The sequence below is a fragment of the Spermophilus citellus genome (genome assembly GCF_964194105.1).
Source record: "Spermophilus citellus genome assembly, chromosome: 4".
Lineage (NCBI taxonomy): Eukaryota > Metazoa > Chordata > Mammalia > Rodentia > Sciuridae > Spermophilus > Spermophilus citellus.
The window spans coordinates 62,144,808-62,288,986 of record NC_138185.1 but is presented as its reverse complement, the minus strand read 5'-3'; the positions used below and the strand labels follow the sequence as shown (position 1 = coordinate 62,288,986).

The following is a 144,179-nucleotide window of genomic DNA, read 5'->3' as shown; positions in this document are numbered from 1 at the left end:
AAAAGAGACCCCCAGAGAGCTGCCTTTTTTCTTCCACCACGTCAGAACTGAGCAAGAAGGTCCTATGGACTAAAAGTGGATCCTCACCAGCGGCTAAATCTGCTGTGTTAGGACTAATCATACTGATCTTGGGCTTCCCAGCCTCTGGAACTATAAGCAACAAATTTCTGTTATTTCTAAGCATTTCTGTATTCCTACTCTCCTGTCCAAAGTCTCTGTCCTAAAGCACATCCATATTTACTTCCTCTCAGTTTATGGCCTTTTTTTTTTAAATAGCAGCCCAAGTATACTAAGGCACAAAGATAAATTTTCTGTGAAAGTATAAAATGAAAACAAAAATGAATGTAGAAAACAAACTAAAACCATGAAACAACCAAGTAAACTGGATAGAATTGCCAGGAGGATAAACCTATTCTAAGTCCTGATTCTCAGCTACTCAAATCATTGGCAGAAGTGATGATAGTCACTGGATGAAGAGGGTCTCTCCCAAGCCTGCTTTCCATTCCTAATTTCAGCCCAGGTTCATGCTTCTGGCCTCAGAAGTTCTAGCATTTCTGTGTTCCTACTCTCCTGTCCAATGTCTCTGTCCTAAAGCACATGATATTTACTTTCAAACAGCCCTGCCCTAGGCTTCTGGTCAGCCAGTGTTTTTCTGTAAGAACCCTGTCCACCTCCTGAGATCTGTGCAGTATAGTTTATGGACCTCAGGACTATCTTTTTCTCTTCATGGAATATTCAGTTAAGGTGTTTGATTTTTCTCAACTATAGACTGTTACATTGCCAAACTCTACCCTTGTTTAGCCTGTGGATCTTACTGAGCACTGAGTAGGGCATCAATAATGGCTGCCATCTTGCCTTGGGGCTCTTCACCATGGCCCCAGGCCTCTTGGAGAGCCACTCCCAATTTCAATGTCCAGACTTCATTGTGGTTTGCCTAGTAAATTTCTGTTGCACTCAAAGATGACATTTAACTTCCAATTGTGGTATAAAGCAGAGAGAGAAAGGTCTATTCTCTGATCAAGCTATGATCAAGTCATTCTTGGAAGATTCATCATTCAAGTACAGGAAGGAGTGGAATTTTCCAGGGGCCTCTTAATTGTACTCTTATAGACTATGGTATTTTAAACATTAATACTCTATAATAAAAGAAACTATAAGAAATTGAGATTAATCAAATGTTGGAGCTGGAAAAGAGGACACATTATGGAGATTGATGGCTTGGGTTAGATAATCACAGAGAAATATGCATTCGATCAAAAAAGTAATTTTTAAACTCTGGTCCCAAAATGGTAAAATCCCATGGGAATGCTGCAGGGTTACAAGGATTCTATAAAAATTTGGCTCAGAAATTCTATATATTTTACTGTTTCTCAACAGTCTAATAAAAACTTGCATATTCAAAGATTATGTTTCTAAAATTTTTACTATTATTGGAATCCATTGGTGCTTTAATTTGTGAGCTAACTGACCAGTTTATAAGAATCATAAATTAGCTCTGTTAAATACACACACACACACACACACACACACACACACACACACACAATTTAGGATATCAGGAATGTGGGAAATTTTTCTTTCCTTTATAACTTGCCCCAGATTCCTCCTAGTTTGCTTGTTTTTCTTGGAACCTCTCCCCACCATGTTTGTGTGTGTGTGTGTGTGTGTGTGTGTGTGTGTGTGTGTATTCCATTTTATTAACTAGAAACTTTCTCTTCATAGCCCATTATTCATGCAGCTGCTATTTGTCCCTTCAAACCCATTCCCTCAACATACCTCTTCACTATTCTTTCTGTGCAAGATGCAGTATACCAGAGTCCTGGCCCAACAAATCAGGTCTAGCACATGGTCACCCCCCCAAAAATGAAAAATTGATAGTGATATCAGGAAAGATACTTTAATCTACATGGTCACATTGGGAAGGTAAGTGAGATCAAGCATCTCAGCCTGTCTTAACAGAGGAAGAATTGGGACAGGCATAATTGGAGGAAAGTCTGCATAATTAAACAATCTTGGTCAGACTGCAGTCCGGTTTATCGTCATCTCAGTTCTGGTTCTGCCAGGTCAGGTCCGATCGCTTTGGAGAAGTTCTTATCACTTGAGGGGGCAATCTTCATTTGCTGCTCAGGATGTTTATCTGTCAGACCTGTGATCCTGAAATGGGCAATTCAATTCCCATGAGATGATTGCTCCTGCTTAGGGGGGCAACCTCATGATGGGATGATGTGCCTGCAAGTCTCTACTGTTTTTGGAAGGTGTAGGTAAATGACTGATGACTTCTAGGAACCACTCCAGGGGTCTGGAACAGGATGTTGTAAAAGTTGGCAGTTGAATGTCCCTACAAATCTTGAAAATACCTTAGTTACTTTTATTTTGATGTCCTCAGTCTTGAAGGGGAGCAAAACACGTTAGGTAAATTTAGGGATAATAAATCTGGTATTATACCCATTGAGTACTTAGTTACCCACTGGCATCTGCAGACTCAAATGAAGAGTCAGTACCTTTAGCAAAAGTGGTTTCTAATTCTCTGTAATAGCAGGTCTGAGTGGATAAATCAATGGCCCCCTTTGTCCCTTGAATTTCCATTGGGTGGACCAATGTAAAGCTCTGGCTGAAGAACAAGGAAGGGAGGTATTTTAGTCAGATTTTTCTTTACTGTGTCCAAAAGACTTGCCAAGAACAATGTAGAAGAGGGAAAGTTTATCTGGGGCTCACAGTTTCAGAGGTTTCAGTCTATAGACACATGACTCCATTGCTCTGGGCCCAACATGAAGAACATCATGGCGGAAGGGTGTGGAAGAGGAAAGCAGCTCCAGACGTGGCAATCAGGAAACAGAGAGAGCTCTGTTCACAAGGGACAAAATATAACCCCCAAATACACACCCCTAGTGAACCACCTCCTCCAGCCACACCCTACCTGCCTACACTTTCCACCCTGTTAATCCATATCAGTGGATTAATCCACTGATTGTGTTACAACTTTCATTATTGGCATCAAATCAATATTGGCATCAGATTTGCCATTTTAAGTCAGGAGCCCATTTTATCAAGAGTTTCCAAAGTTTTGGTTCTGAGGCAAAGCTGCTTAACTTCCTGTAAGAACAGGTGCCTGCTATCAACCCCACCCCTGCATAAACTCTTTTGCAGTTTACGAGATTCCTCTTGCAGGCTATAAAGCTGCTCTGTGAGTGCAACAGGCTGCTGCTCTCCTCAGAGGGACAGCCTTGTCGGTGTGCCTCCTGTTACCGACAATAAATCTCTTGTGTGACGTTCCGGTGTGTGACATGGTCCTTGAACTTCGTGTGGACTCTGCGAGTGTCCTTTCACTCATCATCTAATCATTTCACCTCTGAACCTTCTCACATGGTCTCATCTATGAGCTTTTTGGGCCACACGAGAATGAAGTCAGGGTCCCTAGTTGGACCCCTCAATCACTGAAAGCCGCTGCAGTTCTCATGGCAATTTTCTCAGTAACTGCTCCAGTCCCTGGGACTGGAGGGGCTGAAGAAACAGTTCTACTCCACTAACCTTGGGCTCCCTTACCACCTGCCCTGGTTTCCCTCCACCCTCCCACACTTTGTGAATACCCCTATCTTGAATGATCTTCCTTTTGTTTGCTAGCTCTTCCTGCTGGAACCTTAACTATATATCTCACTCCTTGTCAGGTTCCCATAGGAAGCCATCCCTATGCATGTCTGAGCTTCTGTTTGTATGAGTTGTTGCAAAATGGTGTTGTTTTGTATGCATCTGTTTGAATTTTTTCACTAACGTTAGTGAGTTATATATTCCACTCAGCTTCTTACCTTTCTCACTAATTACAATTTCTTAAAAGGTTCATACATGTTGCTATGGATACCGATAATCTGTTGTTCCTCCACAGCTGCCCCAAACTCCACTGAGTGCACCTGCCAGATTCACCTGTGCAGTGTCCGATGACAGCATCCAGCTGGTCTCCAGTTTCCTGGCACCCCAAACAAGCTGTTGGGAAGAGTCTTATATATGCCCCTTGGGGAGCTGTGTGAGGATTTCTTTGGATTAAAAAGCAAGAGATAAAACTATTGAGTCATGCATGCAGTGTGCTACCTACTTAATTGCACTCAATTAAGAGAACCCGCTGCATACTGCAGAATGCCCACACACATCTACAATGTCGGAGGGAAGGATTTCCTAAATCAGCACCAACACTTGGCATTATCCAGCTTTCTTATTTGCCAATTTGGTTAGACATAAAGTGAAACCGGATTATGTAATTTGCCAGGTTTGATTATTCATAATTTTGAGCATCTTCTCAGATGCATTTGATTTCCTCTTCCGTGAATTATATGTTTCCATTCTTTGAGTATCTTTCTATTTGGTTGCTATTTTTCTTGTTTATCTGTATACTTTTTTTTAAAGAGAAAGTGAGAGAGGAGAGAGAGAGAGAATTTTTAATATTTATTTTTTAGTTCTTGGCGGACACAACATCTTTGTTGGTATGTGGTGCTGAGGATCGAACCCGGGCCGCACGCATGCCAGGCGAGTGCGCTACCGCTTGAGCCACATCCCCAGCCCTATCTGTATACTTTTAATACATTGTTGGTTTCAGTTAATTACTATTTTGTGTAAGATTCTTTATATTAATGAATGAAATGGGGCTATAAGTTCCTATCCCCCTGTTGTTCTTACCTGGAGTAATTTTAATAAAACAGAAATTAGTTGCTCTTCACAGAATTTAATGGCTCCTGATCCAACTCATCACCATCTCTTTCCTGAGCCTCTGTGTTCAGTGTGATAATTATTTTCTTTTGTATTCATCTTCTTCACTGGACTGTACTTCCAGTACCTGGCACTTGTGTGCCAAAGATTTGTTGGCATATATGTGCTTGATGTAGGACAGATGAGGCTGGACACCCAAGGAATTTTCAGGAAGCAGGTATTATATGGTCCTTGCTTAGCAAGTGACAGCCACCATTTTAAGAAAAAAGTTTCACTTTCCAGCCCAAGGGCATTTCAGAGAAAGGCTCACCACTCTCTCACACCAACCCAACTCTTAACCACCCACATGAGGACCCACCCAGCTCTATTCCTGAGCCTCCCCCATAAAAGTCCCAGAACCCAAGCCTATTTTGCCTCTCTCTCCTATAGAGAGATGGCCTTTATTTATCAGCTCTGACCAATAAACTTGTGTGTATCTCTGCCTGGTCTCCATCTTTCATTTCTTGCTTACCTGTCTCTGTTCCTCTCTTTCCTTTCAGGTATATTTAAGCTGCGGCGGTCCCAAGGGGACCCCCATGCCAACATTTAATTTGTTGGTAGGTTGAAGACCAGTTCTGTTTATTCACTACATGATTTGGAAAAAGGTAGGTAAACTCAGTCCGTTCCTCTCTATCCACAGGATATTAATGATAAAACCATGTCCTACATTTATGCTAAGTGTTAAATAGAATAATGCACCTACAGTGCCCTGCCCTGTGGCCTGATGTCTGATGGTAAACCTGTGCAGGTCAGCCCAGGGATAATCCCCACTCTATTTAAAAGCTGGACTCAGGACATCAACTGGCAAGAAGCATGATTGATGCTTCAGGCTGGAGGCAACCCATGTGGTTCAGGTCATCTGCCTACAGAGGAGCAGGGATCCAATGGGGAGGGCTCTCCCCAACTTTCAGGAAGGCCAGCACTGATTAACATGCGAACAGAGCCCTAATTAGAAAGGAGCCTGGAGGAAAGGGGAGGGAAGTGCCCTCAGGTTTCCCTCTGGCTCCCCCACACCCATTTGTCTCTTCTGATTACTGCATGAATGGGGCATTGATTACCAGGCCAAGCCATTGTGCAGCCTTTCAATGGAGTGGCTCCATGGAAGGATTTATTAGTAATTAAGCCTTGAATAAATGTTTTGCAAATGGGGTCTCTCCTGATGAATAGGAAGGGCTTTGGGAGTTGAGAAACACTCAATGTGGAGACCATCAAGGACAGCAGTGTGCTCTTTCACTTCCACATAATTGTGTGTTTGTCCACTTCAAGGCTTCCAGGGCCCCCCGTGGGCAGATAGCAACCCATTACAAACTGCAGGTTGGGTTGTTCTTTCCTGGAAGAAGTAAGGTGTATCCTGAGTTGTTGATCTTAGCTGGGGCTGGTCTACTGAGCATACCCTTCCTCAAAATGCAGTCCACAGGCAGGGTCTGTGGGGGAGAATGCCATTTCTCCAGTGTGCCCTGGGTTCCGTTCAGGTTTCACATAGGTTTGTTCTCATCAGCTCTTCTCAGGTGGGTTAGTCTCAGCCACGAACAGGGTTCTCAACCTCAGCAATGTGATATTTTGGACCAAACCAATCTTTGTTTCAAAGGGCTGTTCTGGGCATTGTCAGATGTCTCTCAGCATTCACAGCTTCTACTTGCTGGATGTCAATAGCATCCTCCCTCATCCTTAGTTTATTAATACCCAAAATATCCGCAGATGTTGCCAAATATCTCTGGAGGATACACTTGCCCAGAGTTGAGAGTCACTGTCTCTACTAGAAAAGGTTTTGAGTTGACTTCTACCAAAGTACTGAACCTCCTTGGTGGGGGGAAAAACAGGTCTGTACAACAACAATTTTTAAAATACTAAAGTGAAAATTTGTTCAGAAAAATCCATTACTTCTGCCATTTATTCTGCTTTTTAAAATGTTTTCATTGATGCATTATAGTTATACATAACAGTAGGGTTTATTTTGAAATATTCATAAATACATAAAACATTATTTACTCCATTTCAATCACCCACTTATTTATGCTTCTGTCCATCAATCAACTCTCTCAGGCTCCTCCCAGGCAACAAGCATTCTTCAAGGGCTAAGAGTTTATCAGGGAACAAGACACACAAGTTCCCCACCCTCATGGGGCTTGCCTTCTACTTAGGAGGGGAAAAAAACAATAACCAGGTCAACAAATGAGATAATTTCAAGTTCCACTGAGTACTCTGTGGTTGTTCAGAGTAACCTGAGTGTTGGACAGTCAGGGACCACCATGAGGACACAGAGCAGTCACTGCAGAGACCTTCACTCATGACGTTTTACCAGTAAAGGCGTGGGATGTGTTCTCCCCTACCCACCACCCCATTCTTCCAATCAACCTTATCAACCACAGAAACCTGGTACATCCCAAGAGCCAGGATGCCTTCATTATGTCTCCAAGAATAAACTAAATGAGAGACTGAGACTAGGAGGGGTCACCACAAAAACAGAAGGCAATCAAACTCTTGGGACCTTAGCCTGTCACTCATTAAAAGTATGGCATGTGCTTTCTTCAATCAACCCATACCCATGCACTCTCTCTGAAGCTATAATAGCCCGACCTGTCACAAGCCCAAGATATCTGTGCAAGATGGTGGTGGAAAAGAAGGAATACAATCGTTTTGGTAGATATAATGACCATCCTTTCCTCAAGGCCAGGAAACTTGACCAGTGGAAAAATTCTCAAATTATAGTCCACTCCTCTGCAACTCTACACCTGAAAAAAGCTTGCCCTCTTCCCTTGCCTGGGGCTAGCCCAATTCCTCTCTTTATCAGTGCTGCTCCCCTTCTCCTTGAAGCAAAGCCCCCCACATACACCCTCCCATTGAAACCTTACCTATATATTTGTGCTCACGGGGCTCCATTCAATTCTTCCATCACCGAGGCAGAAGTTCCTGTCTATGGTATCCCATGAGGGATGAGACGGGTAGCTTATTTTTAGAAGAGAGGAAGCTAACCACTGGATTACTTAAAAAGATAAGCTCTCCAGGCAGAAAGAATAGCAAGGACAAGAGAAGGTGTGTGTTAGGGAGTGGGGGCCAAGTTTGAGCATGTTCAAGAGGAAAAAAATGCATGGTGTGCTGAGCTAGGCATTAGCTCCACCAATTGGGTATCATATACTAAAGGTATCGTATACTAAAATGGGCAATGCCGCAGAGCAGCGGATCTGGGGATGGAGGGAAGTCAGCATTTGGCTTTGGAAGTGTGGACATATTAAACTCGAGTTGTGTTAGTATCTGCATATCAGAGATAACATTAGCCTTTGGTTTTGTGGAATTGGTTTATTTTACTTAGCACAATAGTCTCCAGTTTCATCCATTTACCAGCAAATGCCATAATTTCATTCTTCTTTATAGCTGAGTAATATTCCATTATGTGTACGTACCACATTTTCCTTATCCAGTCATCTGTTGAAGGGCACCCAGGTTGGTTCCATAGATTAGCTCTTGTGAATTGAGCTTCTATAAATATTGATGTGACTTTGTCACTATAGTATGCTGAATATTCTCTCTGATATGCAGATGCTAACACACAATAAGGGGTGGGGGAAGAATAGAATTTCATTGTATTAGGCAAAGAAGAATGAAGGGAAGGGGTGGAGGATGGGAATAAGAAAGAGAGTCGATTGAACTTTCCTATGTTCATAAATGAATACACCACCAGTGTAACTCCAAATCGTGTTCAACCACAAGAATGGATTCCTAATTAGAGTAAATTATACTCCTTGTATGTATAATATGTCAAAGTACACTCTACTGTCATGTATAACTAAAAAGAACAAATTAAAAGAAAAAAATGAGATGCCCTTTGGAGGTGTTCAAATGTAGGTGTCATTTATGCTGTTGATTGTCAGGCTGGTGCCCCGAAGGGCACTGGGGACTCCCATGTACTACATGGCTATGCATCTCTAAGATTTGAAAGTTCCCACCAAAATACATACTGAAATGTAATCTCTACTATGAGGATTGAGAGGTGGAAACTCTTTTGTTGTGTTAGTTGTGTTAGATTGTGTTAGCTTTCAATTGCTGTCACAAAATATCTGAGATAAGCAACTTAAAAAAGAAAAGGTTTATTTTGGCTCACAGTTTTGGAGGTTTTCGTCCATAGTCAGCTGGCCATTTCTTTCAGGGCAGTGGTGAGTCAGTACATCACAATGGATTAATGGATTAAAGCATTATCTTGAGAGTAGGTTTGTTATAAAAGCTAGTTTAATTCTATCTCTTATAGGCACCCTTCTCACTGTGTGATGCCCTGTGCTGTCTCAGGACTCTACAAAATCTCTACCAGCCATCCCACTGGGATTAGTCAGGCCCCTGGATATTCCATGATGGTCTCCCCATCTCCCTAAGCTAAATCACTGTTGTGAAGTCCCTTTTGCTATATCAAGCAATATTCACGGGCTCCAAGGATTAGGCAATGGACATATTTGAGGAACCAGTGATTTAGCCTGTGGGAATGAATCAACATCTTCCCAGAGGGGCATATGAACTCAAGAATAAGATTTCTCCAAGGTTTTCTTTGGCTCCTTCCTCAGATGCTGCCACATTCAAAACACCCTGTGACCATGTGTGACCATGTCTCAGCCATTAGCCAGACGACTGTCCCTTGTAATTGATCCATAGAAGTCATTTGTACCCCTCACTGGTAAGACACAGCATTCCAGATGTGAACTGTTTCCCCTTTATTGTTTTTAACCTATTTTATTTTATTTTATGGTAGTTGTAGATGGACAGAATGCTTATTTATTTATTTATTTATTTATTTATTTATTTATTTATTTATTTATTTATATGTGGTGCTGAGGATTGAACCCAGTGCCTCACACATACTAGGTAAGCGCTCTACCACTGAGCTATAGCCCCAGCCCTCCCCTTCATTCTTGCAACATAAATGTTATTTTGTTAACAGGCTCTGACTCTAAATTAGAGAACATTTGTTCTAAGTGCCAAGCTTAAAGTAAGCATTGACTTTCCAGACACTTAAACCTTTATCACTTCTCTCCCTAATCAGCCCTGACCATTGTAGCAATAATGATAAGAACCATCGTGAAGATACTCACAGTGTTCATTCCTGTACCAGGGGCTGCAACAGGGAAACACCATGAAACAAACAATATTGAACATGTCCAGGCTGGCGGTTCTCTAAGATTGAGACAACCTCAAGACAGAGGGACAGTATCTCTCCCTTTACTTTCTGGTACCACCTTCCCCTCCTGTAGGGAAGATGTGAACTCTGGGGAGGAGTTAGGTTATATCTAGTGGATCCCAGGCAGCTCATTCATTCATTCATTATGAGTTTTATATTTATATATTATATAGTTGTCTATATATCCTATTTATAGTATACATATTACGATACATAATAATATTATAATGTATACCTGTATAGAATATATTATATATTTATATATTATATATTTATTCTATTATATTTATATTATGTTCATGTATTTATATTATTATTTATATTGTATTCATTTATTACATATTAGTTACAAGTCTAATAGCACCCAGTGCAGTCCTGGTGATGAGAGATACCATAAAGAAGATGTGGCTTTCTGATCTCAGGAGCCCTGCCACCCTTTGCTTAGATCAACAGAGGAATCATTTGGAATGCAGCTCTTATGTTTATAGTTCTTCAACCAATACCCCAGAGAATCTGCACCAACCTTGTGATTCAGGAGAAACTGGTGAGCAGGGTGAGTAGGGAGGGAATTCAGGTCAAATAGACCTGGGTCCCTGCCCTGAGGGTTCTGTCAGCTGCTGGAACCTAGCCAGGGATGTAGGGATATGAGAACCGAGTCACATCCTGAATTAGGTGTGTGCTCATTTCAAATCACTTACTAAAAGGATTAAAATACCAGATTGGGCCCTTTTGCAGAGTGGTCTCATTTTCTGTGTGTTTTTGTCGTCGTTTTAGCAGAGTCCTAGGCCCAGCTGTCCAGGACAGGCCATCATCTAAGGACAGCCATTATTACAGGTCAAGACTCGTGTTCCAGAAAATGTACTGCTATCCCTCAGAGGCAGGAGGTGACATACATTTTGTTCTCATCATAGGGACGGGAAAATTCCCTTTCAAAGAAGGCGTTGCCAGGGAGCCAGCACATGAGGAGCACAGGGCTGACCCTTGTTGATTGTGGAGAAAGGAGTGAAGACAGGCCTGTCTATTTTGAGCAGTAAAATGTAGTTTTTCCATGGAGGGCCACTAATAATGGTAAATTAGACAAAGCAAAGCGCTTCATGATGACCGGTGGAATTACAGACCTCCAGTGTGATTGCTATCTGTGGAGATCTAAAAGTCTAGGAAGCCAGCTGCAAAGCATACCCCACAGTCACTTATACACAACATTTGAGGAAGGGGAGTCGGGTGTAAGAGATGTGACACTCTTTAGTCACTGTCACTTAGGACTCCCATTTTGAATTATGCATTCAGCTTTGATTGATGTGACCTCAGCCAGGGAAGGGAACCAATTCCATGCTCATCCATAGGCCCTGATGTTGGGATAAAGTCTCAGGGTCTCCATTTGGGGAAACTAGGGAAGTCATCCATAATGGACAAGAAAAAAAAAATTTAGGTAATGTGCAAGGTACGTGCAATTAAAACTATGAGTGACAGAGATGAGAAGGCTTTTTGGTTCATTCAGTCAGCATTTCTTAAATATCCACTGAGCCCTTGCTCCAGACCAGGCTCTGGGATGGTGATGGGAATTCATTGGTGAACAGCTGTGAATCCTCCCCATAAGCTCTTAAGGCCTCCGCTGTAGGGGTATCAGGTGGTTGTCCCTTCAATATCTGTTCCTGTCTATCCTTTCCTACCGTGTTCCATTTTACCCAGGCATGCAATTCAAGCTCTGGCTTCAGGCCCCTCTAGTTCAAGTTAATCACTATACCCAAAACTGCAGCTAGAAAACAGAAGGCCCAGCTCCACTCTTTCAGAAGCCATGCATTTTCCTACAAGATCAGAGTCTGAGGGAACAAGGGAACAGGCCCACAAGGAGCCTATGCTTCCCCCTGGAGATCATCAGCCAGGTACCTGGCACCAGGTTCCAGGGCTTGCACTAGCCTCTTCCCCAGTCCTATTTTTCCAAAGGCACATTGTGCTGCCAGCGGGCACAGATGTGGAGTTTGGACAGGTGGGCACGAGCATTCCCATGCAGGTGTATGAGGCCTCTCACGGTGTGGGATGGAGTATGAATGATCATCGAGAGAAAACGGGGGCTGTTGCTGGGAGCCCGCATCTCTACCTGGAAGCTGCCAAGGTACATCCCTTCTTCATCAACCCTGCAGATGATGAGAAGTGGTGAGGAATCTGTGTTATTTCAATCAGAGTGAACTCCAGGAACCATGATGAGGGTGGAGGAAACCTGGATTACTCAGGCCTAAAGTCAGCCTGCTCAGGAGGTTTGGGGGTTTTAAGTCAATCAGTTCTCTTGCATGTAAGTCAGTTGAAATTGGATTTTTTTTTCTTATAACCAAAAACATCTCAATACGATTTCAACCCCACTTCCATCAGCTACCCACTGTGCTGTTCCAGCCAGAAAGTGATTTTAATCTCAAAGGAGCCCAGTTTCCACAAATGTACAGAGAGGCTGATGACCCAAATGTTGCCGGGTGGAGGAAAGAAGGAATGCAAGTGGAAAGGAGGGCCCGTGATGGTCTCTGGCACTTAGTAGGTGCTTAGTAAATGTCACTTGCCTTTTGAACTATATGGATTCCAGAACTCAGGCAAAGCTTCTAGGGAAGGCCTTAGGCTTTGTCCCACCAGAAAGTCAGTTTTTAACCATACAAATCTTTACCAGGCTGCTCTCAGGTGTCAGGTCCACCTTCAGGCCTGAAGACAAAAAGACCAATGCATCGGAGCCCTTGCCCTGGAAGGGCAGACACAAGCTCCTGGACTGGTGGAGGAGAGACAAGTCAGTGGATAAGTTTGGATTTGTTAAGTGAATCAGACAGGAAATAAATCAGGACTTGAAGAACAAGTTGGACGTGTATAAATAAAGAGAAATTTGGAAGGCATTTGAAATTAAAAATTGCTTTTGGCTCCTATTAACTGACTTGATTTCCATGGTATGCACGCCTGGGGATTTTCCTCTCTCTGGAAAGCCTAGAGATTAGATGTGCGGGAGTGCTATGGTAATCCCATGATCAATAAGAATTTGGGCTTTTCCTATCGTTCTGCTTAACTGGGTATAGTTTTCCTGCGAACCCTATCTCAAGGTCCTAGAAGGTTGCTAGAGCTCCAGCTATTATATCCACATTCCAGGCAGCAGTCAGGAGGAAGAGGGAAAAGTGAAAAGACAAAATAGGGCTTGCCCCTGATATCTCTTCTTCCTTCTCAGAGGTTCTTCTAGTTGCCAAGGAAATGGACTGGTGAACTAGGCACTATAGAGATTCATTAGTAATGAAAAGGAAGGGCAAGATGGAAGTTAAGGAAACAAGCTAATGCTTCTGTCACCAGGGTTCACTGTGGGAGCTGGAAGTGCAGAGAACCAATGAGCAGCCTGTGATCAAGAGCAGAGAAAGGGTGGAAGTGGCTGGGGTGGCAGGTGATAAAGGTGGGGTAGGTCCTGATCCTTTAGGATAGATCAGAATTGAGGATAGGTCAAACTTCAAGCCCTAGAGGGCCTGTTCCAACAGATAGCCAGACCCCACTCCCAGGCTTTCTGAGTCAGTAGTTCAGGCAGAGCACTGAAATTTTGTATTTCTAACAAGTTTTCAGCCTGTGCTGATGCTGCTGGTCTGGGGAATTGCATGTTGAGAGCTGTTTTTGAATAAAAATTGAGACTTTATCCTCTAAGCAACAGGAAGCCCCTCAAGGCTTTCGAGTTGGGAAGAACAATGATGAAATGATCTACCAAGGCTTAACTGCCAGAGGTGGGTAGGATGGGCCAGAGAGTGTGGAAGGCGGAGAAAGAGGCTGAAGCCGTGGGCAGGCAGCAATAAAGCCAGAATTTGGAATATGTTCGGCTGAGGCTTAACTGTATTATTTATAGCAATTCCACAAAGGTTCTGACCTCCAAGCCCCAGCTTTATCAGCCGTGAGCAAACCAATCAAGCTACTGCCATATGCCCCCAAAGAACTCTGGTGTTGAGAGTATTAGATGATTAGTTTTTTTTTTTTTTTTAAGGCAAAAATATCCAATTGCAGCCCAAAGCTTTTATTGAAAAATGAGAAGCAGCTGGGGGGGGGGGGACCCACAAACAGTATTGTGTCATGATTTGAAGAAATAAGATGTGAGAGAAAAAACAGGTCAACCACTGAGTCTCCCCCACTTTCTAGTTGTGTTGTTCTAACCTAAGTTTGGACTTCCACTGGGTTTGCAATTAAGGCTGAAATGCACTGGGAGCCAGGAGGTGAGGATTTGGATCAACCTGAGTTTAATCCTGTTCCAGCTGTGAAGCGGGGTGGTGGCTGTCTCTGGGAGAACTTTGTAAATTAGCTTGGCCACCCAAGAGTATGGGCAGCCCCTGTGAGCCTGCTTGGCCATGAGCCCTTGCATGGCCCAGCCTGCAGGACTGTAAGAAATGGCCCTGCTGTGAGCACAGACTTAACCTCAGGAACCCCGGGGCGCAGTTCTTCTGCTGGACGGGATGACAGGCAAGGGCCCCAGAGTGGTGGGATGGACAAAATGAGATAAACCAAATAAAGTGCCTCCTAGCACATGAACATCAGTTTCCTTCCAGATTTCCTGTTGAATCAGGGAGGGTAGCCGGATGGGTTCAGGCTTGTGGGCTGCCAGGGAATCATCTGCTTCCCCGAATCTTGGCACAGCTGCCCCTGCTTGGCATTTGCAGCAGCGTGCCTGCTGCCTCCCTACAGCATCCCATTGTCTGGCATAAGAAAAAAGTGCCCAGCTCCTGCTGTGAACTGAGCCCCGCAAACGGAGACCAGCTGAGCTCCTGGTCAGCAGATTAGCTCCCTTAATACTGCCAGCTTCAGGGGTCGCAGAGCCCCTGACTGTGACTCTAAAATCCCAGGGACTTCTTTCCCTTTTCATTAATTTCCTAAGCTCCAGCACTGCTGAGATAATGCTCTGCCAGGTGCAGGGACTTCTGTAAACCACTCTGCTCGCCAATCCAGCCGAACACAGGGTCCCTGGCGACTCGCTCAGGTGTTGGAAGAGCAAGAGGGGCAGTGGCATTATTTCAGCAAGCCCTGTAGGTGCAAAGTGATGTGGAGAGCCTTCATTGCTGATGACTCTCTTTCCAAGGGGCCAGCCAAGAGGCTGAAGTGCCAAATCCCAATTAAATCACAAAAGAAGTGGGAGCAGCGGAAGGACAAGTGGGGAGGGAGGGAGAGAAGCTTCTGTTGCTGATTCTCCCAGGGCCACTTATCCCCCTTGCCTGAAGCTGTTCCAGGCTTGCTGGATGGGATCTTTTCTCTTGTTGAGTCCATGCTCTATTATAACAGATAAATGTTGAGCACCAATTATCTGCTGGGCTTTAGGCTGGCCACGGGCAATCAAGAAATGAATGAAGCTAGTGAGCAAGTTCATGTGCAATCCAGGAGACAGACCTGCAAACAGATCATAGCCAATCCATACAACATGTGTTCTCATAGAGATTAGGGCATGGTGAGTGGGCCAAGGAAGAAAAGACGGACTCTGCCTGTGTCTATGGTCTTGGTCAGGGCACAAGGGAAGGAGAAAGTTTGTAGACTGTTATGATTTCGATATGAGGTGTCCCCTTAAAGCTATGTGTTAGGCAATGCAAGAAAGTTTAGAGGTGAAAAGATTGGGTTATGAGAGCTTTAACCTAATTAATGCATTAGTTTACTGATATTGAGGTAATTGTAGGCAGATAAGGTATGGCTGGAGGTAAGGTATGACTGGAGGTGAGGTATGGGCGTGCCTTTGGGGTTTATATTTGTGCCCGGTAAACAGAGCTCTTTTTCCTGATTGCCGTGTCTGGAGCTGCTTTCCTCCTCCGCACACTTCCACCATGATGTTCTGCTTCATCACGGGGCCCAGAGCAAGCGACTCTGCTGTCTGTGGACTGAGACCTCTGAAGCCATGAGTGCCAAATGAAGTTTCCTAATGTAAGTTGTTCTCGCCAGGTCTTTTGGACACAGCAGCAAAAAAGATGACTACAATATAGACCCCTAAATAAGGAAAATCACTGAGTTGCTCTGACATACACACAGGTAGTTCCCACGAACATGCCTTCTCCATATCCACTTCGTGGAGCTAGGGGTAGGCAGGCTGGCAAGATGGTTCAGTTCTAGGACTTGGGCATTTGGTGGCTTTCCAGCTAGCAAGAAGCAGAGGATAAGTAGTAAACTCCAAAATCAGTGCCGAAGACAGAGCTGGGAAGGGGAGATAAAGTCAGTCTGGAGGCAGGAAGGAAAGAAGTCCGTCTGGAATGGGAGGAGAGAAGCGAAGCTGTGCAGGGGGAGAGGGTGTAGAACCTCACCACACCTGGGACTGTTTATTGGCACTCTTGTCTTATACTGTATTAGTGAGGGAGTCCGACCCCCATCTACTTACCCACACTGGGATTCATTTGTTATCAGAAACCATCTGATCTTGCCCTGGGTCCTTGCCTGTGTGCAGGACTCAGTGTTGGCAAACAGCAGGCAGGGAGCTCCCATAGGGATAAAGACTGGATCGTTTCAGTACAATATTGTTCAGTTTGATGGTTGTAGGTTCTGTAGGGCCTGGTCCTGCTCAAGAGCTTGTAAGAACTACAGCCAGGGCTTAGAGAAAATGTGGGATCATTTTCCAGCCAGGCAGAGAAAACCAATATCATGCCAACTTGGCTTCTCACAAAGCCATGTGGTGCAGAGAGAGAATACCCACGGGAGCCCTACCAGTGATGTGAAGAAATGTGCACCTGAGCCCCTGCAATAGGAACTGATTTTTCATTGTGTACTAGTATGTCTAAATAGTCCAATAGTGGCCCTAAAGGGCAACAGACTGAGGGAATGGCCATGGCAATTCAACACAATAAATATTACTTAATGCCTGCTCTGAGGCGGCACTGTACCCAATGCTGAATAAGAGGAGAATAATACTGTGATAATGTGATTATATATATATATATATATTTTTTTTCCTCCCTGGTCCCTAACATAGAGCTCCAAAAATATTTATCAAGAGGGAAACTTGGAGAATCTTTTGTTTAAATATTTGGTCTGTGACCCCAGTTCCTATCATAGAGCTTGTAAGACCATTTCCTGAGTGACAGGAGCATATCTTGTTCTAATGTGGTGACTCTTAGTGGATCCCTGGGTAGCTTCAGAATAGGGGCTGGTTGCTAGGGGAGCCAACCATTTGATTAGAGGATTAGACCCTTCAAACTTACCCCCTGACTACTGAGAACAAGAGGAGACTGAAGGTTGGGTTGATAACCAAAGACCAATGATGTCACCAGTCATTCCCACATAATGAAGTCTCCATGTGAACCCAAAAGGGCTGGGTTTAGGGAGTTTGTGGATTGCTAAACATGTCTAAGTGTCCACAGGGTAGCATGCCTATATCGTGTTCTTTGAATCTTTTCATCAGGCTATCCATCTGTATGCTTTATGATAGCTTTTATAATAAATGGGTAAACATGAGCATTTTCCCGAATTCTGTGAGCTATTCTAGCAAATTGATTAAACTCAAGGGGTGATGAGAACCCCACTTTATAGCCAGTTAGTCAGAAGCATAGGTGACAATCAGTAGATCATCTGAAGTGGGGCTGAGCTCTTAACCTGAAGATAGTGGCAGAAAACAAGTTAAGTTGTATGACACTGATCAGTCTCTGTGCAGAATTGACTCACTATTTATGGGGAGAACCACACACACACACACACACACACACACACACACACACACATCATGGTGACCCAGAGGTGAAGCATTCTGTGTTGTGAGCGTGAGAACAGAGAGAAAAAGTTTACTTTTGCTTTCAAATATCAACACAGGCCTGGTTCTCCATGATGCTTACAGTTGAGGTGGGAGATAGAAAATTAAACTGTGGTTGAAATTGACCTGTGCTGAAGCCTATGACTGTAGAACATAGTAGCCATGGAAACCTATCCCAGGGACCCAGTGAGGAGCTGCAAGGGTGTGAAGGACGCTCCAGGCAGAGGGAAGAGTGTGCACCAGGGAAATCAGGTCAGAGACGCAAGTACATGTGAGCACAGAGGAAGGCACCGTGGCATGGGCTGGGGGTGGTGTGGGCAGGAATGGGGTTCCCAAGGCCATGATCAGAGAACAGTCGTACACGGAAATCATGGGCAGCCATCGGAAGAGGTAAAACAGAGGAACGGAACATATTGCTGTTTTGGGTAAATGACTCTGCTTTGTGGAGAAGGGTTAGTAAGAGAAAAGACAAGGACATCAGTTAAAGACTACTGCTTTGTGAGTGACCATGGATTTGGACTAGGCACCTGAACTGAGTCCAACAGATCAAACCAATATGGAGTTGAATTGTGGTTGCTGAGCTTTGTTTGGCTTCAGGGAGCATTGTAGCCAATTAACTAAACTGTGGCAGCTAACTAGCTCAACTATAACCATTTAACTGGTTGATTGAGCTAGCATCAATGGAAATGTTTTCTATGTCTCAATTCTGTTCTTTGCCAAGTGCTATCAGATCATATTGTTGGTTGAAGTTCTCAGAACCTTGTCTGGTTCTGGGAGCTGCCCCATTTGCAAATCACCTTTGTTTTGCTTTGCTTTCCTCAAATATACGCTACTAAATTTAATTGATCAAAGGAATTTTCCTTTTAAAAAGTAGTTCAGGCATAGGATAATGGAACATGGATTTGATGGTAGCAATGGAGATGGAAGGAAGTGCAAAGATTCTTAGGAAGTAGAAAAGAAAAGATTTGAATATTAATAGAAGATGGGGCCTGGGAATGATGGATAAGATATCACGTTCTAATGCCTGGAACCCATCACTATTAATGTTCAGGGAAAAGATAGGGCAGACATGATTAAAGATCTTGAGATGGAGACAGTTATTTTGAATTATCTGGGTGAGCCTGAAATGCAATCACATGTGCCCTTAGAGAGGAAGAGGAAGATTTGACTACACACTTAGCTGGAGAAGGCCAATGTGAATGCAAAGTGGAATACAGTGATGGGACCACAAGCCAAGGAATGCTGGCTGGAGGCTGGAGGAGCTCATCAGCAGCCTACCCCTAGAATCTCCAGATGGAGAGTAGCCCTGTTAACTTTTGGTTTCAACCCAGTGAAACTGATTTCCAATTTCTGGCCTCAGGAACTGGGAATGAACACATTTCTGTTTTAAGCTACCAAATTATGGACATTTGTTACAATAGCCATGGGAAACTATTGAAGAGCTGAAAAATAAAATCTGAATGCAGTTTTCTAACTTGGGAAACCAGGTGGAGAGTGTTGCCCTTCATGGAAACAGAAAATCCTGGAGGATCAGGTGGATAACGATGAGTCTCCAGAGCAGTAGTGTTGAAGGGAGATCTTTAGAAGGTGGAAATTCAGCAAGTGGCTGGATATATATATTTGAGGCTCAGAACCAATATCCAGGCTAAAGTCTGAGGTTTATTAACATTAGCATTAAGAGAATAATTGAAGATATACTAGTGGATTGAATCACCCAGGGAAAAGAAAGATATAAAATGTTGTTCTTAGCCCTGGCACCACATTAGTATCATCTTTTATATCTGCCTTTAACTGAGTTCCCTTCCCAGAGAGTTTAATCAACTTGACTTGTGTTGTCCAGCCCATAATATGTTTTAAAAGCTTCTTGATATTCATGTGCAGCCAGGATCAAGAAGGGAGAAGGGAGCCTAATACAAACATCCCAGACCATCTCTACCTAAAGTGGTTGTTTCAAAGTGTGGTCCCTAGACCGACACAGGAGTATCACCTGGGAACTTGATACGAGTGTGAATTCTCAGGCTTTGTGCCAGACATAACTGAGACAAATTCTACAGATGGGGCTCAATAATCTGTTGTCACAAGCCCTACAGGTGATTTGGATGCATTTGAGGAGCATTGAGTTAAAGGATAGGTTCAGAGACAAAGAAGCCTTCCTATGAAAGAGAGACTGAGTAGAAACAGTCAACAAGGTATGCAGAAATCTAGGAAAATGTGATGAATTGGCATCCAGAGGGGGCAGTGTATTTTTTAAGGGATGAATCCTGCCAAAAATCCAACAAGATAAGGTCGAAACAGTACTCATGGAACTCAGTGACCAGCTGAGAGTCCTAAGGGCACAAAATCCAAAGCACAGGAGGTGGACTGACATGGTTCCTAAGGAGGAAGAGCTAGTGTTTGGTGTAAATTTATAGGTTTGAGGAAGACTGAGGGATTTTGAAGATATTTGCTTTCAGTACTGTAACTTTTCTCTGGTGTTAGGGAATAATGTTTCCTGCTGAGACTGGATGGGTACAGGGGTGAATGAAATTGTCACTATGAAAAACTGAACAGAGAACAGACTCGAGAAAGTAGAAGTGTCCCTGCTGTCACCGTTGCAGTGTAGGGTTGAACACTGGGAATTTAAATTGGTCCTGGTTTGAGTAGTTGTGTGCCTCCCCTTGCCCTGTCACCACTTGTTAGAGAGGTGTGGGAGTCAAAGTGGTCCAAAGTTGGATTTTTGCCAGGTAAGTGCTCCCTATCTGGCTCCTTTTCCCTTTCAAAGGGTCTCTCCTCTCTGTTCTTCCCAAGTTAGGATTTGAGGGCAGCAGGAAGCAAAGCAGTGGCCCACCCACTGTCCTCTGGATGTCCTCTGGATCTTCATGCCTTCTGATAAGTGGCCCCTCCTCTTACCTCCTTGCTGGACTTCCTGAGCTGGGGGATAATTGGGGGATAAGTGCCACTACCTAGTTCTTGGGTGTCTTGCTGAGGTCCAAAGTAAAGAGTAGAGTCTTTCATGAGTCCCTGCTTGGAGGTACCTACGTGCTGGTGCTACTTCCCAACCTCGTGTTTGCCTAGGTCTCTCAGTGCTTCATGTCTACCACTGGGGAATGCAGGAACTTCTGGGACACCGGTTGCGAGGCGCTGTTGGGAGTTAGGGGAACTGGGAGCTAACTCAGAGCAGACATCCTCAAGCCCTTCTCTTCTACCTCCCGAGCTGCCCCACTCTGTCCAGGTGCCATGCTGAGTTTTCCTGGGTCATCTCTGGAAACAAGAAAAAACCACCTTGTTTTGTGAATCATCCCAATGATCTAGATGTTTCTATAAATCTTCCTTAGGCTTCCCGAGGAGTTGAAGGGGGAAGAAAGCAAGGACCCTTGTGTCTGACCCCTTGCCCTTCCCTCTCTTCCTCTCTTCCTCTCTTTCTCTCTCTCTTTGTTCCCAACAGTAGAAGTGCTGTCTACTTCCTCTTCCTCTGTGATAGGAGTTGTCCTTCTGACATATCCTGTTCCTTCCTTGACATATTTGTCCTTTCCTTCCCTCAGGCAATGAAGGCAGAAACGTCAAAGAAAAAACAAAAAACAGATTACTGAGAAAGAAAAATAATGAAAATATTATTCCAATTATGTTAATAACCAATAACAGTGTAAGTGACTTTTCTACACCATTTCATAAAGCTGCATTAAAATCCTGTGAGGTAGAACTATAGTCAATATTTATAAGGAGAACTCGAGGCTCAACAAGTCTCATACCATGCCCAGTGTCATCCAGATCATAAAAAAATGAAGGAATGCTTTGATTCCAGGTCCATCTGATCCAAGGCATGTACTCCTTTTGTCATATGGGGGTGAAGAGGTAAATTGTTTCTACTGCACTGCCTTAACTGGCCCACACAGCTTCTGTCTGTCTCCAAATCCCAGCACCACGGATCCGGGTTTTATTCTCTTTCACTTGTACCCCAATGGCTGCATTTTCCCCAACATCAATTGACACATGTAAGGGGATATTTGAATCATCACTCCATTGTCCAATCCACTGAGGAAGTGGGCTGAGTCATTTGTTCATCCAGGTTGCCAAGATCAGCCATATCAATTGTTAGGATGTTAAAAACTGAACTATTAATATATTTCCATTCTGGTTTATAAATAGCCTCAGTTCCCAACCCCCTCCGTCAAGTGTCATTCCCCAGTGCCTAATCCTGATTGGTTGGCATTCAAACCTACTCACTGTTAAGTATTTTGAACATCTCTCTTAGAAGAGAAAAGGAAAAGTTTTGCCCTAGTAGGATTGTGTATACTTGTGCACATGCACACTTTCTTGAGTTATTGATGATGTCATAAAATAATTGCCATTTTCTATAAGATCAGTGAGACAACTTGTGCGAAAGCACAGAGCATAATGCCTAGCACATAGCAGGTGTTCACTAAACATTAGCTGAACTATAATCTAAGCCATGTTGCTGAAAGTCTCCCTTGAGGGAGAGTTTGGAGCCCAGCAATTCCCAGAGTTGATAAAACTGACACATTATTTTAGGAAGCAACAATAGAGCAATTTTCATTTAAATCCCTAAAGTGAAGATATAAATCAGACGTAGCCAGAGCTGGAGCATCTGGATAAGTTAGTAAAGGCAATTGTCTGGCCATTGGAACTATTGGACTTGAATGGGTGCTAATCAGTAGGCAAAAACAAAGTGAAATGGAAAGAGATTTGTGCCAATGGTGAAAGTCAGTTGTGGGAATATGTTGGATGCTAACACTTACCAAATGCTTTATCCTCTTTGAAGCCTCATACCCAACTTAGAAATGTGACAGCATTCCCGTTTTTGACATTTGGATATAGGGATGGGGAGAGTTGATAACTTGTCTAAGGTCACACAGGGGGCAAGGCACGGAGTCAGAAATCCTATCTGGTTATAAGGCAGTCATTCTGTCCCCTCTGCCACATACCTCTGCACTGAGGTGGGGGTGATGGACAGACAATTTTCCCCAACATTCTCATTGTGCACTGCTTTGTTTTGTTCTGACAGACTCTTTACTCTTTTCCTAATCACAAAAGCCAGGGTCAGAATACTCACACATTCCAAATTAGACATGTTTTAATAGAACCTGCCCATCATCAGGGAAGCCAGCAAGGTCTGTGACGATGGGGGAAAGAGTAATGCAAGGTAAAGAATAAAACAAAACACAAAGCCACAACTGCCAATAAAAACAAGAAACGAAAGTGTGGGATGACGAGAGCAGCGACAACCACGTCCTCTGTCTGCCTCCAGTGCTTCCAGCACAGTAGAGCATCAGATGGTGCAGAAGGTACACTTCACCCATCAATGGCCTTCCTAGATGAGCTAGCTTTGCCTGGCCATGGAAAGGGGCTGTGATCCACAAGGCAGATGAATTTGGGCTATGAGCCCAGTGGTTGGATTGATGGGTAGGAGCCAATATCCATGAATTGCCTGTGTTTACAGCTGGCATCAACATAAAAGGGGGGTCTAGGCATGCATGCACAGGAGGTGCTGCTTCCTGGATTCTGTCTGTACACTCACAAGATATCTCTGAGGTCCAGCCTTTGCTCCTCTTTCATGTACAGATTTTCATAATTTTCAAAATGCTCACTCACAGGTGGGATGACATTATTTGAGGCTCAAACCAATCTGTGATGGTATCTTAGTCTATTTGCAATGCTGTAACAAAATACCACAGGCTGGGTAATCTGTAACAACAGAAATGTACTGCTTACAGTTCTACCAGGTTCACTGTCTGATAAGGATATTTCTTTGTTTCAAGATGGCACCTTATTAGGTTCTCTGAAAAGGATGAATGTTGTGTCCTCACAAAAGTCGGAAGGGCTGAAAGTGCCACATCAAGGCTTTGTATAAGGCACAAATCACACCCATGGAGGTAGAGCCCTCATGGCCTAATCACCTCCTAAAGGTCTCAGATCCTAATACTGTTGCTTCGGGGATTAAGTTTTAACACAAATTTTGGAGGGACACACATATTCAAATCATAGCAGATGGGAAAAAAATTGTATCCAAATTCCCATTCACTCCCAGACCACATCATTTTTTTCTTGCTTCTTTAATCAGTGAAGAATCTGCCTCAAATGAGAAAAAAGTGATACCTGGGTTGGGTTGTGGGGGTCTTTTGATTCAGGGGAGGAGTATAGAGTAAGAGAAAGAGCAAGAGTCTGGTTCATCCAGACTCAAACCCTGGTCTCTCACTAGCTAGGGAAACTTTGAAGCCACTCAACTCTGTGAGCCTCCATTTCTTCCACTAAATAGAGATAATAGTGTTTAATATAGAGTGTGATTGTGAGAACTAAATGGATTAATATATACAAAAGGCCTGGTTGTCCATAAATACTGTAAAGACTTGTGCCTTTCCACTGTACTAAATTTTAGTTTCATGAATTTGTCCTATGGGGGTGAAGAGGTAAATTGTTTCTAGAACTCTCATCCTAATGTCTTTAACATTATCTTTTTATTGTAGAAACCCAGTCAAAACTGCATCATAGTAAGAATACCCAGGGGTGGTGAGCTGGATGATCCAGTTCCCCTGGGTCTCACGTTTCAAAATCCTGTAGGACAGCATCTGTGACCTTGATCAATAAATTGTCTAAGAGTATGTAGCCATCAGTATGAAGTCATCTCAGATGGTTGTCACAAAATCTTCATGAAAATATAGGACCTTTTCAAAAGTGTGTTCCAGAGCCAACTCCAGGGTCCCCACTGAACAGCTGTGTTCCTAATCTCAGAATCACACCTTCCTTTTGCACTTGGCCTTTCCTTAGTCAAAAACCCTTGGAAGAGCTAGAAAGTCAGGATTGGGAGAAGTGAGGATTTGAAACATGTTTCTATGCCCAATTCTCATAAGAGATCTCATGTCACCTCAGAGACCTTGGATCTCTTACTCTCAGATTCACATAAAATAACCTTTGTAATTGAGCTTCCTGTGCAACAGTGAGCTGGTAAATGCAAACAATAACAACAATAAGCTGATGGGTAGCAGTTGCCTATTTCATGGTGTAAATACTGCCATCATGGCTGATTTTAAATGATCATGAGACAACTGATCATGGCATAGGAAAAAGTACACAACTACATCTCCCAAGCTGATAAGAGCTGGCTGTCAGATTTTCTGTTAAATTTACGTACATTATCTCATTGAATCCATCAATAGTTCTTTGAATTAGGCATTATTATCTCAGTTTATAGAAGAGGAAATTGATGTACAGAGACGGGAAATAACCTGACCATCTCTTAAGTGGAGTGGAATTTGAACCCAAGATCTGTTTGACCCCCCATAGCATCACCGTTAAACACTCCTCTATACCAAGTCTGCAGGTTTACACAACCCTTCTTCACTCTTTATCAAACCAGAAAGGACCCTATGCATCATTTACATTTCTCTGCTGTCTTACCACTCTCTAATCCTCCTCCACTATCCCCTGCTCCCAACCCAGACACACGGAAACCTTAACCTACCCCAATTCTCTCACCTCAGAATTTCATATGCATGTTGAGTTTCCCAGTCTTAATGCATCTTTCTCATCATGAGCCATGCCCCTGAATAGTTCTAGATTTCTGATTATAAGTCCAGTCGTACACAACCTCAAGCATTATGCTTTGTACAAAAAGAGAGCTCAAGCTCATTTTTTTTTTAATTTAAGAAGAATTTGAAAACATTCTGGCAATCTGGGGCACTAGAGCCCAGAATTTTCATTAGCAGACAAATAAATGAGATATCCCTCCCTCCCTCTCTCCCCTCTTCCTAGTAGAAAAAGGTCCTGCCTAACTATCTCAAGGCTTCACACCACTGTGTCTGACCTTGAATCCATTACCTGCAATGCCTTCATAAGCACAAACTTGACCTGACAGGTTGCAGCCTGTTGCTCTCTCCACTGCCTACTGTGACATTCTAGAGTGTTTTCTGAGCATGGAAACACAGATATATAAGTTTGGGAAATGCTGCAAAACAGATCCCTCTTTGCAGTTCACAATATCCACTAGTCTATGAATGGGAGTACACAGACCAGTTTTGTGTGTTTCTTGGTTCTTCTCAACGAATTGAACTGTGGAAACATGCCTTTTTTTCCTCTAAAACATTTGCTAAAATTCTAAAGGCAAGATATTTTAGGACATGCTTTGAAGAGGATAATGTCCACACTCTGCAAAACCTCCCAAAATCTTGAACTAGAGATTAATCTTAAATAGAGATTAAGAGCTCAGGTTTCAGATCCAAGTTCAAATCCCAGCACTGATACATAATAGCACATAACCTTGGACTAGTTCCTGACCAATTCTTTACCATAGTGTGGCAATAGCTGCACCTACCTTGAATAGTTATCCTTAAAGGATTGCAAAAGATAATAAATGTAAAGCCCAGAGTAGAGAATATAGCCTACAGGAAAGGAATCCATTAATTGAATTTCTATTTTTATTTTTTTTATTGGTTGTTCACAACATTACAAAGCTCTTGACATATCATATTTAATACATTAGAATCAAGTGGGTTATGAACTCCCATTTTTACCCCAAATACAGATTGCAGAATCACATCGGTTACACATCACATTTTTACATACTGCCATATTAGTGACTGTTGTATTCTGCTACCTTTCCTATCCTCTACTATCCCCAGTCCCCTCCCCTCCCATCTTCTCTCACTACCCCATCTACTGTAATTCATTTCCCTCCATGTTTGTTATCCCATTCCCCTCATAACCTCTTATATGTAATTTTGTATAGCAATGAGGGTGTCCCTCCATTTCCATGCAATTTCCCTTTTTTTCTCCCTTTCCCTCCCACCTCATGTCTCTGTTTAATGTTAATCTTTTCTTCCTGCTCTTCCTCCCTGTTCTGTTCTTAGTTGCTCTCATTATATCAAAGAAGACATTTGGTATTTGTTTTTTAGGGATTGGCTAGCTTCACTAAGCATAATCTGCTCTAGTGCCATCCTTTCCCTGCAAATTCCGTGATTTTGTCATTTTTTAGTGCTGCGTAATACTCCATGGTGTATAAATGCCACATTTTTTTTATCCATTCATCTATTGAAGGGCATCTGGGTTGATTCCACAGTCTAGCTATTGTGAATTGTGCTGCTACAAACATCGATGTGGCAGTATCCCTGTAGTGTGCTCTTTTAAGGTCTTCAGGAAATAGTCCGAGAAGGGCAATAGCTGGGTCAAATGGTGGTTCCATTCCCAGCTTTCCCAGGAATCTCCATACTGCTTTCCAAATTGGCCACACCCATTTGCAGTCCCACCAGCAGTGTACAAGAGTACCCTTTTCCCCACATCCTCGCCAGCACTCATTGTTGTTTGACTTCATCATGGCTGCCAATCTTACTGGGGTGAGGTGGTATCTTAGGGTGGTTTTGATTTGCATTTCTCTGACTGCTAGAGATGGTGAGCATTTTTTCATGTACTTGTTGATTGATTGTATGTCCTCCTCTGTGAAGTGTTTGTTCATGTCCTTGGCCCATTTGTTGATTGGGTTATTTGTTTTCTTATTGTCTAATTTTTTGAGTTCTTCGTATACTCTGGATATTAGGGCTCTATCTGAAGTGTGAGGAGTAAAAATTTGTTTCCAGGATGTAGGCTCCCTATTTACCTCTCTTATTGTTTCTCTTGCTGAGAAAAAAACTTTTCAGTTTAAGAAAGTCCCATTTGTTGATTCTTGTTATTAACTCTTGTGCTATGGGTGTCCTATTAAGGAATTTTGAGCCCGACCCCACAATATGTAGATCGGAGCCAACTTTTTCTTCTATCAGACGGAGAGTCTCTGATTTGATATCTAGCTCCTTGATCCACTTTGAGTTGACTTTTGTGCATGGCGAGAGGAGGGGATTCAGTTTCATTTTGTTGCATATGGATTTCCAGTTTTCCCAACACCATTTGTTGAAGATGCTATCCTTTCTCCATTGCATGTTTTTAGCTCCTTTATCAAATATAAGATAATATGGATTAGTCTCTGTGTCCTCTATTCTGTACCATTGGTCCACCCGCCTGTTCTGGTACCAGTACCATGCTGTTTTTATTACTATTGCTCTGTAATATAGTTTGAAATTTGGTATCGCTATACCACCTGATTCACACTTCCTGCTTAGAATTGTTTTTGCTATTCTGGGTCTTTTATTTTTCCATATGAATTTCACGATTGCTTTATCTATTTCTACAAGAAATGCCATTGGGATTTTGATTGGCATTGCATTAAACCTATAGAGAGCTTTTGGTAATATCGCCATTTTGATGATGTTAGTTCTGCCTATCCATGAACAAGGTATATTTTTCCATCTTCTAAGATCCTCTTCTATTTCTCTCTTTAGGGTTCTGTAGTTTTCATTGTATAGGTCTTTCACCTCTTTTGTTAGGTTGATTCCCAAGTATTTTTTTTTTTTGAGGATATCCCTCTGCAAACCAAGTACAATTCACTCTAACCAATCTGCTTGCCTTTCCCCAAATATTGGCACATGGGTTCAAATTTCCAAATACTTTCCATGTGACATCTCCACTCTTCCCTATCTCCATGTATCCAAACTCATCATTACTCAATCGACAGGCCAATGGCAGCCACCATATGCAGCCTCCCTGGCATCTCTTTATTCCTCCCTGCTATAAAAACCAGTACCTGCCTCTTCATTCTTTCACCACTAGTTTCTTTGTCTACTGGGGAACTTTATCCCCCTCACAGGACGGCTCTGACATCCACACCTTTGTCCCTGATGCTTGGCCTTGAGGAAGCCCCTTGCTACCCTGCAAAAGGCTCAGGCATTGCAGCCAGACAGATTTTACCACCTCCCTGAAAAGGCCGGCTCTGTGACATGGGATAAGCATCTGTACTCTCATCTACGCATTGGAATAGGTTCTGATGGAATGGCTATGGGGGTTTAAAGTGCCATCCTGTGAAGTGTCCAGCATTTTAGTTGACTTCTTTTTGCCTCCTGGGCATCCCCCTCACTGCCATCTTTCAGCTGTGCACATAAACCAGCACATATTAGGGACTCCAGGAGTATTGGAACTGACAGGTCAAACAGGCTTGAAAATTCACAAGTATCTTTCAAATCCACATGTATGAGCATATCTATTCACAAAGCCTCTAATTTGCCTCACCTTGATTCCAAAACGAGGCAACCTCTGAGCACGCAGCCCCTGGCTTTCTTCTGAAACTTCCACAGTGACAGAATCAGAATCATGATCAAGAAAAAAGCAATGAGATAACTGATGAGAATGCTGACTGCAAATAAAGAATTTTGCTGTTTTCAGTACCCGCTACCCCCCCCCACCCCGCACAAAAGGCTTTGCTACAAGATATAACATACAATGAACATCACCAATTGAGAAATCTGGAAGACAGAAGGCCTGAATCTCCTGCTCCTGGCTCTACATATAACTTGCTCGTGGTTTCAGAGATCCCAGTCCATGATGGATGTTAGGTCCTGTTGCTCTGAGGTCTGAGGTGAGGCAGCACAGCAGGGTGGGAGTATGTGGCAGAGAAAACCAAGTGCAAGATTCTTAACCTCCCAGGGACTCAGTTTTCCCTCTGGCGAGTGAAGACACTGGGTGAGCAGATCCGCTGAGCTCCCTTTCAACTCTGAATCTGTGGGAAGCCATGTGCTCTGCCCATTGCCTCGGGTCTCAGACATGTGTTAATTAGCTCCCAGTTTGGCGTTTGCTGTGTCTCACAAAGAACGTCTGAGCCATCACAGTGTGTTCCCTCAGTGAAGGTCCATGCTGGACCATCTGCTCAGCCCACAGCTGCCTGTAGGACTCGGACCACCGCAGCAGGAAGCTTCCTCTGAACAGGAGGGTCAGTCAAGGGGAGAGGCAAAAAGAGAACTTATTTCCTTTATACTGATTTGATATCTTTGTTTTGTCTCTGGTTTTCATGCAATGAATCAGTTAATGCCCTGAGGAGGTAGTAATGGTCACAAATTTCTTTTATAGTCTGCTATAGTTGGGAATCTTAAATGTCTCCCAAATATCCATTTGTTAAAGGATGGGGCCCCAGCATGGCACAATTAGGAGGTAGTGGACACTTCAGGAGTGGGCTTGGTGGGAGGAAGTTAGGTCATTGGGGACATGCCCTGGAAGGGGGTAATGGAACCCCATCTTCTTCCTCTTCCTCTGTTTCACTTCCTGGTCTTCAGATGGGTGGCTTTTCTCTGCCACATGCTTCCACCATGCTGTGCTGCCTCCCCACAGACCTAAAATCTATAGGACCGAAAGCAATAGGAACAAAACAATCAATCATGGACCGGGACTTGTGAAACCAGGCACCAAAATCAACCTTCTCTTTTTATAAGGTGATTATCTCAGGTATATGTGATAGTAATGGAGAGGTGACTGACCCACCAGACACTTGGTAGTCTCTGTAATGGGATGATAGAGACCTAGTTTCTACTGGGTAATAACAGGAAGGTTATTTGGTTTGTTAACTCCGTCTTCTATTCATTGGTCTGTTTTGTAGTGAAGTTAATTAGGCATCTCATATCCATAAGAAAGAAAATGAACTCTTTGAAAGTCAATTTTTATGTTTCTATTTCCTTTTGATTTCTGACTCAAGTTGTGGAATGGATGCTACAATTTCTTCATATGACTGTTTTTAATTGAGAAAATTCTTGACTTCTCATTGTAGGCCTACGAAATAGTTTCCTTTCATTGGAGGGTGTTAATAAATTAGACTATAATGTTTCTTAAACTAAAAGAACTCTTTTCTGACTAGTTTGTGAAGATAAGTACTCACAACAATGGACTATTCCTAAAATTCCCAGAAATTTAAAACATTAAATTTATGATACTTCAAAATAAAATGCTAGACTTGGAAAAAATAAAACCACTCTTGCACAAACTGTTTGGTCAGATACATTTTAAGAATCCAAGTTCACTCAGTTAAAGTGAATTTTGACCAATCACGCTAGTCTAGGAAAAACTGTATATTTTTAATGACTTTTGAATATTAAATCTAATAGGTAGTATATTTATTTTTCTTAGGCTTGTTTTCTCAAGAAAAAAAATAATCTGATCTAAACCTACACATATTTACTAATTAAGTAAGGTAATATTACTCCTACATGATGTTTAAGATTGTGAAACTGGTAAAATTGTGCTCCACTAAGTTAAATCCTTATTCTGATGAATATTTCATATCAACAGTCATTATGTTTTACACTTAACAAGGTTCGATATAATTTCTTATATTCAGGTGAACTAAAAGCCTGGACCACAATTAAGTTAATCAATCAATTTTAGATAGCTAGCTATTTTCCAAGCAAGAGAGATTAATGAAACATTGGTTACTAAGCATAATTTAAAATTTAAGTACTTTCGCCTCTTAATTTTATATGCCATACAGTCTTGGGTCAAGTTAATGAACGTGTTGATTTGGAAGTGTAAAAGTGATCTCTGTGGCCAAAGAAGTAATATTATGCACATCACAGACTTCGTCAATCTGCTAAAATGCTTGTGTATGACAGGCAGTTCTCAGTTGTCTGCCCCCAGCTTTCTCTGTGAAATAGAAGTTGGTCTCTTTAGTTCAAAGTCGTAATTAATATGGATGATTGAGAATATGCTAGGAACATGGAGAAACATAAGAGCCTATCTGCCTTTGTTTTTTCAAGAAAGCTGCTCCAGAACATGAAAGAGGGTAGGTGCAGGATGAAATATATGAAGTGAATTTTTATTTTCCTTGGTTTATAAAATCTGATAATACCTTAACCTTGGAAAAAGCATGAAATATATTAACCTTGTGGAAAGTTCTCTCAGTTCTAAAGGGCCAGCCAGTTTTCTTGGTTTCCTGACCAATGTCTTCATGTACAATATGAGATAATATTCTTCATGTTCTGTATAATCTTCTCAGATAGCAAAGACTCTGTCTTGTCAGAAGAAATTGTTTGTGTTTTAGGTTGATTTTCTGTTTGATTGTTATTAGACAAAAACAAAGAACAAAAGTTTGTCACTGATGAAAGAACTGAAGTTCTTTACAACTCTGAATTACTTTAAGGTGCTTCATAGACCCTTAGATAAATAATCAACTATTATTTTCCAGACAGTCACGATCACATTCTAATTGACTGTCCAAATTTTCACTGACAAATTTCCCCAGATTGGGTCCTAATTGGGTTAAAAAAATAACAAAATGTTGTATATTTTCTATAGCTATCTGAAAATCACTAGTAGACCATTGGAAAAGGCCATTATAGAAATTTTTTTCTCTTGCTTAGAAAAAGACAGAGATGTTAAAAATAATTTGGTATGTTGGCTTTACTGATAATTTATTAGATTCACTATTATAAGATATGTGCCTGAAGAACTGTCAAATCAGAAGGGTTCATGGGCCTCCCTGCCTGTGATAAGGTCCTGCCCCTCACAGGCAGAAACCTCTGCCATGGACCTGTCCCCCCAACCCCCCGGTTGGGGCAACTCTTTCTCTTAGAGCTTCTAGGGGTTGAGAGGATTTAATAGTCCAAAGGATTTAGGGGAGGCAAGAGTTCGGTGATTGAAGGGAACATAGAATAAATTTCTCTTGAATGCCTTCTCTTCTCTCCATGCTCACAGGCCCACCACCTTCCAGATGTTCCCTTCTCCGCGTAATCAGAGCAACCTTTCTAAGCCACAGAGAAGCAAAACCATTAGAAGGTATGGGTGGGTGGGTGGATAGATGGATAACAGATGATAGATTTAGTACACAGATTTGATCTTATACAATTATTAGCAGTTGCCTTTACATCTAATTTTAGACTTGAAGTCTTCAGGGCAGGCAATCAGGAAGGAAAGATGGATAAACTATGGAGGGAGAGCAAAGACAAGCTATAACACAAAAGAAAAACCCTGCTGAACATGTGTCCCATAGAAGCTGACCTTGGAGCATGGACAAAACCAAGCTGTTCTAAAATATAAGAAAGTTTGCAGGTTTCTCAGGTTCTCTCTGCCCAAATTTAGGCCATCATTTTTCTTTCATTGTAAGGAGTTTCATCAAGTGGACATCTCCCTAATCAGCCTGAGGGGACTCTTCACTTCTTACTTCCTGTCTCACTTATCTCTCCTCCCCTCAGCCTGCAGGTCTTCCATATAGTCTGTATGTTGGAGAAACAGAAGTTTCTTGGCCAAAAAACTTCCAAAACTTTTGGGCCACACTTCCAGAAGTGGATTTTCAATATATAAAGTTACCTTTTGTTTCTTATCCTCTACCTCCCAGAGTCTTCCTGAGGAAGTGGCCAGCTCACACAGGACTGCTGGGGCACAGGGACCAAGAGTGGATGCCGGAGGGTAGGAGGATGGAAAACGGGGCCTGAGAGCAAACGGAGATCTTTGAGAGAAGGGAAGTATTTATCAATTAATACTCCAGAATTTCCCCCCAACACAAATACTCTAAAATAGAGAACCTAAGCATATAATTTCACAAATACCTTACTTCTTTCCAAGAAACACAGCTCTTTCCCAACATACCTGACACACACACTGCACTTGATTCAGCTAAGACATTGTCTTTGACTTTGGAGGTGGCACAGCTATGGTTTCTGGAAGAGGACCCTGAATATGAACTCTTCTGGTGTTCTAGGAATGAAGGAGCCTGAACACAACCTGGGTTGCTTCTCGGTAATATCTCTCTCCCTAGACAGAGCAGGCTCTCTTCCTCTTCCTATAAAAGTGATGGATCCTCACAGTTCAGTGATCTTCTCCTAAAACAACCCACTCCTTGTGCAGAAATCCATCAGGGCCCACCTGTGCCATTTGTCCCCACCCCATAGGGCTGCAGGTCATGGAGAACCAGCAAGAATATGAAGCTCTGACTATAGATTTTGCTGTGAGTAATAGGGTTCTTTTTTTCTGACCTAGATAGGATAGTAGGAAAAATAAAACCACTCAGTCCATTTTTCCAAGTAGAATGAAAACTCAAACCATTGACAGCTCCTTTCAATAGTGGTCTCTCAATGTCTTCTCCAAAAGGCACATTGATCATCTTAACTGCCCTGTGTGTCTTGGCCATGTGTGACTTCCACTAAGATCCTGCTATGTAATATAAAGAAAATGAGCAGCTTCTGGTAGCAAAAAAGCCACCAAAGTCAATATAGAAATTCATTGTCCTGGCTGGACTTGGCAGGCACCTGTGCCTAGAAATCCAAAGCCCCATAATCAAGACACCCAATAAGTTGGCCAGTCATGAGCGTCTGGCCAGTGATTTGAGTTGTGTTCTTGATTTGGGGGAGAAAGCATCTACCAATCCAACCCAGCTTCTTAACCCACTGCTGGTAAATGCTTGCCATTTTCAGACTCTTTACAGCCCTTTCAGACAAGTTTTCAAACCTAATTAAGCTTAGCATTATCACTGTTTTTATCACATCAAGTTCCCACTTGGCCCTCAGCCGCAGAGACCACAAAGTCAGCACTGCGTCTTTAAACAGAAACAACAGATTTTGGTTCAATTAAAAATTCATTAAAATGCAAATTAGTTTGTAAATTTTTTCCCCTCCTTCTGATGATTCCTCAACATGGCTTTTTAATCATAACTGGTGCTAAGGGAAGGGTGAGCTCACGGATAGAAAGGAGTAGAGAGGGGCAGCCAGACCTTGGAGCCCCTCTCGCTGTTTGGGGGGCATGCTTCTATGAAAGCCTTAACCCCTTCTTGACCCCCTCATAGCTGCACTTTATTCCCCAAGGGGACCAGTTTTAAACTCATTCTTCCGAGGGGCTTGACTGATAAACTCAGTCATTTTTCTGATCTCAATCTCACTGAACGATGTGATCTTAAGGGAAAAGCCAGGATAAAATGAATAATTAACCTTATCCATCTAAATTCCCTGGCCTTTCTGTAATATTTTGATAATGCTCTCATGGAGATTTCTCCACTAATAAGGCACCAAATTTGATGAGGGGGCTTTTGCAATGACTTCAAATGACAATTAACTCCCCAAGGGCTTAGGCAGGTAACCTCTTTACCAAATCCTTCCTAATGACTGAGACCACAGAGGAACATCTACAAACTAATGACAATGTCTACTGTATACAGAAACCATAGGGCTTTACTCTCTATTCTCTCAGCAGTCTAAACAGCAACTTCAATGAGGTCTGTATTGTTATGTCTGGCATAGAAAGAGGGAAATCGAGGTTTAAAGATTTTGAGATACTTTCCAAAGTCATTGTTATTATTTGAGGGTGTTCCCCATATTTTATGTGCAACACACTTAATTCCCAAGTTCATATGTTAATGGTATTTAGAAGTGGGACCATTGGGAAGTGATTGGGTCATAAGGGCTCTGCCCTCAAAAGTGGATTCATACATTCAAGAACTACTGGATGGAAGACTTATTGTGTTATCTCAAGAGTAGCTTTGCGTTCTCTCTGATTGATTGCTCTGTCTCACCATGTGATGAGGGCATAATATGCCCTCTGCCATATTATGATGCAGCAATATCGTAATATGTCTTCTCCAAAAAGGCACATTGATCATCTTAACTGCCCTGTGTGTCTTGGCCATGTGTGACCTCCACTAAGAGAGCATGTGGGTTCAGGTCCTGAACATCCAAGAACAAAGCTCTTTACATAGCACAGATCGCATGACATTTTGTTTCTGTACCATGTAACTGGCTCAGCTTGCTGTTTCACCGAATTGGCCAGCTGTTACATTCAATTGATCCGAAGACAGGTTGGAAAGTCTACCCTGATGCTGGCTTTCAAGAAAACAATGTCATGCTGCCTCAGACTGGAGGAGAGATGTTCTCATCTTCCTGCTTACTGTGGGAAGCCAAGCAGCTACTCCAAGTTCATTAGATGTCCCTAATTGCTGAGAACACATTCAGGAAGTATGGTAAATGCAACTTAATTGAGAACTAATTAACTTGTTATAGTTATCTCGTTATATGCCAATTAAATGTCTAAATATTCCCTTTTTCTCAGATAAAGGGATGGAGTGGTGGGGTGGGGGGGAGGGAACTGTGATGAAACTGGATCTCCAAATGAGAGAATTCCAGTAGCAGACTCCGGGTAGGTATCAACCCTGCAGGGGCAGTAGTGAGGCCTTGAGGTTCTGAAGTAGTGCAGCTCATTAACACCATTTTAAAGCAAGATGTTCAAAGGCAACAGACAGATTTTGACTTTCAGAAGAATTCTCCAATAAATCTGGTGTGAAATGGGATTTGGCCCAAAGGTCCCAGGAGATAGAACCTGGCAAAGGCTGTTCCTACCACTCGGCTTCTCTCTAGCTATTTAAGGTTTGGGCTTTTTATCCCTTTGTTTGCTTTTAATCTACCCTTTTCTGAGGAAATCCAAGGAGACCTTCCGTGTAACTGCACGCTGTTATCAGGAACATATTGCCAGGGCAGGGCTCGGTTTCAGCTCAGCTCCCAAGTAATCATTTGCTTTTAATCTGTTTTCAATGGCAATGTCGTTTAACCCCCTCCTCTGCTGAGTTGCCATGAGCTCTTCCAAAGAGAATCACCAGGGGTGGAGCTGCTGAATGGTGTCTCCCTAGCAGACCCCCCCCAAAGAAAGGGGAAGAAGAGAGAGTGGGGTGAATAAGCCCATTCACGGTGTTTTACTTTCAGCCCTGATGTTTCTTTCTAAAGCAGATCTGTTTAAATCACTGAGAAAAGAAAATTCTATTTATTTCCATCAGAAACTCAAATCAATACCTGGTCCTGGCAGATGAAGAGAATCGGGTCCTGTTTTCACCGGCATGCTGCCCCTGGAACTGATGGGCCAGAGAATCTGGGCTGCCTTACTGAGATCAGTTGACACTGCGTGAGGAAAGAACGTATCTGGTTTTTCATCTTAATGAAAAGCAGTCATGGCGTTTTGAAATGCTCACTTGACTCCCCCAACCTCTGCAATTTGACAACGAGGGCTCTTTACAGACCTTTCTGGCTCCCTGACTCATTCAAGAATATTTGACCATATCATTCCAAGGCATCTCCATTCCCCCTTTCCCAGTCACTGTTTATTCTCTATTTTAGGACCTGGTGGTGTGAAGGTAGTTTGTAGCATTCCTAGAGAGAAAACAAATACTGAAGCCCCATCCCTGGGGAGAGCTGTTTACTTACTCTGTGGCCAAACAGGACAGCCAACCTCCCAATCCATGTAGGTCTCTATAAAAGACCTTGATGGGATTCCTTAGTCTGGGTTTTATGACAGCAACAAAAGAATTGATCAAAGATGAAGATCCCATCCTCTAGAATGAAAATGATAGAGTGATTACTATATAGTCAGTTTAAGTTGCAGTGAGTGCAGAAAACTATAAATCATACACAGTGAGCTTCTGATATGAATTTACAATTTCTTCTCACCACAAAAATATCATGGCCCCTTCTTGGTATTCCTAGAAGTTTGCCTGCCATCTGATCCATCTAGATGTTTGGAAATGTATCTTACTGCCTAGGTTCTGCCTGTGGACTTCCACTGAGTCTCCAACCCTATTCTTGTTCCACTTCTATGTGGGAACAAGGCTTCTTTGTATCAAGCCCTTGCTATTTGCAGAAAACATTCAATCTCTGCTTATGCGTTTGTTCAAAGTTCACTTTAAGTACACGGTATTTATCAACTGTATTGCGCTGCAAACTGCCTGCCACTAGTTACACATTATGGGGAATAGCTTCTTTCCCTACTTTGCACAGTCCCAGCAGCTTTCTGTCTGTGCCTCTCTCAGGTGAGTCCTCTGTTTTCTCTGGCCAGCTGCCTCTGCTTTCAGCTTGTGTCCTGATGATCGGTGGCATATTTCAAACTATACTGCTGGAGGGCCAGAAAGTAACTACCAGTTGGAGACCGACATTAACGGAGTTCTTCTATTGTATGGAAATGAGGTTTCTGGGTTCAGATCCTCTTGGTGGAAGACTGGTGACAGAGGTCTAACCCAGGCTTCAGGGAGGAGGGTGATGGTGGCTGCAGGAAGATGTGGCTTCTGCAAGTGGATGGCTATCAATGCTGGATTCCCATTTGAATCTTCTGGGGAGCATATGAAAGAATATGACAGCTCTGTTCTACCCCAGAGATTCTGATGGAATTCCCCTGGGGGCAATCTGGGATCAGGAACTTGTTTCAAGTTCCCCACATCAGACTTAGAACCATTGGTCCAGTGTTGAACCAACTCGGAGTCCATTAGAAAAAGCTGAGATTCATATTCAGGGGAAAGCACGTGTTATCCTGAAGTTCAAATGATCAGCACCGGACTGAAGTCCAGATTCAATGTCAAGAGCCAAAAGTGGAGCAGAAATGGTACATGGTGTTTTTTAAAAATTAGCCAAGCATCACAGGGATCCAGAGAGGCTGTGGCAAATTCTGTGGCCCCCACAGTCTTGAGTCCCACGGCATCTCCGTCTTGAAGGCCAGAGGTGCCTAGAGCACCGTTGGTCAGCTTGGCTTGATACCTGAGGCAAGATCCATGGGGTCTGTGACTTCCTGCTCGAGACATTATCCACCCTTTTGTCTGCAGTAGCTAAGGTTGAATCATGTCATTCCAGTACTACACAGATTATAATGACAAATATAATGGTGTAAAATCATAGAGTGTTAGAGCTGGAAGAAATAACTGAGTCCAACCTCCTGCATTACATCAAAATCAGAGCAGCACATGATTCTCCTCCCTCAGATCTTCACAATAAAGACTAAAAGACTCAAGTCAGAAGTTCATAAAGACAAGCAGAAGTGGACTGAAATTTTAGTAAGAAAGTCTCAATTATCATCAATTCCCTTAACATTGGGTAGTGGTCAATGTGAGATCATCTCTAAATGGGCCTTTTCCAAACTTCAGTGTGCTGAGAGGGAGTATGTTAAAATGCGGATTCCTTGGTCCACTGAAAAAGTCTGATTCTGTAGGTCTGGGGCACAGCCCAAGAATATGTATTTTAAGCAAGTGAGGGGCCCCACTCACCCAGGGATTCTGATACAGATAGTTATAGAGTCGGGGTTTTTTTTAAGAGAAAATTTTTTTTTAAAAGAGATAGAGAGAGAGAGAGAGAGAGGGAGAGCATTTTTAATATTTATTTATTTATTTATTTTAGTTTTCAGCGGACACAACATCTTTGTTTGTATGTGGTGCTGAGGATCAAACCCTGGCCGCACGAATGCCAGGTGAGCACGCTACCGCTTGAGCCACATCCCCAGCCCCTAGAGTCGGGTTTTAAGAAGTGTCAGTTTAATCAGGAATGTCATTGCCTGACTTCTGGGCAAAACAACAATATTCCAAATCAGAAGTTATCAACCCAGGCTGTCCATCAGAATCGCCTGGAGAACATTTTTAAGAAATACTGGTGCCTGGGTCTAAGTCAATTTGGGCTGTCACAAAACATCATAGCCTGTGTAGCTTTTGAATAACAGAAAGTTATTTTTACAGTTCTGGAGGCTAGGAAGTCCAGATCAAGGTGCCAACAGAGTGGGTGTCCGGAGAAAGCCCATTTTCTGACTTTTGAAAGGCACATTCTCGCTCTCATCTCACATGGTGGAAAGATCAAAGCAGATCTCTGAGGTTCCTTTTATAAGGATACTAATTTGCATTCATGAGGACTTCACCTTCAGGACATAATCACTTCCCCCATGATCTCTACCTCCTAATACAATCACATTAGTGATCAGATTTCAACAAATGAATTTAGAGAAGACACAAATATTCAGACTGTTGTGTTGGGTATTAACCCAACCCAATTGAATCAGAATCTCTTAGAACTGAGGCCTTGTATTAGTAAGACATTGCTATAACAATGCTGTGTAACAAACATCTCGAAACTCAGCATTCATTTCTTACTCATAGGTCTGTGGGTAGCCAGAACTTGGCTGATCTATGCTAGCTTAATTCAACTGTAGGTTGGATTCAAGTCAGCGTCACCTATATTTCATTCTCCTTGGTTGGGCGGCTACCTATGTCATGTTCTTTTCATGGTGGGTCACTAGAAAGCAAAATACAAGACAAAATGAACACATTTAGGGCTTCTGTGCACATCATGTGCAGTAATATCTTACTGGCCAAAGAAAGTCATGAGCCGAGACCAATATCAGGATGGAAACAAAAATGCTCTGCTCAATAATCCAAGGTATCAAAGGCTCCACCCCAGACAAATTAAATCCAAACTTCTGGAGTGGGGTATGTGTACTGACAGAGCCCTCTAAAATGCACAGCTAAGGTTGGGATGCTTCCTTCTAAAGAGTGACTCAGGTCCTACACCCATAAACATGCAGTTAGCTCTGTATGAAGTAGTTTCAGTGCTATATATCTGAAATGAAATTGCACTTTGGGCAAAGTAAAACTAAAATAGCAGACCACGACAATCAAGCAAAGCACATTGTTTGTACCTGTCAGTCCTTCAAATATTTGAACTCCATCATCACTTTCTATGCCACTGACCCTGGCTCTTTTATTGGGTGTGGGGGGGCCAGGGGTACAAAGGACATAACCCAGGGACACTTAACCATTGAGCCACATCCTCAGCCCTTTTTGTTTTGTTTTGAGACAGGGTCTCACTAAGTTGCTTAGGGCCTTGCTAAGTTGCTGAGGCTGGCTTTAAATTTGCAATCCTCCTGCATCAGCCTCCCAAGCCACTAGGATTACAGGCATACTGTGCCCTGCTTCCTGTTCCTGCTGTGGCCTTGACTTGTGAGGAACAAAATCAGCTTCTCCCCTGTGTTTTAGATCCATTCTTGTTCGTGATTCTCAGTGAAGCCACCAGGAAAGGGGACGGCACACCTGCCCATGAAGGTCAGGTGCAGCCCCTCCATTCCCCCCCACCCCCACTCTGGCTCTAGGTCAAGACCAATCTCAGCTAATTGTATTTCTTTTGAGGTCTACTCCCAGCTTTGCCTCGGACTCCCCAAGTTTCTTTGGACAAAATCACTTTGTCCTCTGTAGTTTCTTTATGTGTTAAAAAAAAAAAAAAGGAGTCTGGAGCCAGCATGACCCCCCAGCTCTGTCAATGGCGAGCATAGGATTATGCAGGTGTGAGAGTGGCCCTCCGAAGCACTGCCTTAGTGAGAAGAGCCCAGGCATGCACCTGGAATTTTTTCCCAAAAGCATGTTCATGAGATGCCTATGAAACTCCCCAAATTGCCTCCTTGATTCTAATAGAACAACCCACTAACCACATTCTCTCAGTCATGGAGACAGGTAAGGAAGAGCGTTAACATAGGCTTCTGGGACCATCTAGGATGCAGATGCTCACCTGCCACAGTATCAGGAGAAGTGAGAACATGCAGGCCTCACTGCCTTTGGCAGGAGAGCCCTGCTTTTGTACGTACCTTTCTTCACTCCCTGCCTTCATCATCTTTTGCACCCGGATACTTGAGAGTGGCAGTTCATTCACCAACTGCCTTTATGCTAGCCAGAGAGTCCCTATGTGGTCTGGTCTGGCAGAAGCCCCATTCTGTGCTTGCCTCCTTCCCTCTCCCCTGCTTGACCTATGCCATTGCATTGGCCTCTGGGACATCCCAGCACCTGCCACATACTTTCTCTCTTTCCAGCCTTTGTGCTTGCTGTTGTCTCTGCCTGGAACCCTCTGAGGTCAGCAACTATCCCCAGTTTGCTTGAAACTGTCCTGGTTTTGGCAACAAAAGACCTGCTTCCCAAGAAACTTCTCAGTCTAGGAGGGTTGGCCACCTGGGGTCCTAAATGCTCACATGGCTGGCTCTTATTTCCTTCTGTCTCTGCTCCCTGAGGCATCTTAGAGAGTCCTTCTCTGACCACCCCAATTCCCTTTCACTGCTCATCCCTTATTCAGTGCTGAGTTTGTGTGGAATGTATTTATTGTCTGTCTCCTCTGTATATATCAAGAGCAGGCACCCAGGCTTGTTCCCCATTTAGGGCGAAGCCTGCCCCATAGAATGCATGCTCCAAGTATTTCCTGTTAGACTGATTTTAGCAAACTGAATTGATGTCCTTTGTTCTCTGGTCACAGATTGGAGTCCAGAGGCATTGCTTTCAACAGCATACTTTTCCTGGAACATTTTAGGAGGCCAACTGGTCTTTGAGTCCCAAGAACTTGGACCTTTGCTCTCATCATTACCTGCTTAACAAGAACCCAAGCTGCCCAGAGATGCAGCAACCAAGGCAGCAAACAGAATTCTGTTAGCTCTTTAAACCTGTAGCACGATTTTGTGGAGAAGCATGGAAACTGCTAAACGCAAATTTAAAGAGAAGAAATACAATTATTCCCAAGAACTAGAGAGCGTCTCAGCATCACACCTCCACTCTTTAATCAAGGTGAAAATAGCATCTAGGCATAGAATGCCAATTTAATTTCTCATTTAATTCTCACCGCATCTGTAAGAGGTAGATGATATTACTTTACTTTAGAAATGAGGAAACTGAGGCACAAAGAGAAAAAATAAAGAGCTTCAACTGCTAAGTGACTGCAGGTTTTTGAAGACAATTCTGACTTTAAAGCCTTTCATTTCTCTTGATAGAAACTTGCCTTCTTTCACTGGCTATGCAATAATTGAAAAATATAGTATGACATCTCCATCATAACTTGGAAAATGCTGTGTTGTTATGTTTCATAAAAATTAAAATATCAACATGCATGTGTACTTTATTAAGATTTACATATTTTTCTTAAAAGCACGAATCTTAAAAGTAAAATGATATAGTAGTTGCATTGAATGATAGATTTTTAAAAATAACTTAAAAATGTTTTTAAAATGATTTCCGAATGTTTGGTATTTTTACACTTCCAAAAAAAAATCAATGTTTGTTCAAAAAGAAAGTTATCAACCCTTTTCCCTACAAAAAGAAAGCTCCTGAGAGAGATCTTTAGCTTCATTTGGTTTTACATTGGCTGGAGAGCTACAGTTGGGGCAGAGAATAGAATCAGCCTATCAAGTAAGAAATTGAAGAGCAGAGAAACAGCGAGAGAATTGGCCACTGTTGTGACAAAGCTAAAATAGGGTTTAGTCAAGGGCCCAAAACCCCTACATCCAGACTTCCCTGAGTTAGTTCTCAAGGCTGAGATGACTGACAGGCAAGGGTCTCTAACCAAGATCATTCCAAAAGAAAGTAAGAGAATAAACTTGGTCTCAGTCCCCTATTACTTTCAAGGGAAAGAATCAGGAACAATGTTTTTATAGGTGTTTTGGAACAGATATGTTCCTCAGTAGCTGGCAATGTGGCTTAGCTTTTAGATGTTTTGACAAATGTTATGATCAACTTACAATAAGCCTTGTGGCACTTTCAACCAAATCTATTTTTCAAAGGCAAAAGTTGGTGAATAGTGAAAGAACAGCTACTCTGTATAAGGAAATTCTTGCTGGGTAGGACCTTTTTATAGTTCTATGTGATAGAATTTTGTTTTGTTTTATCGTGTTTGGTGGTCAGTACCTTGCTAGGCAAGTGCTCTTCCTCTGAGCTACATAGCCAGTTAGGAAACAGAGTTTTACAGAACCCAGGACCAGGGCATGAGCATAGACTTCTGAGGATGATGGATGCACTGAGTATGAGCTCCATTCTTTCAAAGGGAAGGAATTAAACATCTCCCTTTGAACAATTTCCTTATGACATGTTTAAACACCAAAAGCAATACCCAGAAGCTTTGTAGACTCCTCATGGAAATTTGCATGTGCTTCATCATGAGTTACTTTACCATTATGGTGTGATATTTTAACAGAACAGCATAATGGAATCATAGCTCACCCTGGAGAGATGTCAGGGTACACTAGAATGTCAGGGTGCTGCATTCTGATAGATGTGGGTTGCAACCCAGTGTCTTAGTCAGCTTGACACTATCTTACTGTGCCGTATGGTATTCAGAGACTGGGTGGGTTTAAGAGGAGGAATTTATTTTCTCATAGTTCTGGAGGCTTGAAGTCTGTGGTGCCAGTATGGTTGGGTTCTGGTGGGAGTGTTTTTTCTTCCTGGCTTGCAGACAACCACTTTCCCAATGTGTCCACATGGTGGAAAGAGAGGAGGAAGCTCGCTGGAATCTGATTTGTAATGTGCTGGCTCCTCGTGAAGGCCCACTCTCCAGCCTTATCTACACCTAGTCGCCCCCCTTCCCAGGCTCCACCCCCTAACTCCATCCATAAGGCTGGGACTTCAGTACATAAATCTGAGGGACGAAACATTCAGTCCACATCATCCAACCTCGCCACACACGAACTAGGGTCATGTAACCTTTTTGAGTCTCAATTTTGTCACCTGAAGTATTGGGAGATTTATTAGGTACCTGTCAAAATTTAATGGGCTAAAGAACACGAAGACCTCAACATGGAGAAAGTGCCTCAGAAGTGTCCCAAATATGCTTTTGGCAGAGAATACTTTTCTTCATAGGAAGAGGCACAATCTCGTCAGGTAATAAAAGTAGAACTGCCCTTTCCAGGTAGCCCTTGCCCTTGGACCTCACCGCCAGAGTCTCAGCCAGGACTCCACACAACACCATTCACCTGGTCTCATTCCACTGCACCTGCAGGGTGGGTGTTCCCACCCTTCCTTCCAGGAGTCCTAATGTAAAACACAGCTCCAGTCCCACGGGAAGACCCCCCTACCTCGGCCAGGCCTGGACCCTTGGGCCACATCCATGCCATCAGAGTGGTTCTCTTTATGTCTACATTGGCATGAATCCCAATGCCCCGTGCTCTCTCTCCAGTGTCAGTGCCATGTCCACCTCTCCAAGTGTGGGTTTAGAGTGACTCCTGAGACCCCTTTCAACAGAACTATTTATTCACTACTTCCTAAAAAGTCCAAATGATTCCTTTATTTCATACCCCTGATTAAAATTTTGAAAAAGTACACTGTATGTGCACATGTATGCCTGCGAGCGCGCGCGCACACACACACACACGTAAACACACACACACAGTGCACTGTGTATCCATGTATACACCATGGATCTCAGTTGAGACAAATTTTCTAGACTTAGGAGTCTTATTTTCTCTTGAGGAGTTGTACAGTGGGTTGAAAAGCATATGATTCATAAGTTTTGCATTCATTAGTATCATTTCTGTGCTGCCAAATACATAATTCTGACACACAGTTCCCACTGCACCTATGAGCAAGGGAATTTATTTTATTGTTTCATTTTTATTCTTTGCTTTTCCTTCCTTTTCAGGGCTTCCCCAGGATGGTGTCACAGGTGAAATTTCACTTGCAATTAGATGTAGGAATTGGGAATCTGGTAAAGGTCTCTGATTGGATGGCACCTACCATCGGGGTGGGATCAGGATGTGTCTAAGGAGAGTAATGGTCCCAGATGAAACACTTCAAGCCAGGACAGAGGAAGCTGTATTTTCCGGAAAGCCTCTCTTCTGATGCCAGTGTTCAAACTCTAACCCCAGCATATTTGAACTTCCTTCTCAATATTTGTATATTTTGCTCAGTGGCTTGGACAAAATATATTTTCTTTTCTCTGACTATTCTAAAACTCATAAGATGTCCCCATCATGAATAGGCAGTTCACAGAATCAGCCCAGAAAAAGATGTTCACTCTCACACATAATGAAATAATTTGCATTGAAACAACAAAATACTATTTTTTCCCACCTAGCAGATGGCAAAGATGAACACGTTTGATATTATGGCTGTATTAATAATTATAAACAAACATTTTGATGGAAGAGTACATTGGCACAGCTCCTTGGCAATGGCCACCACAACATAAAATGGACATAATCCCTGATTCAGCAATCCCACTCCAGGGACTTTATCCCAGAGCTTCAGTGATCCATGTAAACATGGCTCAAGAAAAATCCCATGTCTGTGCAGACTAGACTTACTTTGAGTTGTAACTTTGAACCTCAAACAGGCACCCCATCCCTGCTTGGCGATTTTACCAGTCTTTCCTAAATCAAATGACTTTCTGATCTCTTACAGGACTGTCTCATACCAGTCCCTCACTTATGAAGCTGGAGACCCCTCTTCAAACTTCATTGATAAAGATATGCATATACAAACTCTTTTTCCCAGTTAGAATATTGTGTAGGGTCTACCAAGAGGAAACAACACAGGCTCTGGTGACAGTCAGCCTCAGGGGTAAGTGGGTTGAAATAGCACCTACTTATATAAGACTTTGGCCAAGTTACCCAAACTTCCTGAAATTCAGATTCTTCATCTGAATAAACAATATCCTGGCCATGACTGTGAAGGAAAGAGAAGAATCAAAAACTTGATGCTTTTTACCTAAGAAAAAACGTAGATGGTACCATTAACTGAGATGGCAAAGTCTTACCTTAGTGGTTCTCAAAGTGTAGCCCCTTGCCCAACACATTGAGCAGTACCTGATCATACCCCAGAGATATTGCATCACAAACTCTGGGGCTAGACCTAGCAGTCTGTTTTAACAAAACTTCCATTTCTTCCATTTCTGATGCATGGTAATATTTAAGGACAGGTGATTTAGAAGAGGTATCAGAAATGAAACAATTTTATTGCAGGTAAGAAAGGATTTAAGGTAGTGGGGGCTTACAAAGTATTTGAAATGGGGAAGGAGCACAGGTCAGGGGAAGGTATCTCTGCTAGCTTGGTGCCCATCCTTTCTGAGTGGAAGGAAGTTACAAGTTCAAGGAGCCTCTTGGGCTAATTTGACCTTCAGAGGTAGATGAGTCATAGAAAAGTACTAGAAACCACTAAAAAAGAATGTCTTGTTAAAGTCCAGGAGTAGCAAGTATTTGGCTTCTGCTTCTTTTGTTCTCTACAAATTGCATACAAGTGCTTCTTATTGGTGGGATTAAACTGGATACCCATAGGTAGGGGTCCTGGGAAATATAACTGGCAGATTGCCAGCCTCTCTAATAGGTACAGAGCATAAAAGGAAAGAATGGTGTTAACTTGCCAAACAGACCACCTAGCACAATACGGAAAACGATGAGTTAAGTTTGAGATGCAGGTGACACATCTAAGTGGAGATGAGAGGGAGGCAGCTGACTATCTGAGCCTGAAATTCAGGGGCAAGGTCATGGGAGGAGATCAAAATCCAAAAGTGATCAACATGGATATAGACAGTATTGAAAACCTTGGATCTCCAAGATAACACCAGTAGAGGGAGTGTGTAGCTAGACAATGTAGTAAGAGACCCAATTCTGGCCCCTGGTTGGCCGAGAACAAGCAAATGGTCAAGGACCCAGAAAAGAAAGAGCCTTCCAAGAGATGGCATCATCAGGGAGCCTTGAGGTAGAAGTACTTAAAGAGGAAGCAGGTAAGGGGCTGAGCGAGTCAGATGCTGCTGGGAGGAGATAAAGATAGAAAACAATGGATTTTTTTTTTGAGAGAGAGAGAGAGAGAGAGAGAGAGAGAGAGAGAGAGAGAATTTTTTAATATTTATTTTTTAGTTCTCGGCAGACACAACATCTTTGTTGGTATGTGGTGCTGAGGATTGAACCTGGGACGCACGCATGCCAGGCGAGCACACTACCGCTTGAGCCACATCCCCAGCCCAACAATGAATCTTTGACAAGAGGGAAGCCAGTGTCAGAGTCAATAGGAGCCACTGCAGAGGAGAGGTGGGGATTGAACTGTTGGAACTGGTTAAGAAATGGATGAGCATAAAAAAAAGGAAAGACAGAGAATTCACAGTACCTTCCAGGATACTTCCTAGGAATGGTAACAGAGAAATGAGCCACAACCAGGATCTTATTTAGAGGGAAAAACTGAACTAATGGAGGGTTTATATAACTTGGCCAAGGTCTCATACTAGGACGTGGTATTTCAACCCATGAATCCTCAGCATGACCGTCACCAAAGCCTATGCTCTCTTCCCATTCCCCCCAGACTGACCCTCCACAATTTTTCAAGTGTTTCTTTTTGTCTGGTTTGTTTCCCCAGTTATTATAGAGAAACTAAATTCTCTAGTTGCTCCTCAAAGCCTCTTGTCAAAAGGTGACTTTTCATATTGGAAAAGAGATGCTATTAGGCAGAAGCAGGAATGGGGCTCCAGGCTGGTCTTTATATCTTCAAAAGCAAAAACCTTCCACTAATCCCCTCCCGTAAGCATTTTCACAGAAGGAGAACTTTCAAAGGGATAAGAGGGAGAAGAAATTGACACACTTTCCCTCTGATTGTTTCAAGTTAATAAACCAGGACTTGGGTAAGTGGATCAAATCCAATGGCTACATAAATCTGAGTTAGCCAAAAACATTCCAAACTGAGCATGGCATGGACAAGTCAACACCACCCTAGGAGAGGGTTGTGAGCTGTCTGTCACACAGTCTTCCCTAAGGCCACGAGAGGACACTGCCCAGTAGAGCCTAGACCATCAGGTTGTCATTATTAGATCTGGCTTCATCCAGTGGGCAGTGAGATACACTTGATTCAGTCAGCCCAAAAGATGCTGAAAGACATCAGTAGTTTCCACAAAGGTGTTAGAATTATCTACTGATCAACTGGTTTGACCAAATTTACCTCCTGTCCAGCTAGATGCTTCAAATCACCCATGTTATCTTACATGCTAGAAATGAGAACAAATCTCTCATGAAGCAAATAATCCAACTAAGAAAGAGTAGTCTGATTTTAATTTCACTCAAATAAATAGATAATTTTTTTCTTATTTTCTTTGTGTATTTAGTTAGAAAAATGATACATGAACATTGTAGGGAAAAAATAATGAGGAATTACATTTCAGCAGTGTGATGGCATGGTGGTGCACCACTAGGATTCCCACCCATCTTAGTCCATTTTCTGTTGCTATAACAAAATACTGGAATCTGAATAATTTATAAAGAAAATTGGTTTATTTATCTCACAGTTCCAGAGATTCAAGAGCACTGGTACCTGCATCTGATTGGCTTCTGCTGAGGGCCTCAAGGTGAAAGAATAGAAAACAAGTCAGTATGTGCCAGAGATCACATGGCAAGAAAGGAAGCCAGAGAGCAAATCAAGAAAGCCAGTCTCCCTCTCATGGTAGCACCGTACTTTCATGGTTACTAATCCAGCCCCTTGAAAGTGAGCAAGAATTCATTAATCCCTCTTAATGACCTCACCACCTCTTAAAGGCCCACTACCTCCCAATACTGTTACCTTGAGAATTAGATTTCAACATGAGTGTTGGCGGGAACAAACCACATGAGAACCATATCAACATTCAAGGAAATACATGTTGCTTCATCTGCTGGGGGTGAACTGAGCAGATGGCTCCAGCTGCTGTTGACTTCAGTATTTGCCTTGTTCCTAAGGGCTACTCAACCAAGAGCAAGCCCTTTCAAGGGGAGCCATTCCAGTGACTCATCACTGATGCCAGGCCATTTCAGCCCAATAAGAGACAACTGTCATGGGCCACAAACTCTCCAGAGTTTCCCAGGAGTTTGGCCAACTCTAGGCACAATTGCATCCCAGCTGTAGTCTCTTTGCTTAATCCTTTGCCTGTCCTTCCCTTTCACAGGTGTTGGGTTGGACTGGGCGTGGTCCAAGAAAGGGCAATAAGGCAGGGTTGGGGAGCAGGCTCCCTTGGTGACACCTGTTAGCAGGGATTCCATCACTGTGGTCGGTGGAGGATAGACAGCCTCTGGCACAAGGCAGAGGTCTCATTCCTGATGAGTTGTGATGGCCTATTGGTGAGAGAAATGCTTTAACTGGTGCATTTTATCAGAGGTGGGTATTGGGGTGGAGCTCTCCTCTGCAAGCCAGGGCTGATGGTAGGAGGGATTGTTCTAGAACTAGGCTTATTGAGGGCAAGGAGGATGACAGCACCATAATCATAAAAAGCCAGAGAGCAGTGATTTACCACTGGAAACCAGGTGGACACGATTATGTGAACTCATATAAGGAGCAGGGTAGGAGCATTATCCAAGGAGGTTTGGCCCACAGAAAATTCTGAGAGCTATGAAGATGGGTAATGAAACGTGGAGGGACTTTAGTTTCTCTTAAATTCCTCTTACAAATTTCCTCCAGGATAAGGTGGAGACTCACTGGAATCTCAGAAAAGCTGCTTCCAGAACACATATATGAAGAACTGGATCTGAGAGGTGCCAATAGTGTACTACGGACACAGAGATGTCCTCTGAAATCCCCACAGAAAGAAGGACCAGTGTGGGGAGTGCTGTCAGAAGACAATGTCCAGCAGTCTGCTCCTGCCATGTTGGCTTTGACCACACAGAAAGACCTCACCCAAGGACTTGGCCTTCCTGAGGCAATGCAGCACCTGCAGTGACCATTGCAGATGGGTATAAAAACCCGGCCTTTCCTACTCAATGGAGGAAAACGTCAGTGGGTCAAAAATACTTAAGACTTACCTATGTAATTGGGCAACTTCATCCCAGGCTTATTTTCATTCCTTCCCTTCCACTGAGGTATGCATACATCCGGATCATTCAAGGAAGGACACACCGCCCAGTGCAGGGGGTGCAATCAGCAAACACCATCCAGTGGTCAACCTCTTGTAGGTCTGTCTCAGGGGCGGAGAGCTACCAGCCAGAGGTTACTTAGTTTCTGGGAGCAGCCTGTACCCAGTGACTGAACACAGCAGGGCCACAGAAGTAGGCCTCTCAGGACACTAAGGCAGAGGAGGCTTCATCCAGCCTGCACTGCAATTCAGTCTCCCTTGCTCCGTCCTGCTTCTGCCCCTTCTCTTTCACAGGTTCTGATCTTTAACAAACATGTTGTAATCCAAACTCTGTTCAATAGTCAGCTCTCAGAGAACCCAACCTGCAGCAAAGAGAAAGAAAAAAAAAATGTGGATTAAAGTCACCTCAAATCACAACATCCCCCCTCCATGCACATGCACCGTAAATATAGAGTGTGTCTTGGAGACAAGATAGCTCTGTCATAAGTATAAGAAATCAGCCAAATAAATTGTAAACTGTTAAGTCACCCTTCTGTTTATTCAATGACAGTGTCAAAATCTCAATTTTTTCATCAGAATAAATATGAAAGTCTGCCAGTACCACATTTAAGTGATCTGTAGTCCCCAAACATTTTAAGAATGCTCCATTTATGCCATCCAGACATGACATATGACACTTTGGAGTATATACCTTGAGACCTCTTGCCTTGGATATTAGTTATTTCTTACTATGTAACAAATGACCTTGAATACCTTAAAATAAGGCACTGATTATCATGGTTTCTGTGGGTGAAGAATCGGGGCATAGCTAAGTTTAACTCTCTTCTTGAGGGGCTCTCATGTGTATGTAATCAAGGTATTGGCTAGAACTGGGGTCTGGTCCAAATGCACAAGTGGGGAAGGGAGGGATCCACCCCCAAACTCACGCAGCCCAGCGTTTGCTGGCGGGATCTCAGAGCCTCATTTCTTGATGGCTGTTGGCTGGAGACCACTCCCAGTTCCTTGCCCTGTGGGCCTTTCCAGCATGGAAGCAGGCGTCAACAAAGCCAGCAACAAAGAAGGCAATCCAGAGAGTCTGATAACAAAGTCACAGGATTTCACCTAGGTATGGAGTTGACATTCCCCCAGTATTGCTGTATTCAATTGGTTAGAAACAAATTACTCAAGAGATGAGGATTGTGTAGGGCTATGAATACCAAGAGGCAGACTTCATGGAGTGCCATCTTAGAAGCCACCTGCCACACCAATATGCACATATTTGTGTCTGAAAAAAAATGGGATTACACTGCTGTTGAATCATCTTCAACTTACTAAAATAAAAATAGACTTCTCTACCCAAATAAGAAATGACCACATAGTATTCCACTGAATAGCTGTCATATGGTTTATTCATGAAGCCTTATTGCTGGACATTAGGGTATTCTCAGTTTTCATTTTCATAAATGATGTTGTTATGAATATCCTTATATCTAAACATTTCCACCCTCATAGCTCTTTCTTTAGGAGAAATTCCTAGGTGTGGGTGGAATTGTCGTGTTGAAGGAAGGGCACATTCTCTTCAAAGACTTGCTACTTTATGAAATGTTTTTAATTGATCATTGTTTAAGACACTTGTCGAATTAGCAGGAGCCCTCAACTCCTCGGAATGGTGAAGCATACTTCTGCTGCCAGGGCATGCTGGATGAGCAGGAGGGGCAGACCTCCTTCAGGGTCTGCATGATTCTGTTCTCACTGCTCCTGTTTCACTCTGCATAAAGGTTCCCCATGAAACAAGGCTTCCATGATACTGCTAAATCATGCTCCAGAGAAGTTCCAATTTACCCTCCTGCACACAATGTATGGGATTTAGTCCCATTTATTTTACAATTGTTTAATGAGAAGTCCCAACTCATTCTCCATGGAATGCAGATATTTTGACTTCATGCTGATCCATTTCTTAGATACCCCTGAAGCCAGAGATCACAAGTATGTAAATCCAACTGAACATAAAACATAGGAGCCGTGGACACTGTTAAGAATTGGAATGTCTGTGGCTCACTAAATTTCCTCCAAAACATTTTTAATCATATTGCTGGCCTAAGAAAACAGTTTTGTGTCTTACATTAAATTTGGGCTCTGAGTCTATGTTCCATGATTACTCTTGAGAGATGGTTGGTGAAAAACAGACTTAGTGCTTTTGAACACAGAATAAAGCTTCCCCCTAAACAAAGCCAAATGCCTCATGCAGGTGATCTTCACTACAAAAAAAAAAAAAAAAAAATTTTTTAAAGACTAAATGGGCCAGTGGGAAGGCCAAGATGGACAAAGAGCATACACATGAATCAGCTTTCTCTTCTTGGGAAGCAGAACTAGGTGTCATAAAAAGCATAAATGAATGAACAAATGATGACAGGTCCTCAGCACTTTGTTCACTTTCTCAGTGTTTCAGGAGCAGCGCTCTCTTGCTTTCAGAACCTGGAGTAATGGGAGACACATTTATAAATACACCCACACTTCCTGCAAATCTCAGTAGTTTCAACTCCTCATCCCCGGAGGACTGACTACAGGAATCCATTAAGTTAATGAGGGGTTGGGTGCAGCTATATCTCTGTGCAACATGCGACAAATGCCACCCCATATCGAGTCAGGAATTATTTTTGCAAAGACCCTGAGGGAGAGCTATGGCTTTTATTTCTTAATCCACCAGAGTGCTGGGCACAGTGCAGGGCACAAAAGTGGAAGGTATTTCATAACCACCTGATAGCTGGGCATGAACATCGAGGGTACAAATGCCATATTAACATCACCCTCCCTCTCCTCTCTGAAAGAAATGGATTTGCCATTTCATGTACCAGCCATTGGAGAGGGGAAAGGGCACTAAAGAAAAAGAGTCTTGGCCTCATTACATATGAAGATAACTGAGCAAAGTATAGACAATTTATGTTTTTAACTTTTAAATTGAAACAGCTAGAAATGAGCCTTTTACGCCAGTTATGCCCAAACCAGAAACAGTGCCAGGTGTCAATGTGGTATGAATTTTTAATATCGATTATTTGAAGAAATACCCAAATTTAATTTCATCACCAAGGCTAGAAGAAGTATTAATGAAAGGATTTCTCTGTAGAGATTACCTGGATTTTCTAACCAATTTTTGGTAATCCATACATTTCTCCTTGATTTGTTTGCCTTGAATGCTGAGTTCCAAAGACCATATGCCCACTTTTCATCTCTATTTCCATTATGAGGTGATTGAAACTGCCTTCTGTGAGCCTAACTCAGGTCAGTCAATAAGACAAATGCAAACCCCTTGCCCTGCAGGTGGTCCTATTCTCTTCCAATTCTTATTCTCATTCTCCCACTTTCTCCTTTGACAGTTCCCTGGCCAGGAATTTACCTGACACCAGCTAAACCCAGAGAATCCACTTCCTTCCCGGGCCCTCCACTAGCACAGTGCCACCTAGTGGCTCACCTCTGCTATGACACCAGGACAACAAAGGCAGGGAAAAGCTCATCAAATGAATGAAAATGAAAACAGCCAGGATTAATCTTATTAAAGAAACCAAATAGCTGATGATAGAAAAAAAAAATCTTCCTTTTTCATAACTTCCCATAAATTCACAAGTTTCATGAGAACAGAGTCACAGAGTAAGAATCGATTCTGCTGAGACTGTTTACAAACATCCAAACTATACTACTGTCCACATTTCCACTCAAAATACTCATTACATTGCATTTTGTCAGGGAACACAGATAAATTTTGAGTCAACCACTTTCTAAGAAAACTCTCTCTTTACTGATTTCTGAAGGCTAAACTGTAAAATGGCCTTTATTACCTGCCAAATGATGGCGAATCATCAATGTTATTGATACTTAAGAGTTTATCCTTTCAAATGGTCGCACAACCTCCGAACAGTAATTCCTTCATTCAAAGCATCTCACTCTCACAGTGGCTAGCTGTGTACTGTAATCCTAGGTCCCGGCTGGTATTTTGCCACCAGAAGGAAAAAAAAAAAAAAAAAAAGAACAAAGGGGCAGTTATCTTTGTCCTCTATACTTTGGAAGCAACAGAAAAAAAAATATTTGGTTGAATGTGATTTTCTTTCAACTTATCTATTTTTACAATGGGTACTGCTTAATGATTTCTGCCCCATCGTTATTTGTGGTCAGTTCCATTCTAGAAATGGAGGCAAAGAAGTTCTTTTCCTGCCAGTTTCGTTGTTCCCATTGATTTCCTCACCCAACACATGCCCCTAATGGAGCTTGAAATGAACACGGACTTGCTTTTGTTTTCTTCTTTGTTGGCACCCCCCTGCCAGAGGCCAGCTTCGGTCTGAGCTGTGAGGCACTCCTGCGGGAAGGCGTCCCTGCCTCACCAAGGCTGGCAAACACAAGGTAAAGCAGAGGAGGGAACGCATCCTCCCCTCTTGCCAGGCCTTGAACCACTAGTGAATGTCATCCTTTGAAATGAGCTGGGCTACAGCAAATAAAAGCTTTACAAACTACACGAGAGCTAGAAAGTTAGCAAACCAGTCAGGAAGGTAGAATAAAAATGCTAGAAATGTGGGTGGTCCTTATAAAATGCCAGATGCAGTATTTATACCTCAAAACCTGCCAACTAAATACACATTTGTCCTTGGTGCCTATGGGGGAGGGGTCCGGGACCCCATGGATACCACAATCTGCAGGTGCCCAAGTCCTTATATAAAATGGTACATGATTGGCATATTATCTCGGCACATTCCACCATACAGTTTCAATCATCTCTAGATTAACTTATACTGAATACAATGAAAATGATATATAAATAGTTGTTATCCTGTATTGTTTAAGGAATAATGACAAGGAACCAAAAGTCTGTACGTGTTGAACACAGACATAATTTTTTTTTCAAATATTTTGATCTCTATTTGGCTGGTGCCAGGAAAAGGAACCAACAGATACAGAGGGCCACTCTATGACCAAACTCATCCTCAATGGCCCATGTGGGGATTATTCACAAAGAGAAAAAGGGAGATGGAAGGATATTGATTAAGAAGGTCTTCCAACTTCTCCAGCTGCCAATGAGTCCCCATTTCTTCTGACTTCTTCCCACACAACCAAGAACCTCAGTCCACGCCTAAAGTCCATCAGTGGACTCGACCAAGTGGGTCCCTCCCGTAAAATTTACAGAGTTTGGCCAAAAAATCTTGAAGGAATTCAGATGGGTATAATGGCCCTCTATGGAGCCTTTCTATCTCTGAGATTTCTAGAACTTTTCCTTTTGAAGAAAACAAAAAGCTCAAGCAGGCTGTATCAACCAATCACTTTTATATTGCTACAACAAAACACCTGAGACAATTAACTTATGAAGAGAAAAGGTTTATTTAGCTCATGGTTCAGGAGCTTCCGGTCCAAGATTGGGCAACATTTTGCTTGGGTCTCTGGTGAGGGGCACTGAATGGTAAGGGAGGAAGCAGGTGTCAGAGCAAACTGCTCACATCACAAGCCAGGAAGAGGAGAGAGAGAGAACCATCCCCTGTAAAGGCAACACCTCCGATGCCCTAAGAACCTGACCCACCTCTGAAAGGTCCACAGTACTTCCCAATATTGCTGCCCTGAAGACCACACTTTTAAAACATGGACCTTGAGGACCCTCATCCAAACCAGAGCACTGGCCTCCCGCATCTTTCTCAGACCCAATCTCTGCTCTCTCAGGAAAATCTCACACATTTCTGACTCAGCATGTGAGTAACTTAGATGCTCACAGGGGCTGTCGTGATGGACCCAATCTACCTCCCAGTGATGTCAGATGGCTCGAGGCCGCAGCTTTTCCCAGAGACACTCAGGGAAATTTACTGAACTGCTTTCAGAACAAAAGGGCAACCCAGAGCTCTCTTGTCCTCTCAGTGAATTTCCAGAAACCTACAGAACGGACTTGCATTTTCTCCATAGGATCAAGGCTACACTGGAGGCTCCTTTACTGACCAAGGACTCGGAATTGAATAAATCACAGCTCTTACCAATAACATGTTGACATAAAGGCAGATACACAGCCACAAATCTCTTATCATCGTTTAGAATTGTCAAAATTATCTCCCTATTGGTAAACATTTACCTAAGCTTCAGCTCTACATAGGATTCCAATGTCCCCTAAAGAATATTTGTATCACAAAAGCATGCTACAGTACTAGGTCATAAAGATAGTCTTTCCAAACCAACGTTTAGTAGTCACAATGCTCTCTCCGAATTTATAAGAGCTGAAAACAATTTGGATTTTTACAAATCTCTAAAAAGCTATCTGGGGAAAACTTAAATTACTGTTTTCTTTTTTTATCTCAATCAATTTCCTTTTAGAAAACAACAACAACAACAACAAAGAAAAGGAACAAACCCAAGTTATTACAAACTATGCAGATGAGGATTATTATTTTCAAAGACAATCATGCAATGTCTGATGGCTTTCTGCAAGTTCTTATTGTGAAGGTTTGAAAAGGAAGGGCCCCTGATGATGACCCACAAGTTTCTTTCCCCACCTCGCCCACCCTCATTGTAACAGATCTTGCCTGTCGCTGTCCACATGGTCACCAGCAGTGGAGTTTAAGCAACAGTGAAGCAGTACCCCCTCTGCTTGTGTTTGCTGGTAGAATTGGAGCACCTCCTCTCCTCACTGCTTTCTGAAAGCCAGGGCTTCGCTGTGCTTCTGAGCAATCAACAGAAAAGTCCAGGTGGGGTAATGGGGCGGACTCACGATTGATTGCAGACTAGTACGTGTCCTACCGCATGACTGGTTTCCGGTTCACACTCCCTACACCCTCCTCAAGGGTGTAGGAGAGAAACCCTGAAGCATGTCCAGGGCTTCTGACTCAAGTGGGGCAAGTGTGTAGACTGTGTTTTCTTCCATTAGAAATTACAATACGAAGTTAGGTAGATGCTTACAAAACATCAAAGAAAGGTTGGAAATTGTTTGCAAAACCAATTTTACTAAATATGTGTGTTTATATTGGGCTATTGAGAAAGAATATTAAACTGTGCCAAAAAAAAAAAAATTCAGTGCAGAGAAAATAGGCATAACAAATTTTAATGGCTTTTTTCCTGATTACAGAGTAATTTATGAACATTGTAGAAAATTTATAAAACAGAGGAAAGTATGAAGAAAAGTCAAGATCAACTCAAATTTCACTACCACAGATAAACACCATTAGCATTATATATGCGTGGGTATGTGTGTATAAATTTTATATTTTTGTGTTATCCTTAATAATAAACGTTTGCATGTAATAAGCACTTGGTTTATGCTAGCATTATAAGTACTTTAGATATATTATCTAAGTTCATTCTTACTAAAGCCCATGAGTTAAGTATTATTATCATATCCATTTAATACCAAAGAAACTGAAACAGATTGACAGAATACAAGTAGCAAAAGGTAAAGCTAATATCTGAACCCTGACGTGCATGATCTCAAAACCAACTCAAGCCAGAACTTCTCAAATTGTGGTCCGTGGCCCAGCACTGGTCTGGGAACTGTGTGACTGCTCCATGTTTAGATAAACACAGAAATTGAGAGCAAGCATTTAGAAAGTTTTGTGGCAATTTCACATAGCTGTCTGCATTCTCAGTGACTCCTACTGATGATGAGGGCTTCAGAGTGTCCAACTTACATGGGGAATGTGAATTGGACACCAGTCATGCAGTAGGACATGTACTAGTCTGCAACCAACTGGAAATTAACAAAGAAAAAAGAACAAAGCCTTGTGAAGCCTTGCTCTCGATAACTACACTGCCTCCCTAGGGTGAAAACAAGAAATAAATGTAGCAAAAGTCCAGTTCTATGAAAAAGGAAAACACAATGCTATGGAACTCAAGCCACACAAACAGCTTTGTTGCCACAAACTGTCATTTGTGGTGGGTGACTTTTGGCAATACTTACTATGCATGGTCATAAGGCAGGGCTAATGAGAATATGCCATGCAGAGCTTGAGAAGGGAGAGAACAAACCTCTGCTGGCCTTCTGCATTCCCACTGTGGCAGACCCTCCAGCTGTCCCTCACATCTATCCTTCTCTTCTTCCATAGTAGATTCTCAGCTGAGTGCATAGAAACCCAGAATAAAGCTGTGTTTCCTGCTTCCCTTGCAACCGCTTTCTTCTTTAGCTCTTACCCCAGTCTATTGCTTGCAACCTGAATGTGATGGGGCATGAAAACAAGGGCTTTTTACCTTAGGGGTGGTAGAAAGGAGAGATGGAAGCACCTGAATTTCTAAGAACTCCAGGAGGGAACCCACAGCCAACCAGCACCGTCTGCCTACTTGTTGACTTGCACAAGAAAGAGATAAACTTTAGGGAGGATGGAGGAGAGGGAGAGAGGAGGTACTGAAAACTGAAATGGAGAAAATTATATTCCATGCATGTATGCTTATATAAAAATAAATCCCACTATCATGTGTAACAATAATGCATTAATTTTAAAAACAAAGAGATGAACTTTGTTTGAAATAAGTCACTGGCCTTTTGGGTTGACTGCCCCTTTTGGTTAAACCTGACCCAAACTAACGTACTCATGTAGCCAAACCTACTGGTTTTGTGATCCTTCTGCAGTTCTCCTAGGTCTACTTTGTCAAACCTGATGGGGGAACTGGGAAGGGATGCACAACCAGGCAGGCTCCATCTGAGGCAGGAGAGAGGTGGAAGAGAATTCCCCAAGGGAAATTTTATAAGAAACTGACTTGGAGCCAAGGAGTCTCTTGTTTGTCTAGCGTTTTGTGCTAACATGCCAGCAGGTTGACATTCTGATGAATGGTGTCATGTCTTTAGGGACTAACCCATCTGGAGTTTGCATTAGAGATGATATTCCATCAAGCATGCTCACCAAGGTTTTGTGACAGGAGGCCACTTCCTGTTGCCACGAGTCACCACAGTTATGCTAGAGATGGCCTATTCCAGTTGTTCAGCACAATCATGATTAAAAACAAAAATATATTTTAAAGATAAAAACAGATAAAATTGCATTTCAATATGTTATATCAGAAACAAGGCAATTAAATAGCACTCATCACTTCCTGATTTTATTTGGTGACCATTTACTATTATCTATACTCTTGGGATTTTTCCATTTTCTGTATGAACATGGTGGAAATGCTGTATCACAATGTGCCACTCAGCTCTTCCCAGCTCTGCCTTCAGTACCATGATGGCGATAGCTCGTAAGTGGTCATAGTGAGAACCAATACTGAATGGGGTTGCTACCATGCTAGACAATGTGGGACCAAAAAAAGAAAGATCTTGATCCTGGGAGTTTCCAATTTCATTGAAATATCATGAAAAAATGAAATAAAACCATATAGGTGAGGGCAAGCTAACACGGAACTCAGAAGGCCAGAGAGCTTTGTGATCTCAACCTTAAAATCTGAGGTGGGACTGAGTGAAAATCTGCTGGACTCTTGGTCACATGGTTTTTCATCTAGAAAATCCACTGGACTCCAAGCCCCACTAGGAGAGCTCCTCCACCTGCCTCATTCACCACGACATCTCAGCTCTCTGGTATAATTCCAGATACAAAATAAGTGGTGAGGCAATATTTGTCAAGTGAAAACATGATCTGTTCTAACCCTTCCAGCTTTGAAAATCAAAGGTCCATCATCCAGACCAAGGCTGAGAAGTTACCCAAGACTGAAAACCAGGGCCATTGCCAACTTGGCACCAACTTCCTCAGCTGCCTCATAAGATGGCGTCATGCTGGACTCTGAGCAAAGCTGGGCAGGCAAAAAATCCGATTCAGAGCTCAAGTGATATATTTTTTGAAGCCCTGAATTGATGATTTCATTCAAAACTGACTTTCATCCCAACTGAAGAATTTATCAAAATCCCAGGAAAACAAATACAAAATTGTTCCCCTCCTCACCCTCTCCCCTCCAACTCACTATAGTGCTCATCTCCACATCCTTCCCAACATCTCTTGCTGATGATAATCCCAGAAACATTTACAGCAATCGCCTGAGTATATTTCTTTTCTTTCTTTGGTGAAACTACAATTTTGCTATTTATGAAAGTCACAAATGGAATGCAAATGTGCCCCCTTTGCTTTTCCATATTGTTACCAACTCTGATTCTGATTTGGAAGGGGAAAATGTTGCATTCGTGAGAACACTCAAATTTTAGCACAGATTTCAAAAGGAAAGTCAGGTTCTCTCAGTTATTGGAGGTGCAGAAACACAATGGTTTGTTAATCTATTCCAACTAAGGCATTCTACCTGTTCCCCCGATGCTCCCATCCAACCCTCCCCCAATACATACACCATCTCCTTCTGAGTTGATGACAAAGCAAGACCATTATTGCTTTGTAGTTATTTAACTACAAAGGTGCTAGGTCAGAAGTTTGGATAATCATTATTTATTCTTGAAGGGTTTTAAAAAAAAGGTTGAATTGGTTGAAAGGACTAGCCTTTTCCATGTGAAAAGATGTAAATGGAAATTTATGATTATGGTCTCAAAAATTATGAAAGATGTACAGTGAGTGAAGACAGATCTGTTCCTTGAATCCTGATATGCTAGAACTAAGGGGATACAGTAAGAATCAAAGGAAGCGTCTGCTTACAAATCCATTTAGAACTTCCCTGAGAGCCAGAGGGAACCTCAACAATCCCAGAACCCCAGATTTGCCGGGGCCCAGGGGAATCCATTTGAATTAGAATTCTCTCTCTGCCAACTCAGCCACCTTCTGCAATTTAGCCTCTCTGAGCCTCAGATTGCTCAAATGCAAAATGGAGATGGTGGTATCTATATGAAAGAATTGCCAAGAGGACTAAATAAGAGAAAGAGCCCCAAGAGGTGCCTTTCAGTTGTGTGTGCTCATAAATGTTAGTTCTTTCCCTGCATGCTCCTTCCCACATCTGACTTTCCCCTTCTCCTCAACCAGTAACTTGGACAAGGTATTATTAGTATAGATCTTATTGTTCCCAAGAAAAGTGGTTTGGGTGAAATTTCTGCCTAGCTGGAGTGGGATTGGGGGAGTTTATTAGACGTGTAAATGGTAGCTAGGGTTTTGGAGTTTCTATGAATTTAGGCTCTGGGTAGGTCCCCCTTCTTGAGGCTGGCAGCTACAAGGACAAGCCACCCTCAGCCAGTGTCAAAGACAAGAAAGGGCTTTCCCACTGCTTTGCATTGACCCTATGGGGCCCCTTTAGGCTTCTGTGGAGCCTCCTGCTCCTTGATTCCCCATTAAGACAAACTTCCAGCTCTTATTAGTTGCCTGAATAGCTAATATACTCCATTAATTTGAGTTAAAATGCTCATGGGTGGTAAGGGCTTAATTTGCTGCCACTCCCATAGAACTCCTACATTTTAACCCATGCATTCAATGACTTGACCTAAAGAAATGATTACTATGGGATCTCCCAGTTTCCTGGGAAATCTTAGGCAGGAAAAGGGACTTGGTTAAACATAGGAGTCAGGAAGGGTGGGGATCGGGTGGCCAAGTCAAGCGTGTGCCCATGTGGCAGTTTACATCAGCAGCCTGACGTTTTCTGATAATCCTTCTTCCCCTGTTCTATATTCCAGGAACAAACTTGGTTTTCAGGGTGGTGGATGTGCACAGTTCATTGATAAAGTGGATGGCCCAAGAAGATTCCAACCTTATAGATAATGGTCCCAGGGGTCCTCCATCACCCTTCAAGTAAAGTCCCAATTTCAACAACTCACTCCAAGAACAGCCTCTATGTTAATAAGGCTACTCTATTCTTCAGCAGATGTACTTAAAGATATCTCCCTGTTGTCTGGGTACAAGGATTTCTCTCTAAGTGAAGAAATTTCTTTATACAAGTTTTCCAATATTTCCTGGCCATTCATAACTCTTCCAAGTGGATGCAAAGGAGGAACACTTCTGAGCTTAGGCTGAGAGCATTGGTCACCTAACAGAAAATGGAAATAGTCTCTGCTGTTATAGTGCTCATAGCAATGAGGTTTACCTGATTTGGTGAATTTTCGGATCATGGCAGTACCTCCATCATGTTTTCCGAGTACAGCTGGTGAAGAAGCAAAGACTAGGGGAGAGAACCGCCTGCTAGTTTCTTCTTGCTCTTTCGGGTGATCTTATTCATCAATTAAAGCTAGTCAGAAGATCCTAGCTCTACTGTATCACATCTTAGGTTATAATTAGGCACTTGAATGTCTGGTTTCCTTCTGAATAGAGAGCTACGAAAGGATAGAAAATTAAGTGTCCCTATCCCCTGGCATGATGCTGGTGCTTGCTCATTAAGTACCCCTGAGCCCTGGAGTGAATGGGGAGGAGTGGTTGAACTATTGAGCAGCACACCAGATAAACCCTGTTCAAACCCTCCCAACTACTGGTCTCAGAAAAGCAAGACAAAATAACAAGAACTTCACACCTCCTAAGCCACCCATCAAGCAAGTTAGAGGGAAAGATCTAGGCACTTAGAAACCTAGGAGACAGGATGTTTAGTGGACCACATGGGAAAACTTTTGATGTTTTGTCCCTGCCTCTAACAGATAGGGAGTATGGCATTCAACATTGTGCTCAATATCACAAAGTCTCTCCCCATCCCAAATATGTGACACTCTGAAGAAGCTCGCCATAAGAGGAGTACAGGTGCATAGACTTGCTAGGGAATGGGAAGCAAATGAAGTGAGGTAGTAGGAATTAGTACACTTCTCTTTCAGGGAAAAAAACATCTGCTCCTGGCACTCAGAGGAGGCCAATACAGAACTTTCCTCACTTCTCTATGCTGCTTTCCCACTCTGCTTTCCAAGCAGGGGAGAGCTTATCTTGGCTCCCAGTGGCAATAAAGTCCAATAGCCCCCCAGCTTGGAAGCTTTGCTTTTGCTCATCCTTCTTACATTCAAAGAGAAATATGGACTCTAGACACAGGCAGAACTTTGTTGGGGAAATCAAAAAGGGCCTTTTACCTCTCCCATAGCCATCCTGGAGAGACTTGGCTGCTGCCAGTCCTTCCTCAAGCCTCTCTGAATTGTCCTGAGGACACAATCAATGTGTCACTCCCTTTCCTTTGCAGGGGCTCCGAGACAGGACATTCCATATAGCTTCTCCAACAGGGTCTTCTCACACTCAAACCTTTAGGACTCTTTCACAAACCAGATGATCATTTCTGGAATCTTACATTTCCTGATTTCAGGAATTGTTACAATTAGTGCAAGGGGAGAAAAGGGGAATTATCTAATTCCAGAAAAATTTAACTGGGCCCTTCCCACTCCAGGCTAATGGTTGGTGCAAAATGTAATTTGAGCTAAACTGTCTAAGGCTGTGAAAGCGCGAAATGTTCAGCAAGGAGGCAGTACCTCTTGTGGGAGCCATATTTTTCTATAAGGCCTTTTGATCAAGATAGGACTCCAGGGAGGGGGGGGTAGTTATTGATTTTACTAGAAGGAAACAAGAGCTAAGGAGATGAAGCCTACTTGGAGTCAGCACCTCCATGGCCAAGGCAGGGTGGGTGCTGAGTCCATCATTGCAGGTAGAACAACCACTCCAGCGGGAGCACGGGATCTAGCCATGACTGAGTGACTTGGACAACTCAGAGAGCTCTCAAGATCCAGTCTTAGGTCTCTAAAGGACGAAGAGGACCGCCTAAAGGAGGCGGCTTTTCGCAGACTAAGCGCTACGCCCACAAATTGCAATCTGCATCTCCGTTGAAGTTGGCACGTCTTGGACATTTCTTCTCCCTTCCCTTCTTCCGCCTCTCCTCCTAATTCGTCAACTGCTGAAATATCTGCCTGGTTGAAACCGCCTCCTCGCTGCGCTCTGGGTTCTGTCCCCAGGTGTTGGTCTTTGTGTCAGGAAAACTTTGAGAGGAAGCGAGGGTGTTGGACAAAGAGCGGGCGAGGGAGGGCGTTTGCCAGCCGGCTGTGGGCGCCGGGAGGTGCGCGCTCTTCCCGATCACACTCGGTGCCCCCAGCCCAGCCTTCCTAGGCCAGGAGTGGCAGGCTCTGGCCGTATCCTCGCGCCCTCGGGAGCTGAAAGAAGCCAGGCGGGAGAAGCAAAGGCCGGCGGCTGGACGTCGGAGTTGGTGGGAGGAGGCGAGCAGGAGCGCTGAGCAAAGCTGTCAAACTGCGCGCGGAGCGGGGCGCGGGGCGGGGAAAGGGAGGGGAGGGGTGGGGAGGGGAGGGGCAGGCAGCAGCCGAGAGAAAGCGAGCGGGCTCGCCTCGCCTGAGCAACCCCTGTCTGTCGCTGCCGCTGCCGCCGCCACCGCCGCCGCCGGCCCGGACTCGCCCGGAGCGCAGGGTGTCTGCCCCGCTGCGCGTTGCGCGCGGAGGCTCTGGCGCCTGCCGCTGAGCCCTCCAGCCTCTGCGAATCGCGCCGGCCCGCGTGGGTCCCGGCGGGCGTAAACCCACGATGCAGCTGCAGTTCCGGAGCTGGATGCTGGCCGCGCTCACCCTGCTCGTGGTCTTCCTCATCTTCGCAGACATCTCCGAGATCGAAGAAGAAATCGGGTAAATAGCTTCGCCCGGGCCCGTGCCACGAGCCCTGGCGGGATCTCTATTCCCCCTGTGCTTTTCGCCCCCCACCACATCCCGCTTTGTGTGTGCCGCGCCCCCCTGTCCCTCAATTGGAGAGGCGGGGGTCGGTTTTGGCCGAGCTGGTGTTGTCAGGGACCCGGGACGGTTTGGGGAGCGGATGTTGCGGGCGCGGCTGCCATGGGGTGTCCCCAGGCGGGATGCACGGGCAGCCCCCAGCTTCCCCGCCTGGGGAAGCAGACTCACCCACCCTGCCCCCTTCCCGGCGTGTCCGCGCGCAGTGTCGCTGGGGTCGAGGGAGGGCGCCGGGGAGTGTCTCAGGCGGGTGGAGGGGCCGAGAGTAGAGGGAGGCAGGAGTTTCTTTGTCTCCGGCTCGGCCGTTTTCTCGCCTTGGCAAAGTGGGCAGGGGGCGCGCGGGGATGTCTGAGCGGAGGGGAGGGGATCCCCGGGCCAGAGCAGAGGGCGGGGGCCCTGCACCCACTCCCGGGAAGGGGAATGTTCCCTGGACACACGGACACGCACACACACACACACGCACCTCCCGCCCCCCTGGATCCGGGCGTCGGGGCTGGCATCGCTAGAGATGGGGTGTGTTGGGCTGGAATGAGACCCCCACCCAGGCCTGGTTTTAGAAGCTCAGCCTGCCAACCCCAAAGAAGCCCCCAGCGACCTGGGGTTGCCGTGCGCTCGCAGCGCAGAGACAGACGTTTCAGCAAAGTCTGTACTGCCGCCCGGTGGGCTTCAGGGCCCCCAGGAGCGCAGGCTTGTTCTGGGCTCTCCCGTTGTCTTCAGAGGTGGGGACCCCCAGCTTCTCTTGGCTAGAGACTTCCTGGAGTGCGCACTTGCGGCGCGGGACGCACCCGCACCTGGTGTGTCCCAAAGGCTGAGAGTCGCGCCCCACCCCGCAGCCTCTGGATCCTCCAAAGGGAGGTGGACAGGGGAGGAACCAGCCAGGTTCTGAGGCAACATGACAGGGAGAAAGTGTAATCTCTGGGAAGGTGGTCTGTCCCTTCCTCTGTGGGATTAGTGCCGAGATAGGCGCGGTATCGCGTCCCGAACCGCGTGCTCCCCTCCTTTGTCCCATTTGATATCTCATTCATTATCAACACGAATTGAGGGCCTGCCACGCTGTCAGGCACCTCAAAAAGGATATGCCATCCTGACGCCAAGATGCGAAGGCCCCCAAAGACCCTAACCTGGGGGCTGGCGCCACTTGCCTCTCTCTTTTCTCCCTGCCTCTGCCTATCTATCCCTGCAACCTCACAATTCCTTCTGTGGATTCCATTGTGCCTCAGGAACCCTTCTGTCTGGCTCTTTCTCCTCTCCATCCTGGGTTTCCCCAAGAGCTTTGAAAACTTTCACAAATGTTGTTCAGTTAATACTATACATGCCACCAGCTCCCACAAGAAGACAGAAACAAGTTACTTTTCCTAAGCTTTTCACCTCAAAAACATGGTCCCAAAAGGAAATTGGTCAAGATCCAGCTCATAGAAGATGCAGTAAGGAGGTCCTTCCTCTTGGCTCCTGGCCTCTGCCTGAGATGTGGGCTCTACCTGGCACAGATCTCCTCCTGACATTTGAGCATGTGAGACGAAAAGACCAGCAGCTGCCCATTGTTCTGCTATGAAAACATAGAAAGTACCACTTTTATGCAGGCACCCCTTGCTTATCCATTCACTAAACTTTTACACAATACTTTCTACATGCCAGGACTTTTAATTTTTTAAATGCATCAGGAGATCACTTTGCACCTAAGTTGCACTTTCCTGCCAAATGTATTGTGAAGCCTCCATTTCCACATCAAGTTGTTCTAGTAGGGTATGGAAGAATGAACCCCAAGGCCTGGGCTAAGAAAGGCATTTGCATATAAAGTATATATTTTAAAACCCAGGGATCTTCTGCTATGAATATGTCCCCTGGGACTTGTTTCATGTGATGGTCCCTACTTCTTTTTATCTTACCCCTGCCTGGTATGATCCTGGAAAAAAATTGCCAAGGAGGTCAATTTTGGCGTCTTCCTTCCCTCTGGTGCCTCTAGTCTACAGGCTGACTCTTGGCTTGGCCAGTCATCACCCAGGGCTGACACACCACCCTCTCCTAGTCTAATGCCTTGGGCCAGTACTCTACAGGTCATGTGATTGGAACCAACACACAAGTCCCACCCACAGATGGTCATATCTATGTTTAATTCAGAAGGAAAAAGACCTATCTGGGAGTCTCCATGGTTGGGAGAGGAAAGATTTGAGACAGTGGATGAGAGATAATCCACCAGCATCTTCTCTCTGCTTACAATACAGTTTAGCACACAGCCACTTAATTAATCCTTGGAATCACCCTAACTTTGAATGATGGGGCTCAGTGCCAGTAAGTGCTCTGGCTCAGAGGCCACTGAGGGGTGTCACAGGGCTTTATCTTCTTCACCATATGCCTTTCCAGGAGACCTTGGATCCTACTCAAGTCTGTAATGTGGTTGCATCAGCCCTGCCCACCTTTCCCCAACTTGCTCTTCATCTGTGCTAGAAGCATTACAAATTATCTGCCAGTGTCAGTCCCTAGAAGGCAACTATGGTTCCATAAGAGATGGCTGGGGATGTAGCTCTGTGGTAGAGCACCTGTTGGTTCAATTCCCAGTATAAGTAAGTAAATAAATAAATAAATGTCTGTTTCAGGAAGACAATGGACAGTGGAATCTTGTGATCCATTAGGCAGGAAGGGAATACAGAAGGAACCAGATTTGGGGTAAATTTTCCAAAGACTAAGGAATGAAAAGTGAAATAAGAAAGCAAATTATGTATGTATTGTCTGGAGGAATAAAACTGAGATCCACTTTTTTTGAAGCTTTTGATTCCCTGTCTTATAAAATGAGGCTTTTGATGTGGTGCCCCTAGAGGTCCTGTTCTGCCCAAGGAATCATATGCAGTGTGGCAAGGGGCAAGGCTTTCTTTGAGCAGCTTTTTCTGAGAGATACATCTCTTTTCCTAAGTGATTATTTTGAAAGTTCCTCTTCTGATTTTCTTACTGTTATGCAGCTGAGATGAATGAGAAAGGGAAGTGTAGAAAGACAGGTTCTCTGCAAAGCACCCAGAGAGTTCTGCTAGGGCGCCAGGAAGCAAATTCAAGTTCTTATTCAGAAATTGGGTGGGGCTTTGGTGAAACAGCCCCTGATCAACACATGCGGGCTCCCAAATTTTAGAGTCAGTTGGATCAAGTTGTAAGCTGAACTGTCCTTCTGGTAGTCCCCTGGGCTTTTGTCTTGAGTTTAACCTTCATGAGCAGGTGTCATTGTGTTACTGTGGTATCCCCAGAACTGGCACACAGAAGGCATTCAATGTTGGATAAATATCTTCCCGGAATCTGGTGCTGTGTTGGGTACACACAGCCTCCTGAAGCGAGGCTGAGACTCAAAGATCCCTAGGCTAGGAAGGATTCCTCTTAAGGAAACCTCCCCTCTTATTATCAGTTAGGGTTAACTTGACCCTGAGCTGTAACATCACTTATCCAAGATCCCACCCTGATTGCAAAGCAGGTCTGTACAGGTCTCTTCTTTTGTAACCCAATGTACTAGTTTCCATAGTGTAATTCATAAAAGAGTTTCAATACTCTGGTTAAAGAAGAAATGAGTAGCTAATAATAATAATAATAATAGCAATCATGACAATGATGAAGGTGATAATGATGGTTAGCACAAATTGAGTGCTTGCTGTGAGCCAAGAGCTATTCCAAGTGCTTCATAGACACTAACATGTTTTATCCTTTAGGCAATGGCCAGTAACAAGTGACACCAAAAACTACCATTTGTTGAACTCAGTGTGCCTGGCACTGTGCTAATTACTTTGAAATGCTAATTAACTGAATCCTCTCCAAACCCCTTTAAACTAAGTATTGTTTCTATCCCCAGTTTATCAATAAGGAAACAGAGACTCAGAGAGATTGTTTCACCTCTCTTTATCTTATGATAAATCAAATGCTTGCCCCTAGCTCAATAGAGATCAAAGCCCATCCCCTTGACCATCATACTAGACTGCTGGGTCCTCTGAATCATTTTTTCCCCTGGGCTTCTTAACTCCCTCCCCGGGATTCTTGCAAAGGCCCAGAGTTTTCCTAAAAGGCAGGGCTGGCATTAATAATTCTCCGTAAGTAACTTAGGAAGGGGGAGGATGAAAAAGGAGACTTGAACAAGAACTCAGGGCTGGTCATCCCAAGATGTCCATCTGGTTCAACCAAATTCAGCACCGTGTTAGAGGACAGAATGACATTTACCCCATCCTGCCATTCAAGGCCACCTGCCGTGGGCCTGTGTATCTCAGACTCACAGGCAGAACCTTGGAGTTCTGCAGGCAGTTCAGGATTCTGGAGGCAGAATCTTGTGGAGGAGGGAAATCTCCCATTCCATTTCAAACCTGATTCTGATTTCAGTTGAACAGGCCTTCACACCCCTACATGCTATGTGATTGGACACCTGGAGCATGGGTGGTAGTGAAGACCTTTAACAACTGATTCCTCTCTGGCACCCATCTGTTACAAAGGAATCTGACCAGTCAAATTTGATGCCATCTAGCAGCCAGGGTTCCTAGTGCATGTCAAGCCCTGTACTAGATCAGAGGGACTAGCTCTGATCATCAGCTGTGACTACATCTATGAGCAAGTGGCAACTGCTGCCATCAGCTGAGAGTGAGTTGAGGTGCACCACTTCGTGGGTGAGTCCCAGTGGATAAGAAAGAGTATGACCTTGAGCAGTTGCAGCAGGGCCCTCTGCAAGGAGAAGACATGTCTGCTCAAGGTAATTCAATTTTTTTGAAGCCCATTTTTTTTTCTCCCACATTTTGGTATACTTCACTCCAATACAAACATGATTGGAGGATAAAATAGGAGAGAAAGAAGGTCTGGTTTTAACTCACTTGCTCCAAGTCTTTGTTGCCAACTGTTCCTAGCATCAAATTTAAATTGTAAATAGATATCCATCTTAGAAACCAATTCAGCACTCAGGGCCTCTTTCCCCTGTAAAGCAGGGTTGCTAGGTTTTAAACTTGTTTAGGTTTTACAAATTGAAAATGTTGTAAATTGCAAGTTATGAATACTTTTCAGAGAGAGTAGAATTCTAGAAAGGCTCTCGTTGCTGTTAGCAGGCATACAAAGCCATAACCTAGCACTCTGCTCTCCTTTTAGCCTTTCTCCAGGGAATACCATGACTGCATACCTCTGTGCCTTTGCACATGCTCATTCTCCTTTCTGAAATACCTTCCTTGCACACTATTTTTTCTGCCATTCCTGTCCCAACCCACACTGTCCACACTGACTCCTCCTTCAAGACTAAGGTCTAGCACCACCTCCTCTGCAGAGCATTCCCAGTCCATCCTTTCCTCGGACAGTTGATTACCCCTCCTATGTGTACCCTTAGCATCAACATCATGCCAGCATCCTATGGATATGGAATCCACAGTTATTTATCCCTAATCCCCATCTGCTGGTGATGAGTATGGTTTAGACAATGAAGTACAGAACATATTTTTTGAATGAACAAACTAGGGCTTAGGGTATAGAAAACATATCCAGTCAGCCTCTCAGCCCCTAAAGGTTCGTATTATTCAACTAACAGTCCAACAGCCCCCACTTGGTCAGAAAGCCACTGCTTTCCCCATGGGTCCAAGATGAGACCCATCTTGCTGCAGCAATGTTCACTGTCTTGGAATGCTGGGGGGGCAGGCCAATGGACAGGAAAGCCCCTTTTTACTTTGAGAAAGGGGAGCATCCAGTGGTATGTTTGCCCACTGCCAGTTCAGATGAAAAGGCAAAGATGTGGAACCCAGATTCCAAGCTTCTGCTCAGCTGTTTGCTGTCCAGAGAACACTTTCAGGCCCTGCCACTCTCCGGCGTGCCACCGTGGCTGGCCTCTCCTTCTGCCAGGAGAGCAAGTGCCAGCTCTGTCTTTATCATCTTAGGGACTTCCATACCAACATTGGAGCAAACCAGAACTCGGGGCCAGCTGTTTCTGGGCTGGGCCCCCAGGAAGGAGGCTGGAAATGGAGACATGGTAAAGAGTGCGGTGCAGTGGACGTGTGTCATCTCCGAGACATGTCCACTGCAAGTGGGGTTTTTATTTTAAAACACTGGTCAAACCAGAGAATCGTAATGAGGGGGTCAAGACTTGGGGCAGCCGTGTGGATCCTAGATAAGCCTGGCAGGATCAGATCTCTCAGCTGCCTCAAACAAAAATGAGTTAGGCAGACAGATGGCAGGATGCACCGGACATGAACACCGCCAGCTGGGTGAGTCAGGTGGCTGTCTCCTGCCAGGGAGTGGGGACAGGTCCCTCCAGAGACACATACCAGGGTGAGGCACGGTCCCCTGTGGCTGATGACTGCCAGTCTGGGGCTTGCTTGCTGTCTCTCTGGTGCTGAGGCTTGTCCTTAAGTGCTGAGATTAGTCACTCTCCTGGGTGGCAGCTGGGCTGGTTTTAAATTCTCCCCAGTCGCCTGCAATTCCTCACCCAGCTAGGAAGCGGCCGGGTGTCCTGACAGGACCTGTTTGTCCCTGCGTTTTCTCAGCTTCAGCAGTCACTGACTTCACGGTGGTGCTGGGAGAAGGACTCCAACCAGAGAAAACAGCAGCCCTGACACCACAGGAGTGGACACATTGGCAGGTGTGGCTCCTCCCGACAAAGTTGAGAGCACTCGGGGCCTGATTCCTTCCCCTGGGAATTCCAGGGTCCCGCCTTGCTGTGTGGGTGTGCACTGCTATTCCAGAACTGCTCGGCAACAGTGACACTCCTCTCTGTCAAGGGGTTTCCCCAGCACTTTCTTGTGATTGGAGGAACCCAGAAGGACTGGGCTCTGTTTCCTGGTCCTTTCTTAAGGATCAGGGCTGCAATTCCACCTTCTGAAGCCTCTCAGTTGGTGGCTGAAACGATCCCCAGGACAGTGGCTCCCAAATGCTGCTGTGCAGACAGGTGGTGATCCAGAAGGAAAAGAGAAAGAAAGAAGAAAAGGCACAATGTAGTCAAGACCATAGTTGCTTGCTGTCATTGCAGAGAAGAACGGTTACATTCTGAGACATTGTTCTTTGTTTCCTTTTGGATACTACCATGACCTTTCTTTTAAGCTATCATATTTTTCTTTAGCAGAAGAGGTTGATAACCCATGTCTCCCAGTCCCAAGATTTTGGAAATGCTACTGGTTGTTGAAATCTAATAGTCTGAGATCTGGGTATACAGGATCCACTGAGGGGGTCACTTTGGGAGACACAGCCACACACTTCACAGTTCTCTGCTAGGGAGGCTGATGCCAGGCGAGAATTACAAGTTATTTTTGTGTCTGCTACGTGTCTAATGATATTCTAAGCACTTCAGCCATATTTGTACCTGTAATCCTCCCAATAATCCAGTGAGGTTATTATCTCTATTATGCAGATGAGGAAACTGAGGCACAGAGCAGTTAAATAACTTGGCCAATATTACAGTAGTAATAAGGTCAGGACTAGGATTTGAACCAAGGCTCCGGAGAACAAGGAGAACTATCCAAAAATGATATATTAAGTGACATGCACTAGGGAAAATATAAGTGCTCATATTTCCAAAAGATAAACCTTGGAAATGCAGTGGTCCTTGGGAGAGAGGAATCTGGATGCAGCAGAGCTGAAGGAGAAGTTCAGGGACAGTGTGCCAGGCTATAATGGGATATGGCAGCTGGAAAGATCAATACAATTTGGAGATTCCAGCTCTGAAACACCTTAATGTGGAATGGTGGGGGGGGGGGGCGCGACACCACTCTGCCCCTGCCTCTCCTCCAGCCACCTCCTTGCCTCCAGCAAGTCTCATCAGAGTGGCTCTGGAGCGTGGCATTTGTTTGACCATCTTATTACCAGAGAGAAGGACACACATTGAGAGAAGAGAAAAAAAAACACACATGATTAAGGCCTGGAGGAATATTTTTCTGGGGAAAAACAGAGGGTTGGTGCTGTCCGCTTCTCCAGGCCAGCGGAGCCTGGTGAGGAAAGAAGACAGGAAGGAAGTCCCGTGGGTGGGGGATGGGCCTCATCTAGGGGGTCCCATTTCCTACAGTCTGACAACATTCTGCTGAGAGCTCACGCCAGTCATCTCACTTAATCCTGCTGCCCACACTGTTTGCCCACTTGCAGACTAGGAAATGGAAGCTCAGAGAGATCCAGGACTTGCTAAGGTCACACAGCTAGTAAAGGAGGAGTTGGGATTCCAACCAGATTTGCCAGCCCAGGGCATACTGCTCTTAACCACTTTTTGTACTGAAGGGTTTTGGATGCCCCTCTGGATTCCCTATATTCTATTTCATTCTCTGTACCACACAGAGCTTGTAAAAAGATGCAAGGAATGTTAGAAACTATAGAGAAGCCTCACAGAGGAGAGATGGCCTCCCAACCCAATGGCAGCCACAATGGGGAGGAAAGGGCAGACGCACCTGGACTCTGCCGGTGAAGCACAAGTGCTCGCTATTAGGTTTCCTCATCTCTGATTTCTAGAATGAGAACATTGGCTGCACTCAGAAGAGTGATACCCAGTGTAATTCACACCTTCTTTCTTGGTAAATGCCGCATACCTAAATAATGAAGGTGGGAGGCGAAAGATGTCTAGAGAAAATGAGCTGGTAAGTGGATAGGGCAGTGACTTCTGTTTGCTAATTCCTATAAGCAGAAAAGGAACTGCTCCTACTGCACCTCTGAGGTTCCCCAAATTTAGTGACTTGACTTTAAGTGGATTCTGGATGATGCTCAAACTGTGCCCTAATCAAAACGTTTAGTTCCCAAGAGAGGCAAAGAGAAGGGCAAGAGAGAAGCTACCTCCATGCTCTGTCCAGGTCTGGGTGTGCAGACAGCTTTCCAAAGAAGGATCCATGGTGACCAGCCTTGGTGGTGGAGCCAGCTCAGTCCCCACAGCCCCTCTCTCAGACTGCCAGTGCTGCCCACCCCAGCTCTGACCCCCAGCAGTGTCAGAATGAGTCAGGTCTTCACATACGCCTTTTCCACTGCCATCCTGAGGCCTGACTTCCATCTCTGAGGACTAAGTTCTCCCTAGAAACCTACTCACTGCTCATGATTCAGGACATTGGACCTCACCTCTGGAGCAGCTGGGAGCTCCTATTGGAAGATCACAGCTCTAATCTCTTTGTGTGTCTCACCTTTCTTAACCTCAGTTTCCTAATCTGCGTGATGGATTAATAGTATCCAACTCAGTGCTCTGAGGATTCAATAAAACACAAATAATGGGAATATAAAATGGTCCTACTCTGGAAAATAGTTCCTTAAAAAAACTGTGTAGAATTGATATACCATTTAACCCAGCAATCCTACCTCTGGGTATATATCCAAAAATAATTGAAAACAGAGATTCCAACAGCAGCATCACTCACGATAACCAAAAGGTGGGAGCAACCCAAGCGTCCTTTAACAGATGAATGGGTAAGTGAAATGTGGTCTATAGATACAATGGATTATTATTCAGCCTTAAAAACGAAGGAGATTCTGACACACGCTATAGCGGGGATCAGCCTTGAGGACATTATGCTAAGTGAAATAAGCCAGGCACAAAGGACAAATAAGATATCATTCCACTTACATGAGGTACCTAGAGGAGTCAAATTCACAGAAACAGAAAAAACGGAATGATGGTTGCCAGGGCTGGTGGGAAGAGGGGCTGGGGAGCTAGTGTTAAATGGGTATAAAGCTTCAGTTTTGCAAGACGAAGAGAGTTCTGGAGATGAATAGTAGCCATGGCCACACAACAACATGCATGTACTTAACTCCACAGGACCACACACTTCATAATGTGCAAGATAGCAGATTTTAAGTTATGTGTATTTTGCCACAGTTTTTAAAAACACACACAAATGAAAAGCAGCCAGAAGAATGCCCGCCAGGCACTCGAGATGTGTGGATTTATTTTGAGAGCACAGTTGTGGCTTAACAAAGCAACATCAATGTGAGTATTATTTAATTTTTAAAATAATATGGTAGAGAGGGAATGGAGGGAGACAAAGAGGGAGTGACAGAGACACAGAATTAGAAAACACACGATTACTTTGAGTTGTTTGTGTCCACTTACTGGAGAGGGCCCGAATACCCATCACCTGGGATTTAGGATTGTGGAAAGTGCAAACATGTACTTTTTTGTGGTCCCTCTGTAAGTAATTGCTGGTCTGCCTGCTTAAATTTGGTGGGGCTGAGGGAGCATGAGTTCTCATAAAAGCCTAAAAGCACAGAATGAGGGGGGAGGAGGCAGGGAGGCCCAGGCCAGTGCTGCCCAGACCCTCCACCCCTAGGTCTATCTTCTCACTCTCCCTTTCCATGTCACCCACAGAGGGTAGCCTCAAAACCATTTGGAGCTCAAGATTGAACCTGTAAAGAGAATCTCAGGATACTAATTCTGGGAAAAGCTGGGATCCTTTGAGGTTGAAGCTGCACAGTTCCTGCAAGAGGGCAGGAGTGAGAAGGGGATGTGGACTCCAAAAGGCATGAAGTCCCTAAGATGGCGCTCAAGCTAGAAAGAGCACCAGAATCACCCCCAGAAGTTGCATCTGGAACAAGTTCCAGGTGATGCTAATATGGCTGGGCCTTTTGAGGGCCACACCTTGATGACCACTGGGACAGAGGTTTCTCACTCAAAGTGTGGTCCTCAGACCAGCAGCATGGGTGTCCTGTGGTTTTGTAGACATGCTGGATCTCATGCCTTATCCCAGACCAAGGCCTGCAGAGTCAGAAGCTGCATTGTAACAAGATCCCAGGCAATAGGTATGCACATCCTGCTGGCGGGAATGCAGTCATGCACCACATACGACGTTTCCCTGAACCCCATACTGTATACCCCATGGTGTTCCCATAAGATTACTGTAGAAGCTGAAAAATTCTTATCACCTAGATCTTTTGCATACCTTTTCTATGTTTAGATATATACCGTTATGTTACAGCTGCTTATAGTATTCAGGACAGTAGCATGCTGTACAGGTTTGTAACCTAGGAGCCAGAGACTAGAACATATAGCATCTGCAGGCTACACCATCAAGGTTTGTGAGTATGCACTGATGTTCACACGATGACAAAGTCTCCCAGTGATGCCTTTCTCGGGACATATCCCCATTATCAGATGACACACGACGGTAATTGCTTTCCCTGCCTTCAGCAGCAGCCCTGCCCCGGTCAGTGACCCTGGCCCTTTTCACCAGGGGAAACTTGTCCTTGTATCTCCATTGCCCACCACAGGGTTTTCCTCTAGTGACCCTCAAATGGATGTCAGAAAAAAGAATAATCACTTTTATTACAGCCTGTGGGGTTCCCATGTGTGCCTCAGGAGCTCTTTAGATATTATTTCACAGATTTATTTATTTAGGTATTAGGGATTGAACCCAGGGGCACTTTACCACTGAGCCACATCCTCAGTTCTTTCTATTTTTTATTTTGAGACAGTGTCTTGCCAAGTTTCTGAGGCTGACCTTGAACTTAATGATCCTCTTTCCTTAGCCTCCTAAATTGCTGGGATTACAGGTATGTGCCACCACACCTGTTTTTTTTTTTTTTTTCACACATTTATTATTAATGTGTGAAACCCCTTTTATGGACAGGCAAACTAAGACTTAGGGAAAGAAACTGCTTCATAGACACAGAGAACGTTCCTGAATGTTTTTGAGGTCTAGCTGCCTGTGTTCCTAAATGCTGGGGTTTAGCCATGTGGACTAACCTGCTCCCTAACTTTATCCTCCAAAATGAGACTAGAGCCATGGAGTTTATAAGACAAGGAGAAATTTTAACCAAGGGTTGAACTTTTTTTACTAAATGAGTCTAAGGAGGCTGAAGTGTGTCTGGAAACAGCCTTGATCCAGGTTTGTAGCACCTGATGGAAATTTCTAGAGAATCTGGGCAGCAAAGAACTCCTCAGCTGTGTCATTAAAACATCCTCGTGAGCCGGCTGGGCTGTGATCATTCACACAGAAAATGGCCCCACTTCACAGTTGGCACACACGACAACAGATCCCCAGACTTCTGGAGGCTCCTGAGTGGGTCTGGTGGCCTGCCCAGACTCCACCATCAGTTCTACAAAGCTAAGGAGTTGAGTGGGGAGACCTTTGGGGGAGATGGAAGGAGTATAGGGGAGCCTTTTAAAACCCATCTGCTCTTCCAGATAAAAGGGAGCCTCTGTGTAGGCTGGCAGCCAAGAATTTAATTGTATTTATTCTTGCTATTACCTTCTATTTAGGGCAAGGGATATTGGTATTCTATTTATGGTCGTGATATAAAGATGCCTTTGTGATAGATTAATTTAAGTTTTTAAGTGAGTCAATTTAAAGACAAGTATTAAGTCAATAAAGTTGAGCTAGCAAAACCCAGGAAGGTAGAGAGGGAAAATGAATGAAGTTCATGCACAGATGGGCCAGGCTGTTTTCTTTCCCAGGACCCTGTCCACTCTGATGGTAGCAATGCCATAACACTCCTTGCAAAACTTCTGTGGAGAGTGGAATTATTGTTGGAGTTAATCCTCCAAAAAGGTACCTAGTTACAGAATCGGTTGATCACTGTTCTTTGGAAAATTTTTCAATATACAACAAAAGAATCCTCCAATGAAACAATCTTGTGGGTGAGATGGAGTGTGCCACCACCCCTCCAGGAGGCAAGTGGGCCTAAATCATCCTGCCAAAAGGAAAGGATGATTTAGGTCCAAAAGGACCTCCACACCCTGCCACACCACCAGGTCAGACCCCTATCTTATATTCTTCTGGAGTGCCACCTTTCTCTTGGGCACTGCTGATTTGTTGCATGGGGTCTTTCTGCCCACTAGATTGTAGCTCACCGAGAGCTAGTACCATTTCAGATGTGTGCCATGTTGGGCTTCCAGTTCCTTACAGGCAGTTAGTAGATGCTCATTTAGGAAACCCAAGGAAAGAAAGGAGGAAGAGCTGGGAAAGAAGGAGAGTTAGTTCCTTAGGAAGGCTAAGAAAGTCCCCTTATATTGGGGGATCATTTACATATTTCTCTTCATGGCCAAAGAGAGGAAATTGTTATGGGGCATTGTCTGGCTCCCAGCAATGGTCTGATTTGAGATCCATGGAGTTCGGTCTTATTTATATATGAAGCCCACTTTCCCTTCCCTGATTCCCTGAAGAAAGACCAGCCCACTGTTTAAGTAAGTATTCCTGGCAGGCTGATTCATGATCACATACAGGCTTCATACACAGAAACCAGAGGACTGGAGGGATGTGGCCAGAATTGGGAATCAGGCTTGCTGGCTCCTGGCAGGCTGCGATCTAGCTGATAACAGGGAGATTAATAAGGGTCTGCAACCTCCTCAGTCCTGTAGCATGGAAGAGGGTTTTTAAATCGATGCTAGCCCGGCTGGCTTAATGGTACCTAATCTTACCTTTTGAAGCTCAGACATTTGGGAGTTGAGATCAATTGAGATAAAATAAAGTAAGATGTGTTGACTTTTAGATTTTTAGTCTTCATCAGAGTTGCATTGTGCAGTGTTGTTTTTATTTTTCTGTCTTGGAAATAGGTGGAGATTAGCGATTAGCCTTGTTCTGTCTGGATGAGTGGTGCTGTTTTTGTTTTCATATTCTCTCTCTCTCTCTCTCTCTCTCTCTCTCTCTCTCTCTCTCTCTCTCTCTCTCTCTCTCCATCTTCCACTAGATGGTTTTTAGTCAAGGGAAGGATCCGTTTCTGTCCTGTTCATCTTTGTAGATCCAGTGCTTGGCTTCTGTAAATGCTCAGTAACTATTTCCCAAACCAGCATTTCAGCAAAACCAGCACAGACAGTGGGGCATGATCCAGTCTGCTGGAAAAACCAATTTGTTCCTGATTAGGTGTGGAAACAGCAGTCTTAGAGGGCACTCATGGTGCCCCGGGAGGAAAGTGTCAGGAGAGCTCCCAGTACTGGTTTCTGTGACAATTGTCCTGAGCTTCATGCCATCATGACAAAGTTGTGTGAGTGATAAGCATCTGCTTCCCTACCCACAGGTGCCCATAAGCCCTGTGCTAGAGATTGGGGACACTCAAAGACAGATACTGCACAGATAGGGTGCTCGAGGAAAATGCAGAGTCTTTGTGTGATGGGGGACAGAGTCTTTGTGTGATGGTGAGGTATGTGTCTGGAGGTGAGAGACCAGAGCTCTGGGCTTTGGTTGTGGACTTGTCACAACCAAAAGGGTCAGCAGCCCCTTACCTCTCTGGGCCTCAGTTTCCCCATCTGCAAAACACAGCTTAGACATTCCTGCAGGGTCTTCTCCAGCTCAGATGCCTGTTCACTGGGTCACCATCCCAGTGAGTCTCCCTGTGGAGTGGGGTCTAAATTCATTGGAAATAACTCATCCTCTTGCAATGCCTCTAAATTCCTTGCCCTGTCATTCTAGACCAGGGCAATAAATAGGTACTAGTCTATTTTCACCTACCACCTGCTCTTCCCGAGTACTAAAAGTGAAGAGGAAAGACAAACATGCCGAACATCTGCTTCAGGTCAGGATATTCTCACATCACATATTCTCACATCTCTGTGAAACCACTTGATAAATTTGCAAGAGGGGGTCACTAGTATTGTTATTCCCCCACCACTGAGAACTGCTTGGAGAATCATTATATTACAGAAAGATTGGTGTTCTGGATAAATTATGCTCAATATACCATGTTTTAGAAAAGCACATGAGTGTGTGTAACTAGATGTAGCAACGCTATTATCAAACATAACTAACCTTGGTGACTGGGGAAGCCTTGTTCATTTAGCTATCAGGAAAGTGCATCATCACCAGCAAATATCTTGTGTGTCTGGTGTGTCAGCCTAGTAGTGGTCCCCGGCCTCTGTGTGAAATTGCCATTTAATGAAAACAAAAAAATGACAAGTTTGTGCTCAGAGTTCTGATCATTTGTACTACAGGCTCTCCAAGCAAGAGCCCCCACTGGGGACTTTGAACTACAGGGATACTTCTAGAACAGGTGAAATCAGGCTGGGAGTTGAAGAAAGGGTCCAAGGACTTATCTGGGAAAAGAATGAAGCTAGTGATCCAGGTAGGAAGAATGACCAGAACCAAGGAATTACCTGTGGACTGGGAGCTGCTCTTGTGTTTGTGGCCAGAGAGGTTTGAAAGGACCTTGAGGTGGAGGAAAAGAAGACAGGAAGAACACTCCAAGCCAGGATGTCAGGTGCTAAAAAACTTGGATTTGGGGAGATGTTTTTGGTTTAACTTTGGGTGTGAAGACTTCTAAATGGTCTCTAATGAAGTTTCAGGTGATCCGTGAACTCTTGGAAACTATAGGCATTTTTCTTCTAATTTATGCATTAGAAGATTCATAAATTTGAAAAGATTTTTAAGGGAAGTAATGTGTGCTTAAGGCAAGCTGCTATGGACAATCTGAACCCTAGAAATGATTTGAATAAGCCATGAGCAGAAAAGGCTCAAGTTACTGATAAGGGCAGAAACTAGGAAGACCACCCACATCACCCAGAGTCTGGGCCAGTGTGGTATTTATCAATGGAAAGGCAGAGAGAGTTAGGGTTTTGTGGTTACACAAAAGAATGACAACGCTCCAACACTCTTGGGACTATCAATAATTCCTGAATTCTTGAAGCCACTTTTTGGAGAGATAGTTGTTGACGCAGTTAATGTAGACAAAGTCCCTATAATAGCAAAAGCTTCAATGTTACGCCTTGGTCTTTGCTCTCCTTCAAAGAGTTGGAAGCAGAAACTATGGAGAAGGATAGTTAAAGAAATGAGAGGCCAGAGCTGGGAGCAAGAAAGGCGAGTGCTCCTGGCAGGCAGGCCCTCGAGGAGGATGCTCAAGGATCATTGAGCTCGATACTCGGCTGGTTCCTGGTGACATTTGGGAGACCTCTTTCTTTAGAATGTTAAGGTGAGATGAAATTCTAAAGATAGGTCCCAGATCAAGGAGGACAATGAGAATAGTCTGAAAGGAAGGAGATGCAAGTCAGGGGTGGAGGCAGGCCAGAGAATATTCTGCTAATACAAGAATTTATTTATAAAAATAAGGTAAAGAAACCCACAAGGGATAGCAGGGGAGGGGGAGAGGTTCTCTGGCAAAGCCACAATCTTGAAAGCAAAATGGGACCAATGAACAGGGGTGGGACGGGGATGAGGAGGAATAAAGGTTCAGATACTGTTAAGGTTCGAATATGTAGTATCCCCAGAAAGCTCCCCGTGTGAGAAAACCCAAGAACATTCAGAGGTAAAATGATTATATCATGGGAGTTGTGACCTAATCCATGGATTGATCCACTGATGTGGATTCACTGGGCAGTAACTGTAGGTGGGTAGGGTATGGCTGGTGGAGGTAGGTACTGGGGGCATGCCTTTGAGGTTTATATTTTGTCCTGGTGAGCTTCTCTCTGCTTCTTTGTTGCCATGTCCCCAGCAGCTTTTCTCCACCCTGCCCCTCCACCATGCCCTTCTGCCATGATGTTCTGCCTCACATTGGGCCCAGAGCTAAGGCGTTGACCATCTATAGACTGAGACCTCCAAAACTGAGCCAAAATCAACCTTTCCTCCTCTACTTTGTTTTTGCCAGGTCTGTTGGTAAAAAGCTCACTAAAACAGACAATGAGAATAGTCTGGGGTATGGAGAGGCCAGAAATAACCATGAATTTTAAAGAAAGAAGGATCCAGATCCAGCAATCCATCTGGCTTCCGCTTGCCTTCAGGGTAGTGGCCCTGCAAAGCCCTCTGCCTGAGGCTCTTCCCATGGTGCTTTGCAAGGCTGGCTCCCCATCATCCTTTAGAGTTCTGACAAATGCCACCTCCTAAAAGAGCCCTTCTGCTTCATTCCTGAGCCTGCCCTTGGTGTGTTATCTGTCTCCTCTCACTGCTGCCCATGTGTTTTCTTCTTAGCACCACCCAAGGAATGGGTAGGTGGGTAGGTATTTATAGTTCTGTTCCTTGCTAGAGTTTTTGCCCTTGTGTGTGCAAGTGCACATGTGTGTGTACACACGAGTGTGTGTGTCCTGTTTCCAAATTCCAATTTTTAGCCTCTTTAAACAGGACACTGTCTGCATCCCCACTGTGACCCCTGCGCCTATCACCCAGTAGGTACTCAGTAAGTGCACATTAATTGGATCAAAAATAAGGGAAGAAAGAGAAACTCAGCTATAACTGAGAGTTTTAATAAGAACAATAATTAAAAATACTTAAGATCAGAATAGCACCTGCCAAGCTGTATTCATTACCTCTCACTTTTCACAGTTTACTCATTTTAAGGAGTAAGGAAACTCCTCTTTGCATACTGTTTGTTGAGGTGGCACTAGGGATCACACCAAAGCGCTTGTTCTTTTTTGCTACCTCATTTTTTTTTTAACAGTATTGTATCAAAGAGGCATTTCTGTCAAGAAAACAGAGTGGGGAAAGAGGATCTCATTCTCCCCTCCCCCACCAAGTGGTGGGTGGTTTCCTTCCATCTTTGCCCCACGTTTTCCCAAAGCACCACCTGCTTCAAATGTGCCTGTTGTAAAGTCCACCCCATGCCAGGGTTTTTATAGGAACATATTATCTGTCCGGCAAAGCAGGGTTAAATCTCTCATGCTTTTGCAGTCTGCTATGTTCAGATGGAGAAGTCAGCAGGATAAGAATTCTCCTTGCTTCTGGATAATTTTAAACTCCAAAGAATGGCAGCCCCTCACCTCTCTGCCTTCACTCCAGCCTTCTTTCCTGAAATTTTCGACAGAGAACTGGTGGATGGAAGGAGATCTGAGAAGAGGGTGAAGCTCTGAAGCCGCTCTGGATATGAAACCTTCAATGATACCTTGAGCCATTAGGCCTAGGACACCATCTAGACTCCAGCCCAGACCCTGGAAACTAAGAGGCCTTTTATGGGTTAGATGTGAGGTGCCCCCCAAAAGCTCATGTGTTTGGCAATGCAAGGAAATTAGAGGTGAAATTATTGGGTTATGAGAGCCTTAATATAATCAGAGCATTAATTCCCTAATAGGCGGTTACTGTGGCTGGAGGAGGTAGCTCATTGGGGGCGTGGCTTTGGAGTATGTATTTTGGGAGCTGAGCTTCCTGGTGGCCATGTCCTGAGCACTTTCCTCTACTACACTCTACTGCCATGATGTTCTCCCTCACCCAAGGCACAGAGCAATGGAATTAGTTGTCTTTGGACTGAGACCTCTGAAACCATGAGCCCCAAATAAACCTTTTCTCCTCTAAAATTGTTCTTTTCAGGTCTTTTGGTCACAGTGGCTAAAAAGCTGACTAAAATAAGGCCTCTGACTTTGATACCCCCTTCAGGTCCAGCCCACCTGGGGGATCTGTGCTGATACTCAGGGCAACAGGAAAAGCAGAGAAAACAGGGACTACCTGTTCATTCCACCTTTGTACCTCTCACCTGTGGATATTTAGAACAGGAACCAGCCTCCCAGCCTCTGCACAGTTTGAACATCCTGTCAGAATCTGCTGGAAATATTCAAAGCATAGTCCAGAACCCCCAAGAAGGAGGGCACAGGAATCAGTTCAGAGGGGACAACCCCTGGTTCTTACACACGCACCTTGCCTTGATGTGGCTTAACTTTGGCTTCTGGCATCTGTATGGAGTCAGGTGAAGTGACATAGGCTGGCTCTGCCCTCTGACTTCTCAGTCTGCTTCTCACACTGTCTCAGTTTTGACCCAGTTCTGGTTCTGATGACCCCACCACCACCACCTTTGACCCAGTTCACCATTTGGAGACAGTCTGTCAGACAGCCAAGTTCCAATTCTGCCTCCAGAGTCCTCCTTGCTAAAAATCCTTGGATATATTTAACCTGTCTCACTGGAATAGGAGGAATAAGAATGCTGTGAAGGGGGGCGGAGGAGGAAACCCATGACGACTGCCCCAGGTAAGGGCTCAGGTGGTGGGAACCCTATGACTGTTCCTTTCTTGGCTTTGTCCATCCAAGCAAAGTCTTTCTTAAGTCCTCACTCAGACTTGTGATTCTAGCATCAACCTTCCCACAGGCTTAGGAGTCCCCATTCTCTCTATGCTAGTCCCCTCCCCATCCTACCTGCTGCAAGCTATAGTGACGTTTAGTAGGTGAAGTCATTTTTCATGCCCTTAATGGACATGACTGGAGTTCATTTATTTCTATGCTGAGTTCCCTCTCTGGATTCCCCCCAAGGCAAACAGGAAGCAGCTCACAGTGAGGATCCTAAGATCAGAAGCCCTTTCCAACCCCAGTTCCTTCCAGAGCCTCAGAATTTTATAGAACATGGAATGGGAGAGGTGAGATGGATGACTGACACCTGCAAAGAAGCATCCTTCCTGAGTCAGGCTGCCTTCCTTTTCCTATAGTATCAGTTGGTTAATTGGAAAGTCCAACTAAAGAGAGGAACCTCACATGGTCTCTTAGGAAGCACAAAACTCCTGAATTTTCTTTTCCAGCACTTTTATTTTCTGACATTACAGGAAAATTGACTGTGTCCCTGGGTGTACTGCCTTCTTCATGTGCTTGATTTTATCAGTAAGCCTCTCATCACTGAGAAGGAACAAGAAACTAGCATCCTTGTTGCATCCTCAGTCCTGCCTGAACCTCACAGGGCAGAGGTTCCTGAGCCAGATATGTTTATGCAGAAGGTGACATGAGCTGAGTTTTGCTGCTTGATAAGAATGAGTCCAGCAATCTCAAACTTGGATGACTTCAGGATCCAGGCAAGCCCACTTACATAAGTATTTCAGTATAAGGCAATAGGAGTGGGGTGGACTGTAGGAAATGCAGCATATACCTGTCAACCAGAGGACACAGCCACTTCTCTACTCCAGCAATTACTATGGTTCAGTGTTGCTAGATTTTCTGACTATTCAAAAGAAGTCAGAAATTAAGGTATTTTAAGTTGACCTCTGATTTTTAAAAGGTTAAAACAAGGTAAGCCCCAAAATACACTTTTAGGTCAGATAAGACCTGAGTCTGGCTGTGTATAAACTCTTACTTCAGTAAATGAAAAAATAGAGTAAGGAATTCCTGAGAGAGGACTTGATATTCAAAGGCACAACCTTGTAAACTGACTCATGTTCCAGAAACTGCTCGTTGCTTTGCAGAGTTAGCAGGTGGAGAAGAAGATGATGAGGACAGACAGGCAGCTTAGAAAGGGTCTTCTGTGCTCTGAGGAGGAATCTGAACTAGATTTTAAAAACTAGGGGGACCCACGAGGGAAGATTGAAGATTTTAAAGGAGGGAGAGTCATGTTCACTCTGCATTGCAGAAAGCAGGGACCTACATGGGAGGGGCTGGCAGACAAGCAGCCTCTGCTCAGGGGCAGAAGATGCAGGCCACAGCAGCAACCCAGGGTGAGGAGTGGGGACACCAGCAATTGCTCTCCTCAGGTGTATGAGCTCAAATCTGAAGGTGGGGGACCCTCAGAGGGGAAGCATGCTGAGGGGCAGAGGGGCGCATAGACAGAGCCCTGTTTCTGAAAGATCTAGTTGGGGTGCCACCCTCTGCAAGAACACCAGGAGAGAGCAGGAAAGAGAAATGGTGTGAGGTATATGGAGAGAGCCAGGGTGTTAGGAATGAGGTATGCAGGGGTGAATCAGAGAGTCACCAGCATATAGATGGACAATGGAAGTTGGGGTTTAGCATCCCAACCATATAAGGCAGCATTTGGAGCAACCCCAACATCCAGGGGAAAGGATGGGAACAAGGGGGGAGAGAAGTTCAAAGAAAACCTGGAGAAAGTGTCACTATAGGATGAAGGAGGAAGAAGTCTATGGCCTAAAGGATAGTTTGGGGGTCTCACTCAGTTCATTGGCACAGCAAAGACTTGACCTGAAGCCAGCCTGTGGTAGGACCTGCTCAGGAAGGGACCAGACCCCACTGCAAGGGTCTCTACACAAGGGTCCCATTGGGGTTCTGTTCTGCACAACCTTGTGGACTGTGGGCATGCCTGGCCTATCTGCCATGTGACTTTCAGATGTGCCTCTCATGTGAAGAAAATAAAATGCTCAAGTTATTCTCTGGCAGACTCCCTTCTAGGCAGGGTCCCCAGAACATCATCTGAGAAAACAGCAGAGCATCAGGAAGCATGGTTTTACCAAGGTTAACCCTCACCATTTTCTTTCCCCCATGACTTCTGATGTCTCCCTAAATGTCAGCACTGTTGAAAAGCAACCACCCTAGGGACAGCTGTTCCAAGAGGACTGGTCAGGTTCCACAGGCAGCAACTGGTTTGTTTGGGCAGTAATGTCACCTTCAACAACACTGCAAATGACATGCACATCTGTGTTATTCAACTTTGTATCTCTGTGACCAAAATATCTAAGAAGAACAACTTAGAGGAGGGAAAGTTTATTGTGCTCATGGTTCAAAGGTTCAGTCCATGGTTGGCTGAGTCCATTGGCCCGGAGAGAGAAAGAATATCATGGAGGAAAGGCATGGTGCAGGAGCGTTTCTCTGTTCATGGCTGACCAGAAAGGAGGGAGAGGAGGGGTAAGGGACCTCAGGAAAGATGCATCCTTCCAAGGCATGCCCAAGTGACCCACCTTCTCCAGCCATGCCCCATTTGCCTGCAGATACCACCCAGTCAGTTTTCTCAAACTGGAATGAACTGATTAGATTGCAGCTTTCACAATCCAGTCATTTCTCTGGACATTCCTGCATCAACACAGGAGTTTTGGAGGGATACCTCATAGCCAAACCATAAGGGCATCTTTTTAGGGCATCTCAATTTAGTCCTACCATTTACAAAGACATCAGGACTGAGAGAGGCTCAGAGCAGCAAAACCAGAGTCCATCAGGAACCAGAAATCCAGTCTCCTAACTGATGGTCCTACCCATCCTCCTTTTTTTCTGACACTGAGTCTTCCTGAGTAGTGACCATAATGGCCACCAGAGCAGAACATGTGGCCATTTCCCTACGACCAGCCATGGTCATGAAGGAGATACATCAAACACCCAGAGAAAAGCAACTTCAAAGTTTTCTCCAGCCCAGGTACCCTCCAGGAATTTTCTCATGAAAGACTGCAGCTGACGTTAATAGGGATGCTGTGTCTGAATGCAGGCCCATCAAGAAGGGAACAAAAAGGAAGGAAGAAAGCAAGGTTGAATGCAGAGGCCTTTTAAGTCCCCACCAGGCAGGTTCAAGAGCAGAGCATGGCATGTTGGACAGGCATTCTGTATCTCTTGAAAGAGCATGGATTTATCCATACTAGACGACACGAATGAAATGAGAAGTTCTCAGGGCTGCCAACCTTTCAGTTAAGGTTTTGTGGCAGTATACTTCTTCTACAATAAAAAAGGGGAAAATGACAGTTGAGGTTAATGCTGCATATGCAGCAAGAGGCCCAGTGACTGTCATTAATGGAGACTAAATAACTGGGCAATGGAAGATTCAGTGAATTTTCATATGAAACTGTTCCAAAGTATAGCTTTTAATGTCTCGGCCATGTTTTAACCTTATTGGTGTGATGTATGTAGAGAGTCTAACTTGAATATTTTCTTAATTAGCTAACCAAGTCTCATAACTTATTTGTTGAGTAACCTTTGCCTTCCTCTTGATTGTTTGGTATGCCCTTTACTGTCTATTAAATTCTTAACTGCCATAGGTTAAAGGCAGGTGCAGGGACAGCCTTCTGCAGGCACACGAGGTTTGGCCACCTTTGGATCACCATCTGAATCCCTGTTCTGTGGGTTTACTTGTGGGGTGACCCTGGAAAATTCCATAACCTTTATGAGCCTTGAGTGTCTTGTGTATAAAACAGAATAAGAAATAAGAACACTAATCTATCAGCCCTCTGGCACAGTGCCTGACACATGGTAGGGCTCAAGCGAATGAAGTAGTCATTGATATTTTAATTGGTCTGTTGGAATCTGCCTCTCCTTCACATGCTTGTCTGGAATAAGGCTTGTCACCTGGGATAATTTAGGTATCACTCTCAGGAAGTGAACCTTGGTGGCAGGAAGGAGACATTTAGTTTGGAAATATATAAAAAATTATGACAATGTTTTCTACTTGGAAATTTTATTAAACTATCACTTTAAAAGAAAAAACTATAGAAGGTAATACTGAACAAAATCTTATGGATGTGAGTATAAAGATTTTAATTGAGGAAACTTCCACGAGGGCAACCAAAAGAATCAAGGAGGTATTTTATGTCATTGTAAGTGGACCCTTAAAATGTTGCGAAGAGATGATTTAAAATAATGGATTTCTGAGCCAGAAGGAATCTTGATTCCCTATAAAGTCAACCCATCCTTTCACTTGGGATTATCATCGTGTCTCTTCACAATAGCAGGTTTCCTCCACAGACTTCTCACCAGGGATTTGCCTCTCTAATCTTAAAGTGGAGAAGCTCTGCCCAGGGCCATGTGGTGATCCAGGGAGAAGGTATACACCAGACCCAGATCCAGGACAAAGGAAGTGGCCACCATTGCTGAACACTGATGGGGTTCAAATAAGATAGCAGCTGAGAAATGCCATTGCAGAGTGTCATACCAGAGCTCCTTGGATGGAGTGATGGGGACACAAACCAGATTGGAGAGGAACAAATAGAGGATGGACTGAAGAAACAGATTACCAGTGTAGACATGTTTCAAATGTGCTGGTGAGAGAGAGAAATAACTGAGGGGAATATTAATAGTAATTAATAATATTATTATGAATAGTATTTATTATTATTATTTATTATTGTTGCATAAAATTGAGATAATATTGAACAAACATATATTTAAATGCTCTGAATGTGAGCTGGCAGCACAGCATGATAATTAAGATCTGAGCTCTTCAGTCAGACTACCAGGCGCAAGTCCTGGTGGACCTTCTCAGTAGCTCTGTGAGCCCAGGCAAATTTTTCACCTGCCCTGAACCTCAGTTCCTTCATATGTAGAAATGGATAATCATTCCTGCCCCTCAGGACAACTGCAAGGTACAAATGAACTCATGTGAAATGTGTGGAGCCTACTAATGTAGCCCAAGTTACATTAGTCCCAGGGTAGATATCAGAATTATTACATAGCTAAAGAAAGCTGTTGAAGACATGGAAGAGAGAAAATGTGGCCAATAATAAGAGTCTCAAAAGGCAAGACGGGACATAATTCAGAACACAAGCAGTCACTTGCGTTGGATAAGAGGACATCTGGTGTCTTCATTGTGACAAGAGAAAGGCGGGAGGCTGAGTCCCATTAACAAATATTTATTGACCCCTGGAGATACTGTGCCCACCATTGGGGATGGCAGCCACAAGACAGGTCCGTGAGTTCATCATAAAGCTTACATTCCAGTGGCAGAGTCTGACAATGCCTTTAATAAATGAATATAGTTATGAGAAGATTAAAGCTGGGAGTCTGGTAGGGGGAGAGCCACAGTGGTCAGGCTACATAGAGGCTATTTTAACTGGAGGTTCTGAAAACTGCCCGCCCCCGCTTGCCAAAAGGTGACATTTGCACAGAGATTTGTAGGAAGAAAAGCATTCCATGGGGTTACCTGTGGGACAGACATTCCGCAGATAGGGAACAGCTAGTACAAAGGTCCTGAATCTGGAGGTTGCCTGGGTGTGAGTGGATGAGCTGCAGGTAGAGCAGCAGGCTTTCCCTCAGTCCCCTCTAAGGCAGGAAGTGGAGTCCTCTTTCTACAGAAGAGGGACACCTTCAACTTTTTTGATGCATGTCTTCATTTTGTAACTCTCTCTAGAGCACATGGACTGTGCAGGAAATATGCCTTTGTGGCAATACTGGGATGAGCAGGACCCCAGACTATGCTAGGTTGCAGTCTCTGTGGTTGGTGGTGAAGCTGAATGCACGGGACAGTAGTAGCTGAGGGTAAGGACCACCTGTTGCAGGTGAGGACCAGGACACCAGGACGCACACAATAGGCCTGGCTCACCATAGAGCAGGAGGACTAAGAAAAGGCTCCATGGCCACAAACATCTTTAGAAGTCGTCTTCTCTTCCAGCTTTTCACCAGCTCCAGCTCGATCAACAGCATACATATGGATCACCTTGGAGTTTTAACTGCTTCAGTTAATGGGTTTTTGAATGGTAGGGATTTTAGAATGCAGCATAATCTTCAATGTCTGTATGTAAAGTCTGTCTCCTTTAAAAGAGACAGGAATGTAAATCAGAGGACAAGCCTTATATGAATTAATAGTGCCAGCTAATGTATCTTCCCTGGTCAGTACCTCCATTTACTCTGAAAGTGTTCTCATTTGGATAAAAAAAAAATTATATTGTGGACCCTCTGGTTATAAGTGACCCACAGTTTCATGATGAGAAAGAGGAAAGATCGGGAATAAGGATGGTGGGAAATTCTTGGCATCTGAGTGACTTGTTTACTTGCATTTTGATGTGCAGATGCCTGTAAGTACTTTTATGTAAAGACTAGGAAAATTGACTGGAACATAATCAAAGCTCTAGGTTCTAGGGGATGTTTTCTGAAGTTGAGCAAAGGAGAGAGCCAAGAGTGAACTGGCACCTTTTTGTACACCAACGAAAGCTGATTAACAAGCAAAAGTTTGGTAAAATCAAAGCAAATGGACAAATCAAATGAAGCTAGTATTTAAGTGAAAAAGAAGAGATAGCAAGAAAAGTGCTGAGCAGTCGATAAGGAGAGCTCGGGATATGAAAGACAGCATGAGCTTGCTGACTTAACACTCCCTGTTGGCCTCTGCAGTACCCTCCCAGTGCCAGAGATTTCAACTGTCATGGAGACACCACTGTCAAGGCTGAAAACTACACTCATCTCCAGAGCCACCAAGGCCAGCAGTACCTCAGTATCGATGAGGTTCAAGAGCACCAGCACAGGATATGACTTACAATATACGAACAAGTGTCCTAAATTATTTTGTGCATGGCAGGAAATCTGATAGGTCTAACCTGATGGGCAGGAAGTTGAATGTTTGGAACGGGAGGAAAGCGTTGGCTTGGGTAGCACAGATAATGAGCCTACATTTGTGCAAACAACGTACTAGAAGTGTCACTTGTTCCTTGTAAAACTGAGGCCATTGCAAGGGGGGCTCCTGTGCTGTCATGTTGGGTCCTCTGGCGATACAGAAGTGACCAGCGAGTTCCAACCTTCAATATTCTCCATGATGGTTCTCATACTGGTGATGATCTGGTAGGGCAGGAGCTCATGGTCCTCCCTGTTGGAGCTGAGACTTTAGGAAAGCCATGCTTAACCATAAGGAAAATATGGCTAACATGACTTCTTTATGGAACACAAAGGGGCATCTTTCTCCTCACATTCTAGTATGGGGTAAGCAACATTCTGTAGCTCAAAGGTCACACCCAGCCACCTGCCTGTTATCATGTGGTCCTCAAGGCAAAAAATGAAAAAAAAAAAAAAAAAGAATGACTTTTAATATCTGGTGATTTGCAACATGTGGTACAACCAACTGTTCTAAATTTTTGCATTTATTCGTTCATATAATCTTTCCAACAATCCTGGGAAGTAGATACTATTACTCATTCTATAGAGGAATAAACAAATGTAAGCTTATCCAGATAGGATAAGTAATAAGCTAAGATTATCAACTAGTAATTATTTGGGGAAGAATTCAGACTCAGAGCATCTTATCTCAGAGCTTGCTCTATTAACCTACTTTCCCATATGAAAGGTTCTCAACACCATAAAGGTAGAACATAAGTTCCAAAAAAGATTTGGATAACACGTTCCAGAGAGTTGACAGGAGAGAGGATAACAGTGTCTCTGAATCAAAGGAAGGCTTAGCAGAAGATTGAGCCCACATTTCCATCATCATGACAGGAACACCAACTCAGAACCCCAATTATCAAAATCTTACCCCACAAAAAAGAAATTGCATTCTTCTCATTATAAACCTCGTGAAATGTTTTATGTATGAAAAAGAATTATTATTATATTTTTAACATCATCAATAAAACATTTGTGGAAATGTTTCTCTTATTACTTAAGGACATGCATAATATCTTCAGTTTTTCCTCTTGGCTTATAGAAGCCTAAAATACTTACTGTTTGGCTCTTTAGTAAAAAAGTTAGCCAACTCCTCCCCTAGAGGATGCAGAGTCTTAGAGGTGCCATGGAGTTATTGGCAAGGACAGCTACACTTAAGGTGGAAACAGCATGGGCACAATCCTCCAGGTCTTAGAGTTTCTTCAGGTCTTTGGAAAATATGACCTTGAACTTCAGGTCTCCGAATCACCCCAGCAATCACATCACCGTAGCCCACCTGGTAGAAAACTATAAGGCTTCCATCAAGGACTACCCAGCAGTAACCACTGAAAATTCCTTGAGCCAGGATGACTGGGAGGTTTAGAAGAAAGTTTCCATTAGTGCTGATCATACCATGAGGTCAGTAACCGTCTCACTGGGACCAACCCAGAAGGAACTGCAAAGATTACAGGGGAAGACTCATGCCAACTGCCTCCCACTCACAGTAGGTGATGAAGTTATCATTGCCCATCTCCTAGTGAGGACCCACCCTGGGTCACTCAAGGCTGAGGCCTCGTGCTCATCGGAGAAAGCACAGGCAACTCCTCAAAGGGAGGAGGAGATGGGCAGCAGAGCTCAATTTGCTGGCAACAAATTCAGAAAGCTTCTAGCCAGATGAGCTCTGGGCAAGGATCCCTTGAGCCACCACATACTAGTCAAATATTGGGCCCTCTTCTTCCTTCAAATCACAGGTCCTTAGCTCTGGACACTGCAGGGAGTAGGGAGTGCTTTTCCCTCCAAAGAACATGATGTTCTGCCTCTTACACTTGTCTCATCAAACGCCAGCCTTCGGATCCAAGCTATGTGAATGAACTTGAAAAACGTGACATTAAATGAAAGAAGCCAGATACAAAGGAACAAATACTATGTGATTCTACCCATGTAAAATATCTAGAATAAGGGCAGGTGTGGTGGTGCACACCTGTAATCCCTGCAGCTCCGAAGGCTGAGATAGGAGGATCAAAGTTCAAAGCAAGTTCAAAACCAGCCTCAGCAACGGCAAGGCATTAAGTAACTCAGTGAGACCCTGTCTCTAATAAAATACAAAAATTGGGCTGGGGATGTGGCTCAGTGCTTGAGTGCCCCTGAGTTCAATCCCTGTACCCCCCCCCAAAAAATGTCTTGAATAAGCAAATTCATAAAGGTAAAGAGAGAATGGAATTGAGGTAACGGGGCAGGGAGTTGCTTGATGAGTTCAGAGTTTCTGTTTGGATGATGAAAAAGTTCTGGAGAGGGATCATGGTAATTGCTGCACAATATGAATATAGTTATACCACTGAACTGCACACTTAAAAATGGTTAGAATAGAGCCAGCCATGGGGGTGCATGCCTGTAATCGCAGCAGCTCAGGTTGGTGAAGCCGAAGGATCACAAGTTCAAGGTCAGCCTTGGCAATTTAGCAAAAACCTCAGCAACTTAGTGAGACCCTTGTCTCAAAGTTTGAAAGGGCTGGGGATATAGCTCAGTGGTAAAGCATCCCTGGGTTCAATCCCCAGTAATTACTGAAAAAAAAAAGCTACAATGGTAAATTTTGTGTGTATTTTACCACAATAAAAAATTGGGGGACAAACCCTTTGAAACAAAATAAAACTCCTAACCCTAGCTCAGTTCATGAAATTCACCCCAAATCATCCTTTTCCCTACTTTTCTCCCTACCACATGTCCATGGGGCCATATACTTATAGTGTTTCTGGTGTCTCTGCAGGCAGTGGTTTTTATGCACAAATTAGAAAAAAAGCATTCAGTATCTTCCAAAAAATGTGAAGGAAGAACCATCTTCAAATCCATGAATTGTGCTTTAGTTTAATCTCCTACTCTCAAGACTAATCAAGTGTTTAAGTTGGGTCCAGACTCTTAATTAAAGCTGTCAGCTCCTGAAAGTGCATTTTCTGAGCCCAACTCTCCAGTGAGAGACTGCAAACGTGGGGAACTCTTAACACAGCGAGACGGTGCGCTTTACCTTGCCTGCACACAATTGTGCGTGGTGGACTGGATGAGAAAAACACATTGTACCCCACAAATGCATACACTTAGAATTTTTCAATTAAAATAGTAACAGGCAAAATAAGAATTTAAAAAAACAGTTGGGCTCGGATGAAGAGCTAACCAGTTTTCAGGTTTGCTAATTGCTTTTCACAAAAAACAGATCCAACTGTGCATGGTGTTATGTTTTGCTATCAAACTGTTCTTATTTATTGCCTTAGTTTACAGTATACACTCTACTAGGAAGGACTATCATGTCTGTGATAGGAAAGAAATTGACTTTATAAAATGGAGACCTTTAAAGTGGTCAACCTCTGTCATCACTATGGCTGGAAATATTGTAGAAGGGTCAAATGGACAGTTGTTATTACTAATATTAGACCTTGTTTTATGGAGTTCTTTATAGTGTGCAAAATGCCTTCCCATATATTTTCTCATTTGGATGATCTAAGCATCTGTGTTTGTATGATTTCAGCACTTTGCGAATTATCTTTAGCAAATTTTTCTCACCTGATCATCTTCTGTCACTCAACCAAGCAGGTAGCAGCTTATTTTAATAACATTTGAGACAAAATCTAATTAGTGAAAAAAAAAACAAAAAAAAAAAAAAAAAACAAATCCCTTGTCAAGTCATGTGATTCATTCTAAAGCCAAACTTCTGCAGTCTTTCTTTGAAAGATGGTCTTCCCCATCCTATCATCACGGCACAGACTTCATGAACCTACAGGAACAGGGATGCTAACTTCAGGGAAGACTCCAGAAAGCCTTCATTTAAGGTTGAAGTTCGACTGGATCCACAGAGCCCCAGTTGGGCCAGGTCATGTGCATTGTGCAAAGCTACAAAAGTGAACAAGACAGGGTCCTGCCCCGTTTTAATATAGGTTTCATTATTATTTAGGTGTGGGAAGGCCAATAAATCAAGAGATGACTGCCATTGAAAAAAAATGGTTTGTTATACTCCTGGACCCCTGGAGGAGGGGGACAGCATACCAAGTCATGGCGGGGGCACACAGGGAAGACCAGGGTAGACCAGGAGGCAGAGGGAGAGGGGAAAACTGACGGGAGCCTTTACTGAGGTTTTGAGGTTTCCATAGGAAGAAACGGGCAAGGGAGGGTTAGCAGACTTAAGTTTGGCTAGTTGGAATAATTCTAATGGGTTCTGGGGTGTGGGGGCTGTCCCTAGTTGCCTGGAATCTTGCCTTGCAGTGATTAAAGAAGGAGAATAGTGGCCCTGAGAGACAGCCCAATAAATGAGTTGGTGGGGTTATGGGCGCAGATTTGTATTGGAAAGACATACTCCCAGGCCAGTCCTTTACTGTTTCCAGGACTTGGCTAACCCTAGCAATCCCTCCAGGGTCAGCAAGGCCCCAGATGTCAATGCATCAGAACACAAAAAATAAGAGACATAGTGAATCCTACTGTCAGCAGTTACCCTGTGGGTGGAGCAGCCGAGGCAGCTGACTCTGGCATACAAACCCAGGCCTCGATCGGTACTCTCTCAACCGTAAGAGGAGGCATTTAGACTGTGTAAAGGGCAGGATTTCTTTAAATCTGTGGGTTGTGAAATAGTTAAATATGAAAACAAGGTGACAAATGCTGTAACCGAGTGGAGTGCTCTGGGAGGAGAAGGGAAAAGTAGCTGAAAACCGAAACTCAGGGTGGTTGTTAGGGAGGTGCTGGGGCTGGGTTTGGGGGTCAGCATGGAATGGTGTTATGGATAAGCTGGCCAACAGGGTGGAAGGGGGGATCTGGCTTCTGAGAGGCACCAGATGAAGACCAAAAGTCAGAGGAAAGGTCCTCAATTGAAGGCCAGTTCCCCACTGTCCCAGGGGACACTGGTGATGTGTGGAGGTGATTTTCATCGTCACACTGTGGGCTGCCCGTGGTACTCAGTGGATGAGGCGGGATGCTTCCGAGTATCCTACAGCGCACAGATAGCACCCTCAGTCCCAACCCCACCAAAAAAGAAATACCCTGACCCAAATATTGAGAGAAGTAAAGTTGGAAACCCCTGCACTGGTGAAAATACAGGATATAAAAAATATAGGGATTTGTGATGCCCAAGTCAGCAGGCTTCAGCATTCCTCAGGGCCTGGCCTAGAGGCAGGAAAAGAGAAAGAGGAGCCAGGTGTTAGCAGGGCATTTGGTTCCCTCTCAACTTGGGTGTCAGGGGCTTGGGGCAGGGGAGGGGAAATGTTGGTCCAAGAGTACAAAATTTCAGTTTCAGGACGAATAAGTTCTGGAGATCTTGTGTACAATGTGGTGACCATAGCGAATAACACTGTATTGTCTACTTGAGAAATGCAATCAGGTGGATCTTCGGTGTTCTCACCAACACACAAAAAAAAAAAAAAAATCAAAGAATGACAAGTCAGATGATGGATATGTTAATTAGTTTAATTTAATCATTTCACAACGTATACATATATCAAAACATCACACTGTAAATCATAAATGCACAGAGTCCTTAGTATCTGTGGGTGATTGATTGCAGGACCCCCTGCAGACACAAAAATCCAGGGATGCTCAAGTCCCTTGCATAAAATGGTGCAGTATTTGCATATAACCTACACACATTCTTTGAAATACTTGAGGTCATCTCCACTTTGAATACCTAATCTAATGGAAATGTTATGTTAGTAGTTGTTATGTTGTATTGTTTAGGGAATAATGACAAGAAAAAAAGTCTGTACGCGTTCAGTACAGAAGCAATTTAAAAAAATTTTTTTGATGTGAAATTGGTTGAAGCCATGGATTTGGAGGGTTGACTGTATATTTAATTTCTATTTGTCGATTATACCTTAGTGAGGCCAAATGGGGAACTGACTCAAAAACAAGAAGAATGGATCTTTGTATCATCTCTTGAAGCTGTACTGCATGAGAGCAAAACCTGTATATGTCCAGCTTTGCTAGAGTCCCAAATGGGGTATTCATCAAGAAACTTTTATAAAATGAATGATTTTAAAAAATTCAGTTGGGTGCAGTGTTGGCCTCACCTGGAACACTCCTAGATTTGGGAAGAATCACTGAGCTGGGCTTATTGAGGTTTGCTTTTTGAATAAGCAGTTTTAGGTTTTTATGAAATCAGATCTATCTCCATTCTCTATGATTTCTTTGTATCCTTCTGAATTAAAAAAAAAAAAGAAGTCTTTCACATACATTCATCAACCTTCATCAGAGACTCGATAAGTATTATCCTTCTTTTTCTATTAATTTCTTATGGTTTGCCTCCTTTAAATACTTAACTGTTCAATCCAGTCCTTCCCCCAAGGGTGTGCAGGTACTCCTGGTACTCCTTGTGATAATGTAGATGATTTTAGGAATTCCGTGGTAAATATTTTTTAATTAATGGTTTTTGAGAGTTTTTTAAATGAGTATGTAATCATGATGTCAAACCTGTGTTTCCCAGATGGAATGTTTAGGTTAAGGGCAAATTTTTAAAGATGAGCCTTTTTTAAAAGTTAAGTCATTGACAGTGTGTGGGTGATAAATAGGGAAAGCTGTCGACAGGGAAGTGGGAATCACTGAAGTTTGGGAAACACTGGCTAAATCCTTCTGAAGCTTGTTATGCTGTCTAGAGAAGGGGGCCAAACTGACTTCCTCCCATCTCACCTCAGATTGTTAACCAGCTACTCCAAACCAGTAATTAGAATTCTCTTTGACAATGATTTTTTAATCACACATCAATTCTTCAGTGTAGCTTTTCTGGGTGATCTCTTTTGCCTCGTTAACCTTTCATTAGACTTGGGCTATTACTGTGCTTTTAATTATTATACTCAGCTTGATATCTGACCTAGCAGGTTATCTCCACAAGGAGGGCTGATTTTGAGGGCTGGGGTTGCAGGGCTGGGTGTGAAAGGATGATGACCTGTGGGGCAGCACACCCAGAAAAGCTGAGTGGACTCTGGTTACAAGGGCCAGAACTGGCTGAGCATTCCCAGACTCCAACTGGACAGTACAAGAGCTCTGCCTCCCAACAGGAAATGGAGAGAGATCAACTGAGTAGCGGCTGTTAAATTAAAATGGTACTGTGTCTTTGAGAACTAGATTTGGGGGGATGAAACTTAAAACCTAAAGGGACACCAGGATAAGACACTGGTGAGTCCTGTCCTGTTGTCCAGACATCTGACTGTGAAATGGGAGGATATTGCCTGTTGCCAAATAATGTCGAAAAGACATTTCAATATATCCAAAAAATACACGCATATGTAAACACACACGCACGCGCGCACACACACACACACACACACACAGACACATATACATAAGTACCCTAATTCTAAGGAAAACAGCTAGAAAAATCCAGACTCAAAAATCAGTGTAGCTAGACCTTAACTTTACCCCAAAGAATTCTCATTTAATCATAGAGTTCCTACAAATGCATGACTTCCGAGGGATTGTAATTATTTCTTTGGACCACATCAATACCTTGACTGAAAGGCTAAATAGACCTTTAAAAAATGAGTAAACTACAAAGTATTTCCCCAAACCACACACTCTGTAAATTGGTGGGAAATGTTTTTTTAATTATTAAAAATAATTAGTCTTACGTACAACTTTTCTAAAACATACACGGGACACAAAGTGGGGTCCCAGGGACACATACATTCATCTGTCCTGCACCTGCATGATAGCAAAGTGTGGTGATGAAACTGTGTGTCAGGCCATGGAATTTGACAGAGTTAAATAGAAGGTGGGACTGGAAAGGGCCTTAGAACACTTTTCCTCCAAAACCTTCTCCACCAAAGGAAAGAATAAAGGACTCCCTCCCCACCTTCCTCCTGCCCCCAACCCCTTGCAAGGTGACACCATTAACATTATTTATCCAGCTACCACAAAGCAAATTGTTGTCACAGTTGGTTATTGAGTTAATCTTTAACTGTTGAGTTAATCTTGCTGCCTCTGTTGGAGTTCTGGTGGTAGACATCTTTTTTTTTTTTCATTAGTCAACACTATTTTTATTTACTCACACACTTCTCAATATTTCACTCACCATTCCTTCTTGCATATCAGAAAGCCTTTCTAGAAATCTTATTTCTTTTTTTAATTGATTTTATTTTTAAATACATAACAGCAGAATGCATTATAATTTTATTACACATATAGAGCACAATTTTTCATATCCCTGTTTGTATATAAAGTATGTTCACACCAACTCATGTCTTCATACATGTATTTTGGATAATGATGTCCATCACATTGCACCATCATTGCTAATCCCTTGCCTCCTCTCTTCCCCTCCCACCCCTCTGCCCTATCTAGAGTTCATCTATTCCCATGCTTCCCCTCCCTACCCCACTATGAGTCAGTCACCAAGCCTACATCTTGGGAACAGATTTTTACTCCTCACATATCAGATAGATCACTAATCTCTAGGTTATATAAAGAACTCAAAAAGCTAAGCACCAAAAAAACAAATAACCCAATCAATAAATGGGCCAAGGACCTGAACAGACACTTCTCAGAAGAGGATATTCAATCAATCAACAAATATATGAAAAAATGTTCATCATCTCTAGCAATTAGAGAAATGCACATCAAAACTACTCTAAGATGTCGTCTCACTCCAGTCAGGATGGCAGCTATTATGAAGACAAACAACAATAAGTGTTGGTGAGGATGTGGGGAAAAAAAGGTATACTCAAACATTGCTGGTGGGACTGCAAATTGGTGCAGCCAATGTGGAAAGCAGTATGGAGATTCCTTGGAAAACTGGGAATGGTACCACCGTTTGACCCAGCTATCCCACCCCTTGGTCTATACCCAAAGGACTTAAAAATAGCATACTACAGGGACACAGCCACATCAATGTTTATAGAAGCACAATTCACATTAGCTAAACTGTGGAACCAACCTAGATGCCCTTAAGTAGAGGAATGGATAAAAAAATATGGCATATATACACAATGGACTATTACTCAGCAATAAAAGAGAATAAAGTTATGGCATTTGTGGTAGACATCTTACCACGTATGAATGAAAGCAACAGTGTGCAGGAGCTGAGTCATGCTAAAACAGATGCAGAGTCATGTTAAAGCAGGTGTTGAAGCGTGCTCAGTAGTGCTAGAATAGAGGCTGCACCATGCAAGGGCAAAGGCTAAGTCATGTTAAAACAGACTCTGAGTCATGCTGAATCCTGCTGTCCTATGTGATTAACCAGGGGAGACCAACTCCAATGGGGTTTATTTCCAGACTCAAATGGGAATCTCAAATGAGAACTTTGGTACTAATTCTAAGGGTTCAAATGGGAAGCAGGGGAGGAACTGGGAGGCCCACCCCCCTGGGCTATGGCTGGGACCAGGATGTTGCCCATTCTGGAGAATCCAAAGTGAGATCTCGTTCTCCCTCTGTAGGCCTCCAGGTGAGCTGTGGGGTCTCCTGGTGATTGAAGAGGGCTTTTCAAGGAAGAACTGGGTTTATAAATAATGCATTTCCTTTGTCTTGCAGGAATTCTGGAGGCAGAGGTACAATCAGATCAGCTGTGAACAGCTTACATAGCAAATCTAATAGGTTTGTAAATGAGATTTTGTGTTCATTTGTTTTTGCTGTAAGGCAGCTATTAATCTGCTTCTCCTCTTTGCTGGATGGTGCCCTTCTTACTTAGCAAATAGATCTGTTTCATTTCACTTTGGTTTTGCATTTCCCTAATCACTTTTGGGGGGAAGCTGTCGATGAAAGATCACATGAAATGGTCTAAGGTCCAGAGGCTGTAGAGATGGAAACGCAGATGGCTAAGAGTTACTTTCTGGAGAAGAGCCTACCTACTTTGTAGAGCTTGGGCCACCAATGAACTTACTTGAAACTTGCATTTTTGCTGAGCAGTGGAGACCCTGAAGGAAACCAGGACTTTAACCCAGTTTTATTGTGGTAGATGGCTTGTTCAGGAGGTTAAGATGGAAATAACACATTCAAGAACTTTGCTGAGACCCCTTAAAATACGTAGGGAGTCAACTCAGTAATGTTAACCCTGATCATTGAAGGTGCACTCTGAATTCTGAAAGAGCTTTATTATCTTATGTGATGTGATGATGCTACATTGGAAGCCTTGGGGACAGAGCTTGACTAGGGCACAGACTGATGCAGGGGAGCATGCAGATAATCTGCAAGCCAACAGACCCAGGATTGCCACTGGCTGTGATTGCACTGTGCTTCTAAGTCCCCTTCTCCACCAATGACAAGTGCCCCATACCTCTGACCTTCAGTCTCAGAAGCCCAAGCTGAAGGAGCAATGGAGGAAGTGCCAAGATACTTGACATAAACAAAGGCCACTGCTCGAACTGAAGTTTTCATCTTGCTTCTAAATGTCTTATTTTGTTCATGCTGGGAATGAGAGGTCATATTATTCAGAAGACAAGTTTGTTATTTGCCTTTCCATATTTTTTCTTGGCTCTTTTGACCTTAAGAGACCTGTCAAGTACATCTGTCCCTGTGTGACTGACTTCAGAAACTGCCCCTTTTGTCCTTGACATCGTTGCTTCTAGATCTCCAGTGACCTCTTGACCACTTGAAGCTACCATGCAAATATTACAGAAATAAAGGGCAAGGCCATGTGTGCCTAAATTCCTCTCTGTTCCACTGTGGAAAGATGCCCCCTTTGGGAGAAACAAGATCCTTCCCCTCAAGGCCAAGCCCCCATGGTAACTTGCGGAGGTTTGGGCTTATTGAGTGGGAGAGGTGGGAACTGTCTTGGGAAGCCAGGTAGCCCTGGATTCAGCTCCTGAGTTTGCTAGCTAGGGCCCCAGGTAGGTAGTGTCACCTTCTGCACCTCAGCTTGCCATGCAAATAGAATAGTAATGCAATACATTATTGAATGTAAGGGTTTATGAAGATACTCCAATGACACTTGTTATTATCACTGTGGGTGTGTTTGTGGTATGAGAAAATGGTGACTCAGGGTGTGTTTTGGGAGTTGGGAAGTGACACAGCTTAAGGCTGAAACATACCCCAGGTGCCACATAGGGGATCAGGGAGAGCACTGAAAACAGAAGGGCACATTCACTAAAGTGGGATATTTCAGCTCTGCAGTCCAGCTGTATTTGTATGACACAGAACACACGAGAACTCCTCACAGAGGCAGTCCCTGGGGATATCTGATCCATACCTTGTGAGACAGATAACAAGGCAGAGGCCAGAAACCCAAAGTGACTTTCCCACATCCTACAGCCAGGTAGCAACAGAGCCAGGGTCCAGTAGGTCCAGTAAGATTTTGCAGCAATGCAAGGTCCCATCCAAGGTTACAGTAGAAAGTAGGGACAGAAATGGGATTTGGCTGCTCTCCAGGGCAGCATTTGTCTCTTCCCCTTTCCTGCTTTCACCACCTTGTGTCTCAAATACGTCTGAAAAGCCCTTCTGGAAGTCTCTGAGCAGATCCCCTCTTCAAACCTCTGCAATAGCCTACCTCTGCAGGTGCCTCTTTCCTGAGCAACACTGGGCCCCTGCAATATGCCCCAATTTCTGGGGAGCATCACGAGGACTGAATCCACTTAAAGCCATGAGATGCTGGGCCCTGGTCACTTATGAGAGCATCAGCAAGCCCTTTAGGTTTGTCCTAACAAGTCCTTACCACTAACATTACAGCATCTCTGTCATTTATACTACTGTAAATTGTGGTAAAGCTTAGGGTATTGGGGTATAACTGCTGAACCCATAATCCCAAGGTCACTGCCCCTGCCTGTGGTCACAGAAGTAGGCAGTATCAAAAGGATGCAGCCATACCAGTTCCTCCTGAAGCCTCATAAGAGAGCAGCCAGTGGTACATGCAGGGAATACCGGTGGTCCTTTTAGAACTCTAAAACCTCATGGTTGGATAGTTTCCTCTTCTTCACTCTCCTTCCATAAATAGGGAAACTATGGCTCCGAGCGGTAAAGCGATTTATTCATATTCACACAGCTTATGAAATCCTTCCACTCTACTCTCTGCTTTCTTAAATGAAAACAGTAAGAATTCTAAAGGGTCAGCTTTTCTGTTTCCTCTTATAGAATCCTTTAAGACTGCATGATAGAAGTCCACCTGCCTTTCATTGCTGTCCTCTGCAAAGTTACATATATTTGGATCTGAGATGAGTAGTAGCATCCAGAGGAGACAGGAGTATTGAGGAATGGAGGTGGGTAAGTGGGAGGAATGAGGGAGACAATATACACCCCCACATGGATTTCTCCTCTACCTGCAAAAAAAGGAAAAGGAAACATTGGGTTTATAGCTCACTAACAGGATTTCATCTCTTTTAACTTGGAAAGGACAGAGATGTTTGGTTTGGACTCTTTAAAGTCCCAGGATTCAGCATCACAAATCCACTTATCATTCTAACTGGGAGGACCTGCTGTCAGCCCAGACAAAAGGAACTTCGGATGTGACCCAAATGCATCTGCGTGCATACAGCAGAAGGCAGCCAGGCTTTCGTGCTGCCTTTAAAGATATAATTGTAGCCTAGTTTCTTAGAAACCTACTAGCATAGATTTCAGGTCTCTGAATTCAAGTGAGTCCTCTAATGCCCGGTGTTACTGAGTCAGGTGGAAAGATGGTTTATACCCAGAATTGTGATCCATCCCAGGCACACAAAGCCAGTCAGCTCCTTCATCCACTCCAAGCTCCCCCAGGATCAATTTCAAAGTCAAATTCAACACTTATTTATTGAGCACCTGCTATGTTAGACCATGAGGGAATGTAGGAATGTGTACGAGAGATTCCCTGCTTGCATTCTAGTAGGACAGAGAGACACAGCATGAATAACTCTGTCACCGGCAGATGTTTCTTGTGTCAACAAAAGAGTGATGGGAATGTGGGGGAGGAGAGAGAAGCCGCAGTCTACAGAGACCTTGTCCTGGCATAAGCTTTTGTCTTCTCTTTATTGAGTTTGCAAGCCATTATATGATGCTTTGCAGCTAATAGAACTGTTACTTGTGGAGTTTCTTATCAATAGCTTAAATAGGAAACATTACTATTCTGGTGTGACTGCCAGGTTTCACTGGGAGGAAACATTGAGGGTGGAGGGGTAGAAAAATAGTATTATCACCCCCCTTCCTGTCTCTAAGAATGTATGTAGGTTATACCCGAGGGAGAGAGTTTGTGCATTCTAGAAGATAAATAGACTTCCTTCGCTTCTCAGGTAATAACTGCAATTTTGCTCTTCTGAAGTTTACATTCAAGCTCGTGCAAAAACAAAACTATTAGACTTGTCATTGGCATGCTAACAGATCATGTCTACCTTCGTCTTTACTTATTTTTTTCCCTCTTTCCAGAGCCGAAGTTGTAATAAATGGCTCCTCATCTCCAGCTGTCGTTGACAGAAGTAATGAAAGCATTAAACACAACATCCAGCCAGCTTCGTCCAAATGGAGACACAACCAGACGCTCTCTCTGAGGATCAGGTACTGGTAATTACCTATAGGACAAGAGGCAGGCTTGGCCTTCTCCAGTGCAAGCCTGCAAATTGTCCCTCTCCATCATCTAAAGAAGTAGAATAGAAATAAAATGTTTACCTCCTGCAGAGACAAGCTTCATCTGTAAACGATCAATTGGAAATAAAACCCAGAGTGAGCCCAGCAACCTGGCATGTGTACATAGCAAATTGGGCAGGGGAGGTGGCAGGAACTCCCTGCTGAGATACCTGGCTTAGGCTAGGGCCATAGAGCACCTGGGAAATGGAGGCCACAGGTGGCCTCTTTTTCTCTTTCAGCCTGCCTGTCATCTGCACCCCTGTTTGTCCTCCTCTTGCCCATGGTGAACTGTTCCCTCCCATAGTTCTTGTGGCTTGAAATCCTGCCCCTCTCCCACAACATGAAAATAAAAACTCTTAGCTGAGAGACCCAGGAACTGACATGACACCTGATCCTGAAAACAGAAGTCTGTTTCTCCAGAGAGTAGGATTGAGGAAATGTGGAGAAGAATTATAATTGCAACATCTCTGGACACTTAGTTTAGATGTAGCCATGATTGACCTAGCAAATATTAGTCGGTATAATCTATTTGTTTCCAAGCATTGTGTTGCCATCCCAAGGTGCTGACATGAATCAGAAGTGTTAGGCAGAGAAACACAAAAAGAAGCAAAGACAGGGCAGAAGAGGAGGACATACTCATTTGGTGGTATTGCATCTTAGCAACAGGTGGAAATAAGGAGGTGGAATGAGGAGCCGTTTTCATTTTGCAAGGGGTCTTAGAGGACTGCCGGGAAAGGCTGGTCTAGAGCACTGGGCTTTGAAGGACAACTTGGAGTTTTCCAGATGTGCCAAGCCACATCCCACATGCACAGAGATTGAAGTCTGATGTGTGTGTTGGGTGCCGCAGGAGCATCAACAAGGAGTGGGGAATAGAGAGATGGAGATGAAGGTGAAGGACAACCAGGACCAGCTAAGGAGAGCTCTGATGGCCATCCAGGCCATCAGCATGGGGAAGGAGTGGAGAATATGCACCAGCAATGTTGCCACACATCAGGGAGTTGCTCCTTCAGATAGGAAGTGCCCCACTCCCTAGCTCTTGAGGTTTGTTTGAGGACATGAGGGGTATGGTAATAGAGAGGAATGAGATCTATGGGTCAGGTAGCTGGGAATCCATCTGAAAGAGATGTCCTTGGACTCCACCATCCGCCAGCCTCCCACTTCTTCAGTGTCTCCTCAGAGGCTGTGTGGGGAGGTCCTCCAGCCTTGTCAGTCTGCCCCCTGTGACCAGGACACCTGGAGTCAGCAAGACCACCACATAGTTCCCTTTGACAGCCACAACAAATTACCATTAATTTAGTTGGAAACTACAGAAATTAGTCTCTCATGGTCTGGAGGCCAAAATCCTGAACATTCCCACCAAGAGCTATGGGTGAGGGACCCCTCCTCTTGCCTCTTCCAGCTTCTGGGGGCTCCAGTTCACCGTGGGCAAACTGGAGGGTTGTCACAGAACAGGGGTGCAGATGCCAGTCTCTGAGGTCATTCTTACAGGGTCTGCTTAGTCTCATCTCCTGTCTCACATAGGATACTGTCACTGGATTTAGGGCCCACCTGGGTAATCCAGGGTGATCTCATCTCCAGATCCTTAATTTAATTACATCTGCAAAGATTATATTTCCAAATGTAGGTCACACTCACATGTTCCTGGGGTCAGGAGGTGAACATTTATTTCTAATGGTCACCATGTACAGCACCGCTGTACCTATTAGTGAAATTCCCCTGGCAGCACAAACCCAGCTGCAGTTCTCTCTGGCCCTTCCTTTTGCCACTGGGCAGAGAAACACACATGCACACTCTCACACCCACATGCCCACACACGCTCCTGCACTTTGCTTTCGAAGACCAGACTGTGGCCTCCATGGGCATCCTGGAAACACCCGGCTACCTTCAGAGGAACAATGTGTTTTCACCCAGAAGGAAAAGGAATCTCCCTCTATTTCAGTCAGTTAATCACCAAAATTGTTCATAATAAAAGATTCTGCAAGTGATTTGCAATGATGCTTAATAATTGATAGTCATTTCTCACAATTAGTTAGAAATTAATTCCCTCACAGAGGTATTTATTTATGGGCTTTCTAGGGACTCTCTTTGCTTTTAAATACTTTGGGGTAAGTAGTTGCAAGGGTTTTAGTAATTTCCAAACTATATGAATGTGCCGAGTTATGTAATCCTTGGTAAACCTAGTTTTAAAAAAATAGCACCTGTTTTCCATCAAAAGGAACAAATTATTCAGCAAGGGTGATTTCCCCTGTATAATAGCAAGAGATCAGGGCCACAAATGTGGAAAGACAAGTGAATGGAGAATGTCATACCCGGCCAAGGGTTTTAGGTACTCCTTGGCCATATGAGAGCCCCCCAAACCTGGGCAAATCACAGCCCCCCTCAGAATCAGGATGTCTTAGGTGTCAGCTGGAGCTTCTGAAGTTTCCATAGTTCTCAAGTGACTGATCGTACAGCCTCTTGTGATATTCACAGGCTGTGCACATCTCAAATCCAGCAGCCTCTTGGGCTTCAGCGTCACCATTTGTACAACGGGGCAACCATCCTGCAGATCCTCACATTTGAAGACAGCATGAGCATTCTGTGCCTACAAAGCTCTGTGGGAAGGGAGGCCAGCATCCCTGGGTCTTTCTAGATAGGGGCTCACCACAGGAGATGAAATTTATTTTATTTATTGAGTAGCCAATTCCTTTCTCTTTATGGCTTGAATTATCTCTGAAGATTCATTAGGTAATTTAGGCAGCTGGCTGGGATGCTCAGGTTCCTGGAAGAAGGCTGTGTGTTTTAAGTAAAACTCCCCTAGGGATTCCATGAGGGCACCCTTTCTTTCCCTAATCCAACCCCATCCCTTCTCTTGGGCTTTTCTAGATGATTCTAGAACTTGCCTTCTAAGTCAAAGGTACCCAGGACTAGACAGCTGCCCTTTGATCACCTTTGTTCTGAAACACCACAAAGGAGCCTTTCTCCTTTGTGGACCAGGGAGATGGTGAGATTCACAAATCCTGTTCCAGGTGGGGGGAGCCAGAGACACACTCTACACAATGGACGAGCCAGCAAAGTGGCAGGCCACCCTCTCAGTGTCTCAGAGAGGAAGGGGTGGTACCCCTCCCAGTACCAAGTTCCCATTCACCCCTACTTGGCCTCTCTGCCCAGGAAGGCTTCCATGAAAGAAAATAAGCCAATGAGGATTGAAGGCCTGTGTCATCCTGGCTTAATGTCCCTAGTTCAGGACTCCCTCTCACATGGTGGCACTGAATCCCTCTGAGAGGATTGTGATGCAGGGGGGTCAAATGTCTGAGTTTACCCCAAACTAGAACATTTCTGGGACAAGGAACATTCAGTGCCATACGTAAACCTGGATGGTGGACCTCCTTCTATCCTGGGGCCTTCTGTCAGTCCTGGAACCCATCCTAGAGGGTATCTGAACTCTTGTTATTCTCTACCTGCTTGCTGGGGTGCAGCAGCCCTACACAGTGACATAGGACAGGAAAATCTGGTTTGGCAAAGCGCGTCTGGCAACATAGAGACTTTCCTCATGCATGTTTGGTTTCCATAGGAAGCAAATTTTAAAGTTCTTGGATGCTGAAAAGGATATTTCCGTCCTCAAGGGGACCCTGAAGCCCGGAGACATTATTCATTACATCTTTGACCGTGACAGTACAATGAACGTGTCCCAGAACCTGTACGAGCTCCTCCCCAGAACCTCGCCCTTGAAGAACAAGCACTTCCGGACCTGTGCCATTGTGGGCAACTCGGGGGTCTTGCTGAACAGTGGTTGTGGGCAGGAGATTGACATGCACAGCTTCGTCATCAGGTAACCACCTGCACTGGTGCCCAGAGCAGCAGGTATACTGACGCTGAGCATTGCAGTTGTCCCAAAAGATTAAACAAGACACATTGGTGGGCTTAGTCCCTATTCTCAACCTTGAATGCACATGGGAGCTACTTGAGGATCTTTGTCTTCAGGTGTCCAGACTGTACCTCCAACCAATTAAATCATCTGGGGGATAAGGGAGTCAGGGCAGGTATGGCCAAGGGAGCTCCAGAGATTCTGGTGCACAGCCAAGGTTGAGAATCACTAACCCAGAGCAGTGGGAGGCAAACTGCCTATTGTTTTTTTTAAATATTTTTTGGGGGGTGGGGTACTGGGGATTGAATCCAGGGATGCAGAACCACTGAGCCACATCCCCAGCCTTTTTTGTATTTTATTTAGAGATAAGGTCTCACTGAGTGATTTAGGGCCTTGCTAAATTGCTGAGGCTGGCTTTGAACTTGTGATCCTCCTGCCTCAGCCTCCCAAGTTGCTGGGATGATAATCATTTACCACCACATCCAGCCGCCCCCACCCCCATTTTTATAAATAAAGTTTTATTGGAACATAGCCACTCTGACTCATTTTCACATTGTCAATGGCTGCTTTCTTTTCATGATGCAGAGTTCAGTAGTTGGGCAGAGCTGAAGCGTTGTTGCTAAAGCAACACAGAGAGCGTATACCCTGCAAAGCTGAAAATATTTATTATCTAGCACCTTTTCAGAAAAAAAGTTTGTTAACCTCTAAACAGAGCCTGGCACAAAAGGTTAGTAAGAAAATCTCCTGGCTGACTTGGATTGTTGGTCCAAATTGGCAAAGCTCTTTATAGCATCCTGGAGGGTGGCACTCTGCTAGTAACTTCATCATGCTGTAGTCAAAGTCTGAAGTGAGGGAGTGACAGAGAAACTTGGATTTTGTACTTGACCATCATTTTCCTCTAAAATATCAGTTCTCATTTTTCAGTCTCTGGGGATGTTTGGACTCAGTTTGGACCCATGGCCAAGAACACCTGGCCCCAGCCCATTCAGACTTGAAAACAAGGCTTTGCTGTCCCCTGGTCAAAAGTAGGACACTTGGAGCCTCAGATTTCATTCCAAATAGCTCCTGGCCCAGGAAGAACCTCACACTGTGTCTCATGTTTCTGTTGGGACTGTCCTGATGCAAAGAAAGTCTTGTTCCTGGACTTTGGGAAATGATCTGATCATAGAATTCCTTGAAACTAAGGACATGGGAAGGAACAGGTCTAATTACCTTAGTATCCCCTAGGACTGGAGAACTATCACAGTCTGGTAGCCAAAGTGGCTTCCATTTTGTTCATCTTTGGCAGGTCTCTTTGTCTCTGGTATAACCAAAGGCTTAGCCCTTAGTTTTCAAAGTCCTTCAGGCTAAAGACTGGTTGGAGGAGAGGAAGGAAGCATGGTGGATCTGTCTGACTGGAGGCCAGAGGAGCAAAGGTGTGGTGGGTGTTAATGGTAAGGCCAGATTCCTTCCAAGGTGCCGGGCAGGCTTGAGGGAGGCCTTGCTGGTCTCATGGAACACATATAGGCCATGCCTCTTTTCTTTGCCACGAAGAATGACTTTCAACAGCGAGCTTTCTGTGTTCCACCAAACCCTGCCTCAGGAATTTCAGGAGGCAATGGCTGATTTTGGCTCACAGCATCCTCTTTGGCACACACGGTAAATAGTGTGGTTTCTGGCTCTGATGCCCATTTGTCACATGGCTCAGAGCACATCACTTGAATTGTCTTTTGGGGCTTCAGTTTAACTGTCTGTAAAATGGGTGGCCTGGGCTTGCTTTGAGTTCTTCCATTATGAATCCTGTCCAGGCTGTAGCCCAGTACTTTTCAAATGGGAACATGTGTGCATCACCTGGCTTATTAAAAGTCTGAATCATCAGGTCTGAGGTGGGGACTAAGGCTCTGCATTTTTAACAAGCTTCCCAACGGATGTCACTGCTGCTGGTGTGCAGCCTGCACTTAGGGCCATAGCATGCTCTGTTGCCACACACACACAGTCAAGAGAGTATGAGGTTGTAAGCATTAAAGGAATGACATTTGGAAATTCCTCAGATAACATGTCCCACAGGGTGAGGCACATTTACTGTTAATTCTTTGTCCACCCTATGTCTCCACCACATGCATTCACCTAGACTGTGAGCTCCTCCAAAGCAGAGTGGCTATGCCATCTTATTTTCTGGAGGGGTACTGGGGATTGAATTCAGGGGCACTCAGCCACTGAGCCACATCCCCAGTCCTATTTTGCATTTTATTTAGAGACAGGGTCTTACTGAGTTGCTTATCGCCTCACTTTTGCTGAGGCTGGTTTTGAACTCGTGATCCTCCTGGGATTGAAGGTGTGCACCACTGCACCCAGTTGGCTATGTCCATCTTTACCTCCAGGCCAAGGCTGTGTGCAGTACAGAGGAGTGCCTGCATGTGGTTGACATGGATGAGACTCTGCTATTCCAATAAGCTCCCTGTGGTTCTGCCAAGATGACAGGCACCATGACAGTCCTGATGGAGATGTCTCTGTCCATGTTAATCTGAGTCTTCAATTAAATCAGTCCACCCTGGGTCCCTCCTTTGTGTGAGAGTCTCAAAGACACATAGGACCTTACTCCCTTTAAGAAAACTGAATGGGAAACATGAGCTGGGGGTTCTGGTGAGACACAGAGCACATAAACACAATGAGCTTGCAAAACATGGCACCTCCTGGGCTTCTGGAAGACGTGGCATTTGAGTGTGGCTGACTTGGACCAACAAAAGTGGGGAGGAGAAGGGAAGAGCATGAGGAAAATCACAGAGGCAGAAAGACAGGTTCAGGGATCAGGGAGGCAATGGCTTGAGCAAGCACAGGCTGCACGAGGTGCTGCTGAGACAGGCTGGGCAGGAGGGCTGGTACTAGGAGAACGACAGGAGCCTGCAGTGCCAGGGTGAGGAGGCCATGGCTGACTCAGGGCCATGTGCAGGGGGAGTTCCCAGAAGTTTAGGGATCAAGAGTTCATTGTGTGCTCACATGTGCACACACAAGCACAGCCCCTCCAGAGGGAGAATCCTACCAGCAAATGACCTTTCACAGATAAATAACCTTTCAGATCACCCCTGAACATTCACTGGGCACTTAGCATGTACCATGTGCTGTTCTACACACTTCACCAGTATTAACTTATTTAGTTTTTGCAGAACAGGCATATTTTATTTTATCCCCAATTTGTAGAGAAGAAACTGAGGCACAGAAAGCCCAGAGGCACACAGCTAGTGAGGGCCAGGGCCAGGCCACGGACCAGGCAGTCTGGCTTCAGAGCCCACATACCTGCCTCCCTCACTCTGCAGATGGCTCAGTGTAGACCTATGAATATGGTTGTTTCTGGAAAAGGTTTACTCCTTTTCTGCCCAGAACCAAGCCCTCTCACAGCCCACCCAGAATTCTTTGGACATAAGAGAGCCTAGAACAGGTGTAAGACTTTCCTGACTCTGCCCTTTCTCCATAAATGAAGCAGTGTGGGGAAGAAGTGTACCTAAGGCATCCATTTAGGGCACAGCTGCCCCCTGCCCCCAAGCCCCCAGGCATCCTCACTGAGACTTGGTCACTGGAATAGCCTGAACCTCCCAGCCTCCATTGTGAGCAGGAGCCCATGTGCCTCAGTGTTTCATAGCACCTTCCAGAGGATGGCATCCTACACTGCTGTCTGCTTCCTTCTTTGCCTCCCCGCAGCTCCTCCTGGCCTGCAGTTGACTTCAGTAAGTCTCAACTTCACTGAGTCCACCTGACCCTGCTCTTAGGAACTGGAGGTTGGTCTGGAGGAGGCCCCAGCCATCAGGGAAGGTTTGGGAATCCTGGCTCAGCACAGCTTAAGGGCAATAGGTAACTAAGACCAAGGTGGCGCAAGACTGGATAATGTGCTGGCAATAATACTCCAATCTCTGCAGCCTGTGGCAGGGGCTCCTGAAGGTGTCCTCCAACAATTCTATTTCCTTGCAATATTTAGATATCAGAGATAGCAAGGTCTGAGGGCAGGAATGGAGGGGGCGGGGCTCAGTTGGAAATAGTTATACAGGCTTTGGAATCGGATACAACTGAGTTCGAATCCTGGTGGTTCCCTTACTAACCCTGGGACTTTGGGCAACTTAATTGGAACACTCTGTGCCTCAGTTTGCTCATCTATAAAAAGAGGGTGACTAAAAATGAGTCACAGTACAATGAACTGATCTCTGTTGATGACTAGCCAAGTGGCTGGCACACACCAGGGGCTCCATAATGTTCATTTTCTTTCTAATTGTTCTACTTTTTCTACCCAGTTACAGAAGAAAAGTCCTTGCTTAAGGCCAGGAGTAAATGGTGTCTTTCTGGATTTCATCATCTGGCGATGGCATATAGCCCCCAGTCTTCACATCTTCACAACCTCGGTTCTATACATACTTATTCTAATTTCTCAAGTTTATTTCTACCATCAAATCCCAGGCAGCATGGAAGCCTCCCCAGCAGCGCCCCCTGCTGCCTTCCAAAGGTCCTTGGTACAGGCAGGAAGCCCAAGTGTGCTCATATAAACCAGAACCCTTGAGGATGGGAGAGGCCCCCAAGATAGTCCCTAGTTAAATAAGAGGCTGTCCATCCTGGCAGCCTGACGGATTCATGAGCAATTTCAGTGACCTCTTATTTCATCCTCTGATACCCAAGTCCTTCCCTCCAGTAAATCCTACAACTTTTTTTGTTGTTGTTGCCTAATACAAATGTGCCCATATCACTCTCCTGTTCGAGAACCTTTAGTAGTCTCTGTTTCCTTCTGAACGAAGACTTTGACACATAGGCCTTTCGATATCTTACATGTCTAGCATGTCTCTCTAGCCCCATCTCCTTCACATGACTTGCCCCAGTTAGACCAAATCACTTGCCTTCCTCTGAACACTCAGGCTATTTCACACCCTCTGCAAAAAGTGTGTGTGTGTGTGTGTGTGTGTGTGAGAGAGAGAGAGAGAGAGAGAGAGAGAGAGAGAGAGAGAGAGAGGGAGAGAGAATTCTTAAGCTCTGGAACAGCTGAATGGCTCTCTAGCTAAGGGACCTGAGGAATCTGTACTTTTAACCAGTACCCAAGGTGATTATTCTGTTTTAGCAAATTGGAGAAAGACTCTCTTCCCATGCCATGTCTACCATTGGATTTCTGCTCATCCTTCTAGACTCCCTCAGTCATCAGCCCCTACTACTTCTCCTCCCTGTAAGAATGATGAAGTCATGGGCCTCTTAGTGTGGCCCAGCTGTGGTCTAGGCACTGGGCATGTGTAACTGCAGTAATCCCTGTGGGGCTGCTGTCGTGATCTCTGGCATAGCCCTCGGGAAGCACAGAGAGATGAGTACATTGCCCATATTCACAGGTAGAAAATGTCAGAGCTGAGTTTTAAACCTGGGAGTCTGTCTTCAGAGCCCACCCTCTGCCACCTGCAAGCAAGTCAGCCTGCCAACAGCATCTTCATCTTGCAGCTGAGGACTGCCTCTCTTGCCCCTTTCTTCCTCTCCTAGATCCTGAACTCCAGAATGGAGGTACTTTGTGTCCCCAGGGCCTAGTAAATTACTAACTATGTGGTTGAGGCTTAATAAACATTTGTGGCAGGAGGAGGAGTAAGGATAACAAAAGAAGTCTGTCATTCAGGGAGATGCCCTGGGTTTATCTTTGGTGATGAGTTTGAAGAAAGAAGAGGGAAACAATTAAAAAGGTTACATGTAAGAATAGGGTTCAGCTTTTCTAAAAGGACCCTGTTGCCTTTTTCCTCCTCAGGTGCAACCTGGCTCCGGTGCAGGAGTATGCCCGGGATGTAGGACTCAAGACCGACCTGGTTACCATGAACCCCTCGGTCATCCAGAGGGCCTTCGAGGACTTGGTCAATGCCACGTGGCGGGAGAAGCTGCTGCAGCGACTGCACAGCCTCAATGGCAGCATCCTGTGGATCCCTGCCTTCATGGCCAGGGGTGGCAAGGAGCGTGTGGAGTGGGTCAACGAGCTCATCCTGAAGCACCACGTCAACGTGCGTACTGCGTACCCCTCGCTGCGCCTGCTGCACGCTGTCCGCGGGTGAGCGACCTCCCTGTGCAGGGGGCTGTCACTAAATATGAGACATACCTTGTAGGCGATATTCCTTTCTCAAGTGCATTTCCATCCCAGCACTACCAACCATTAGCTGGATGACCTTAGAAAGTCACTTGACCTTTCTGGGTCCCTTTTCCTTGAGAAATTGGGGAGGTAGCAAAAGGGTCTTATCCGGCATGCCAGTTTTGACCAATTGGTCGTACTTACTTGGAGAGCTATGGTAAGAATGATCTAGAGGTTCTGTGGGACCAGATGCCACAAACCTGGGAAGGGAGAAAGTGGCTAGAGTATCAAATATTTGCCATCCCAGGTAGGTGATTTCTCCGGAAATCAGGATCAAATGGAATTGGCTTCAAATATGTCCCCTAAATGTCTCTAGTTTCTTCATTAGTAAAATAGGAATGGGATGGTTACATTGGAGGGATGTGGAGACTAAATGAGATAGTATTTGGGAAACGCTTAGTGTACCATGATGGAAGAAACACTCAGTGCTGTCTCCATTATCATTGTCCGTGGTCATCACCTCTACTTCCCTATGTAATATTCTCTGACTGTGCAGAACATTTCATGCTTATTAAGCTAAAAGATCAAAAGAGGGTCTGATGGGATATAATTTGGTCCACCAGTTCCTCTCTCTGAAACAAGGAACAAACTTCACCTAGGAAATCAGAAAGAAATAGGAAGAGGTATAAGAGTTTTGAGCAAGATTGATATAAATAACTGAGTAGTGGGCCTGGGTTTGTGGCTCAGTGGTAGAGCGCTTGCCTAGCACCTGTGAGGCACTGGGTTCAATCCTCAGCGCCACATAAAAATAAATTAAAAATAAAGGTATTATGTCCAGCTACGACTAAAAAAATTTAAAAATAATAATAATCAAGTAGGGGTTCTCTGGGTTAGGACTAGGTGTCTAATTCTAGAAAAGGACTTGAAGAATTAAGGAAGCCAGAGAATGTTGGGAAGGTTCTAAACTATTCTTGTTAAGGGAATAGTTTAATGGTCACACAGATGAGGCTCTTCAAAGTTCAGCCTAACAAGTAGTAATTCTCAACTTCCCGTTTCTTTTCTCCCATCCATGAGACCTGGTATAGACTGCCTAGGCACTTGGACCAGTAAATTGGTTAGGAATAGTACACATTATAGCAGCCACCAGAGAATAGTTGGATGTTAAGCATCCATTCTCTCTGTTCTAGTCTTCTATTACAGTGAAATAAATCACCTCAAAACTTAATGACTTTAAAAATAACATTATTTTTGGTATTTTTCACAATTTCTATTATCAGAAATTCAGGAATGGCTTAGCTGATGGTTCTTGTCAAGGTCTCTACAGTTAACAGTCAGATAGTGGATGGCAGGAGAACAGTGGGAACTGGAACATCTGGGATTGATTGTATCTCTCTCTTCATATAATCTTAGGGATTCTCAGTGTGGCCTTTTTACATGGGCTAGATTGAGCTTCCTCACAGCATGGCGGCCTCAGAGCAGTAGGACTACTTATATGGAGACCCAGGCTTTAGTACAAATGGTCCAGAGACCAAGGCAGATACTGATTGTCCTTGTAAGACCACATAGTGTTACTTCTATCATACTCTACTAGACAACCAGTCACTAAGGAGGTCCGGAGTCAAGTGGAGTGGGCACAGACCCCACCTCTCAATAGGAGAGTACCAAACAATTCATGAGCATATTTTAAAATATAAGCACCATTTATTGAGTGATTGTTATGTGCAATATCCTAGTCTAGATAGTGTAATTCAATAGTGAAAAATAAAATTCTTAATCTCATTAGCACCCAAAATTTTTGATGGAGAAAGATAAATGATAGGTAAGCAAATAAATAGGATACTTACAGAGAGTGCTATCAGAAAGGTTTTCTCTAGAATAAAGTTGGTTTGTGCTAAGATTTGAGGAATGAGATGACAGTAGCCACATACAGTTCTGGGAAAGAACATTCCAGATAGAAGGAAGATTCTCAAGTGCAAAGGACAAAGGGAATATATATTCAAGGATCAGCAAAAATACACGTGGTTGAAGCAGAGTGAGCAAGGAGAAAAAGATAGGAAATGATATTGGCAAGAGAGACAAACTAGAAGACATTTAGCATTGTGGGCCATAGTAAGGAGTTTGGACTTGACTCTAAATGTTTAGGAGCAGCCATGGAAGTTGTAGAGGAGATCTGACTTATGTCTTTAGAAGATCTTTCTTGCAACAATGAAAACTGGAATAGGTGTTGGAGAGCTGTTGTGATAGCTCAGACAGAAAATAAATATGCCTTAGACGAGAATGGTAGCATGGGCTGTATATCAGTTTGGTCCAATTTGCTCTGTAATGTGGAGGGACAGAAAACAGGATCTGCTGATGCCTTCTATTTAAGGACCTTTATGCATGAACTAAAGAGAAGAATCCAGGATGATTTAGGATTTGAGTGTGAGCAAACAGTTGGATAGTGGCATTATATTCCATAAGAGAACCCAGAGAAGTCAATGTATATTTGGGAGCATTAAGGAAGAGTTCTTTCTTGGGCATAAATTTGAGGTGCCTCTTACAAATACTCTGACCACTTATCCTGTACCCAATTGTCCAACAAACCACATGGGAGATCACACCTTTGCTCCAGGGACATGGCAAAGTCTATTGTACAGACTCCTTACCAACCAGGAGGCATTGGAATGCCCTTCACTGGGGCCTTAGCATAACTCTGGGAAACCCTGTGAGCCACCCACAAAAGACTCTTGCCCTCATAAAGATGACTGACTCTGAGGTACCCAAGCCTGTGACCAACATTGGACACTTTTGGTGGGAATTGACACAGGGAACCCATTGTTCCAAAGACCCTAAAGAGATATTCAATACAGGGCAACTGCATTTGTGGCTGATGGAACCAGAGAGATACCTATAAAAACACAGGGCTCACTGAAGCCATTCATATTCCTTATCCTGGAGGTTGACCTGTCAGGGCTCCCATCAGCATTTTTTCACTTTGTCCCTGTCACAGAGAGGGTCTGTCACAGCAACCCTCATCCATGATTTCAACAGCATATCTTTGCAAAAGAAGGAAACTCTTGAGTGGTTTTGGGGGGTCAAATGGATAACAGAAGCAAAAGAACCTCTCTTTGGTGAAGAGAGAAAAAGTTCCATGGATGCGGAATGGGCAGCCACCTGGAAGAAACCTAAGCAGCCAGAGCTATTTCCAGCTCTAATTGACTCTCTTTCATCTGTCAAAATAGCATTAAGAACCAGTAATAAGCCTTTTAAACAAACAGGCTGTTAATCCAGAGATTGCAATATCTTCCTCTGCGGGAACTCCTGGGAGGATACTACAAGAGAGACAGGTGGGGCCAGCCCCTGCTTTTAGCAAATGATGGGGGTAGGGAAAAGGAGTCTGCTAGGGCCTTGGAATGGATTTCCTCTAATGATCCTCCCCCTCTGTGGGGCCACTGGACCTTGTAGAATGCTGAGTCCAATAGGGCATCCATGAAAAGTGGGCATATGTGTAATAAGAAAAAGGGCTTGACTCTGCCTTAGTGGGGCCTGGCCTGGTATTCACTGCAAATGAGGGAATAGACTGGAGAGGGATGTAGAAGGAAGCCATATAAGAAAAGACCAAGGGATTGTGGAGAAGAAGGCTAAGGGGGAACCTGGGACCTGGCCAAGAGGCAGCATTGCCTGGCATCTAAAATACAGCCTTTGCTCTAGGAACACCTCCAAAGGGTTCAAATCCCGGCTCCATTTGTTGCTTGGTTGTATCACCTGTCTTCCCAGCCCCAAGCCCTGCTTTCTTTGTCTCTTTACTGGGAAACTCCCCTTCCTCAGAATGCAGGTCCCATTCTACACAGGGAAGCATGTGATCAAACAGCATGACTTCTGTGATCATGGCAGCTGCCACCAACCACTTGGAGAGCTACCACTTGGAAAAGGGATTGGATTTGTCCTGGGGATTCACAAGACAGAACTAGGCAGGCAGTGGAGCCACAGGGAGCAAAGTGCAGTTAGGCCTACGTTGATATCATACCCTAAAGGAGTCTGAGCAATCACTAAGTCAAACTTGTCAGTCACAAGTTCTTCAGCCTGAAGTTTCATGAATGAGCTCTAGTTTGCCGAATAATCTTCTTTTTTTTTAATTTAAAATCTACTGCCCAAATGAATTTCATTCTGCCATCATGTATAACAAATTAGGAATAAATAAATAATTTAATAAAGGAAATAAATAAATAAATAAAATCTACTGCCCATCAAAACCCTTTGTTTATTGGGTATCTGTGGGGAGATAAATATTTTTTATCGTGACAAAATATGCCAAACATAAAATTTACTATTAATAATTTTAAGGGTACATTTCACTTGGATAAAATTCACTCTTAGAAGAAAATAGGGGAAAATCTTCATCACCTTGGGTTTGGCAGTAGTCTAAGTTTGACACCAAAAGCACAGGCAATAATAAAAAATATAGATAAATTATTCAAAATCAAAATGTAAAGCATTTGCTAACATTTGCATAAAAGGCAATTTAGCAAGAGTGTAAAAAGAAAATCTATAGAGTGGGAAAAAATATTTACAAATAACATATTTGATAAAGGATTAACATCCAGGATATGTAAAGAATTTCCAAACAGTTCAACAGTGAAAAAATAACCCAATTCAAAAATGGCAAAGGATTCTACCAGAGTAAATATACAAGTGGCTAACGAGCATATGACAAGATGCTCAGCATCACTGCTCCTTAGGGAAACACAAGTAAAACCACAATGGGATACTGCCACTTCAAGCCACTAGCATGGCTAATATGGAGGAGGAGGAGGAGGAGGAAAAAGGAGGAGGAGGAGGAGGAGGAGGAGGAGGACAAAGACGACAACGAAAAATATTAGTGAGAATATGGAGAAACTTAAACCCTTGGTTTTGCTGATGGGAATCTCATATGAAATCGACTTCTCAGGCACCCTAGAATCTCCATCTTGCAATTGAAGAACTTAGTGCTTAGACAAGTTAGGTGTTTTGTATGATGTCAGTCAACCAGTAAGTAGAATGACCAGGAATGGAGTGGTGTTGACTCTCATTCAAAGTACCAGGTGCAGCACAAATTTGTACATAACCATTCTGGAATGGTGGGGAGTGGAGAAGCTTAGTGGACGGGGAGTTGCCACACTTGTTAGTAGCACATTAATGGTCTACGGAGACTCGGCAGTTGTTCAGAACATGGGACAGCTTTCCCACCCATCAGGGCGAGCTGAAAGGTCTCACCAGACACCAGTACTGGGGTTTTTACTCTATTTTGTTAAAACTCATTTGCCCCTTGACCAAGCAGGCCTTTGGCTTTGCTCTCAGATTGGTTTTCTTTGCATCCCAAGATATCTTTTTAAGAAAAAAAAAAAAACAGACATGCAATTACACATTCTGATGCCACCATGGAGGGTTTGAAATAGGACACACAGGGAAAGATATAAGGGGGCACATGCTACCATAGCAAATACTGATGAGCCAAACCCTGTCTAACTGTTTTCTCATGGAATGAAAGAACTACTACCATTATCCCCATTTTAAAGATAGAAAAACTGAGCCTCAGGGAGTAATTTATACAAGTTCCCAGATCTGGAAAGGGACAGACCCAGGCTCTTCTCTTGCTCCTGATCACCACCCCATTTTGCCTGTATGCATATACACTCATTTAAGTCATTGGCTCAGGATATGAGCCTGGCAGCTGAGTGTAAGGTCACTGAGGGTATGTCCCCAGCCTGCAGGAAGACATAATATCAGGATCAGAAGTGTCCTTAAAAGTCTCGTGTGTTGAAGGCTTGATCCCCCGGGGCAGCATGTCCAGAGGCAAAACTTTTGAAAAGTGATTGAATCATGAGGTCTCTGACCTCATCAGTGGATTAGTCCATTGTAGCTGAGTGAACTGCTGGAGGGTGGTGCAAATGAGGCAGTGGAACTTGTGGAGGAAACAGGTCAGTGAGGCATTCCCCCAGCCCCTTTCTCTCTCTCTTTTTCCTCCATCCCTCCCCACTGGAAGAACAGTGTCAGGGAAGCCAAAGCCAGAGTAGGTTTAAACTTATGAAAATATTAAGAAAAAACAAAAGGATGCATGTTTCAAGTAAAAAGAACCAAAAGCGTAGGTGCAAATAGTGGTGAGGTTACAAAGAACAGACGTAAACGCCTCAATTCCCTTTTCCGGATTTGCTATGTCATCATAAAGCGTGGGTCCTTTACCTGGAAAGGGAATGAGGTCTTTGATATCTTTACCCACAGTCTCAATTTGCTGCTCTAAACAAGTGGTTCTCAATATGATCCCCAGACCAGTAGAATCAGCATGACCTGGGTAGAAATACAAGATTCTCAGGCCCACCACAGACCTACTGAGCCAGAAAACTCTGAGCTGGAGCACAGCTCAAATGATTTCTGATGCCTAGCATAAGTTACAGCATAACTGCTATCAGTAAAATCAAGACCAATTAACATGCCACAGAAAAACTTCAGTCAGACCACTGAACCACTGGTCATGATCTTCTCCTGATCGTACAGCACTGGAAAAAAGGGCAATCTTTGCTCCAATTTTCTAAAACATGGGGTAACGTGGACACCAGTGAGCCTGATGTTACTCCTCTGCTTCGGAGGTCTCTATTCTTCCCACCAATGCCTCCTTCTTGTGTACTAGACAGATAGATTGACCACTACCTATTGACCACTGGTGCCCAAAGTATGCTAATTATTAGGCTAATGTTGATTGACTTAAGTGAGAGTTATCAATGATCTGCTTAGCAAATTCACCAATGGCAATACTTTGGGGGAATTCTCAATATTCAGGGTCTCAGAGCTAGGTCCTTATCAACATAAGAGGAGGAAATTTAGTATGGACAAATTAAAAATTCTTTACTTAGGTTCAAAGCAATGATACAAATACAGAGGGATGTAAAGTACCATCCATTAGTGGATGAGTGGTGGCTCTGAAGGAAAATGTGACCTTAGGTTGCAACAATGGACCTGTAACATCTTTGAGAGTCAGGGAGATTAGGAGCTCTTGTGTGTTATTCTGCCTGGTCAGATCCCACTTGGAGAATCACATTTACTTTTGGGTATCAGGCTGGAAAGGAACCACAGTAATAGAGAAATTGAAAAGTTGAAAGATTTGGGGAGAGATGAAGTCTCTAAGGAACATCAGAGCCATTTTCCTTCATTTAGCAAATACTCCTTAGGTATCTAAGGACTCCAAGGTGTTCTGTGCTGGGGAAATTCAAAAATCAAAAAAACACAATTTCTGTTCTTGAAGGATTCATAGATTTGGCTTGTGAATCTCCAGGTGTAGAAATAGACTTGGGAGAGGAAGCCAGATTCTGCCTGCACATTGAAGAGAATATTCCAACACATAAGATCTTCTGAGACAAGCTTGGTCTCTCTTAGAGGTGATGAATCTAGCATCCTTAGAGATGCTCAGACAGGAGTGAATCCCCCTTACCAGGGCTGTGGAGAAGGACATACAAGTCATATGGAGAGAGCTAGGGCTGCCTAGCAAAGTACCAGACGGGGTGCTTAAAGTGCAGGCATATTTTGTCTCACAGTTCTGGAAACTGGAAACTCAAAATTAAGGGATCCACAGCATTCATCCCTTTAGAGTGCCCTAAGGGAAGGATCTGTCCCAGATTTGTCCCATAGCCTGTAGATGGCCATCTTCCTGTTCGCATGGCATTCTCCCTATGTACCCAACTGTCACCAAACTTCCCCATTAATAGAGGTATCAGTCAGTTTGGGTTAAGGCACACCCTGAGGTCCATCTAATTTTAACTTGACTACCTCAATGAAGACGCCATGTCTAAGCTCACATTCTGAGATGCTGGGAGTTAGGATTTCTACCAGTGGCAGAGATATGATTCAACCATTAACAGTCTGGTTAGGTAGTCTCCCTTCTTATTCCAGGCTGCTTTGATTCAACACATCTGTGCCAGGAAGGTCTCTGCCTCCCAGGACACTTACAAGAGCAAAGCCTGGCAGCTGGCTGTGCTCAGCCTCGGCACCTTAGTGGGCCCTACCCTGAGCACCTCTCCCAGGGGGCCCCTGGCCTGCAGAGTGGCCCAGTGCTCTGGCTGGCTGTTGGCAAGGCAGGAGAGCAACAGAGGGGAAGGACAGCAAGGTAATTGAAAATGGCACAGGAAGTGGAAAACCGGTCAGCAGCTGGTAGTGAATGGCTGTAATTCAGTTACAACAAGGAGGGAGGATGCAACCCACAGAAAGGGCTGCCCCTCTGGCAGGGCAGCAGCCTGCTGGCCTGGGGCACACAAGGCCTGTGAATTGGTGCCTAATTGGGCACCAGGAGTGCTGAGCCTCTGCCTTAGGATGGCACAATTTCAGCTTGCCTCCTGCTAGGCCTGGGGAGGACAGAGCTCTAGAGCAGGCCCTGCTGCCTATCAATGGAAGCAGAAACCTGAGGGCCAGAGAGTAGGCCCAGGGAGAGAATAAGCAAGGGGAAAAGAGTAAAGGAAGAGACCAGCATGGGCTGGCAGGGCTCCCTCCAGGCATGCCTCTCACTGTGCAGAGAGGGTATCCTAAGTCTGGTGCCTTCTTGCTGGATCCAGTCTGCTTTGTTGGACAGGGAGTAAGGGGAACTAGTTTTGCCTTTCTGGAAACATGTTCCATGGAGAAGAAACGGCTCAATGTCAAGAGTGTAAAGGCACAGACAGCTACTGGCATTTGCTTATTTTTAACGGATGTGTATTGTGTATTTGAATAGCAATGCACAGAAAAACCCAAATTGTTTAAAAGGATTTAAAGTCAAAAAGCCAGTTTCACCCCATACCTCTCGGAGTTAGGATTTCTACCAGTGGCAGAGATATGATTCAACCCCTAAGAGTCTGGTTAGGTGGTCTCCCTTCACAGATGCAACCTGTGAAGCCAGTTTTCTCTGTGTGTACCCCTCCAGAAATATCTCCTTTTGCACATAAGGGAATATCTTTTACACTGGACATTGCTAAATTCTGCAAATTACTCCAGATCAACATACACCACCTCACTGTGCTACCCGACAGCCTAGCAGTCCAGCGTGTGTCCGGATTGAGGTTTGCATAAGTAGAATTCATGGAAGATGCTAACGATGCTTCCAGTCTTTTGCTCGTGTAATCAAGGTTACATCACTCACTCTTTTGATGGTACCTCAGACATACATACCTCTCTAGGCTCACTCTTCAGAAGTGCCTTTTTTAAAAGTAGAGATGGATACAGGAATTGTTTATTATTATAGACATTGCTAAAATTGCCCTCTATAGAGATAGGTACCAATTTGCACTTTCATCTATGATCATTGAAAATACCTGTTTTTCTGTCACCTCTCCAAAATGCAATATCAGCATTTGTTAACGTTGCCAATCTAGTGAACAGACTCTGATGGTCATTTGAAATTTGATCCCTTAGATTATGAATAAGGCCAACTATAATTTGTTTTTAGTGGCGTCATTTTGAACTCCAGAATTCAGCCAAGAAGTTTAAGCAACAAATGGTCCCGAGGTCATCTGCTGGGCCTCAAGGACCAGCGGTGATACATGGGCATGAGCAACTGAGGCACCCACCCGTAGCAGCAGGAAACCCCTAGAATAACCAGCACCATGTATTCTTCCTCTTTTTTAGCAAACTTGCTGTCTGGATGGTGTCTGCCTGCCCTTCACATGTGCAGCTCCGGTGGCTGCCTAGAAGGGTTGAGAATGAAGCTGGGCCTGCTCACCATTCCTAGCTCTGCCTCCAGAGTTAACCTCCAGCCTCTGCTTGCCAGTTTTCATTCATTGCTTCATTAAAGATCTGCAAAGCACCCACTTCATGCATGCCCTATGCAGGATCTAAGGTTATACAAAAACAGGTCATCAGTCCACCTTCTTACAGAATTTTAAAGTGTAGGAAAGGAAAGACAGGCAAGCAGTGAATTAGAGTGTAGCATGATGAATGCTTTGAATGGGGAATACAGGACAAAAACCCTTCGGGGATGTCCCAGAGCTTCCTGTAGGTCCTAGCTTCCCACCACTGAGACCACGTAAAGAACTGCTAGCCAGAGCACAGAGGAAGTATCCTGGAATAACCCAACGAGTTCTGTGGGCACTGGGGACAGTGCATAGCAGGTGGTGGGAGAGATTTACAGGCCCAGATCTTGAGGGCATCCCCAGCCTGGCTGATGTCATTTAATTTTATCTTGTAAACTCCTGGAGTCATTGTGGAGCTTTGGGTGGCATGGTCATATCTGAGATTAACTGGTGTACTTGAGCGAGAGCATTGGCATAAGTGAGCCTGGACACCTGGGGACCAGAAATCAATCTCCAGTCTCCCCATGGCTTCACTACCTCTCCACAAGGACCCCAAATTCTAAGACATAAAGCTGCAGGTCTCCATCACTATAAAATTGGGTAGATTCACCCTGAGATATCCCACAGCACATCAGAGCCCTCAATAATGCTCCCAAGAATAGGATTGCAATAGATCATGGAGCCCCTAACCTGAGGCTGCTGAGGCAGAAGACAGGAGAGAAAGCTGCTGAGCTGACACAAAGCATCTCTGAGTGACCTTCTGTGAGACATTCCTGTTCCTTAAGGATATCTAAGCTCTGTCTCACAGTGTTCTCAGCTTTTTGGAGAAAGTCCTCTTGGTCCCTTTCTCCAACAATGGTAGCCTCTGTTCTCACCACATACTGAGCCCAGGAATCCAGGGAGATGGATGAATGTGCTCTGGAGATAGTTTTGGCAATCCTCATTGATTGCTGTCCATGCTCATAAAATACAGCGCTTAATCGTCACAGCAATTGGGGTGGCCAATTTGAAAAATAATCACTGCCTTCTTTGAGATTACTTTGCCTTCTAATTAAAATCTCAAGACTGGGATATTAAAGGTGCATTGTCAATACAGCATTCCGGATGCACCCAGCTAACCTCATTTGGGAAGGCAAAATTAATTAGTTTGTGTTTTAACACCCAGCTGTTATCCTAAGGAAAGAAATAGTCTACAAGTCAGCCACACAGTCTCTAAATTGGCCAGAGTGACTGAGGAGAGAGAAAAGAAATCGAGAGTGATTTGTTCCTGTGTAACTCAGTCAGCTTCTATTACAAGTTGCTCATTAAATGGCACCCCTGTGTCCCTGTCAGACATCGCTCAGGAGTTCTTGTTTACCCGTGGAGGCAGAATAAGAAATAAGTGGGTCCCTTTCCTGACAGCCACTGAGCTCTTGATTCATTCTGGAACCTCATTTGCTCTAAAAACCTTTCCCAGTTAGTGATTCTGGGTGGAACCAGATCTGAGGGGTTGGACGTTCTGTTCCTCTCCCCACTGGTCACCGTTCAAAACTGCATGCACTACTAGCTTCCTTTTTCTTTTCTGTGTCTTTCCAATTCCATTTGATTCAAATGTTTGCTGAGTCCAGCAGAACTCAGGATAATCAATTCTAGGCTAGGCTACAATAGCAAACCCTGAAACCCCAGTGGTTCAGCCCAACAGCCGTCTATTTCTCACCCTCGCCAAGTGTGATGTGAATTGTCAGGGGCTCTGTTTTGATCGGCGATTCAAGGATCTAGGATTCATCCTTCTTAAGCCATCTCATCTTAGCAGAAGGCTTTAAAGTTCTCCAGGTCAGGGGAAGACAAAGTGGGAGAACCTGCTCTTGTCACAGCCTCAAGCCAGAACAGACCGCGTGACCCCAGCTCAGTTATTGCTGTATTGACCATGCTCCCAGCTCAGCTGGGAGACCACGCAGAGAGGAGATGAGGGAGGATTTGTCAGGCGCTTCTGTCTCTGCCACAGGGTTTTGGAAGGAGCATGCACTGGGTGGGATGTATTTGAATCCTATGGTCCCTACTCTGGGGAAGATCACAGTATTTTCACATAGGAGACCACAACCCATGTGGTAATGAACTATCAGCCCAGGTTATTAAGCACAGTAAGAGAAGCAGAAATAAAGGTCCTGGTAATCAGGTGGGGGTAATTAACAAACAGTATGAGCCGAGGAAGAGAGGGTAGAACAAAGGGGATATTTCCAGGAAGATGGGAGGCATGTGCTTAGTTTGGAGGGGGGATAGGAGAGAGTTCACCAAAGGGACATGTCAGGGAAGGAATCCAGGGGAGAGCCAGTACACATCTGTCTCACCTCAGATTCACCTGTGAGCCACTTGGATGTTTCATCACTGATTAAATTTTTCTCTTCCCCTTCCTGAATATAGTGTTGATGACCCCAAAAAAAATTCATTTCTGAAAGCCTTTCCCTGCTAAGACCCCACTATCAGAAAGTAAACAAACCACAAATCCCTAGTGTATGGCATTTGTCTGGTGTTAGCTTTCAAATGTGCTCAGAGAGCAAACCTCTGTGAGTGTTCATGTGGGGACACCATGGGTGGCTCACCTGTCACTGGATGCATGAGCTGCATCTGCAGCCACCTCACCCCAACCCTGACCACTCCCCCTATCCCATGGGGATATGACATGACAAGAAAAATACCCAAGAAGCAGAGGTTGGGAAGCCTATATCTTATCTGGCTGACTCAGCCGGAATGCCTGCCTTTTCCTATGTGAACTGAAAGAAGCCAATCAGAGCAGGAATTCTTAGCTACCGTTGCATGTTCGAATTTCTATGGAAGATTGCAAAAATCCCAGTGTTCAGACTGCACCTGGGAGTGGGATCCAGGCATCCAACAAAGCTTCAGGTGATCCAGTGCAGCCCAAGTTGAGATCCTTGGCATTTGATCTGAAAATCCAACAGATTAGCTTAGGAGGGGTGAGCTCCCCATCACTGGATGTGTGTAAGGCAAGGTGGAAGAGCTCTTTGCCAGGATGTATGGGAGGATCCAAACGTCAGCTGCTGCTCTTCTGGAATTCTCTTCATTATATTCCCCCGCCTTTGTTCCCCAGGGTTCTCCCAAGCTCAACTTAGCCCACTGAGCATAGAGTGCTGAGGTGGCTTAAGGAAGGGCTCCTTATTCAGTATGCCCCAGCCTCAGCATCCAGCATCCCGGAGCTAGCATGGCAGCTCCTGATTGTTAGCTGGTGACTAAGCAGATGACCACATGGGGCTCTCCCAGCACCATCACATTAGACCAGCTATGTTCCTGGCTACCCATGTATCTGTGGGGACTGAATCACAAAGGAGAAGGAATATGAATTGGGAATCAATTCTTATGTACCGCCTGGAGCCTCTGTCTGTGGTTTACACACCTTGTGAAGTGCTGGGTAAGATGCTGAGAGATGGCACTGAAGTAGGAGCAGACCTCAGGAGAGTGACAGGGAAGGAGGAGAGTCACCATGAAGTACAGTTAAGAAGGTTTGGAGAGGGAGAAGTGAGCATGAAGTGGACCTTTCAAACCAGGAATTTAAAAACTTCTGTAGAGCTCAGAGCTTGAGTTGCTCTGTGGGGCAGTTATACAAAAATCTGCTCACAATGCAGACATCTGAAAACACCCACCTTCTACAATCAGTTCTTCTAACTTTATGGGAATTCTTTGGGAATGCACCATTCTCCACCTGGCCAGAAGTTCCCCAACCTCAGGGTCCTGGGAAAGTTCCCTTATCTGATATTGGGCCAGATGATACCAGATGCTCCATCAACCCAACACCAAGCATGATCTGGGAGTTTGGCTTGTCCATCCTCCCAACAGGGGAGGCCCAGGAGAAATCTCCAAATGACCGTTCACTTCTTCATCCACCATGGGCCCCTTAACACAGAGACAGTAAGTCAGTGAACCTACCAGGAGCTCATAGCACAACAAGAAAAGCACACATACAATACTGCAGCCCCATGAGACCACTGCCCCAGGAAGAGACTGGTGCACAGGTGACTGCAGGTGCCCAGAGGGACACACTTAGTACAGCCCAGAAACCAGGGGAAACGAACAAAGGAGTCTCAACGTGATTCTTGAGAGGAGGAGTTGCTATAGCATAGTGTCTTGGGGAGCTGTGCCATGCGTGCTGGGAAGGTGGGTACAGTGTGGGGCGAGGTGACACTGGAGTGGGAGGGGGGCTAGTTATTACAGAGATTGTGTTTATGCTATGATACTTGCATTACTCCTGGATCAGGTAGAAGTTTCAGAGAGAAATACTCAGAGGACTACTAGCAGAGGGTACATGGCAGTGGTGGGCTGCCTCCATAGTAACTTCTCATTGGTGCAGGGAAGGAATGACGAGGTCTGCGATCTGCCCACAAACACTCACTCCTGTTCTTTTTCAATTGCATTGTGTTTACAGTCACTAGATTCCAGCAGGGAATTAGATGGAAGGACAAAGGCAGAGAACAGGACAAAGACTCCTTCCATCTGATTCCCTGCTGGAAAATTCAGACTCTAGGGAGTTCTTGGCTTAAGAGAAAATAAAAGGAAGTACAAGAAAGTGGTCTCCAAGTGACAAGATTGTGTAACAACCATAGTTGTCTAAGTAGTCACCTAGGAGGCTCCCATTGTTGAGTTGAAGGGGTGAGTGTGAATGTGGGGTTCCTAGGTTTTATTTAACCTAGTATTATGTGGATTATTAGGAATCCTAAACCTCATCTGATTCAAAGATGGCTAGCTTCCTCTAAAAAATTAAGCAAAAAAAAAAAAAGGATTTAAGATTAACACTGGAATGTTTTGGGATCTCCCTTTTCTGAACTGCAGAGAAAAAACCATTTTGAAAAAAAAGGGGGGGGGTAATTTGGACTTCTGAGAAAAGTGCCCCGCCCCATTCACCCCAACACTTTAACTAAAAATACTCTAAATAATACAAAATGGTTTCATCTTTTAGAATACGTAAGTGTTTCTTGACAAGCACACCTTCACTTCCGGCAAGAATTTCTTTGGCGCATTTGATTATGAACTGCGCACATCTCTGGGCTGCACTGTCATCAGAAGCTGCATTGGCCTTTGCTTCGGTTGAGGAACAGATGTTCCTTACAGAGGCAGATGGGAGACTGTGGGATGGAGTCCCATGGAGGTTGTTTGAGGACAGAAAAACGTGGACCACATCTGGTCCAGGGACACGGTGTTCAGGAATCTGTGGTCAAAAAAGTCTTCCTGCCAGGGTGTGAGCATGGCTTTTGCAGAGATTCAGCCCAGGGTGGATGGAAGCTTTAACTAGAAACAGAGGATGATGACGGACAGAATGGGTGTTTTCTCACTTTTTGAGAAACTTCTAGATTGTCTTGGAATGTTGGAACCCAGAGGATGTCTTGGAGGTATGGGGACTGCACCATGTCATTACATCAGTGGGAAACACGAGGACCAGTAAGGAGAAATGACTGGCCAAGAGGCACCCAGACAGTGGGTGACAGAACTGTCGAGTTTCAGACCTCCCTCCCCGCAGCCTGTTCGGTATTTATCATCTGATCCTTTATAGAAAAAGGTTGCCAATCTTCTTTTCAGCTGTGGGCAGGCCTGATTTCAAGCCAAAGTGGGTGGCTTACCTGTGTGACCTTGGGCAAGCCACCTTTAATCTCTGAGACCCATTTTTTGCATCTGCACTAAGGACACACTTGTTTTACGATACCATAAAATCATGGGTGTGAAGCACCCAGTTCAGTTGCTTGATCTATGGTGAGTGTCAGCCCCCTGAGAAGGCCACTGGGGATCCATCACTTGATTGGTCCCTGGAGTGACAGGAGGCAGGCTTCTGGGCAGGATAAAATTTTCCCTCTTCCTGGAATAGATGATTCACAAGCTCACATTTCTTTCTTTTTTTGTTAAATTGGTTCTTTTTAGATATGCGACAATAGAATCTATTTTGACATAATTATACAAGCATGGACTATATCTTGTATAATGACCCTAGTACCCCTCTACTCCCCACCACCACTCCTTTCCCTCTATTGATGGTTCTGCAATCTACCTATTTTTTAAATTAATTTCTTGTGGATGTACATGATGGTGAGATTCACTGTGGTGTATTCATATATGTACACAGGAAAGTTCTGTCGGATTCATTCCTCTGTCTTTCCTTTTCCCACCCCACCCCTCCCTTCCCTTCCTTCTCCTTTGTCGACTCCACTGAATTTCTTTTCTCCCTCCACCCTTTATTGTGGGTAGCTCCCACACATCAGAGAAAATATTTGACCTTTGGGCAAACTCACATTTCTTTAACACTTCTTTTTTTTTCACTTTTTTTTTTTTTTACTTTTTTTTTTTCTCAGATACTGGCTGACCAACAAAGTCCACATCAAAAGACCCACCACCGGCCTCTTGATGTATACCCTGGCCACACGTTTCTGCAATCAGATCTACCTCTATGGCTTCTGGCCCTTTCCACTGGATCAGAACCAGAACCCCGTCAAGTACCACTACTATGACAGCCTCAAATATGGCTACACCTCCCAGGCCAGCCCCCACACCATGCCCTTGGAATTCAAGGCCCTCAAGAACCTGCACGAGCAGGGGGCATTGAAACTGACTGTCGGCCGGTGTGACGGGGCCACGTAAGGTGGGCACCCCGTGAGACTCAGTGGCTCACATTTCCTGCCAGCTACACCACAGGCAGATGGGAGTCGGGTGGCACAAACAATAGAACAAGCAGGCTAGTGGTTTCCTTTGTTAAAGTGTAAAACAGTGACCAGAATATATATATCTGTACCTGCATATATATATTGACCTGAGTATTTATAACTGTGTGGTGTTCATCTAGCATTAGGCAGATAAGCCACAGGAAGAAGGTGTGGAGAACCCACCTGAACCAGATTGAAACTCAGTCCATCTTTGGGGGCGGAAAGACTTGACATGCAAAGAAGCCGGTCCCATGACTTTGAATGACAACCTGCCTCCTCAGTTGGGAGGATCTTTGGGCTCGTGGATGAATGGAGAGCCACCTATTGTCAGCTGCCTGGACCTCTGGGATATGTGGATTCTGGGTAGCCAAGACCCAGAGAGGACAGTTTGACCCAGTCTAAAGCCGTGCTGTTCACGGAGGAGCGGTTAGAGAATTTAGCTGGGCAAAGGAGCACAAAGAAGCCAAGCAGAGGCCACAGCAGAGCTGAGGGCCATACTTCATGAACTTAAGAGTTTGATTGCCCAAGGGACAAGCCGTGGGTGACATACATGTCCCCGACAGGCCTCCATAGCTATGGAGAGAAGGCTAAAGGAGACACGATGGACAGTCCATATTCTGGCTAAGCAAGAACCACCAAGAACCTCGGGTGGAGCAGGCAGATGACCTAAAGAGGTAGAGTGCTCTAAATCATGTTTGTGAAAAATTAAGAACTTCTTCCAAGGGCGTGCTCCACCTCAGAATAAGGAGGAAGAGTGTCCAAAATGTGGTCATTGTGTTGGGTGTTTTTTGAAGCAACTGAGGTCTGCCAAGAAGGACACCATGGGATTTTTACCTTCTAGGTTAGCCTCCATCTCACCCTCTTAGAATGTCACACGAGAGACTGTATGTCCCTTGTGCCACCAGGGGATACACAACAAAAAATTTGAAAGGGCACTGTCAAGATAAATGTCATCCTTTTTAAAATATATATGATTGCCTTTCTGGGGGCCTCACAGAGCCCCAGAATGTAAGACCTGAAAGAATGTGCAGCCTCCAGCCCCGTGTCTCTGCAGCCACTCTTTTTATTTACTGTCTGCATCCTGCGCTCTGCAGGGCCCCTGCAGCCAGACTGGCTGTATCAATGTCACTTTCTTGCCACTATCGCATCCCGATGGTCATACTCACCCTCACAGAGCTCCTCATGAGGTTTTTGGAGGAGGTTTTCAACTCTGCAGGGAAAGGTTCCAATGTCCACCCCACACCCACCACCTTCCTCTCCCCACAGAGGCAATGATGGTGGAATTTTGCAAAATCCTTTTTTTTTTCCTCTTGCTAAGATTCTCATTTAAGACTTTTGTTTTTATGAAAACCCAAAGTCAAATGCTGGACATAATCTCCTGGAGAAATCTGGGCTCCATGCCAGTAATTGAGGGGCTGGAATCACAGGTCACACGTAGAGAAGCATTAGTCAGCTTGATTTGTTAGATGTATTCCCTCGCCTGATAAATAACAGTGTTTTAAAACATATTTGAAAGATAAGTAAAAAACCATTATCTTGAAGGTGAAGTGAGTTAAGGAAAGTAATCAAGATCTGCTCCCAAGCATATGAGACTGGACATAATTAATCAATGGCAAAGAATGGCTGATGGAAAACACATGGAAGTGGGGGAGGATACCCAAACCATTAACCCACACACAGACACTCCAGCCCGAAACCAGGACAGCCCCCATACATCTCTGCTTTTGTCCCCTTTGTTCTTGTTGTTGCTTGAAGCCTGAAGTTTGGGATTTGCATTATAAAATGAATATTTAAGAAGGCAAGCTCTCTAATGGCCTCGGTGGGAACTGAGTGGTTCAACCTCCTCATGAGCAGTGGAAATAATTAGTATCATAATTTACACGTCTCCAGAGCCTTTCGTCTTGAGGTTCTCAAAGGCCCTAGAAGAACGTTTAATTTCTAAAGTTTACAGTGCCCCGGGGAGCAGGTAGAATTACCAGCCAAGGCCTTGGGTTAGCCAAGGCCTTAGATTCCAGAATGTTCCATGGTAAGTCCCAAGGTGATCCCAGATATCAAATCCTAGAGTTGGCCATGAGATCTGTCCACCAGGCCAGTGCCCTCTGTCTGCGGGAGAGTTAGAGGGCCAGAGCCCTTTGGAAAACCTCATAGACAGGTTCTTTCCAAAAAAAAGACTAGAGGCCCCAGGACCATCCACACATGTAGGGCTCCCTAATAGAGCTAGTCTTGTGCTGCCAAAATGCTTTGGCTGTGTGGTGGCAGGAACTCCGGGGGACATCGCCTTCCCTCTCTCCTCATCTTTTTCCACCTGGGCAAGCACAGCCAGGAGGCTGGCTGTCCTTCCTGCCTATTTAAAGCCCACGTGGAGCCAAGGTTCCTCTGCAGTCTCTGGCATAGACTGGCTCACCTTGGGTGGACCCAGGGAGTCACAGTCTGTACCCCTTACCATGATCTGCTGCCTCGTCGCTACAGCCAGGCTTTCCATCATCCTCAGCTGGCTCAGTCACATCTCTAGTCGCCCACCATCACCCACCTGAGGCCCTTCAAACCTTTTCCATTGGTCTCAAGCCCCACACTCAACGTCCTCCTTTACTGAAGAGATGGAGCCCTCTGAAATGAGATCTGTCCTCAAAATCTCTTGGGCTCTTCCCTCACCCTTCACTTTCTTCCTCCCATTTCTGAGGAAGTAAGGTTCCTCCTCTGGCCAGATGTGTTTTTCTCTCACCCGCTCCCCCCCTCTCTGCCATCTCTGTCCCCTGTATATATCAGCACGTGATCATTGCACACATCCTGGCTCCTGTAGCCTGTTCACTCACCTCTCTTCACCACCAGACCTGGGCAGGGCCTCCAGCACCCTTCCTCCTGACAGTGTGCCTCACCTTCCACATCTAGCCCACTCTGAGGCCAGTGTCTCAGCACCCTCCATGTTGCCAACTTGAAAGGTCACTTTTCATCAAAAAAAATCTAGAGTGACCCCTCCTGGATAGTCCCTGGCATCAAAATGACGAGGATGCAGATGCCATGTTCTGGTAGCTTTTCCCCTCACTTCCCAACCCCTCCTGACCATTTATTTATGTATTTATTTATATTTATGAGTTATTTATTGATACTCCTATGTTGATCTAAAAAAAAAGCAATCAAGGAGGATCTGACCATTCTTCTCCTTGCGCCACAGTGTAGACATTCCTTGTACTGATAGCCTCCCCTCAGGTCCCCTAAACCCTTCATCAGCAGCCTCACACCTTCCTTTAGATCCAGCCATCACCCCTCTCCAGGCGCCTTGCCCTCCACTCCCCTCCACAGCCCAGCCCCTCTCCCCAGCTCCAGGCTTACCATGTGCGATGCTTGTTGACACCTCCTGTCTGCTCTGGAAGCAGCATGATTGACTCAGCATGTTCTGAAGTAAGGGAGTCATCCCTGTCTCCCCTTCCTCCATGATCCCTCCTTTTTCTGTTGGAAGACCCATGACTCCTTCAACCATGCAGCCTGAGACCCTAAATCATCTTTGACTCCTCCTCCACGTATACCCTTCTTACTCCTTCTCACTAGCATCAACTTCACCTCTTTAACTGTCCTTTGGATCTTCCATCCCCTCCTCTCCCACATTTCCCTGTGCATGCTTCCATGTTATCCAGTCCCTCCTGAGCATGCCCAGTGATCTGCACCTCCAGCTCTTCAACAAACCTAAGTTCTCCTGGCCCACAATCAAACCTGCAAGTCCTGATATTACCGACCACTCGATAAGGTTCCATTCTTCCTTTACACCCTACATCAGCCAATCCAGAAAAGATATTGTTCCTCGAAGGGACACCTGCCTTTCCTGTCTCTGTGCCTTTGGTCTTGCAGCTCTCATCCCCTGGACCGCTCTTGAGTTCCTACCGAGGCCCACGCAGAGACCACATCTTTCATGAAGCCCCTGATCCACCAACCACTGGGATCTCTCCCTCCGCTGAACCACCGTAGCACTTTATTTGTACCTTTCTCATGGCACTTACCATATTCTGCCTTGTATTATAGTTATTTGTGCACTTGTCCTATGACTGTTCTTAGACTGTAAGCTCGCCAAGGGCAGGGACTGTTTTATTCATCAGTACTCCATCACAGCACCAGGTGTGGTGCCTAGCACACAGCGGTTGCTCAATAAATGTTTGTTGGATTAAATCCTGAATGTCTGTAGAGGCCTTTATAATTAATGAAGTTATTTTACTGCCATAAGAACTCCCAAAGAATGATACAATTCAGGCCACAGCAGAGATAATTATCCCTATTATGTAGATCATAAAATTAAAGTAAAAACCTGCTAAGGACTCCTGCCTCACTGGCAGAATTCTCATCCAGGTTTTCTTACCCTGACTCCAGGGATTTTTCTGTTAAACCTTGTGGTTGAGTCATTGCAAACTGAAAACTGACTCTAAATTTAGGCCAGGCTGCCCATAGATGTTTCCTTCTCAGGTTGAGGGCAAACCTCAGCGTGAACCCCAACCCCTGTGCCCATCAGCACAACAGAATCTACTCCTTTCTGAGAAGGACGAAAGTTATTTGGGTTTTCTCAGGCCTGGGGGGTGAAGCTGTAGGACCTCATCAATCATTCCTCCTGCCACGGTCACAGAGTAGGAAACCATTTGTCCAGATGGCAGCGAGACCAAGAGCTCTGAGGGGCTGCTGTTTGATAAATCTCTCCATGCCTAATTAAGGCGCCCCTTCCAGAATGAATGGAACAGGGTAGTTTATTGATGCCGGTCAGATGGGACTCCAGACGTGCCTGCTGCTTCATGAATGCCCTTAATAGCATTCCCAATGACACCAACAGCCTGCACCGCCCGCTGTCTCTCCCAGCAATGCTGATGTCATCTCTTCCCACCTTCACTCCCATTCTGTCCCCTCCCTTCCCAAAGCGCTCTCCTTGGCAGGGGGAACCCAGACAGCCAAGTTGCAGGCTTTCTTCCTGCCACCTGAGCCCTGACCTGGAACAATGCCGTGAAATGCCAACAAGGAAACAAGACGGGGGTTGGGGAAAGCGGGCACTTGATGCTATCCCTCAGGGAAGCAAAAAAACAAACGGGCTTCTGTTCTGGTGGTGGCCCATCCACAACAATAGGAGGTTTCCATGGTTACTGTCTAGAAGCAATGTTATAGTTGCCTTTGGGCTTTGTGATGAGGGTAGTTTAATTTCCATTCTTAGCAGTCCAGGTGGTGGGGCAGTTTCCATGTATGGTGCATTGAGCCATCCAGTCCCCAATCAGAGTTTGCCTAGAATCACCCCAGTTGTCACTAGCCAAAGCCCAATAGAGTCACCCAACCAGGACATTAAAGGGCTCTGGTGGCCTTTCTACATCTTCCTTACCACTTTCTCAGCCACCCCAACTTCCCCTAGAAACTGGCATGGGAAATGGGGCTCCAAGGTGGTTCCAAGAACTGTGTCATGAAAGACCCCACTTCCCCAGCCAGGAGAACATTTTCAAATATGAAATTTGAAGAGAGTTCTTCAAAACTGTCCTAGAACCACGTAGGAACAGCCAATCCTTGAGGAATTAAAAGAAAATTTGACAGCCCAGAAATGACAAAATTGTGCCACGAACCTTAGCACATTGGGCCCCCTACCATGAGGAAGGGTGCAGACTCCTTTGCATCATATTCAGGTGAGTCAAGTTGGGACAGATGCTGGAACACCCTTCAGTGAAGTTTAACGTGCCTCCATTTACTAAAAAGAGATGGTAAAGATAGAGCCTTTGGACAGAGTTGGTGAAGGGACCATCTGAATCATTAACCCTTATTGATGGAGGTTGGATATTGCAGGGCGGCCGCTCTGAGGAAAGCTCATTGGCTCTAGGAAAGCCAGGATTGTGCTTTCTTGTTCCAGTGGCCAAGGTCTGCAGGAATATAACTTGCTGTAACAACTACAGGATGGGTTGCTTGGCTGACTATTGTGTTCATAAGCACCACATTCTGCAAAAGAGCTCGGGGACAAATACCAGACAACCCAGAACCTGTCATTCTAAGGCCCCTTGATTCTAGTATTTTCTCATCTGTAAAATGGGGAAGACACCCACCTACCTCCTTCAGGGAGCGAGTGAAAATGCAAATCAAGAATGGGTTGGAGAATTGGGGTGGGGAGGTGTGGAGAGGCTCAGGGCTATGGAACAAATGAAATGTGTGCAGCTATGAGTTTTCAGACTTGTGCTTATCCAACATCGATCATGTCATTGCCCGGGTTAAACCTGTTAATAGCTTTCCTTCACCCTAGGAAGAAAATTGCAAGTACCTTAATGTTGCTTAAAAGGTCTTGGGCTCTCCTCACCTCTGACTCACTGTATTCCAAGCACATAGACCTTTCTGTTTTATTAAGAACTTTCCAGAATTATTCTGATGTCAGGGCCCTTGCACTTGTTTTCCCCTCTGTTGCTTGCATGCTGCTTCCTCCTCCTTAGAAGCCTCAAATTGAATGTCACCTCCTGAAGAGTCTTCTGGTCTCCCTCAGCTAGTCACTTTCTAATGCATGTCACCTTATCCTGGTAAGTGTTCTTCATAAACTACTGTACCCCCCCCCAACTCTCTCTCTCTCTCTCTCTCACACACACACACACACACACACACACAGTTTGTGTATAAGAACACACACCAAGACCCTCAATGAATGCCTAAATTCACAAATAGTACCGACCCCATATACACTATTTTTTCTTATACCTACATACCTATGATAAAATTCAATGTGTAAATGAAGTGTAGTGGGAGATTAACAACAATTAAAAATAAAATAGAACAATTGCAAAAATAGACTTTAATTATTTTCTTGTTTATTTTCCACTGCCCTTCTAGAATGCTCCAGAGGGGGTTGTTTTCCATAAGGGTCTCTGTGCCCTGGGTGGTGGAAGTTGCCAGCCTGCAGCATAACTGCTGATGTCTCTACCTGGGTGCTGGCAACATGACCACTTCCTGGCACTCTCCAGTGGCACTCTCTGAACTTCTCACAGGTGACATATTTTCCTCTGAAGCCCCAGGTAGATGGATAGTGCTTTCAGCCCTTGGAGCCAAGCTGATGGGTAGAGTTTTTCCAGTTCCCAGTTTCCCCCTTCAAAGAAGTTTATGGCTCTTGCCTTTCCATTCCCAGCCTGAGCAGACATTAGAACCCCACCCCACCACAAAGACCTTTACCAGCTCCATTGTAAATTGGAAGTGTTTTAGTCAGTTTTTTTGCTACTATGACTAAAGGACCCAACCAGCAAAATTATGGAGGAGGAACAGTTTATTTGAGGGCTCACAGTTTCAGAGGTGTAGTCCATAGAAAGCCGGCTCCATTCCTCAGAGCTTGAGATGAGGCCGAGCTTCATGACGGGAGAGGGTGGCGAAGGGAGGCAGCTCACATCATGGTGACCAGGAAACAGAGAGTCCATTCTCCAGATACAAATATGTAGACCAAAGCCATGCCTAATTCCCACCTCCTCCAGCCATACCCCTCCACTTCAGTTACTACTCATTCAATCCATATCAGAGGATTAATTCACTGATTGGTTAAAACTCTTACAATCCAATCACTTCTCCTCTATACCTTCTCTCACTGTTTCATATGTGAACTTTAGGGGCACAACTCACATCCAAACCATAACAGGAAGCCTCACGAGAATTTTAAAACCTATTGAAACCTGGGCCTCACCCCTAGGAATTCAGATATGATTGGTCTGCTGTGCAGCTTGGGCACCTCCCGCAGTTCCCACAAGGCGCTCAGGGGCAGCCCTTGCTGGAAAACACGACCCACACCCACTTCCTGAAGCCCTGCAAGGTCTTCCACAGGCAGCCCCTCCAGGGCCTCTGGTGTGAGGTCTTTTGTTTCTGGCTTCTGAAGTTTTCCTTCCTTGATTTGAAACTTGGCCTGTTTTATCTGATGGGTTTTGCTGCTGCTGCTCTTCTGGACGGCTGTGTGCTGGCTAAGCAGGAAAGGCCTGTCCAAAGCTTGCCTACTTCTCCTTCCAAACTTTGTGAGGGGCCATGAGGAGCATGTTCACTAAAACTTCTTCAGCCAGTAGAACTGTACCTGACACACAGTGGGCAATTAAGCGTGAACAAAGGGATGAGGGTGAACTGTACGGACGTATGAGTACGTTGAAGGAAGACTTGCACCCCATGGACCTGCAGACCTCGTCAAGAGGACCAAGAATTGCTCCCATTTTCTCAGCTAAGCCACGTGTTCTGGACCCTGCATGAGACGCTCTAAATAACGCTTATCCTTCACCACAGCCCTGCATGTTGTCTTGCCCCCTTTACACAAATTAGATAAAGGTTCTCAGATATTAAAAACTTGTTCAAGATGCCAAAGCTCATGAGTGGATGGTTTAATGCCAAAACTAACACTATTAACCCTGCAAGCCTCTGAAGGCCACTTATCAACCCTCAGCCATCTGGTCATTACGTGAGCCCACACAGGGGAGGAAAGAGGACGAGACTCACCTGCCTACTGGCCAGACTTCTCACAGGCTAAGCTCTGCTTTGGCTCTTCCCATTGGCAGAACCGATGTAGACCCAGAACATACCTGAGGAACAATGCCCATGGATAAGATGTTCTCTTGTCAGTTTGTCAAGAGCTACATCTCTGAGCCCCCTGAGGGCCCTTGTTCCAGCCCTATAGTCACAGTCCATTCTGATGATCAGGACCCCTCTGGGTTGTTAAATTCTTTTCAAGGCTTAACCCCTGCTCCCAGGCCCTCTAGGCATAAAGCAAGGGAGACCAAGGGCTGTCCTGGTGTTTGGACCACAAGGCAGAACACCAAAACCTCATGTCATGGGTGTTTTGTGGCAGCCATGTCTGAAGAAATGACTGGTTTTTCTTTCTTATTTTCCATGGACACATCCTTGACTCAAAACAGATGTTCTGTGTAGCTCATGAGAGTTCAGATTGCAAATTCAATTGTGAAAGTGTGGGAGGCATGAAAAGGAAAGGCATCTTCTGACAGTGTGTCAAGACAGACAACAGGTAAATGTTTGGATAATAGTTGAGGCACACACTGAAGGGCCAGAGGGTGACCAGGAGCCAAAGGGATGCTAGAGGACCAGAAGGGAGCAGGTCCTGTTTACTGAGCACTGATTAAATGCCTCTCAGGAACTCACTCACTTACTCTTGAGCCACCCTCAGGATTTAGATGCTGTTATTATTCCCACTCCATAGATGAGGAAACTGAGACAGTGAGGTTAATTAACTTGCCCAATTCAAAAAAAAAAAAAAACAGGAAGAGATTGAGCTGGGATTTAAACCCAAGCCCTCGGGGTCCCAGAGTGGTTCAAGGATTCCCTAAGCTCAGCTTTGACCAGCACACCACCAGGGGCTGCATTAGCCTGGGCCAGTGAGTGATGCAACTGATCCCCACATTGCTGTTCCCACACCAGTCTCAGCTTCTAGCCCTCCCACCTCCCACTGTCCCCCTAGGTCCACAAGAAATGCTCATTAGAGCAGCACCCGTGGTAGGTTTGGGCTGCACAGCCCCAGGCTTTCTGGCTACAGCTACTGCTCCCAGGCCCTCTGGGCGTAAAGCAAGAGAGAACAAGGGCTGTCCTGGTGTTTGGACCACAAGGCAGAACACCAAAACCTCACGTCATGGGTGTTTTGTGGCAGCCATGTCCGAAGAAATGACTGGTTTTTCTTTTTTGTTTTCCATGGACACATTCTTGACCCCAAACAGAAGCTGAACATCCTCCTCCACACACATGGGATCACTTGGCCCAGTGTCTGGGGATAAGATGGGGGAGGAAGCCAAACAGTAGGCTGCTGGAAAATGTGGAATGGCTCCCTGGGAGCAGCCATACTGGAAACAAGAAGTAGAATCAATGAAACAGAGGACAGAACAAATGAATGAAGAGCAGGCAGCTGTCCTACTCAGGGCCCTTGTTCCAAGAGCCTAACTCAAATTTAGGTATTTGTACCAGAATGGGTCACAGCAAGGAAGTGATCTCCAGCCTCTTTTGCCACATCAGGGAAAGTGGGGGAACTCAAAAGCCCTAAGCCCTTCCCTTGCTGTCTGAGCAGCATGGATCTAACCACTCACCTCCTATCTCTTTCTTCATTGGTAAACTGGGAATAAGAAAGCCTGTCTAGCTCAGACACTCCAGGGCTTAAAGCAGATAAAGTATCTTATTTCTTCACCCACTGTCTTAGTCCATTTGGTGCTGCTGTAATAGAATGTCTGAGACTAGGTAATTTATAAATAATAGATGTCTTTCTTACAGTTCTGGAATCTTGGAAGTTCAAGATCAAGGGGCTCTCCCATTAAGCAAGGGCCTCTGTGGCTGCATCATCCCATGGCAGAAGGTAGAAGGTCAAGAGTGGATGAGAGCAAGGCAGGAGGACTTGCTTTTTTCACAAATACACTATTGGAATAACTAATCCATCACACAATATTAACATTAATCCACTCATAAGGGCAGCATCCTCATAACCTAATTGCTATATAGTAGTTTTCTCCTCCCAACACTGTTGCTCTGGGAATTCCAACACAGGAACTCTGGAGACACATTTAAATCATTGCATCAACTGAAGGCATTAGATGACAGCAACTCACTCATGTCTCCTCTGGGTCTCTCTTAGATTAAGGAAGTGAGTTTTGTTAAGTATCCATCTGGGTCAGCCTGTGCCCTTCTTCACTATCATGGAAGCAATTAGGCAGGGCTTGGCATGCAATAGGTGCCTCATAATGAATGAAATGAATGAATGCTTCCCAGTTTTCTGAAGTCATTTCTCTCCATCTACTCAACTAGGGATTTGCCAGGCCTTGGTTTCCATGCTTGAACAAAATAGATGTTTCTCTGCCTCTCTCTAACTGAGAGCTGTAGTTGGATCATAGAAATCTACAGAGGCATTCCTAATTTAATGTCAGCACCCCCAAATCCACCCCCATTGCCTATCAGAAGAGGTACTTTTTCCCAAATGCCTTTGTGTCTTACAACACCCTAAGTAGTCACAGTACCTCCTATTTATTGTCTGTTATGTGCCAGCCACTGCAGTGGACACTGACTAGATTGTCTCCTTCCTTCACCCGGCTTCTGAGGTTGGTATTATTTATTCCCATTGTATGGATGAGGGACAAGGCCCATGGTTTGTCACATGGCTAATAAGTAGCAGAGCAAGGGTCAAACTCAGGACAAAAATTCCTTCTATGAATTTATTGTCTCCCTAATCTACACAGCAATTGAAATTCATTCACCCATTCATTCATTCACCTTGGTCTTAGTTCAGGTTGCTATTAAAAATATACTATAGCCGAGTGTGGTAGCACATGCCTGTAATCCCAGCAGCTCAGGAGGCTAAGGCAGGAGGATTGTGAGTTCAAAGCCAGCCGCAGCAAAAGTGAGGCATTAAGCAACTCCTTGATACCCTGTCTCCAAATAAAATACAAAACAGGGCTGGGGATGGTGGCTTAGTGGCTGAGTGCCCCTGAGTTTAATCCTCAATATTCCACCTCCAAATGTGTGTGTGTGTGTGTGTGTGTGTGTGTGTGTGTACATATAGACACATGTATATACATCATAGACTTGGTTGAAGCAACAACCATTCAATTCTTATAGTTTTAGAGACGAGAAGTCCAAAATCAAAGTGCCAGAAGACCCAGTGTCTGGTCTGGATCCACTTCTTGGTTTGCAGATGGTTTGCCATGTGCCCTTATATGGCAGAGAGCAGAGAGAGAGGCAAGCTCTTGGGTCTCTTCTTATAAAGGCATTAATCCCATGGTGAAGACTCCACCCTCATGACCTAATTATCTTCCATAGGCCCACCTCCTAATATAACTATATTGGGGGTTAGGATTTCAACATATAAATTTTCAGAGGACAGAAACTCTCCATCCATGGAACCTCTTCAACCACTCACTATCAAAGAGTGTCCACTAGATGTCATAACATGTAGACACCCTGTCCTTCCTCCACATGGCTTATTGCCCATGAGAATAGGAGGGAGGGCAGACATATGGTACAGCACTATTGGGCTGTTGTAGAGAAATTAGCAAACACACACACACACACACACACACACACACACACACACAGGTGGGGGGGAGGTAGAGAGGAACGAGGAAGTACACTTGTAGGAGGGCACACCAGAAAGAACCCTTCAAGGGAACCTTCACAGAGGAGAGGAAGCATTTGAATTTCTAGTAAGTAAGCGTTCCCTTGCTGCTAGTTCTCCCACTCACCCACAGCAGAGTTTCTTGAGGGGGGACAAAATCTTTCTCCTGTCCATTCCCTCTGTGACGATCTTTACTCCTGAGATGGGAAGTAGAACTTTGAAACAAGCCTTAGGACTGAATCCATGTGTCTGTGCAGACAGCTCTCCTTTCCTATGTGGACACAGGGACCGCAAAGAAAGAGTGAAAGCTGGTACACTCTGACCTTCACCCGCCATCCCTGAGGTCTGGCGACTTCCAGCTCAGGGGCTCTGGGCTGTACTACACACACAAGTACACCACCTGCAAGCCACCCAGGGCAAGGAGAAGACTCCATGGGTTTATCCAACAATATCAGATTCCATTTATTTGTTCTACTTTGTGGATACCTCTGAGAGCCAGCAATGAACTGGGGGCTTCTCGGGACATTGTGGGACATAGTCTCAGCCTTGAGAAGTTTATGTCTAATGGGAGGGACATTATGGACAATCAATGGCAGAATGCAATAGGGAAATGTCAACCCGAGTAACTGGGGGGATTCAGAGCAGGATTCACAGAGGTGACAGATGAGCTCAGCCTTGAAGAACAAGTGGAATTTTGATAGTTGGGCATTGACTCTCAAGCCTAAACTCCCCGGGAAGGATCCACCTTCCTTGGTGGCAGCAAGGGGCAAGGGAAGTGTTCAAGCTGCTGGCTACCACGCTGTTGCCAACTCCCACCACTACATAAAAGCTGCTGAGGGAACAAGGCTTGCCACCATCTCCCCTCTATGTCATGATGCTGCCCCAGGTGAGGCCACCTGGATTCACAAGATCCTTGTTTTTTTTGAGAATGGTCTCAACCATGCTACCAACAGGGTCAGGGGTGAAGGAGAGACAAAGAGGTGGCCACCCAGCGTGCACTGAGGTTCCCATTCTCAGCTTGTTTTCTTCCAGTCCAAGACTGTCCCCTATGCCCTCTTTCCAATGCACCCCCCTCCAAGGTATGGCTGGCAAGACTTGAGGTCTCCACATTAAGTTTCCTTGACTTGTTTTCATCTCTCCTCACTGTAATACCAGTCACCAGACCTGTCTTTGAGGAATTGCTCTAGTTTCTCAGATTTGTTGTCAACTGTGTAGGCCACCAAGGGGCATGTCAGCTTTCTCCTGGTCCGCCTCAGGGAAGGGCAAGTTACTAAGTGCTCTAATGAGAGTCGACTGGAAAGAAAGGGGGAGCTGGGTGAAAGCAGAGACTGCCCCGTGGATCCTGCTCTGAATCCCCCAGTTACTTGGTTTGACTTTTCCCTTTCGCATTCTGCCATTGATCAGAAGCCTGCACTATCTCCAACCAGGGCAACGGAATAACATGGGATGGGAGCTGCTCAGTGTGTTCTGAGCTACACCCTCTGTTCTGCTGGGTCAGTGTCCACCTGTGCTCTCGGCTCCCCTCACCAGTAGCTGTGCTCTGTGACTCCCTCCTCCTAATCTCATCACTTTCTCCTAGTCCTTATTCTTTTTTTTTTTTTTTTTGTGGGAGGGGGCAGTGCATTACCAGAGATTGAACTCAGAAGCACTTACCCACTGAGCCACATCCCCAGCCCTATTTTGTATTTTTTATTTAGAGACAGCGTCTCACCAAATTGCTTAGTGCCTCACTTTTGCTGAGTCTGGCTTTGAACTTGTGATTCTTCTACCTCAGCCTCCCAAGGTGCTGGGATTACAGGCCTGCGCTACTGCCCCCAGCTCCTAGTCCTTATTAAACATAGTCTATTAATTTACTTAACATTTTTTCTTTCTTTCTTTTCTTTCTTTTTTCTTTTTCTTCTTTGTGGTACCAGGGATTGAATCCAGGAGCATTTAGCCACTGAGTCACATCATCAGCCCATTTTATTTTTTATTTTGAGACAGGGTCTCACTAAGTTGCTGAGACTGGCCTCAAACTTGCAATCATCCTGCCTCAGCCTCTGGAGCCACTGGGATTAGAGGCATGTGCCACTGCATCCAGCTTTAACACTCTTAATTCTTATTTATTTATTCTAATTAGGTATATATGATAGCCGAATGCATTTTGACTCATTATACACAATTGCAGCACAACTTTTCATTTTTCTGGTTGTACACGATGTGGAGTCGCACCATATGTGCAGTCATTCATGTACCTAGGGTAACTATGACCATCTCATTCCATCACCTTTTCTGCCCCCATACCCCCTCCCTTCCCCTCCCTACCCTTTGCCCAATCACACTTCCTCC

The 144,179-nt window shown here is 44.5% G+C and overlaps 1 protein-coding gene across 2 annotated transcripts; it reads left to right on the top strand.

Moving 5' to 3' along the window:
* The first annotated feature begins 63,786 nt into the window (after window positions 1–63,786).
* Window positions 63,787–133,929, top strand: ST8SIA2 (ST8 alpha-N-acetyl-neuraminide alpha-2,8-sialyltransferase 2). Of its 2 annotated transcripts, XR_014021702.1 has the most exons (7): window positions 63,787–64,157; window positions 99,491–99,553; window positions 103,283–103,411; window positions 107,034–107,291; window positions 113,059–113,352; window positions 129,461–130,482; window positions 133,652–133,929. XR_014021702.1 is itself a non-coding variant. In XM_081292241.1 (6 exons), the coding sequence occupies exons 1-6, from the start codon at window positions 64,060–64,062 to the stop codon at window positions 129,744–129,746; spliced, it is 1,128 nt and encodes a 375-aa protein (XP_081148367.1). In that variant the 5' UTR covers window positions 63,787–64,059; the 3' UTR covers window positions 129,747–133,929. The 2 variants fall into 2 exon arrangements, 1 of the variants encoding a protein (XP_081148367.1); XM_081292241.1 differs by having other exon boundaries at window positions 129,461–133,929.
* The last annotated feature ends 10,250 nt before the right edge of the window (window positions 133,930–144,179 follow it).

Bases quoted from the DNA above. Each gene is read 5' to 3' on its own strand.
- ST8SIA2 (XM_081292241.1), top strand. From the start codon at position 64,060: ATGCAGCTGCAGTTCCGGAGCTGGATGCTGGCCGCGCTCACCCTGCTC. The intron at 64,158-99,490 runs GTAAATAGCTTC...TTTGTCTTGCAG, and splicing joins GAGATCGAAGAAGAAATCGG to GAATTCTGGAGGCAGAGGTA. The intron at 99,554-103,282 runs GTTTGTAAATGA...CCCTCTTTCCAG, and splicing joins TTACATAGCAAATCTAATAG to AGCCGAAGTTGTAATAAATG.